The sequence below is a fragment of the Mastigoproctus giganteus genome, chromosome 3, assembly GCF_048544385.1.
Source record: "Mastigoproctus giganteus isolate SK-2022 chromosome 3, ASM4854438v1, whole genome shotgun sequence".
Taxonomy (NCBI): domain Eukaryota; kingdom Metazoa; phylum Arthropoda; class Arachnida; order Uropygi; family Thelyphonidae; genus Mastigoproctus; species Mastigoproctus giganteus.
This window is the reverse complement of record NC_143577.1, coordinates 141,481,963-141,626,141: the sequence shown is the minus strand read 5'-3', so window position 1 is coordinate 141,626,141 and position 144,179 is coordinate 141,481,963. Positions and strand designations below refer to the sequence as shown.

Sequence of the window (144,179 nt, the reverse complement as noted above, 5' to 3'; positions counted from 1 at the left end):
GAGACTGCTGGGAATCATTGGGGTACAAGTAAACACATGGGTTGTGTTAGGGTAGATAAGAAAAAGAAGAGGTGCATGTATACTTGGGTGTACACCAATACCAGGAGTTTAGTAAATAAATTTGATGAATTTGAGGTATTGCTCAAAACATCAAGGGCAGATATTGTGGGGATTTCAGAGACGTGGTGTCACACAGATATAAGGAATGCAGAACTGGAATTTGGGGAGTACAATGTCTACAGAAAGGATACACAGGATAGGAAGGGAGGAGGGGTTATGCTATTAGTTAAGAAATACATAAAATCCAAGGAAGTGAAGCCAGTCGACATTGCTGGACAGTGCAGTGTCGAGTCATTTGGTGCGACATAAGCATTGGGAAATCAAAATTGCATAGGAGTGTGCTATAGGCCTAATGACTCTGATGAGTATAATAAGGAACTGTACAGGGAAATAGAGTGGGCCAGTAAATCAGAGAGTCTTATAATGGGGGATTTTAATTTTCCAGATATTGACTGGAATTTGAGAGCTGGTCATTCACGCACTAGCAAGGCTTTTGTGGATTTATTGGATGATTGTTTTCTACATTAGCATGTTCGGGAGCCAACTATAGGGAGTAATACTCTTGATTTGATTAACAGTAGTGATTCTTCATGCATTAAGAATCTGCAGGTAAATGAACCATTAGGTGGCAGTGATCACAGTGTGCTGAAGTGGGATTTACCCAAAGAGGTAACTACCATTAGGGGTAAAGGGAAGGGTTATTGCTTTCGTAAAGGCGACGACGATGGTCTAAGACAGTATTTAAATTCTATACAGTGAAACCAACTGATGATACTACCAACAGCAAATTCAAAATGGAAAGCATTCAAAGAACTCATCTTGGAAGCTACTAGGCTTTACATACCAACTAAGAAATATTGTTCAAGGTTTAGGCCTAAGTGGATGTCAGATGAACTAATGAGCCATATGTCAGAGAAGAAAAATGCATGGGATACATACAAATTAACACGTGACACAGAAGACTATGATAGATATAAGTTAATTTGTAACCAAGTTACAAAGGAGGTTAGGCAGGCGAAGGCAGATTACGAGAAATCTTTGGCAAGGGATGCAAAGAAAAACAGCAAAGAGTTCTTTACTTATGTGAACTCTAGAAGGAAGGGGATGAATCAGATTGGTCCACTTGATATCGATGGGTCAACTGTTGATGACACTGCTCAGGTAGCTAACAAACTAAATGAATATTTTGCATCGACATTCACACATGAGGAGTTATTCAGCGAAGGGAATGGCAGAGGTGTATTCAACTCTAGCTGTAAGCTAGAGAATTTTGTAATAACTGAGAGTAAAGTGGAGGAGAAATTGTTGAAGATAAATACAAGAAAGGCACCTGGGGTGGATGGGATCTATCCAGTTATATTAAAGTAGGGAGCAAAGGAAATAAGCAAACCCTTAGCCATAATTAAGAGAGCTTCCTTGGACTCAGGGGAAGTACCCATGGACTGGAGATGTGCAAATGTGACCCCAATTCACAAAGGAGGATCAAAGGGCGACACAAGTAATTATAGACCTGTTAGTTTAACTTCTATTTCAGGAAAATTAATGGAGGCACTAGTTAAAGAAGCACTGCAGGATCATCTAGACAAGACTTCAGTTATAGCTCAGACACAGCATGGTTTTTTTAAGGGGAAGTCTTGCCTGACCAATTTGATTGGTTACTATGATGCCGTCACAAAAGAACTGGCTGCAGGGAATAACTTTGATATTATATACTTGGATCTTAGAAAGGCTTTTGATACTGTTACATATGGAAGACTGCTGCACAAATTGGAGCAGTGTGGCATTGGAGGCAAATTGCTGCTATGGATAAAGGGGGTGGTTGAGGGGGAGTAGACAGAGAGTGGTAATCAATGGACACTGCTCATCGTGGACTAATGTTATTAGTGGAGTCCCTCAGGGTTCAGTATTGGGTCCATTATTGTTTTCTGTATTTATAAATGATATTGATGATGGTATATCAAGCTTAATGTCCAAGTTTGCAGACGATACGAAGGTTGGTAGGGTTGTCAAGGACACCACTGACACTATGCTCCTGCAACAGGATCTGGAAAGGTTGAGCAGATGGGCTGAGAGGTGGCAAATGAAGTTTAACATTGACAAATGTAAAGTACTACATATGGGAAACAGCAACCCGAGAGCAACGTATCAACTCTGTGGTACTACACTGTCAGTGGTAGAGAATGAAAGGGACCTCGGGGTGGTTGTGCAGGCAGATATGAAGTTTTCTGACCAGTGCAGACGGGCTGCAAGAGTAGCTCATGGTGTATTGTCGATGATATGTAGGAATTTTTCTAGCAAGGATAGGGAGGTGATTATTCCCTTGTATAAGGCAATGGTCAGGCCACACCTAGAGTACTGTATACAGGTCTGGAGGCCTCATTTCAAGAAAGATGTAGAGATGCTGGAACGAGTACAGAGAAGGGCAACAAGATTGGTGAATGGAACAAAGGGGCGCTCTTACGAAGAAAGGTTTAAGTTTTGCAAATTACAGTGTCTGGAAACTAGGCACCAGCGAGGTGATCTGATAGAGGTGTATAAAGCCTTGAATGGTTTGAGCATGCTCAATGCTGATGGGATTCTTCCTCTTGCTCAGAATAATCACCTGAGAGGGCATAAATTCAAATTTATGCCCTCTCAGACCTCCATCCCTTGTCGTGGAAGTTGATAGCCTAAATAAGTTTAAGGCTCAGCTGGACAGGTATTTCGAACGAACAGAGGGGTGAAGTGGAAGTGGTTATTTTTTATTTATTTATTTATTTTATTTATTTTATTTTTTTTGGCTGATGCTGCATAAGCTTGCTTTCTTGCATCAAATGCCTCTACTAATGCTAATGCATTGAACACCCCTCTGAGAAAGCTAAATCATATTCAAAGGTGCTGAAGCTAAAACTGCCCAAGGAAACAAACGGTGTTCATGTGCTACGGGACCAAGTAAGTCCTGATCAGTACAGAAACCAAATTGCCACATCACACGCCCTTGAACTACACGCAGGCATTCACTCGTCACTTAGTCCTAAACAAACCCGGACCACTACCAGGTGGTGCTACCAACTTGGTGCTGGGTGACAAACTGGAAAATACCCAGACTACCAATCAAAACAGTTCGAATAGGAAGAAAAACACTTGGACGGGCACCGCACTAGTTTCGAAGCTTCAGCCTTTCAAACCGGTTGGTTCATCACCCCGACTCTCCCCAAGCAGTTTGTTTGTATCGCGTTTGGCCCCGAACACGTCGGCAAAACTCGTCACTGATGTACTGTTTGAGGAACTCCTGTTGGATTTAAAGATTCAGAAACTGAACACTCGTAGCACATTTTATGCTTCTTTTCGCATCTATTGTGACAGAAGTCAGTTTGAAAGGATTGGAACGTGTATCAAATGTCCCTCGGCACCACCATCAGGCCATTTTATGAAACACGAAGCAGAAAAGAAGCGATACCCTCGAATACCCCTGAGAGGTGTTCACAACAGTCCCGACTCTGACTAGACGATGTATTTCTATTCCCAACTAACAACCGAACTGCTCTACATGGGATTGGCCATAGCAAAAAGGTAATTCAATATTTCGCCCTTAACATACCTACGGAAAAGGGACTCTCAACAGTGATTGAAAACTACTCAAAATCTCCGTCATCTCTATTTCCGAATTTTACTATCCCTGTCATAGTTTCAACATATCGAAAACCAGCAACGAATCACAGACGGACCATACAGTGTACATCCCTCATCAAGGTCAGGAGACCAGCTTCATTCCAACTCCTATTTCAAAATGTGCGATCCATGAGGAACAAATTGAATGAAGTTGAGGAGCTCTTGCTGTCCAGTTTGCTTCGCAGAAACATGGCTTGATCCCAGTGAAGAAACACTTTCTTTTATTTGGCCTGCAAGATATCAGATGGTGTTTTACGTCTAGAGAAAACCGCATGGGAGGAGGAGTAGCAATTTTGTTCAATGAGCAGGTATTTTCTATCCTCCACTCAGTATCGAGCCAGTCCGATTCTTTCGAGGCAGTTCTAGTCACACTAAAACCTAAAAACAACAAAAGCCAGAACGTTTCTTTCGACATTGTCGCAGTGTATATCCCACCAGTTCCAGACGCACAAGTAGGTGATGAACTCCTCAATTGGCTGATTAACCATCTCCATTCATCACTGAAGCATATCGTGTGTGGGGATTTCAATCTCCCAAATACTCTGGGGAGCCTCAAGAGAAGATTGAGTCAGCATCTGGACATATTAGGTCTTAAACTGGTGAGCACACCACCCACGAGGAGTGAAAGCACATTGGACCTCGCATTCGCGTCAGCAAATTGTGTAGCTAATCAAAACCCGACAGGCAACATACAGTCTGATCATAACCTCATCATTCTCTCTCTCTCTCTCTCTCTCTCTCTCTCTCTCTCTCTCTGTGCAAACAGAAATGCCCATCACTTCTGGCAGGAGGAAAGTCACAGCCAAAACTATTACAGCGCCCAAATACCTCGATCCTGAAAGGTGTGTTTATGCAGCCCAGGCAATTCCATGGGATATTCTTGAGGAATGCGACCCTTGACTCGGAATTGACCTAATGACAAGATGGATAGCAACTATCTCTTTCTCTCTATGCTGCAACCCAGAGCATTCAAGGGCTTGGTGGAGTCCAAAAGTCTCTGAAAGCTTCCACGTCAAACAGAACATGCACAAGCAGTGGAAAAACTCCGGCTCACCCTCGGACAGAACTGCATTCTCCCGAGCTAGGGCTGTTTTTATTAGGAACAAGAGGGAGGCAATAAAACTTCACCTAGAGGCTACCATAAATAAAGGGAAGCCCTTCCATAGAAGCAAATCAGAGGACGCCATCCACTCACTCAATCTGAGCAGTTGGCTCGACCACATAACTAGGTTTGCGGCTCGGCCAGAATCCACTACACCAATGGAATTCCCAATCAATCCGATTTCAACCGACCCCTTAAATTCAGTTCAACTCACCAAATATCAACTGATTGATGCAATAAATAGTTTAGCACTTACGGCCGCATCCGGCGCCGACGGGATTCCGCAGTTTATGCTGAAATGCCTGAGTACATTTATTGTTGATCCCATTCTGTCGTTATTCAACAAAATCCTTCATCAAAAATTCTTTCCTCCTATATGGCACGTCTATCTAGTAAGACCGCTGCCAAAAATACGCTCTGCTTCTCAGCCCAGTCACTTCCGTCCTATTTCTTCTGCATCAAGCCTATTAAAGCTATTTGAGAAATCTCTTCTGAAAACCTTAACCACCCAAATAATGCCAGATCAGCCACCGCAGATCCACTATGCCACCCGGTCAAGATACACCGCTACAAATCTAGTCACCACCACTACCAAGATCTTCGAGGCATTTGAGCACGGCTCAGTAATCACTGTTACTTATATCGACGTCCAGGCAGCATTTGATTCATTCCGTATCCGTTCACGCGTTGGTAAGGCTACTACGTGAGTATTACCTCATTGGCGGAGACGTGCTCTGGTTCATTCAGACAATGCTTGAGAACAGGACTATTATAGTTCGCGATGCCAATCGGGACTACACCAGAACTATTACAGCTGGAGTCCCACAAGGCGGGGTCCTCTCTGGTATTTTGTTCTCAGCTGTTCTTCTGCCTTGCGTGACGGGCCGAACTGATATTATCACCTTCGCTGATGCCGTAGCCTAGTGGTCAGGCGCGCGGGTGCATAAGTACACGTGCCTTGAGTGACCGGGGTTCAAGCCCGTGACTACTGAATACGGTGCTGTTTCTTGTATTCTGTCTATTTGTGAACTCCTCTGACCGTTTGGTCGTCCCGGAGTATAAACAGAAAATTTATTTATTTATTTTATATCTCTTTTGTAAATATGTTTTGTAAACCCCTGGCACCACCATGCCGTGACGGGACTAATTGTATGTCTATCACGCTGCAATTAAAGATTCTATTCTAATCTATTCTATATAAAGCTGTTCACTGCTATCAACCTTGGAGACACTGCTGACTACACAAATGTCTTAATTATACAGAAAATCCAGAACCTCGAGGCCTTCCTCTCCGGTTTCGGCCTTCTCATCAATCCTGAGAAGTCGAAACAGTTGACCTTCTCGCTCAAACGGAACCCAACAATGGTGCAACCCAATATAAGAGGATCCGCGATTTCTGCTGTTCAGCAACACACCGATCTGGGCGTTATTTTTGACCAGAAGCTCTCCTTTCTACCACACATAGACAACCTGCAAAAAAAATTCTGTCGACTCCGGTGGATGCTTAAGCAACAACTTATGCATGTCCATGACCAGGCCGTTGGGTGCAGGTATATTAAGACATGTGTCTATCCGGTCATTATATATGGAGCAGAAGTCTGGACCTCAACTGCCGCAACGCATCTAAGACGGATTTTTGCAGGCGAATTTTGGCTATTGAAGTGGGCCATGTGGGAATTCCGGCTTCCCCGTGCACGAAGGACCACCCAGATGGCAGCATCTCTAAACATCAGACGTCTTTCTGCCATTATCCATGAGAGAAGACTCATCTTTTCTGTAAAAATAATGGTTAGCATTATTTCGGACCCAGACTTCTGGACTAACTGCGGTTGGAGGATCCCAGTCCCAAGATTTCGGGCCAATCCAGAAACGATCGGATAATTAAAATTATCCGATCGTTTCTTACCCGTGAAAATGCTGCAGTACATATACTCCTTGGATGGCGACCTCTACAAGTTCCCATTGGATAAAAAATACAGGCAGAACTTACTCCATTCAATTCCTTCTCAGGACCACGTCACAGGACATTAGAACCTGCTCCCACGGACCTGTCCATCACTCCCATGGATCCCTCACTACATTGTTCCAACTTTCTGCGCCTGCTCAGATGACTCTAGCACTGTAAAAGGACCGCTCCCTGGAGAATAATTTAACATGATAACATGCTGTTGTTTATATGTTCATATGTAAATTTTTCATTTGCTTTTCTACACTTGCATAATTAGTAATAATATTATTTTTTACTCCTAACTCATCCCTGTTTATTACATTGTATTAGCCTTTACTGTAATATTGTATTAGACCTTGTATTAGCCTTTGTAACCTTGTATTAGCCTTTACTGTAAACCCCTGGCTTGTAGCCGTGAAGGGTATTGCGTACTGCATGTGCGTTTTGTATGCAATAGAGTTCTTCTATAATATATCCTAGTCAGGAGGAGGCATCTCAAATCTTCATATATTTCGCACTCGTACATCAGGTGGTCCTAACTTTCGAGGGAACCACAGAGGCATTGTGGGTTTTCGGTGATCCCGAGTGCAGTGAGCTTTCCTCTGATAGATCCATGGCCAGTTAACAAAAAGGTGACGTATAGACCAGGGGAGAACCATTTGGGATATTTTGGGTATACTGTTGCTGTTGTAGGAATGAATTTTCTTGTGACTTTTATAGAGTGTGTCCATCTCCTTTTATAGAGTGTGTCCATCTAGTCTGCCAGACCTTCTGCAAGTAGGCAGTGAGGCGCCTCTTCTCGGCCTTGATGTTATTTGAGGGGTAGGTGGTAAAATCCAGACAGGATATGGAAATCCAGACCTTTGGAAAGCATATAAAGCAAGTCGCTTTTGAATATTTCTAGATCTAGAGGTAGCACGCCAGCCAGCACTTGCAAGGCATGTGTGCTGAGTGTGCAGCAGGCCCGGGTGATGGTGAGTAGGATGATGCGCTGAATCGAGTCTAACTTCCTTTTGTTAACTCTGTGGTGGCCTTTGAGAACCAGATACTGGATGTATAGGTGATTATGGGGGTGAACATAGCCTTATTTAAGAGGGTGAGCGCCCATCGCTTCAATCCCCAGTCCCGACGTGCGATTCTTGCCACGAGTGCAGTATATTTTGGAATCTTGGTATGTAGATATTTCATGTGTGGTGTGAAAGGTAGGTTCCTATCCAAGATCACTCCAAGATATCTCCCTTGGATTTTGATTTGTGGTGGCCTCGCTACGTTCAGAGAGAATTTAAGCAGGATGGAATTTGTCTTCAATGGTGAGATTTCTAGGTGGTTGTGTCAGGCCCAGTCATGTAAAGTGCCGAGTGCTCTATTTGCTGCAGCCTCCAGTTGGGATCTAGTATCAGTGGCAAGGGTAAGGACTAAGTCGTCTGCATATGCTTGAGATTGGACATTCTGCAAGTCTATGTTCAGGAACTCATCGAGTACGATGTTCCATAGTAAGGGACAAGGACAGAGCCCTGGGGATATCCTATGTAGATTTGGCGCGTAATTTTGCTATACGGTGTCCTGCGGTTATGCTCCGCTATGATAGATACTTTTTTATGCATTGGTACAGGTTGCTAGGGAGATGTGCTGTACGGTGTCTGCCGAGAACGCTTGGCCACCACAATCCGTCAAATGTCCCGGCAACGTTCACTGAGATGGCTAAGAAATATTTTCTGTCCGTACTCTTTGCACCCTCAATCATGTTCTCCAGGGCATCAACAATGGAACGACCCTTTTTGAATCCATATTGATTTGGGGACAGTAAGTTGGCATAGTTGTAATATGTTTCTATTCTTTATCTTAGAAGATACTCATACAACTTGCTTATTACTGACAGGAGAGCGATTGGTCTGTAGGAATCTGGTCGGTCATGGGGTTTGCTGGAATTTTTCAAAATTAGCCTGATGTTCCCCATTTTCCAGTCTGTTGGGAACCATCCACGCTGGAGACAATGGTTAAAGAGATTAAGGAATTAAAGGTTAAAGAGATTAAGCTCTGGATTGTACTCCACCTTTTTTACAAGGTCTAGCAAGTCTAGTCCCGGTGATTTTCTGTCTCTCACTCTTGATGCTACGATACTGAGTTCTTCGGCTGTGAATGGAGACTCCTGCTGTTGCGTGGTGTAACTTTTGTTGTCTTCACACAATTGTATTTGCTGAGAAGTGGATGGGGAAGCGGGCTGTTTGAATATTACATCAAGTATATTTCACTTGTGATTTTGTTCTTCCTTGTTAGCGGAAGTTGATGTTTTATGTTGCAACTGCTTGTCGTTGCTGCACAACATATCATACAACACATGACCCACACACTTTTAAACCTCTGGCCTTGACAGCGTACTGTCCTCGATACAAAGAACATACGCGGAGATGGGATAAATCCCTGGTGCCGTTAGACCCAAAAATACTCTGTACTCTACTTGTCGTTGCTTTAGTTTTGATTATATATATATATATATATATATATGAGGTATGATATATATATATATATATATATATATATATTCTTCTAAATTGATATTTTGTATCTTGGACGCGCTTCGCCGAGATAGAAGAATTCATGTTCGCCATTCAAGACCAGGTAATTAACACCAGGAACGATAGAAAATACATAGCCAAGGAGCCTGGAGTGTTCGATGACACATGTCGACGATGCCACCTAGCCTCAGAAACGATCGAACGCATCACCACGGGATACAAGGTGATTGCCTTCCATGGTGATGTGTTGGATCGTTTCTGAGTGATTACCCAGACTGAGTACACTCAGAGACACGACCAGGTAGCCATGATAATACATCAGAAGGTAGCAAGGAAATACCATTCATTTTTTTTTTTTCATTTATTAACACACGACTGTATATACATTCTCAAGGTACATATTAATCGATTTATATACAAGATTTATATACAAAATATATATACATACTCTTGTATATGCTGTGCCCCTTGTGTACATATTCATGTTGGTGTCCTTGTATGAAGGGTGGCTCCTAGACATAAGGCCATCTCCACCTATTACTCCTGTGATAGCTCAGAACCTCTGCAAAACAGGCCTTGTTGTGTTGGAATGACACAACAGACGTGTTGTGTCATTCCATTTCGCCACCAGGGGCCAACCAACACCTGGAGCACCTTCATCCGGTGGGTGCCAGCAATGCCGTCCCCAAGGCCGCCCAGACTTGGAGGCCAGCAAAAAAAAAAAAAAAAAAAAGAGAAGAAAAAAAAAAAAGCCAACTAGGAACAATGGTACACTTTTTGAAACAAAAGCACCATTATACATGTAAATAGCAAATACATACATACGCTTAGAATGACATTAAATTAACAGTAATACATAGAAAAACATTAGCACTTAGATTAACATTACCTACACTTAAGAGTCCATTCAGAAATGCAAGCCTGCATTTGGGTATCCAGGAGGAGCAAGGAAATACCAGTTTGAGGAGCAAGGAAATACCAGTTGATCGAAGAAAGTGTACCGTACTCCAAGTACGAACCCCAGGCAGTACTAGAGACCCCAACCCACAAGCTGTACTGGGACTGCACCATAATAACGGACAAGACAATCCCGCACAAACAGACCGGACATAACCCTTGTGCCCAAGAAGGAAAAGGCTGCCAATCTGATTGACATAGCGGTACCCAACAATGGCAACCTGCAGAAAACCCATGGGGAAAAAATCAGGAAGTACAGAAACCTAAGAGACCTACATAACAGCTTAGCAGCAATAGGTATCCCAAGGAACTCCAGAGAGTCACAATCCTGAACACCTGTAGGACAGTCAGAGAGTTCCACGACCAACAGTAACACCAGACATAACAACAACCACCCAGTGTACTTGGTAGCAATACCCGTCACGAGGTGGAAACCCCAATCAGGGAGAAATAAAAATAATAATAATAATAATAATAATAACTGCATACAACTCATATCAAAATTGCATTTAGTAAAAATGCATACCTCCACTGTTTCAACTTCTAATTGTGTTTTTTCGCTGGTCCAAATATTGTTTATTACTGAAAATATTTTCTCAGTAGGAGCGTTTGATCCCTGGAGACATAGGCAAAATTTTATTAAAATTTGACTAATTTTGCATTCCACGAACTTGTAAAAATCAAAAAGTTATATATAAAAATAAAATATTTCTTATTAAAATTGTTTGTGTTTTTTTTTTTTTTTTTTTTCCAGATATAATGCGAGTACCCCAAAACGAAGAATGAATACCCCAAACATAAGCACGAGTACACCGAGATCAAATATTTAATTTGGTCACTCTACGTTACAGTGATGCTTCTTCTACGACCGACTTAACAGTTTCCACTAAGCAGTGACATAACGAGAGTCCCATGATGTGATAATAGTGTGTTTCCGCCTTTATAGACATAAGACCCAAAGCACGGCATTGTGCTTTGGGTCTTATGTCAAAAAATTATATTAGAGCCCCTGAAAATGATTACATATACCCATATATTTATTTGTCTGTAAATTGCGTGTGTTCTCTGGTCGATTTGCCTGTTTGCTGGACGAAAAAACCCCAGTTTCTGGGGGGGGGGAACCTTGTTATCCATGCCTCAGACCGAATAACTCAGTCACGGAGTGAAGAAAGCCCACTAAAGTTCCTCGCGTCATCCGTACCCAGTGTTGGGAGTACGGTGACAATACCACTGTGCTACTCGCGGAGACGAGAGAACGGGAACATGTGTCCATTTTGGTTGTTGTCCAGATAATGCCACCCGAACATCTTTCCCCTCACCACAGTCATTTAAATTAGACGTGACTTCGACGACGACCCACCTTTCCTCGCAGACAATCAAAAACTGATCACTTGTGCGAGCTACAATCTTATATCGGCCGTAGCTTTTGATACTTTTGCACATAAACGACTGCTGTTCAAATTGGAGCAGTATTAAGGGATGTGTGTGTGTGTGTGTGTGTTATTACTATTACTATTATTAGTCATATGGTGCAAGGAAGCCTGAGGCTTATGCTGCACCAGCCAAAAAAATTTCTGAATTACCTGAGAGATAATAATAATAATAATAACTGCATACAACTCATATCAAAATTGCATTTAGTAAAAATGCATACCTCCACTGTTTCAACTTCTAGTTGTGTTTTTTCGCTGGTCCACATATTGTTTATTACTGAAAATATTTTCTCAGTAGGAGCGTTTGATTCCGGGAGATATAGGCAAAATTTTATTAAAATTTGACTAATTTTGAATTCCAAGAAAGAGAAGAATGATGACATCCAGCTCAGGACCCTGGGTGTGTCAAGCCCATATTCACCAGATGTGAGCCCCTGGTGTTAAATTATGGATGTTTAGGGGCAGATAAGCTGCATTCGCTATAGTGCGCCTCGTGGTATTAAGGGAAAGTTGCTGCTATGGATAAAGGGGTGATTTAGTGGGAGAAGACTGAGAATGGTAATCAATGGACACTGCTCATTTGAGACTAATCTTATTTATGGAATCCCCCAGGATTCGATGTTGATCTATTGTTGTTTTCTGTATTTATCAATGATATTGATGAAGGGCTTAATGTTCAAGTTTACAGATGATGCAAAGGTTGGAAGGGTTGTTAATGACAATACGCTGCTGCAACATGATCTAGAAACGTGATCAGATGGGCTGAGAAGTGTCAACATTGAAAAATGCAAAGTAATGCATATAGGTAGCAGTAACAGCAGAGTAAGGCACAAACTGTGCAATACTATACTCAAGGTAGTGGAGAATAAAAAGCGCTTGGGGGTACGGTCAGATTTTCAGAGCAATGCTGACAGGCTTACAGAGCAGCTCATGTGGGTTTTGTCTGTGATATTTAGGAACTTTGATAGCAGGGATAAGGAGGTGATTATCCCTTTGTATTAGGCAATGGTCAGGCCACACCTTGAGTACTGCATGCAGGTCTGGAGGCATCATTTTAGGAAGGATGAAGAGCTGCTGGAACGAGTACAGAGAAGGGCGAGATTGGTGATGGGAACGACGGAGTGTTTTTACCAATAAATGCTTGAGTTCTGTAATTTGCAGCATCTCGTGACTACGCACCTACAAGATGCCTAGTCACCAGATGTTTAAATTTGAGGATTGAGGCTTTGAATGGTTTGAGCAAGCTCAGTGCTGATAGGATTCTTCCTCTCGCTCAGATTACGCACTTGAGCGAGCATAAGATTCAAATTGAGGTTGCGACCCCAGGTGTCAAGCGTTCCGTGACCAAGCAATGGTAGTGCATCTCTAAAAGCGTTTTCTCTAAAGAGCATTTCAGCGAATAGATTCTACTTTTTGTTTCAACAACAGTTTTTCTTGATTTGTCTATCAAAGTAGCTCTTTCACACTATAAGAAGTAGGCAAAGGTCAAGAAAGGAAAACCACCTTTCTGTTTCTTTTTCTGTTAGTACAAATTTACTAGCTTAGCCACTTGGTCACCGTGTAGTAGTGCTGTTGTCTCCCAGTGGCAGAGCCGGAAATCTGGGTGGTAAAGCAAACCCCCAGAGCCAAAATGAGTAAAACATGATTTTGACAACTTTCCTCCAATTCAGACAACAAATCCAAATTCAATGGGTTTGCACCAACCCAATGACGAAAAAACCAACCGAAAAAGACTGAAGACAGATACTTCCCTAATAGAACTTCCAAGTTTCCTGATCCTGCATTTCTTAACGAATGCAGGCCCTAGGCAATCTATCGCCATTCCTCATACAAAAATGTCTGGAAAATATAGCAGGTTTCTCGAAAATGGTGCGCTGTCTTTAATCTAGCGGCCTATTGGTTGAAACTACAAGCTCCAAACACTCAGAGTCCCTTCTAAAACTTACAGCGTTCAGAGCAATTCCAGTTAAGGAGTCATCCAAGGGTGTCATCTAAGAATGGGACCTAATGAATGTCTCAGAAGAGGAAATTGTCAACGAATTGTGGGATCAGAAGGTCACACAAGCAAAGAGAATTATGAAGAAGAAAGAAGTCGAACTTATTCCAACTCGCAGCATCATACTGACATTAACTCACCAAACCTACCTCCATCAGTGAAAGCCGGGGATTGGAACTGCCCCATTCGCCCGTATATCCGAAACCCGATAAGGTGTTATAAATATCAATAATTTAAACACTCCGAAACGGTCTATCGAGGTAATACAGTATGCCCTAACTGTGAATCGGGAAAATGCCCAAGCCGATTGTAAATCGCAGTCCTCACTTTGCCTAATTGTAAAGGCAATCACTAAAGGCCTTGTCTAAAACATGTGATCAGTGAAAGTATGATAAAAAAATCCAAAAATTCAAGATAGAAAAGAAAGTCTCATTTTCCGAAGCCAGAAAACAATTACAGCAACAGATGCCAAGATGTACATATGCCGACGCTGCTCAAAAATTTCATTCAATGTCAAGTCAAACAGATACATCAATCCTGCCAAGCATCTTTATTTCTAAATGGGCTCGATCTTTACTCTCCTCTGTACCTCAGTCCTCAAAGCAACAGACTTCAAATAGATCTAGTAAGTAACATACCAGTCACGATACCACTGTTACTCATACAACTCCTGTAAGATCTAGTCAAACAGAAATCTCTGATCCCGGTAACAAACAGCATGCTGAATCTTTCCTTATGGACACAAATTAGAATTGCTTTCAAGAAGAAACGGAAACCATTCTGGATATCCATCCAGAAAACGAAATAGATGCCAGAGCAATATTTTCAAAGAGAGACAAAATGAAAATTTACCGACTGAAAAAAACAAAACAAAAAAACTATTATATTAAGCCACCCGATATTTAAATTCATATGTGGTCCTCTGTGTCTTATGTCTGTTAATTGCGTGTATCCTTTGGTCGATTTGTCTGTTTTGCTGGACGAAAAACCCTCGTTTCTAGAGGAAAAATCTTGGTATCTACGCCTGAGACCGGCGAACTCGGACACAGAGTGAAAAGGCCCATTAAAGTTCCTCGCGTCATCGACAGGATTCGAACCCGGGCCTATTCCACCCGATGTGGGGGAGTATGGTGATGATACCACTGTGTTACCCGCGCAGGACCTACTGAAACAGACTTCGAAAGAGCAGACAGGCACAGCTTCTTCATTTAAATTCAAACAATGAAAACATCGTCCAATGGAACTGCAGAGGCTTTCGCAGCAATATCGTCGACATCCACGAGACAATTATCCGTCATAAAACAATCGGAATCTGTTTACAAGAGACATATTTAATTTCTCAGGTGTCTACCTCGATAAAAATTATACTGTCTTTCGGTAAGAATGCCCTGCAAATGCATTCAGTTGCAAACCGCTATTGACGTTGTTGTCGTGCGAATAGCGATTGGCGTTACCCTAGCACTTGCTTCACTCTACCTGTCGCCCAATCATCCTTGTACCCTACATAAACTTTAAGATCTCATTCAACAATTGCATAACCCCTTTCTGTATATTGGGTGACTTCAATGGACACCACCTATTGTGGGATTCTTCCAATACAGACGGACGAGGACAACTCATTGAAATGCTTATTGTCAGGCAAAATCTAACCATATTAAATACTAGCTCACTAACTGAATGTAAGAATGTAAATGTAAAAAAAAAAAAAAAGAAAAAACCGCGCATGGAATTTATTCCGCAATAGTTCTCTCTATTTGCTCTCCAATTCTTTTCTCTAGTATCGAGTGGACAGATCTGGATGATCTGCTCAACAGTGACCCATAATATGCAAAGTAACGTCACACTGCATACCATTAGAAACCCGCACAAAATGGAAAATTTTCAAGGTAGATTGGGCAAAGTATTGGATGCGATCATCAAATTGACACAGTTAAAATCATCCAATTGACACAGCTCAAATCATATTACAAAACAGATTCTAGCTGCTGCATCTAATGCCATCCCACGATCACAGTCAAGCATCCGTAGAATCACAAATTATTGATGGAAAGAGGACTGTAAGAATGTAAATGTAAAAAAAGAAAAAAACCGTGCATGGAATTTATTCCGCAAACATCCTACCATCGCCAATCTTATAAATTCCAAGAAAATTACAGCTTAAGCACGTCGGAAGAGAACAAAAATATTAGGAAGAGAGCAAAAAGAGACTCTTAGGTTCGATTCGCAACTGCAGTTAATAAAAATACCGATGTAAGAATTATCTGGAGAAAAATAAGGCAATTAAATGTAAAATTTCCTCCCTTGTCGTCCCCACTTTTCACCTGAATGGGCAGCTGTCTACTCCTGCAGAGATTGCAAATCATCTAGAGGCGGTATATTCACAGTTGTCTGACTCGATTGCATTTGATACATCACTTCAAAATTGAAAAACAAAAATAAAAACAAAACTGTCTTTTGTTTTTGTTATTTTGTTTTGACTTCCACCATACTGACGACTCAAACCCCACATTACACAAATCTGACTGCAATTCACAGAAAATTCTAGATTCTAGGGTGTGTAAAGCGAGTATTAGCAGAACATTAAGGACACATATTTTACAAAAATTTTACAACCTTTAATAAACATTATATACAACATTTACATAAAAAAACAAACTACATACATGCATACATACCAATTTCCATATATTTGAACCATACTACAGTACACTACACTCTCTCTCTCTCTCATCAACTATTCTCAATTTACAAATTATTAACATCAATTTGTATCAGTTGTATCTTACTAAATATGAATCCTCGATGATTACGCAATCATTCTCTTACATTACCAATTTTTATCACTTACATTGGTAAATTCATTTCAGCTCTTATTACTCTTTTTGTATATTTGTTTCTAGCCTTTAACACATGAAGTGGTATCCTCTTACCTCAATAATGTTCACTATAAATCACTCATTCTACCTTCGTTACTCTCTAGTTATCATCTTAGTCATTACTCCTTACTCATAAGGTTTCTCTATTAATAAAATTGCTTACCCTTTACACCTCCTTTGGTATGTTATCTTGTGTGTGTGTTGGTACCTGGCCTAATTTAATGATATAGGTTAACATATCCTTAGACTACTGCCCCTATAAATATGATTTCTTTACTAATTCCTTTATACTGTCTCTTTCTTTTTATTACCCCTGTACCACCCTTACATTATTTCATAATCATTAACATTCATAACAAATTATCTCAACTTTAGTAACTAACTTGTCTAATACAACAGGAATGTTCCTTTTTTAAAAGGACTATCACTCAATTCCTTACAGAGCTAGGTTATGAGTCCTTGAGTTCAGGATTCAAGAAAAAAAAAAAAAAACAGGAAAAGACTTACATTCCGAAATGGCCGCTACTTCCAATTTCCTTGCGTTCAGTCTTCCTTCCTGGCGGACAGGCTTTCTTCCATTTATTGGCACTCTGTTTTCCTTAGTGGCGGACAGGCTTTTATTCTTTTCTTGGCTCACTCATCTGCATAACTGGCCGTTATCACTGCCTTCCTATGCCGGACCAGGCTTTCTTTCTCTTCTTGGCTCACTTATCTGCATAACTTTCAACGCACATGTTTCCCACTCTTCCATACCTCTAAAAAAACATCAGCTCTTTCTGTCCGCACGTAATCGCGTCCTCTACGCTTCACTACACATTTCTCTCACCCTCCCTTTTTTTTCTTTTCCTTCTTCATCTTATTACCACGAGATGTGAACTCTAACCACCAAAAAATCTACTGCTACTTCAAACCGCAAACTCACGACTTTTTCGACCACAGAGAAGTCAGATACAGAATGGACACTTGCTCAAATTTTATCTCCCCCGAACTTACTCTTTCCCTCAAGCTTGGAACGCCTCCCCCAAGGACTCCAACCAATCCCAATACTGTTTAATTTTTTCATTCCTTCCTATTTGCTAAAACAACTCACCCCAGCTGTCTCCCTAGCGCACAAACCAACCCTTCTCTAGAAATTTCTTATTTTTTTTTCAAACGGCAGTATGGCCCTTTCATGTTGCCGGTCACCTCCAAAACACTCATTTTCGCGTGTTCACACCTTCTGTCTAAATATGGCCAACTTACCCAAACTTACCCAAAGAAACTTACCCATCAAAAGAAAACGGCGTCAGGGTGACGCCGTTTTCTTTTGATTCAAACACCGGACGTCCACTAATTTCCTGTTTACTTTCTAAAGGGGGCTTAGATCAAAAGAGACGCTTCGTAATCCCATTTTACGGTCCTATTGTTCTTAGCCACAGCAACCCTTTCCTCACCTGTTTGGAAATGACACCCCCCTTCTCTAGTCATTGCACTGTCTCTGTTTGTTCTCTTGTATTATTTAAATTACTTGTTTACCTTTAGCCGCTATTTTAATTCACACATCTAAAACTGTCCATTTCTAAATCCAGCATTTTTCCAACTTTAACCTTATTTACATTCAAACTAAATATCCAATTTTAATTCTTACTATCTTTAACTTAATACACAGGGCATTAATGCTAATCCTCACTTTCCATCGCCCTTCCTGGATTTATTTTAGCAAAACAAATATTTCTATTTTAATTTGTAAGATCTACATCTTACAAGCGGAAACATCCCATCTGAAATTCGGGACTACGACATCCTCTTTACAGTACAATCAACCACTTATTACAATAGAACTTCAAGAGGCTTTTTCCACCACAAAGAACAGTGCTGCTGGCCCGATTGGAAAACACCACATAATGCCACAACATCTAGACAATAAATCATTATCTGCACTACTGAGCTACAATCGCAACTTCATGGAGTATTCCTTCCCAGCTCCTGGCGTCACGTTTTTGTACTGGCAATACCCAAACCTGAGAAAGATCACTCTGTTCCGAATAATTACAGACCCCTTTACCCCAGGGGCTCACATCTGGTGAGTATGGGCATGGCACACCCAGGGTCCTGAGGCAGATATCACCATTCTTCTCTATTTTGATGATTCTACTTCTACTTCTCTCTCTCTCTCTTTCAGGTTAACTCAAATTTTTTTTGGCTGGTGCAGCCTAAGCCATAGGCTTCCATGCACTATACATCTAATAATAATATAATAATAATAGCAAGTGGCGCTGTCCCCCGTATGGCTACCATGAGAGAACGTCAAGACCATCCAGTTCCATCAACTGGAATTGCTTCCTGCGCAACAGCGCCAGTGACCACCGGAGACGGGAGAAAACGCCAACACATATAGTGGAGCATCGAAATGAATACTTACATCTAGTAAGCATACTACGAAATAACGAAGCTGGAGACCGATATGACAACTTACAGGGCTAGACTACATACCAAGTGGTTGGAACGATTTCCGGATATTCAGGTCACCGAACAGCGAATAGCGGACCAGAGAAGGACCATCGTCACGAAGAACCTGATAGCTCCTGCAATCTTGAAAAAAACAAAGCAAGACATGAACGATCAGCTACAAAGGATAAAGAATACGAAACTAGAGAAGGAAGAACACACCACCAACGAACCATAGGAGGAAGAGCAAGAAGAAATACAACCCACAGCAGCTGAAGTGGAAAGAGACGATGTCGTGCTGTCCAGAATAGAGGACGAGTGGAAGAAAGCCCTAACAGAATAGAGGACGAGTGGAAGAAAGCCCTAACAGAATTAGAAGGAATGGACCCCACAGAGGCTCAAGTGATACCTAAGCAGAGGCCAAATAGAACCTTGTGGAGAGTCATAGACCACCTCAGTCGGCACGTAATACCGCATTACCTCGACAGAAATGGTGCACCACCGGGGGCCATCCACACAATCGTGTATTGTGCTGCGGTAGCAGCCACGAGGATTAATGGAAGAGAAACGAGGGACCAGCAGCAGAAAAACCGAAAACAGAAAGAACCGCCAGCTTGGGAAAGAATTCTTCAGGAGAAGATAGAAGAATTAAGAGTCAAGATGAGCTAATTGACCCAGTACCAACGGGGCAATAGGAGTAAGCCATTAATTGAAAAAGTAAAGAGCATCCTCAAGAGAGAGACAGCGTCCACAGCAGACATGAGAAAAAAAAATCAGAGATTAGCTGAGTACCTTGGAAAACTTGAAGCCAAATCCCCCCTTGCACTCAGCAAGAGACTACGTCGATACAAAGAGAGCTCCAAGAGGAAAATAAACAACCGAATCTTCGATGAGGACCAAAGAAACTTCTACAGGAGTCTCGGAGAAGATGGGAAAGAACGGAACGGATCACCCAAGCAGAAGACCAGGGGCTTACATCTGGTGAGTATGGGCTTGGCACACCCAAGGTCCAGAGCTGGAACTTGCACATACAAGCAACTGGCAGAGCAGTTCACCCGAATGATAAAGCACCCAGAGACAATTCCGAAGTTTCTCACTCAAGGGATCACATATCTGAAGCCTAAACACGAAGATACAAGAAACCCGGCAAAATATAAGCTGCAACATGTACACAGCCTACAGCTACAACAGAAGCGCTGCAACATGTACACAATCTACATCGATTACCACAAGGCTTTCGACTCCGTGCCTCATAGCTCTCTAACAGAGGCGCTGAACATGTACAAAGTCAATCCGATAGTGACAAACTTCCTAGGAGAAACGATAGCGAAATGGAGTACCACCATTAAGGTCGAAAACATCACAACCACGCTAATCCCCATCAGGGGAGGAATCTTTCAGGGAGATGCCCTGAGCCCATTGTGGTTCTGTCTTGCACTTAAACCACTATCCACCATATTCAACAGTAGCAAGTACGGATATAACCTCAAAGAAGGAAGGAAGAACCTGTACACCCTTACTTACCTGATGTGCATGGATGACATCGAGCTCTACGCGGGAACCGAGAAATACCTCCAGCAACTACTCCAGATCACCGAAGAATTCAGCAATGATATTTAGACACATGCAAACCTCACCGATTGCACCAGGGAAAATTAGTCAACTGAAATAACCAGCTGCAGACTGGTAAAGAGATCGAAGCCATGGCAGAGGGACAGGCCTACAAATACTTGGGGATGATGCAGGCTCAGCAGTTACAGCACAAGGAAATTAAGGCCTGCCTGACCGAAAAATACCATCAGAGACTGAAAAGCCTGCTGAAAGCAAAGCTGAACGGAGGGAACACAGTTAAAGCCATAAACACCTATGCAGTCCCAGTGCTAACATACTCCTTAGGGGTTATAGATTGGACTAACACCGAGCTGGAGGATATCATGAGAAAGACAAGGACAATGATGACCAAGAGCCGCCAACACTACCCGAAATCTGCCGTGGAGAGATTGACAATTGCCCGGAAAGAATGAGGAAGGGACTTGATAGACCTCATTGAGCAAGAGAAGACAGCGATACTTAATCTGAAGGATTACTTTCAGAAACACACAGCAGCATTCCAGCAGGCCATAAGGAAGACAGACAAGCGATACACCGCACTCACCCTACGCGAGGAGTCCTCCCCGACCAGGAGGCACAACCGAAGCTAGAAAGATGAGCAGAGAAGACACTATATGGAAGACACTACAATGATCTCCATCAAGATCACATAGATAAAATTGCTTCCAATGCATGCATGAGCGGACGCTCTTCCCCGAGTATGAAGGATTTATGTTCACCATCGAAGACCAGGTAATCAATACCAGAAACTATAGAAAATACATCGCCAAAGAGTCCGGAGTGTCCGATGATACATGTCGACGATGTAACCTAGCCTCAGAAACGATCCAACACATCTCAGCGGGGGTACCCAGACTAAGTACACTCATAGACACGACCAGGTAGCCAGGATTATACATCAGAAGCTAGCAAGGAAATACCAGTTGATCGAAGAAAGTGTACCGTACTACAAGTACGAACCTCAGGCAGTACTAGAGACCCCAACCCACAAGCTGTACTGGGACCGCACCGTAATAACGGACAAGACAATCCCACACAAACAGACCGGACATAACCCTTGTGCACAAGAAGGAAAAGGCTACTATCTGATTGACATAGCGGTACCTAACACTGGAAACCTGTAGAAAACCTATGGGGAAAAAATCAGGAAGTACACGAACCTAAGGTAGGAGATCAAAGAGGTGTGGCATATGCAACAATAACAACCATCCCGATCATCGTTTCAACCACAGATACGGTGTCAAAGACCCTACATTACAGCCTAGCAGCAATAGGTCTTCCAGCGAACATCTAGAAAGAACCAGAAAGTCGAAATCCTGAACACCTGTAGGATATTCAGAGAGTTTCTCGACCAACAGTAACACCTGACATAACAACAACCACCCTGTGTACTTGGTAGCAATACTCGTCACGAGGTGGGACCCCCAATCAGGAGAAATAGTATAAGAGCAATAAGAATAATAATAATAGTTTCGCTCACCAGCTGCATAAGTAAAACCGTAGAAAATATGATACACCGTCGACTAACATAGTATCTTGATTCCCAAAGTATGATGTCTGACAACTAATTTAGTATCAGAAAACACCGATCATCCCTGGATCTCATGACCAAAGCAGACACAAACATCAGGAATGCGTTTATCCGAAATAAACATCTGTTCCGTGGACCCAAGAGGCCATTTACTGTACTTCATACAGAATTTTCGACAGCACAGGACCTTTCAAGTTCGCTATCGGCAAATCCTTTTGCAAACATATATACAAGAAGAAGGAGTCCCTGAGAGCTCTGTACTAAGTGAAACCTTATTTGCAATAAGAATAAATCAGATGACCAAAAATATTCCCAACGCTGTAAATTCATACCTTTATGCTGATGATCTGACTGTCTCTTGCAGTTCGCAAAACATGAGTTTTATTGAGAAGCAACTGCAAACCTCAATTAATACTATTGAGCTATGGATGACACAGCATGGTTACCGACTATCATATCAGAAATCAAGAGTCATTCACTTTTGTAATAAACGAAAGATGCATCCAGATCCAGAGGTAACCAAACAAATCATCCGATCACAGTCGTGAATAGCATTCGTCTCCTTGGTCTGATTTTCGATAATAAAATGAACTTCTGAGAATATATCACACATCTACGGATTGCTTGCCAGAAAAAAATGAAATTACTAAAAGTTACTTCTTCTACATCATCGGGTTCAGATTGTTACACCTTACTTCACTTGTGCAGAGCACTAATCAGATTTCCCCTCTGTTATGGTGCCTCGGTGTATGATTCTGCTACGGATAGCGTGCTAGCACGTCTTGCCCCTATTCAAAATTCTGCCCTCAGGATTGCTGTAGGCGTTTATAGAACATTGCCAGTACAAAGTCTTTATATCGAAGCCCATGAACCTCCACTCAGCCTCAGGAGAAAGATGTTACTTCTGAACAATGCAGCCAAAAATGAAAGTCTATCTACTCAGCCCATTAAGTCAATACTTAATGATCCACAGTTCACAATGTATTGCAGAAATAAACCTAAAGCAGTTCAGCCTACTGGCATGAGATTGCAGGCATTATCACAAACTTTAATATACATCTGTAAAAAATCCTCCAAGATCCAAACAGTTCAGATCCTCCATGGTCTTCTTTTAAACCATTCTGTGCAGTGTTGAATCCAGGGGGTGCCTGGGAGTGAGTTTTACCGTCGGTGGAATTAAATCCCCCCCCCCCTCCCCCGATGAAACATAATAATTTGAATTTTATAAAACACGAAATCAAAAAATTTATGTCAAAATAAACACAACACGAAAAATCACATCAACTAAGTGTGGTACTCGTTAGGTGGTATAAGGTGAAAAAAAATCACTAAAATTCAAAAGACACGAAATTTTCAAAATAATTAAATGGGCATATTTCTGGCTGCACAAATTGTAACTAAAAGCCATTTCAAGTGTCGGCATTTCCGTTTTTTATGGTTTTTAGGATCCCTTTATTTTCGCACAAACTATCTCTTGAAAGTGTTTCCCACAAACGGTCTACTTGCGACTGATTTTTTGTTTATATGTCGCAAACAAGATGGCAGGCAGCGAATAGGTTCGCCTGAATTGGTTCCTGACAGATGCTATTGTAATTATAAAGTGACCTGCAGCTTTCAGTGTGGTCTACTGCAGCCACTAATTGAATTGTCGGCAGTTTCGCTTTATGCTTTTCACATTTTTTTCACAGAAAGAGTCTTTTTGTGGCCAATTCTTCCTTTGCATACCGCATACAGACGGTCTGGTGCCTATAAACAATACATTTTATAACCTTTTTATTATACAGAATATGCATCCGTATTGTAATATTGCAAGATTGCATGAAGATAAGCATAGAGGGCTGGAATAAGTTATCGGGAAAATTAATAAATGAAGTGATTGAAGCATATTCAAAGAAAAATAAGATTATTACAATACAGTACTTCAATGTTTGATTATAATTTGTATAAATATATATTTGCAAATTTTAATTGGTGTTTTTCATATTACACTAGTGTGCAAAACGTAAGGACCAATACTATTTCTAAAAGTTACAACCACAAAATCTTTACTTAAGGTACTCTTTACTGGTGAGAGTAGTTCAATCTCAGCAGCGATTCTGGACGTCAGTTAATCTGGCGAGTTAATTTGGCACACGTTGGCATTATTATCACCACGCAAACATCACTGAAAGGGGATCGATATGGCGATCGAGAGGTTCTCGTCTGGGGAGGCGTCATGTTGGATGGACGTACACAACTCCAGATACTGGAAAGCGGTACTGTAACCAGTGCACGCTACTGTACCGAGGTAATCCTTCCCCATGTGCGTCTATTCCGATGTGCCATTGGCCCCGTGTTCGTGTTTATTAGCATTAGCATTAGCATTAGTAGAGGCATTTGATGCAAGAAAGCAAGCTTATGCAGCATCAGCCAAAAAAAAAAAAAAAAAAACCCACTTCCACTTCACCCCTCTGTTCGTTCAAAATACCTGTCCAGCTGAGCTTTAAACTTATTTAGGCTATCAACCTCCACCACAAGGGATGGAAGTCTGTTCCACTAACCAACCACCCGCTGGCTAAAGGCAAATTTCCGCATGTCTATCCTGCATCTGTCTTTCCTCAATTTGAATTTATGCCCTCTCAGGTGATTTTTCTGAGCTAGAGGAAGAATCCCATCAGCATTGAGCATGCTTAAACCATTCAAGGCTTTATACACCTCTATCAGATCACCTCGCTGGTGCCTATTCTCCAGACACTGTAATTTGCAAAACTTAAGCCTTTCTTCGTAAGAGCACCCCTTTGTTCCATTCACTAATCTTGTTGCCCTTCTCTGTACTCGTCCAAGCAGCTCTACATCCTTCTTGAAATGAGGCCTCCAGGCCTGTATACAGTACTCTAGGTGTGGCCTGACCATTGCCTTATACAATGGAATAATCACCTCCTTATCCCTGCTGGAAAAATTCCTGTATATCATTGACAATACTCCATGAGCTACTCTTGCAGCCCGTCTGCACTGCTCAGAGACCTTCATATCTGCCAGCACAACCACCCCCAAGTCCCTTTCATTCTCTACCACTGTCAGTGTAGTACCACAGAGTTGATACGTTGCTCTGGGGTTGCTGTTTCCCATGTGTAGTACGTACTTTACATTTGTCAATGTTAAACTTCATTTGCCACCTCTCAGCCCATCTGCTCAACCTTTCCAGATCCTGTTGCAGCAGTATAGTGTCAGTAGTGTCCTTGACAACCCTGCCAACCTTTGTATCGTCTACAAACTTGGACATTAAGCTTGATATACCATCATCAATATCATTTATAAATACAGAAAACAATAATGGACCCAACACTGAGCCCTGAGGGACTCCACTAATAACATTAGTCCACGATGAGCAGTGTCCATTGATTACCACTCTCTGTCTTCTCCCCCTCAACCACCCCTTTATCCATAGCAGAAATTTGCCTCCAGTGTCACACTGCTCCAATTTGTGTAGCAGTCTTCCATGTGCAACAGTATCAAAAGCCTTTCTAAGATCCAAGTATATAATATCAAAGTTATTCCCTGCATCCAGTTCTTTTGTGACTGCATCATAGTATCCAATCAAGTTGTTCAGGCAAGACTTCCCCTTAACAAAACCATGCTGTGTCTGAGCTATAACTGAAGTCTTGTCTAAATGATCCTGCAGTGCTTCTTTAACCAGTGCCTCCATTAATTTTCCTGGAACAGAAGTTAAGCTCACAGGTCTATAATTACTTGTGTCAGCCTTTGATCCTCCTTTGTGAATTGGGGTTACATTTGCACATTTCCAGTTTATGGGTACCTCCCCTGAGTCCAAGGAAGCTCTCATAATTATGGCTAAGGGTTTGCTTACTTCCTTTGCTGCCTCCTTTAATATAACTGGATAGATCCCATCCACCCTGGGTGCCTTTCTTGTGTTTATCTTCAACAGTTTCTCCTCCACTTTACTCCCAGTTATTTCAAGATTCTGTAGCTTACTGCTAGAGTTGAATACACCTCTGGCATTCCCCTTGCTGAATAACTCCTCATGTGTGAATGTCGATGCAAAATATTCATTTAGTTTGTTAGCTACCTGAGCAGGATCATCAACAGTTGACCCATCAATATCAAGTGGACCAATCTGATTCATCCCCTTCCTTCTAGAGTTTACATAAGTAAAGAACTCTTTGCTGTTTTTCTTTGCATCCCTTGCCAAGGATTTCTCGTAATCTGCCTTCGCCTGCCTAACCTCCTTTGTAACTTGGTTGCATATCAACTTGTATCTATCATAGGCTTCTGTGTCATGTGTTAATTTGTAAGTATCCCATGCATTTTTCTTCTCTGCCATATGCCTCATTAGTTCATCTGACATCCATTTTGGCCTAAACCTTGAACAATATTTCTTAGTTGGTATGTAAAGCCTAGTAGCTTCCAAGATAAGTTCTTTGAATGCTTCCCATTTTGAATTTGCTGTTGGTAACATCATCAGTTGGTCCCACTGAATAGAATTTAAATACTGTCTCAGTCCATCGTAGTCGCCTTTACGGAAGCAATAACCCTTCCCTTTACCCCTGATGGTAGTTACCTCTTTGAGTAAATCCCACTTCAGCACACTGTGATCACTGCCACCTAGTGGTTCATTTATCTGCAGATTCTTAATGCATGAAGAATCACTGCTGATAATCAAATCAAGAGTATTACTCCCTCTAGTTGCCTCCCGATCATGCTTATGTAGAAAACAATCATCCAATAAATCCACAAAAGCCCTGCTAGGGCGTGAGTAACCAGCCCCCAAATTCCAGTCAATATCTGGGAAATTAAAATCTCCCATTATAAGACTCTCTGATTTACTGGCCCACTCTATTTCCCTGTACAGTTCCTTATTATACTCATCAGAGTCATTAGGCCTATAGCACACTCCTACTCTCAATTTTGATCTCCCAATGCTTATGTCACACCAAACTGACTCAACACTGCACTGTCCAGCGATGTCGACTGGCTTCACTTCCTTGGTTTTTATGTGTTTCTCAACTAATAGCATAACCCCTCCCCCCTTCCTATCCTGTCTATCCTTTCTGTAGACGTTGTACTCCCCAAATTGCAGTTCTGCATCCCTTATATCTTGTGACACCACGTCTCTGATATCCCAACAATATCTGCCTTTGATGTTTTGAGCAATACCTCAAATTCATCAAATTTATTTACTAAACTCCTAGCATTGGTGTACACACAAGTGTACCTGCACCTGTTTCTATTCTTAGCTACCCTAACACAACCCATGTGTTTACTTGTACCGCAATGGTTCCCAGCAGTCTCTGAAATACCATGCATCTTGTTTTTCAGGCTTCTGCTCATTCTAATAGAAGCAGTGCAAGAATCTCTTTCACCTCTGCCAGTGGCTACTGTCAATCTATTGGTCTTTGTCTCCCCCCAAGCTAGCAGTTTTCCGACCCACCTAACACTGCCTCGATAGCATCAGCAAATATTCTTGCACCCTTTCTATTTAAGTGTATCCCATCCCTATAGAAGCAATCTCTCCTGTTAACAAGTACAGTCCAGGCTGAAAAAAATTCTACCCCTTGAGCCTTGCACAATCTTTCCAGGGCCGAATTGATCGACAAGGCTCTCATCATATACTCCCTCCTATCGTGTCTGGGCAGAATTGCAGACACTTTCAAATTCAACCCTAATTCTCGGCTTTTGTTCAGCAGTGACCTGTACTTGTTAAGTAATTCTGCCGGTCTCCTACTCTTAATATTATTAGTGCCAACGTGTACAACTATATCACCTTTTGTGCCCTTAAAAGATGATATTCGCTCTACAACGTCATCAACCTTTGCCCCTGGCAGACATACCCTGGTCCTGTTCCACCTATCTTTTTTACAAAGCATGTTCCCCGTTTCCCTGACAATAGAGTCACCAACAACTACTAGTTCCTTCCGGACCAGCGCATTCTGCCCTGGGGGTTGCCTCTGTGTCACGCGATGCCCAAGTGCAAGCTGTGGCGTTGATGTGGGCAGCTGAGAGCTTGATGGGCCCATCAATTTAGTTTCTTCGAGGGCATCCACCCTGTCCTTCAAGCTCTCATATAGGCCCACAAGAACGCCGAGTTGTTGCCTGATATCGATACACTCCTTGCATCGCGCACACACAAAGACATCTCCCATGGCAGTATCATGTCCTGTACCCGATTGCTCTGCAAACATCAAGCAAACAGTGCATTTTAAACAGTGCATTTTATGGATGATAACGCCACACCCCATTGCACTGCAGCTGTTGATATGCTTTTGGAAAGTAAGGACACTGTTCGTATGGATTGGCCTGCCCGTTTCACCGATCTAAATCACATCGAACACATATGGGACGCTCTGGGGAAACGCCTAGCAACATGTCCACACCCACCAGAAAATGTTCACCAGTTGAAGATAGCGCTGACAGAGGAATGGACGATGTCACCGCGAGAACTTATTAGCATTAGTAGAGGCATGTGATGCAAGAAAGCAAGTTTATGCAGCATCAGCAAAAAAAAACGGCCCCATTTCACCCCTCTGTTCGACCCAAATACCTCTCCAGCTCAGCCTTAAAATTTATTTAGAGTATCAACTTCCACAACAGAGGATGGAAGTCTGTTCCACCAACCAACTACCCGTTGGGTAAAGGCACACTGCCGCACATCTATCCTACATCTGTCTTTCCTCAATTTGCATGTGTGCCTTCTCAGGTGATTTTTCAGGTGATTATCAATAACATTGTTCACTTACTGAAGACCACCTCTTTCCTTTGTTCCATCCTTGACAGTGATGCATCTGTATCATGGCAGCCAGTGCTATGTTGCCATTTTTGGATAAAGTCCCTCTGTACCGTTTTGTTACTTGTTGTGTGGTATTGTTTCCTTCGTCATTTCTGTGCCTCACGAGGTTCCTTCGGTATGGTTTTTCATGTCCAGGTCACTCTTTAGAGATGAAAACTTGACTGGTCCTTAAATTTTGCACACCAGTATACTAACTTTATTTAGCTATCATATGGTGCAATTAAGCGTGAGGCTTATGCTGCACCAGCCAAAAATTATTGGCTGGTGCAGCATAAGTTTCTGAATTACCCTGAGAGAGAAAGAGAGAAAGAGAGAGAGAGAGAGAGAGAGAGAGAGAGGGGAATCACCAAGAAAGTGAAAAATGATGATATCCAGCTCAGGACCCTGAGCGTGCCAAGCCCATACTCACCAGATGTGAGCCCCTGGGCTTTACTTTTCGATAATGCAACTGTCGAGAGGACTTTCTTAATTGCGAATATTCAGAAAATCAAAATCAGAAATAAAAATGATTACAAACCATTTTCGGAGAAATATGCACAATAATGTTAATACTTAGCTTTGAAAGAGCGATAGGTTTCATTCTGTGTTGGATGACGTGGTCTAACAAATAATTAATGAAGCATCTATCAATGCAATCTTTTATGATAATAATGCTCTCGGTGACTATTTTCAGAGTTTTAAAACTTTTATAATTATTTAATATTCTATGTTGCGCGATGTATTTGTTTTATTTCTATTGCTAACACACTGAAGAATCACACAGGTGCCTAGTCTCCAGATGCTGCAAGTTGTAGCATCTGGAGACTAGGCACATGCAAGGTGATCTGATTGAGGCGTATAAGACCTTGAATGGTTTGAACAGGCTCAATGCTGACGGGACTGTTCGGCTCAGACTAAGAACCTGAGGGACATAGATTCAAATTGAGGACAAATAGTTGTAGAACAGATGTGAGAGTTTGCCTTTAGCCAGTGGGTAGTTGATTGCTGGAACAGACTTCCATCTGTTGTGGAAGTTGATAGCCTAAACAAACATTCGGAGTGACCGGATGGACGAAATGGTTTTTTTTTTCGCTGATGCCGTATAAGCTTGCTTTCTTGCATTATATGCCTCAACTAATGCAAATGAGAATGCTAACCAAGCACAGAACACACGCAATTTACAGACATATTATGTGCGTTGCTGTTTGTTTTAGGCACATCAGCGGCTATTGTGCCGTATGTATTGTCTTTAAATTGCAGACAGTTGTGTTCCGTGGTCGATTTTCTGTTTCTGGACGACGTTTCCTGGAGGAAAAAAAAAAAAAGACAATGCACCCTCTGCTGAGGCCGATTAACACAGCCACGTCGTGAAAATGGTCCACAAAAATTCCTCACGTCATCATAGTGCATAGTGTGCATAGTGTTAGGGTCAGGCGCCACCTGTGATTTCTCACATCTGCGCCATATGTACGCTGTGAAGAAATACAGAACTACTGTAAATGCCAGAAAAGTGTTGTCTGTTGTATATGACATATTGCGTTAGGTTCTGTTGGGTGTCCTGGCATTTGGCCGCAGGGCCCCTGGTGGGACCTCACGTTGCCCGCACACACCGCTAGGAGGTAGCCAGGCTGCCCATTATTCTCTGGCTAGTCTCCGCCAGGGTCGCCTGAGCGTCCTGGACGAAGACCAAGTTAAAAAAAAAAAAAAAAAAAAAAGAGAAGAAGAGAAGAGAAGGTCAGGGGAACAAGAGGAAGAGGGATCTGAATGTGAGGAACAAGCTAAAGTGGACAGATAGAGAAGGCAGTCCACCCGAGTAAGGAGAAATAGGGGATGGGTAGAGGGATCAAAAGTCACAGGGGCAGGCGCCACTGTGCGAGTGCCAAAGGCCAAGCACTCTCTGGGAGTCAGCTTTTCAAGGAGTGCCAACCATGATGATGCCAGCATAGTATTTTAATCTTCAGTCTTACTCTTTTATCAGTTTGGGAAAATGCTATCCGACCCCAGTTTGTGTTTGCACTTGAAGGTCGTTGTTCTGAGCAGCTCTAAGTTCAGCAAACTTTGCCCGTCTGATGGTAAAGACAGCTTGTGCGTAACTCGTTAAGGCTTTGTATGTCGTTTCATTCTGAAGCTGGTATGTTTCATGATTACGAGGGTTCTCCTGGATTTCAGTTAAAAATTTGAGACTACAATCACCGTAAGCAGGGCACTCATACATGAGATGCCCCCATGACTCCTCTTCGCCACAGTGGCAGAATGGATTGCTTTCAATTCCCATTGCTGTCAATTTTTGTTGAAAGGGCCCATGTCCTGTGATCAGGAATGTAACTTGCAGACCAGGTGAAAACCAGGAAGGAGACTTCGGGAAAGTCATGTCAATGGATGGGAGGAATCTTCTGGTAATTTCTCCTTTGGGCGTGGTTTCCCATGAATGCTGCCAAATTCCTTGAAAGTGTGTGAAGATACGTTTTCTTTCTTGTTTCAGGTCATTGGTAAGTTGCAGTTGAAGATTTAACAACTGTGTCGGAATTCCCTTCTTTAATCGATGGTAAAGTCCCCTTTTAATCACCTCAAGATAGAGTGGCAAGCATCCAGTAATAGCCTGTAGGGCAGGGGTGCTGACAGTGCGACATGCCCTGCAGATAGATAACATCATGAATCTTTGTATTGAGTCAAGTTTACGCTTGTTCTTTTCCAGGATAGCCTTTGTACACCAAACTGAGGCTCCATAACACACAATTGGGAGAAACGCCACTTTATAGATGAGTGACAAAGCTTTATGCTTCAAACCCCAGTCCGCTCTGCTGACTCTTCTTATCATAGCCGTATACTTTCGGATTTTTGTGGATAAGTACTTCAGATGAGAGTGAAAGGTAAGATCGGTGTCAATGTAGATTCCCAGGTATTTGACTTCTGTGTAGAGACGTATAGGGATGTTATTTAACTTCATTGTTGGAGGCCTGCGTATTTGTAGCTTTCCTTTGAGGAGAATCGATTTTGTTTTCTCACCAGAAATTGAGAGGTTGTGGAGTGCTGCCCAGTTTTGGAGTTTTTCCAGAGCTGTATTTGCTTTTGCTTCCAGTGCCGCTCTTGTGTCACCTTGCACCACCAGAACAAGATCATCAGCGAAGGCTAAGGGTCTGGCTCCACCCAGGTCAAACCCCAGGAACTCGTCCAGAACAATGGACCAGAGGAATGGCCCAAGGACAGAGCCCTGGGGGCAACCCCGGTGAACGCATCTTGTCATAGTCTGGTATTTGTTTACAACTTGTAATTTTCTATTGCTGAGATAGGATTTTAGACTATTGTATAGGTTTTTGGACGTGTTTGCCTGCCGAAGCCTCCGAAGGACACTGGGCCACCACAGTCGATCAAAGGCACCAGCAAAGTCCACCATGATGGCTAGAGTATACTTTGAAGTTGTATGTGTGGCCTGGGTAATCAAGTTGTGTATAGCATCTTCAGTGCTGGAGCCTGTCTTGAATCCAAACTGACATGGTGAGGTGAGTTGCTTATCGGTATAGCAGATGGAAAGGCGATACAGCAGAAGTCGTTCTAGAAGCTTGGCCAAAACGGAGATCAGAGCAATTGGTCGGTAGGAAGCAGGAAGTTGGGGCGGTTTATCTGGATTTTTCAGGATCAGCTTGAGAGTAGCAGTCTTCCAGGGTACAGGGAAAGTTCCTTCAGCAAGGCACCTGTTGAGGAGGCTCAAGAGTGTGGTGGGATAGACTTCAGCGAATTTCTTGACTACGTCGACTTCGAGTAAGTCAGCACCTGGCGTTTTGCCATCTTTCATTTTAGCCAGAGCCATATTCATCTCTAACATAGTGAAGGGCGGTTCCGTAGCCTCTGGCTGATAAGCCTGATTACTGTCGATGAACTGCTGCTGCTCCAGTGACATCGCTGTAAATTCAGTAGGGTAAATGGAATCAAGAATATTGTTTATTGAGTCAGACCAGGTAAAGGTTGAAGAGCCATCCGGTTTGAGAGTTGTACTAAGAACCTCACCTCTAGGCAGCCTATTGGTGACGATGCGGAACACGATGCCCCATGGGTCTTCATTGCCAATAGTAGAGACCAGGGTGTGCCATGATTCCTTCTTACACTTACGAATTTCCTTGGTGTACATGTTTCTAACTACCCGATATGCCTCCCGGGCAGCTTCAACCTCATGTGGGGGAAGATGAGCACGTGCACGTTGGTAAGTTTTCCTGGCTTGTTGTGCCCTCTTTCTTAAGTCCCGAAGGTCTGTATTCCACCAGGGGACAGCATAGCGGTATGGCCTCCTACGCGGAATGGACAGATCACAGGCACTTTTGATGATGGCAGTAATATTGCGTACACAGTGATCTGGCGAGAGTGAAGCCGGTAGAGGAACATCATCCGGTAGCCTTCTGGACAGTTCCACAAGGAAGCGTTGCCAATCCGCTTTTTTGGTATTATAACGCACAATGTCCTTTGGAATCGATGCGACGCGTTCCACCGAGCGAACAAGGGAGAATGTGATCGCTCTGTGGTCTGAAGTGGTCCAGGACTCCTGGACCGTCCAGCCGGAAAGTTTGTTGGCTAAGTCAGGCGTAGCCATTGTGATATCAATTTCGCTCTCCCAGAGTGGGCCACTGTAAGTGGGTAGATGTCCTGGGCGGTTTAAGATTTGTAAGCCTGATGTGAGGATAAGGTCCTCCAGTCTTGAGCCATTTCCTAGGGCATTCCTATCTGGTGCCTGACTGTGCCAGAGTGGCGAGCGACAGTTTGAGTCCATGCCTATCAGTAGATGCCCACCCGGGAGGAGCTGGAGTGCCATTTCAATCAGAGAGATCGCAGCAGTGATGTCTTCACCTGGATGGCTGTAGAGAGAGAGGATGAACAGTGATCCAAGAGATGTCATGATTTGGGCACAGGCACTGATGGAAGTGCATAGTGGAGTGATCTTGGTTGCTGTGATATCAGGGTTTCTGATGACAATCGCAGCCCATGGTTGGTCATTTGTACAGTGGATAATTTTATATGATGAGGGGTAGCCCATAACCACCCCAGAGCGAACATAGGGCTCCTGGAGCAGGATTAGATCTATTTGTTTTTCCTTAGCCTTTATCTTCAGCTGGTCTGCAACAACTCTTGCTCTCTGTGCGTTTAATTGTACAATTCTTATCTCTAGTTGGTAATTGGGAGAAGGAATTCTATCCATAATTTATTCGCATTTGGTAAAGACTCTTTACTTTTAGATAGACAGGGCAGTTGGTATCTCGGATGGAATGTTGGTGTGGAGCCTTTACAGCCTTGCAATTTGCGCAGCTTGGCGGCTGATCTCTGACAGGACAATCCTTATAGTCGTGTCCCTTTTGGGCACAGTGGCCACATGTGGATTCACGCTGATTGCAAGTATGTGAGGTATGGCCAAAGCGGAGACACCTGTAACATCTGCGGACAGGAATATATTCTTTGAATCTATGGCTGCCCCATCCAATGAATATTCTGTTTTGAGCTCCCAGAATTTGCCATGCTCTGGTTGATAGTTCGATTACCCAGTTTACGTTTGTAGGTGACTTGGTCTTCGTTTTGTATTTCGGAATAATATCATCCACGCTAGCCTCATCTTGCAGGTATATACTTAGATTTTTATTAAAGATCTCGGCTTTGAGCTCCTCTGGTGTTAAGCTCTTGTCCACATCAAAGATCACAATTGAAGGCCCTTTTTTCTTTGGGGCTTCTGCCCTAAGCCCGAAATTTGTCATGTCGGCATTATTCAGGATGGTTTGTGCCTCCTCCCTGGTGTCTGTTTCTATTAAGACTCCTGGATGCCTGGTCTTTCTAATACTCTTTATTTTTACAGTTTTCATCTGCTCCTTGAAGTTTTTTGTCAGTGCTTCCTTGACCGCTTCACTGGTATCTAAATGTGCGTCTTCCACTGGTTTAACCAAAATAACATGTGATTCAGGCTTTCTTACCGCATTTCGGTTTTGTACTTTTCCTGGTTGGTTAGGCACATATTGAGCTCCATTCCTCAACGCCGCTGAAAAGGAGCGGGGGCGTTGTTGCATTTGTTTTTCCCCCTCCTGTGTGAGAACTTCGATTTTTGCTTTCAGCCTCTCGTGGTCGACGTGCAATTTTTGGACCACTGTCTCCATTTTACTGAATATCTCTATCACGTCAGTTCTAATGGCAGCAGTAATTCTACTTGATTGCTTAGCCATGTATTTTTCTAGGGTTCCTCTAATGGCAATAATCTGTTCCACTGGAGTCCCAGTCAACGGGGGAACCTGGGTAATAGGGGGTTCCTGACTCTTTTTTCCTTCATGCTCAGTTTCCTGACTCTTTTGTTCTTCATGGTCAGATTCGCTGAATGATTCATTGGCAGCCTCTTCAGAGACTTCCTTCGTTGTTGGGACGTCTGTAGCAGACCTTCTTCTACCCTTCTCTTTCTTCTTGGCCTTGGTCTTTGTTGGTTTATTCATACCTTCCCCAGTTGCCGGGGCCTCATTCCTTGAGCGGATTGGGTAATCCGTCTGTCCCTTAACTATCAGTTCAACTTCAGCGTCGCTCATGTTGTTTTAGTGGGTATCTGGATTAACGAGAGGAATACGGATAAACGATTTTCTACTCGTAGTAAGTTGAAGCAGAGCTCGTTGTAATTGCCAAAACCACAAGTAAGTGGTCAAATAGGGGCTGAACTAAGTTGGCGATTTTTTGGAGGCTGACTTCAATGTTTTAGAAAAATATATTTACATACATTGAAAATAAATGAACAAGTAGGGTAAATTTGTAAGCTCTGGAGATAAATTACCTTATTGTATAGCTTGCCCTTCTTAAGTTCAAACAAGTAAACAACAAACACGGTGCACTATTAGCTACTTTCTATTTCCTGAGAAACAAAAGGCAGAGGGTTGGAGCCTTGTTGCTCGAGGCAGGGATTAGCCTAATTGCGAGTACGTGCAGCAGGGTGGCATTCTCTGTAAGTGCTATGATACACGTGCATCCGGTCAATACTGCTAAAGCATATAATTATGTCTATCTAAAATTATCAAAAGTAAGTTTACCTCAAAAATTCGGGGCCGATAGTTGGAACTTTTGTATAGATGACATCTTTAGCTTTCAGGATATCCGAAATAATCTACACTTGGTTGCATAATTGCACTTGAAATTAAAGGAAATGTAAGAGCACAAAATCACTAGACTGACACACTCACCGACCCGACTCCCCCGCATCATCAGCGGGATTTGAATTCGGGTATTTTTCACACTGCGAGCGAGCGGAGGTATATATGGCGCAGTATATATGGCTTAAGTTGTAGATGCGCCGAAGACATTACAACAGCCTGTCTGCGTGGGTAGCACAGTGGTATCGTCACCGTCCTCCCCACACCGGGTGGGAAATGCCCGGATTCGAATCCCGTCGATGACGCAAGGAACTTCAGTGGGCTTTTTTCACTCCGTGGCTGAGTTAGTCGGTCTGAGGCGTAGATAACAAGGTTTTTTCCCTCAGAAACTGAGGTTTTTTCGTCCAGCAAAACAGGCAAATCGACCAGAGGACACACGCAATTTACAGACACGAATACGGGTTAATGTAATCATTTACGGGTAACCCTATATAGTAATTTGAATTACAACAGCCTAGTCTGCGCAGGTAGCACAGTGGTATCGTCACCGTCCTCCCCACACTGAGTGGAAAAGGCCAGGGTTCGAATCCCGTCGATGACGCGAGGAACTTTAGTGGGCTTTTTCACTCCGTGGCTAAGTTAGTTGGTCTCAGGCGTAGATAGCAAGGTTTTTCTCCGCAGTCACTGGGGTTTTTTCGTCCAGCAAAACAGGCAAATCGACCAGAGAATACAGAAATTTCCGAAGAACAACTAATAAAAATAATAAATTCACTACCTGACAAGTCCACCATAGGAATTGACGCAATACCTCTGTTTAGTCTGAAAATTGCTTCTCATTTCATCAGCAAAGAGCTTACTCAACTCTACAACAAAGTACTAAATTTGCACAGGTGCCTTCAAGCTGGTTATCATACAGAGTCTTTGCAGTTCCGAAAAAGCCTCATGCGAAAAGACCGGCTGACTTCAGACCAATATCAATTGCCTCTCCCTTCCTGAAATGCCTCGAGAAGTGCATCTATAATGATGTAGCTTTCGCAATCTTTGAGCAAAGGCCTGAACACACCCATTATGCCATGCCTAATAAATCTACGCTAACCTGCCTACAGTCATTATCACAGAAAATACTTCAGGCCTGGAATGACAACGAAGATCTTCACACCATTTTTCTCGACATGAAATCTGCTTTCGCCTCAGTCCAAATAACACCCTTTCTTGCCTTACTTGAGAAATTCTACGGGATATCCGGAAATATGCTCGAGATCCTCAATAATTTGCTATCTAGGAGAATGCTTCACTTCAAAGGCGATGGCATTGAAGTCACTAAAAGCGTCGAAGTAGGGATCCCACAGGGTAGTTGTCTCTCAGCCTTGTTATTTGCAGCAATATTCGTTCCACTAATGGATCAAATTCCAGCGTTCCTATCGTATGCTGATGATATTGTTTGCTACTTGCCATGCAAACGCCATGTTGGTCCTTCACAAGAAAGACAAACCGCCTCTGAATTTGTAAACAGCTACCTAAATACATTCTATAAGTATGCTAAATTTTTTGGCCTGTCAGTCAATCCAGAGAAGTCAAACTATCTCATCTTTACGCCAAGTCGGAGGACTTCTACTGATACTGCATCTTCTCTACTTCCGGTATTGGCAGGAAATGTCCTGACTCCCACAGATAGTGTCAATTTCCTAGGAGTAATCCTTGATGCCAACCTCACCTATAAAAACAAATCCAAGCTCAGTATTCCAAAGCCCTGATAGCGTTCTGGGGAATGAAAATTGATCTGTGCAAAACACATAATAAGAAAATAATCAAGAAGTACCTCGCAACTTACTTCTGTAGTGTACTGTCCTATGCCGTGGAAGTTTGGTCGGCGGCACCACCCACCAGCCTCAGGAAACTATGGAGCCTCGAATTCTGTGTGCTGAAGTGGGTCAACTTGTGGTCGCACCAGATCTACACAATTTATGTAAATCTACTCTCTGCTGCAACCTGCAATATACGCCCATAATCCACAGAGCCCATGTGCTAAAAATAAAGTCATTCCTTCATCTGTGCTCAGCTAAGCATGATCACATCAACATCTGGAACACGGTTGGTTGGCGTTTGCCAGGCAGACATCTCCGTAGTACCCCCTCCTTATGCTCAAGGCTCCAGCGGTTACAGAATTTCAAAAGACACTTCCCAAATGTGACTCTGGACACTCTCAACTCGCTCAACATCGACATCGACCTGTGGAAGATAGACAAGGCATATCGAGATGGCATCTTGTCCCATCTTGCTGTTTGTATGTAAGTGCTGATCTTAGTTAGCCGATGTAATTTCATGTTCTGCTCAACTTGTAGTCCTTTTTCGCTGTAATTACTACTTCATTCATTTTTACATTTTGACTATTATCTTTGCTTTGATCTGTTAATTATTATTTAGTTATTATTATTATTATTATTATTATTATTATTATTATTTATTATTATTTTTTTATAAATCAAAATCACTTGTATAAACAACTAATTGTAAGATTCCTCTGGCTTTCTGTGTAAGGAATCACTAGTGTATAAAATTTATGTTAATAAAGAATCTTATTATTATTAGAACACACGCAATTTACAGACACGAATACGGGTTAATGTAATCATTTACGGGTAACCCTAATATAGTAATTTGAATTACAACAGCCTAGTTTGCGCGGGTAGCACAGTGGTATCGTCACCGTCCTCCCCACACTGAGTGGAAAAGGCCAGGGTTCGAATCCCGTCGATGACGCGAGGAACTTTAATGGGCTTTTTCACTCCGTGGCTGAATTAGTTGGTCCAGGCGTAGATAGCAAGGTTTTTCCTCCCAGTCACTGGGGTTTTTTCGTCCAGCAAAACAGGCAAATCAACCTAGAACATACGCAATTGACAGACACAAATACGGGTTAATGTATTTAATTACGGGGAACCTAAAATAATAATTTGATTACAACAGCCAACACTGAAGTATTTTACACTTTAAAAAGGAAAGTGCATGTTTGGGCGTTTTTTTGGCCTATTTTATAACTGGTGCCGTCAGAATTTCCTTCACTGTTATTTGACAGCCCAGTTGCATAGTTTATTTTTGTAGCAATCAGAGAAGATTGTGATTCTTTCATATCTATAAGCTAGATTGCGTTAATTGTTATTAATTTTTTAAAATATAATTAATCGATGGCTGGTAGCAATTATTGAATCGTCTTGAATAAGAAGAACTTTATTTCAGTCATGTATAATCAAAAACTGATTTTTAGTTAAATATAACGCATTCAAGTGAGGAATTTTGTTACCTTGTAACAGAACTTTGCCTTTACTATGGTATTGTCTCAACATCTTATTTGTTATTCGTGATTGAAACAGATTGTTGAAAATCAAATCCGCCCCTTCTTGAAATTCTACCATGATTTTTATATCTTAAAACTATTTTTGGTAATCTTTAGTCGAAATGTGACTAAACTTATTTCTTGGTCTACCCCCCGTTGGGAAAACTAAAGTGAAATTTTTAGGTGTATGCGTGTGCAAGTGAATCACAGTTGTACACGTTTCTTCATGAAACTTATTTAATTAAAGGAAAGCTTTCTTCATCGTTTGTGAACTGATACAGGTTTTTGTAACAGTGAATGATAGCAATCGCAGGTTCAGTCACATATCGAAAGGATTACCCCATTTTTTATTTCCGGTTTTCAGTTATTAATAAGAATTTATTTTTTAATTACCAATCATGTAGTCACAGATTTTAAGATAATTAGTTTCATTGAAGTGGGGGGTGGGTTAAATATTTACTCTAAAAACAAAAACGTATTTGCCATTGGCCGAGATGGGCAAGTTATTTTTTTTTTAAACGAAGCAAAGTTAGCTGGGTGATAAAAGTAACAGCTTACTTAAAATTTACTTTAAGAATAAGTATCTCATTAAGTTATTTCCTGCTAAATAATCATGTTAGTTTTTTTTTTTTCCCCTTTAAATCTTCCAGCATTTTGTTTTCTTTTTTTTTTTTCCTTTTTTTTTTTTTAACAATATGAAATATGAAATGTTTATTCTACTGTTTTTTTATTGTAATTAATATATCATAACTGTCTAAAATATGATTATGAAATTTCAATAACAGCTGCATTTTAAAAATTTCAGCAGATAACTTTCCTCCTCTGTCTTGAAGTAATGTCCCAGCAACACTAAACATCCTTTCTACGTTAATATTAATAAAGGCACATGCAAGAAAGAAAGCTTATTTAGCCTCAGCCAAAAAAAAAAAAAAAAAACCCCTTCTCATTTTATTCATCCATTCGCAGGCGCCTCCGTGGCCAGGTGGGAAGGAGCAGCAGTGCATAACACACGCTTCTTGATTAGACCGTGGTTCGAGCCTCTGACCACCAAATACGGAGGATGTGGAAAGGTCAGGGAATAACCACCACATATCCCTGGAGCAATATGGCCTTAGTTGCTAATGCTCCTAAAAACCAAACAACAACAACCATTGCCTTATACAAAGGGATAATCACCTCCTTGTCTCTGTTAGCAAAATTCCTATATATCATTGAAAAAACTCCATGACCTGCTCTGGCCGGCCATCTGCACTGCTCAGAGAACTTCCTATCTGACTGCACAATTACTCCCAGGTCTTTTTCATTCTCCACCTCCCTGAGTGTAGTACCACACAGTTCATACATTTTGCTTGGCTTACTGCTACCCATATGCAGTACTTTGCATATGTCATCTTCTAATGTGTCCTTCAGTGATGATTTATTTTCTGCACAGTTCAGCCTGAATTTGAACACAGTTTGTCACAATGGGATGCTCTTTTTATTGAATCAGCTTGAAAATCTAAATAGAAAGAAATATTTGATACTTTCCCTTTAGTGAGCATTTTAATAGTATAATGTTAGCAGGCATGATGGTGAACTTTTTCCACCATTGTTTTGCTTTGAATAAAGGCTTGAAATAATTCAGAATTGTTTTTTTTTTTTTTTGAGACTGCCTTTATTTTCACTGTTATGACTGTGAAAATCCATTTTTTTTATACTGAAAACATGTTTTTTTAATTAATTTTTAAAATGAAATATCTGCACTGCCCCTCTTCTGATGACTTCACATATGTTTTCATAACATTTTTTAATGTCTGCATTTGGGTGTTAACTTCTTGACAGTGAATGAAAAATGTCTAAGAAACAAATCAAAGAGGAGTCTTGCACTTGTAACTTGAGAGGTAAACAGTCTCTAATGATAGCGAGCCTTTCCATTCGCTTCCTTCAGCTCAAAGATTATGCTATTTCTCAGCTTTTATTGGTTGCTACAGACTGCCAATTTTAAATCCTTGCTCTAAAGTGCCTGATAATTATATGCAATAATTGACTTCACGAAGCTTAACAAAAACCGCTACTTTTATTATTTTTTGTGGCCAAACTTCTACTGTAATAGAGTAATTAATGATACTAATCAAAAGTCAAACCAATAATGATTGCAAACTAAAATTCACCTTGATGTTACTTTAATACATACATTTTTTTTTTCAGATTTAAAGTTGCTTGGATATGAATGCCGAGGAAATTTCCCAAGGCAGGGGGGGGGAGATTTTTAGTTGAAAATCATGGTACCAAATGTACTAGGTATATAAGTTACTTATAGAAAATAATTTAATATAACCATATTTCTTATATTATCATATAATAATATCATATTTCTTATTATAATTTTTTTTTTCCTGTTTTTATCTATGGTTTAATGATTGCCCCGAATAAGCCAATAGTTTTATTAACATTTTAATTATTAATCAAGCATTGTGATTGGTGAATGCTTTAATAGATGAGTCACAGACTCAACCTGTACATCTAGCTTAACTCTCCACTGATGCACGCTAATAAATCAATACTATGCTAACAGCATTAGTAATAATAAATCACTTTTATTAAAATTTTTTTTTTTTGTTTTAAATATATGATTTTTTTTTTTTTTTTCCAACTTCCGCAATGCTGCTCTGGTGAATTCTGCCTGAAAAAAGGCCCTGGTTACACCTATTGCTTCAGCATTCTAAGATTGATTTGTTGGGCATCTGGTTATATAATAACTTTACGATATATTATGGCAACACTGCCACTTCTGTCATGTCTACTTGCAAATACAGTAATGGAATTAAGCTGTGTTGTGGCTATCCATGTTTCCACCATACACAATCATATTTGACATGTAAGAGGAGAGCAAATAGGGAACATAACTTGTTCGTGAGATGGGGGAACCCCTGGTGCCATTAGACCCTAAACACACTATACACTATGCTTTTAGCATTTTGGAATTTTGGAGTAAGTACTCATGTTTTTATCAGAGATTTCATTTTTTTTTTATCCCCCCTGAAAGAAATGAGAATATTTCATATAATATACAGAATGCAGTGAATTGAAAAAGAAGTGCTGATTTCACTGTTCAAACACTGCTGCAAATCTAATTCTCTATTTCGAAAATGATTTAATTTATTACTAACGCCGATGAAAATTCTGGGAATGGTTGAACTCTTGCCTCACTGGCACATGTGATTTTCACACAGATGCACCTACATTAATTTTGTTGGGGGTGTTTAAATTTTAATCCTATATGTAATTTACTGGAAGTTTTGTAACTTTTTGGGACCACACCAATGACAATGCATTTACTCTATTTATTTATAGAAAGGATTTCAATATTACATTAAAAATAAAAAAATAAAATTCTGGGTAGAGTTTACATAACTGATGAAATATATTATTGTCAAAATGATCACTACCATGTAAGTCAGAGGAGTTTACAACTAATTGTTTTGACAATAATAAATCAATACCATATTTTATCAGCTATATATACTAATTGTGATCAACTCATTTATGGACTTTTTATTATATGTGTATACACACATATAATAAAAAAATTTGCAACCATGTCCAAAAAGGGTAATGTGGTCAAGTTTTTAGCATGGGAGTACAGTAGCAAGTCCATAAATGAGTTGATCACAATGAGTATATATATATATATTATTAATAAAAATTATAAGGATAGTCTGTATTCAGATAAAATCTTTTTTTTTTAAAGTTTAGTAATATTTACCCGGACTTCACTACAGATAGATCCATTACAACCAATCTTTTAACTTTAAAATGTGTTGTGAGGTACACCATGTACTGAAACAATTTGGATGTGACATACTTAGATCTCTCAAAAGTCTTTCACCCATTACCTCACAATCAACTGATCATTACATGTTTGCTACCTCTGATGCATATACTAAGTATCAAGCGGCACTAGAAGTAATGTACTGCTATATATAAAAGTGCTCGGAGAAGTTTAATTACATTTATCCAATGGATATAAACGGTTTAACTGTTGGTGTTCTTGCTCAGGTTTCTGACAAACTGAATAGGTATTTTTGCATCCAAATTCATGTATGAGGAATTTCTTAGGGATGTGAGAAGAGTGTTCAGTTTTAATGGGAAGCTAAATTATTTTGTTAATAACTAAGAGGAAAGTGGAAGAGAAATTGTTGAAGCTCAATGTAAACAAGTTTGCAGGGCATGATATATCAAGTGTGTGATTAATAGATATGAAATTAAATATAGTTATTGCCTTATCAGTTAATTACTAAGATTATTGATGGTATATCAAGCTTAATGTCCACGTTTGATACAAAGGTTGGCAGGGTTGTTAAGGACACTACTGACACTATGCTGCTGCAACAGGATCTGGAAAGGTTGAGCAGATGGGCTGAGAGGTGGTAAATGAAGTTTAACATTGACAAATGTACTCCCAACCCCAGCAGCAACCCCAGAGCAATGTATCAACTCTGTGGTACAACACTGACAGTGGTAGAGAACGAAAAGGACCTGGGGGTAATTGTGCAGGCAGATATGAAGTTCTCTGAGCAGTGCAGATGGGCTGCAAGAGTAGCTCATGATGTCTTGTCAATGGTATACAGGAATTTTTCTAGCAGGGAGAAGGAGGTGATTATTCTCTTGTATAAGGCAATGGTCAGGTCACACCTTGAGTACTGTATACAGGTCTGGAGGCCTCATCTCAAGAAGGATGTAGAGCTGCTGGAACGAGTACAGAGAAGGGCAACAAGATTAGTGAATGAAACAGGGTTACTCTTATGAAGAAAGGCTTAAGTTTTGCAAATCACAGTATCTGGAGACTAGGCACCGGCAAGGTGATCTGATAGAGGAGTAAAAGCCTTGAATGGTTTGAGCATGCTCAATGCTGATGGGATACTTCCTGTTGCTCAGAATAATCACCTGAGAGGGCATAAATTCAAATTGAGGAAAGACAGATGTAGGATAGATGTGCGGAAATTTGCCTTTAGCCAGTCGGATAGCCTAAATAAATTTAAGGCTCAGCTGGACAGGTATTTTGAACAAACGGAGAGGTGAAGTGAAAGTTTTTTTTTTTTTTTTTTTTGGCTGATGCTGCATAAGCTTGCTTTCTTGCATCATATGCCTCTACTAATGCTAATGATAACTTTATAGAACCCGTAATAAAACTAGTTTTACATTTTTCAAAGTCAGCCGTTTGGTTTCATTACAACTGTATAATATTTATTACTCTTCTCCCATATACTTTTTTTTTTAAGTCTCTTTTCTCTCTGTATATATCTTCGCAAGTGACATGCACAGACTGTTTAAAGTTAACAATACTACATTAAAACTTCATTTAATCGATGAATTTTTTTTTTAAATGCAAATTGTTTGCAAAAAAAGAAATAAAAATTGCTGGATTTATAATGGTGTAATGTCAAGCCATTTCAAATTTTAATGAAATTGGAATGGCTTGGTAAATATTCTTGAAAGACCCAAATATGAAATTTCATGAAAATCTGTCCACCGATAGTTGGGTAAGTAATGGAGAATGAAAGACTGGGGGTAATTGTGCAGTCAGATATGAAGTTCTCTGAGCAGTGCAGATAGGCTGCTCATACAGCTCATGGAGTTTTGTGAGTGATATACAGGAATTTTGTGTCTATATCTTGATCACTGCATACAGTCTGGGGGCTTCATTATTTTTATATTATACACTGTGCTGCCACTTTATTAGGTACACCTACCTAGTAGTGTGTTGAGCTTCCTTTAGCTTTCAAAACAGCCTGAATTCGTGTAGGCATTGATTGAACAAGATGCTGAAAACGTTGTGCAGGAATGGAGTACCATGCAGACATGAGTGTGTCATGCAGTTCCTTGAGATTCGATGGAGGGGTAGGTGTGCAGCAAACAGCCTTTTCTAGTTCATCCCAAAGATGTTCAATAGGATTGAGATCCAGGGACTGAGCGGGCCATTGCAGCAAAGAAAAGCCATTGTCATGTTCCTGGAACCATTCATAGTGATTCGGGCTTTGTGCACCGGCGCATTATCCTGCTGGAAGTAACCATCTGACTGAGGATAAACTGTCAACATGAACGGATGCACTTTGTCAGCAACGATGTTTAGGTACGATGTGGCATTCAGACATGAATCTATGGTATCAATGGACCCAACGTGTGCCAAGAAAACATTCCTCACACCATAACACTGCCCCACCACCTTGCACAGTAGTCGTCAGACATGACGGGTCCATGGATTCATGTTGTTTTTGCCAAATTCTGAGCCGTCCATTAACATGATGCACCAGGAACTTTGACTTGTCAGACCAAGCAACTGTTTTCCAATCCTTGATAATCCAGTGCTGGTGTTGCTGTGCCCACAGGAGGTGGGCACAGCAACACTCTCTTGTGCTCTCTTGTTCTTCATTGATAACAAAGGTATGCAATGTGGCTGTCGGCTGTTGTAGCCCATTCGCAACAAAGTGCGACTAGTGGTCCGTTGTGATATTTTGTTCTGTGCACCAAGGTTGTATTCTGACGTGATGTGCGACATTGTGGCCCACCTGTTTGCTTGCACAATTCTAGCCATCCTCCTCTGACCTTTCTCATCAACAAGCAATTTTCTTCCACAGGAGTGTACTGTCGAGAGGATGTTTTCTGTTCGTTGCACCATTCTCGATACACCCTTGAAACTGTGGTGTGGGAAAAGTTCAGGAGAACTGCCGTTTCAGAGATGCTTTGTCCAGCACGTCTTGCACCTACTACCATGCCACATTCGAAGTCCGTTAGATCACTCCTTTTTCCCCATTCTTGCTACGGTTTCTATGCTTAACTGATACTAGAAAGGTTGTTCTGTTGCATTTATATCCACAACTGTGGTCATGTGACTTGCAACACTGTGGGACAAATCATTTGTGTGCACAGCAGGGGTGCCTAATATGGCAGAACAATGTATTATTAATTATATATGGTTATAATTATTATATTATATTATTGAACTGGTCAGTGCCTTTGCACCATGTTTTGTTCATAATGAAATGTCCAAGTTGATAATTGGATGGTTCACTACGAATTTGGTGCAAAGGCACTGACCCATTCAGTAGTCCCATGCTTCATGCAGAATAATCATATTATATTGTGTTGTGTTGATTCTCTATCTTCATCTTACAGAGATTTAGATTTTGTGGAGATTTAGATTGTCCTGATTGGGTCCTTGCAGAGATAACAACATTAGCAAGAATTGTAAGTATAAAATAATGACAATAAGCATACATTTTGGATTGTAAAGTTTTTATTTCTTTTGCCAAAGTTAATATAAAAGCACAGCTAATTTTTTATTTTTTTCTAATGAATGTGTTGGCCCGATGCATTTGCACACAAGAACTGTCACTCTTTATTTCGCTTTAAACCACTTGCACTTTTTCCTTTGCAACCTGCCAATTTTTTTTTGTGGCAAACATTTCCTGTAGAGACCAGTTTTGCCAGCATTGTATATTTGCTTAGCTGTAAGATTATTGTTATTAACAAACTTGTCAAATGCCACACTGTATTCTTTAGCTGCCTCTGTGTCAGCAGATTGTTTTTCTCCTGCAATGTCTAATTTTCTGATTCCATGTTTTATCTTAAATTTAGTTAACCATCCATCAGTAAAAGTAATTGTTGTATCATTGTCCATTTTTTCTTTAAAATCTTTTGCTTTGGCAATAATCATTGACCCTGATATAGCCATACCTTCTGATCGTTTTAATAAAAACCACTCATGCAGCACTTTAAGTTTTCTAATTTTGGCTTCAGCTATCTTATTGTTTGGTTCTGAACATGCAGTAAATTCTAAATGTTTATGCTTTGAATATGTAATATCATACAATGTTGATGATCCAATGATATATTCTGCTATTAATACATTCCTACTTACACCCAGTTCTATTTTCTTTATTATATCAAGTTTGTCACAAGCTTTAATGTTCTTCTTTTCTTCCATGTATGAGGTTTATTAACTGTAGGAGCCATAGTAAGGTATTTTTAATTTAAAATAAATGTAAAACAGCAGTATAATCTGTGATATTAGTACAGAATTCACTTTCAAAATGGTAAAGTGAAACAAATACAGTAATCATGTGACTTGCCATTTTTTTTTTTTTTCAGCACTGCAAAAAAATCTGCACTGTATCTATACATCTGATCTGAATGTGCCGTTAGCTCATATGTTCCGTTATCTGGGGTGCCGTTATTTCAATAGTTTACTGTACCGCTGAATTTCTTCAATTGCAAAGAAATTTGGATACAGGTCTGGAAGCCCCGTTTTAGGAAAGATGTGGATCTCTTGGAATGGTTGCAGAGAAGAGCAGTGAGATTAGTGCAGGGAAGAAAAGAGTACTCTTATTACTAAGAACAACTTTTGCCCTGCAAATTGCAGCATCTGAAAACTAGACACTTGCAAGGAAATATGATTGAGGTATTTAAGGCTTTAAATTTTGATTAGGTAAGCTAAATGTTGAAATCATCCTTACTTTTGCTAAGGCAACACATTTAAGGGAACATAAATTTAAACTAAGCAAGGATGGTTGCAGAATAGATATGTGAATATTTGCTTTCTTGAGATTCGTGGATTGTTGGAATAAACTTATATCTGATGTTGTGGAAGTGAGTAATTTTTATGAATATAAGGAAGAATTTGACAGAGCACACTGGCCAATAAAAGCAGAAATGGTGTATAATTCAGTTGTACTGGCTGTTTCAAGGATCACTCCTTTATTTCTAGCAAGTTTAGAGCTTTTACTCTGTCTTGAAGTCCTTCAGAACTTTGACATCTTGATTGGTTTTAAGGTCACTGTTGTCTGAGGCTCTCAAAATAATTACATTTTGTTTCCCTAGGAGGGGATCTATGAACATCTGTCCGTATTTGATCGCCAGGAGAGTCAAACACTCCTCTTTGCACAACCTAAGCAAAGGTACTGGTCGAATCAGTCTCTGTCTGATGACAGCTTGATACTGTCTTTGTGTCAAGGGGAATGAATGCAGTAGTAGTCAGAGAACTGACAACTTTCTCTAAGAAATTAGCTCGGACATGAGGTTCCTCATTGCTGGCTCTAACCCTTTCATTGTCAATGAGGAGTGCCATGGTAATGGTCTCCAAATTAGATTATCTATGGAGTAAAAAAATTCTAGCAGCCTTATTAAGTCTATTGACTTCACTGGTGAGAAACTTCACCACTTTGATTTTAAGCTTCCAGATTAAAGATTCAATAATGGTTAATGTTGCTTGTGAGTTTATTCTCTGGTTGATTTACCATATGTGGCCTTACAAGGCCTTGGATCCATGTCCAAAGACTCCATTGCAGGAAAGTCACAATTATTTAGAGTATTTTCTTTAGTATTAACATGAATTCTGTAAATAAACATATAAAAAAAGGTTAGAAAACAGTTAAAAAATTCTGTGCAATTCTTCTTCTTCTTTACAATGCAAAATTTTTGCATTGTAAAGAAGACTGCTACACAAGTCAGAATTACCAAGGGAGTATTCAGTTTCACCTTCAATTCTGGAAACTATGACCTAAAGTAAAGCAATGAACAGGGGGACAAAGACGACACTTAAACTTTAACTGCTTTTTAGGTAGTTAGCAGTTAAACTAACACAGAATCTAAAAGCAAATACATATTAATGCATATACATAATGCACATAATAATACTAGTAACAAGACTACATATAACTACTAAAAGCAACACATTGTAAATAAATTTGATGTATTTGAAGTACTGATTAATTCATCAAATGCAAACATTATAAGGATAGTGGAGACATCTAGTTCCTTTGTGACCACATCATAGTATCCAGTCAAATTGGTCAGACAACACTTCCCCTTAATGAACTCATATTGTGTCTGAACTGTAACTGCAGTCTTGTCTAGATGCTTCTTTAACCAGTGACTATTTTCTTCGGAACAGAAGTTAAACTAACAGGTCTGTAATTATTCATGTTCCCTCTTTGTGAATTGGAGATACATTTGCACATCTCCAGTCCATGGGGACTTCTGATTCCAGAAATGCTCTCATAATTATCACTAAGGATTTGCTTACTTCCTTTGCTGCTTCCCTTAATATAACTGGATAGATCCTATTCACCCCAGGCACCTTTCTTATGTTTAACTTCAATAATTTCTCCTCCACTTTACTCTGAGTTATTACAAAATCATTTAACTCCCTACTCCCCTGTGAATGTAGATTCTGGTGATCATAGATCACCAGAATCTACATTCACATATGATCATAAGATCATATGTGAATGTAGATGCAAAGTACTCATACAGTTTGTCAGCTACTTGAGATGGATCATCAACAGTTGAACCATTGACATCAAGCAGACCAATCTGATTAAACCCCTTCCTTCTAAAGTTTACATAAGTAAAAAGGTCTTTGCATCCTTTGCCAAAGATTTCTCATAATCTACCTTTGCTTGCCTTACTTCCTTTGTGACTTGGTTACAGACTAGCTTATATCTACCATAGGCTTCTGTGTTGCCTGATAATTTATATGCATCTCATGCATTTTTCTTCTCTGCAACGAGTCTCGTTTGTTCATTGACATTCATTTAGGCCTAAACCTTAAACAGTATTTCTTAGTCTAGTAGCTTCCAAGATTAATCCATTGAATGCTTCCCATTTAGAATTTTCTGTTAGCAAAATGATCAGTTGGCCCCAATTAGTAGCGTACCTAGGGGGGCAGAGGGAGTATTTGCTTCCCCTGCAACATTTTTGCATTAAATGGCACCTAGGGAAGGGTGTGCAATTTCTTGACAGGAAAATAGACCATATTATGAACAGACAGTAACAGCGCCTATTTTGTCGCCTTTGCTCCCCCTCAAGGAAGAGCCTGTGTACCACAATGGTCCCACTGCATAGCAATTAAAAACTGTCTGAAACCATTGTACAGCTCCCTCCCCCCAAACTTGGCTAAATAGAATTATTTAGCCAATTTTTTTTATCTCATGTACAGGAAAAGTTTACAAAAGTGTAAAAAATTACAGAAATTTCATTTCAAAATTATAAAATTACAAAAAGAGAGAGGAGACAGGCATAACGTCAGCAAGTTTTACCTTTTGAGCATTGTTGCCAGAATTAACTCTCCAGCTGATAAGCACGCCGCTGCGGAAGTTGAGGGCTGTGGAGATTTAGAAGGGTTTTCCCAATACATCACAGAATTTCTCTGCATCTGCAGAATCAGCACTGGCACTTCACCGCATGCGTTAATGGTTGCAGCACGATGCTTGAACCTATTAAACCACCCGTTGCTTGCTGCACACTTGGCTTGGGGTTTGCCATACTTATCCTTAATATCTTCATAAACACTTCTTGCTTTTGCTTGAATGGCCATTGGACTCAGGGGCATTTGTTTGTGAATCTGATCTTCCATCCATATTAATAGCTTTTCCATCTTCGATATAGCATCTGAACTCTGTTTTGTGATCACTGTTGATCTTAAATGTGTTGATCCTTTAACATGTTCTTTTATACGTGCACTGTCCCTTAAAATAGTATTCACTGTTGAAACAGCGAGACCTAATTCCATGCAATAGATGACAAACTTTGCCTTGTTTCATACTTCTTAATTAATTATCTTCATTTCTAAATCAATTTTGTTTCGTTTCCTAGCACTTCCAGCACTTCCATTTTCCATTGGTTCCTTTCCCTTCACCATTGTATTAAGTAAATAGGAACAAAGAGAAGATTTTGAAAATTTATTTGTTTTTTATATGATTGAAAATTTCAGTGAAGGGGAACTCATTTCACCATAATATTATAACGTAACCCACAATTCCAGTTATCGGTATTATCGCAAATGCAATAAGATTGAGTTTACTACCTGTTTATAATAGATTGCACTAAAAGAAAAGCCCAATAAACCGGAAAGTGAAAATTGTTTTTATTGTTTTATGGTAGTGACCTCCAGAAATGTGTTTTAGAAAAATATCACAAAGGCGTTCAAAATTGATTCTTATAACGGAACATATGATAATAAAAGTGTAGTGTAATTTTCATTATAAAAATGATCTTTTAGCTTAGTTATATAGCGAAATTTCAACTTCCGAGGTCTTGGAATGAATTACCAAAAAAAACAATGTGTTATTGGGTTCACATTATAATATTTTCATGATACCTGTATTTATTCCTACAGGATGCAAAATACGCTTCCATGATTTTTTTAAGTTTGCACCGGCCGGCAAAAACTTACGTAAAGTCGAATTTCTGTAAGTCGAGTATTACGTAAGCTGGGGAATGTCTATAGTCTCCTTTGCGAAAGCAAAAACCCTTCCCTTTAACCTTGTTGGTAGTTACATCTTTAAGTAAATCCCACATCAGTTTACTGTGATCACTACCACCTACTGGTTCCTTTTTCTGCAGATGTATGAATAATCACTACTGATAATCAGATTAAGAGTATTACTTCCTCTGCTTGTGTGGTGCCGCTGTAGCCAGGTGGGCAGGAGCAGCAGTGCGTAGCACATGTTTCTTGATTAGACCAGGGTTTGAGCCCGTGACCACCGAATACAGAGGATGCGGAAAGGTCAGAGAATGACCACCGCATATCTGCGGAGCAATATGGCCTTAGTTGCTAATGCTCCTAAAAACCAAATAACATCCTCTGCTTGCCTCTCGAAATGCTGGTGTAGAAAACAATATCCAATATATCCACAAAAGCCTTGCTAGTGTGTGAGTGCAAGTTCCAGTTAATATCTGAGAAGTTGAAATCTCCCATTATAAGACATTCTGATTTACTAGCCCACTCTATTTTTCTGTACAGAGAAATGGAGTTTGAATTGGATATACATACCCATGGCTGTAGTTCCATAATCCAAGGATACTCTCATAATAATGTCTAAGTGGTTGCTTACTTCATTGTGTCTCCCTTTATACAACTAGATAGAACCCATCCACCCCAGGTGCCTTTATTATGTTTAACATCAACAACTTCTCTTCCTCTTTCTCTCAGATATTACAAAATTGTTTGGTTCCCTGTTACAATTTGATAAACCTCTGGTATCCTTTTCCCTAAAGAATTACTCATGTGTGAATGTTGATGCAGAATACTTATGTAGTTTGTCAGCAATCTGAGTAGGATTATCAACATCGTGTACCAGTATGATCCAACCTCCTTCTTTCTGCTGTTAATATGAGTAATGAAGTCTTTGCTGCTTCTGTTTGCATTTTTTCAGAGACTTCTTGTAATCTTCCGTAGCTTGCCTAAACTACTTTGTGACTTGATTACAAACTAGTTTATATCTACCATAGGCTTCTGTATCACCTGATATTTTATATGCACCCTGTGTATTTTTATGCTCTGCTACATACAAGTCTCATCATTTCATATGACAGCTACTTAGGTCTGAACCTCGGAGTGTTTCTTAGTTGGTTTAAAAAGCCTAATAGCTTCTATGATTACTTACCTGAATGCTTCATATTTAGGTATTGCTGTTGGTAATGTTATCAGTTTGTCCTGCTGCATAGAATTTAAAAACTGAGAGACCACTGTTATCACCCTTATGAAAGCAGAAGCCTTTCCTTTACCCTTGACTGTAGCTATGTATTTAAGGAAATCTCACATCAGTACATTGTGCTCATTACCACCCAGTGGAAGTGGGGTTATCACAGTCTCTTAACTGCAGATTCTTAATGAATGAATGAACTGCTGATAACCAGATCAAATAGTATTGCTTCCCCTTGTTGCTTCTCTGATATGCTGCTGTAGAAAACAGTTATCCAGTAAATCCACAAAGGTCTTGCTAGTGACCAACCCACGGGTTCCAGTCAATATACCAACATTTAAAATCTGCATTATAATACATCCTACTTTACTAACCCACTCTATTTCTCTGTATAGCTGTTTGTTATACTCATCACAGTCATTCTACTTATAACACACTCCTGCTCTCATTTTAATTTTCCCAGTGCTTATGTCAAACTGACTCAACAGTGCATTTTCCACCTTTTCAATTGGATGTGCTGTATTTAGATTTAAGATGCTTAGAGCATAACCCTGTCCTGTCCTTTCTGTCTTTTTTCTAATGCCCCCACAACTAAGAGGCCACATGAACAAAATACCAACATAACCCCATGCAGTATGATGCAAACTATGCAATTACACACTATCTGACCCACAGAGTTTGATCATCATAAAATTACATTATGTAGTTGGAGGAAAATTCCTAAGTGCAAGACATTGAACGCTATCCATTCTGTACACATGATACTCTTGTATTCAAGTTCTGCATCCCTTATCTCTTAGTGACACTAGGTATTCAATATCCCTGCAATGGCTGTTTGATGACTTAATCAGTACTTCAAATTCATCAGATTTATTTACTGCACTCCCAGCATTAGCATACATGCAAGTATACATGCACCCATTCTTACTCTTAGTTGCTTTAAGACAGCCCATGTATTTACTTGTTTAATAATGATCCACAGCAGTGTTTGAAATCTCTGACACCTTATTTTCCAGCCTGCTGCATGTTGCAATAGAAGCAGTACAAGAATCACTTTCACCTCTTCCTACTGCTTTATATAATCTATTAGACTGTGTACCTCCACCCCTATGCTAGCAGTTTTCAGAGACTTCAGAGTCACCTAACACTGCCTCAATAGCATCAGGAAATATTTTTGTGCCATTTCTATTTAAGTGTATTCTATCTCTGTACTCTATTATTGTAAAAATATGTTTAACAAGCACAGGTCACACTGAGAAAAATTGTACAATGTGAGCCTTGCACAGTCTCTCTAGGCTCAAATTGATAAATAAGGTTATCGACATTTACTCCCTCTTATGTCTGTGCAGAATTGTAGAACCATTCAAATTTAATTCTATCCCACGACTTCCCAACATTTTCCTGTTAAGTAAGTCCTCATATATCCTATTCTTAATATGATTAGTGCCAACAGTACAACATTCTCACCTTTTGTGACCTTAAAGGATAATATCTGCTCTACAATATCATCATCTACCTTTGTCCCTTGCAGATATACAGAGTGTTATTTATCAATTTGAGCCAAGAGAGACTGTGCAAAGCTCACACTGTACAATTTTTCTCAGTGTAACTTGTTAAAGGTTTAGGCCTAAATGGGTGTCATATGAACTAATGAGCCTTGTGACAGTAAAGAAATATGCATGGGATGCATATAAATTATCAGGCAACACAGAAACCTATGGTAGATATAAGCTAGTCTATAATCAAGTCACAAAGGAGTTTAGGCAAGAAGAGCAGATTATGAGAAATCTTTGGCAAAGGATGCAAAGAAAAACAGCAAAGAGTTCTTTACCTATGTAAACTCTAGAAGGAAGGGGATGAATCAGATTGGTCCACTGGACATCGATGGTTCAACTGTTGATGATCCTGCTCAGGTGGCTAACAAACTAAATGAGTATTTTGCATCTACATTCACACATGAGGAGTTATTCAGTGAGGAGAATACCAGAGGTGAACTAAACTCTGGCAGTGAGCTAGATGATTTTCTAATAACTGAGAGGAAAGTGGAGGAGAAATTGTTGAAGATAAACATTAGAAAGGCACCTGGGGTGGATGGGATCTATCCAATTATATTAAAGGAGGCAGCAAAGGAAATAAGCAACCCCTTAGCCATAGTTATGAGAGCTTCCTTGGACTCAGGGGAGGTATCCATGGACTGGAGATGTACAAATTTGACCACAATTCACAAAGGAGGATCAAAGGACGATACTATTAATTATAAACCTGTTAGTTTAACTTCTGTTGCAGAGAAATTAATGGAGGCACTGGTTAAAGAAGCACTGCAGGATCATCTAGACAAGACTTCAGTTATAGCTCGGACTCATCGTGGATTAGAAGGGGAAGTCTTAGTCTGACCAATTTGATTTGATACCAAGATGTGGTTACAAAGCAACTAGATGCAGGGAATAACTTTGATATCATATATTTGGATCTTAGAAAGGCTTTTGATACTGTTGCATATGGAAGACTGCTGCACAAATTGGAGCAGTGTGACATTGGAGGCAAATTGCTGCTATGGATAAAGGGATGGTTGAGTGGGAGAAGAAAGAGAGTGGTAATCAATGGACACTGCTCTTTGTGGACTAATGTTGTTATTGTAGTCCCCCAGGTTTCAGTGTTGGGTCCATTGTTGTTTTCTGTATTTATAAATGATATTGATGATGGTGTATCAAGCTTAATGTCCAAGTTTGCAGACGATATGGAGGTTGGCAGAGTTGTTAATGACACTAATGACAGTATGCTACTGCAACAGGATCTAGAAAAGTTGAGCAGATGGGCTGAGAGGTGGAAAATGGAGTTTATCATTGACAAATGTAAAATACTACATATGGGAAGCAGTAACCCCATAGTAACGTATCAACTCTATGTTACTACATTGACAGTGGTAGAGAATGAAAATAACCTGGGGGTAATTGTATAGGCAGATATGAAGTTTTCTGAGCAGTGCAAACAGTCTGCAAGAGTAGCTCATGGTGTCTTGTCAAGGGTATACAGGAATTTTTCTAGCAGGGATAAGGAAGTGATTATTCCCTTGTATAAGGCGATGGTCAGGCCACACCTTGAGTACTGTATACAATTCTGGAGGCCTCATTTTAAGAAGGATGTAGAGCTGTTGGAAAGAGTACAGAGAAGGGCAACAAGATTAGTGAATGGAACAAAGAGTTGCTCTTACGAAGAAAGGCTTAAGTTTTGCTGATTACAGTGTTTGGAGACTAGGCACCTGCAAGGTAATCTAATTGAGGTGTATAAAGCCTTGAATGGTTTGAGCATGCTCAATGTTGATGGGATTCTTCCTCTTGCTCAGAATCACAGAAGAATCACCAAACAGACTTCTATCTTTTGTTGTGGAATTTGATAGCCTAAATAAATTTAAGGCTGAGCTGGACAGGTATTTGGAATGAATGGAGGGGTGAAATCAGAGCTTTTTTTTTTTTTTTTTTTTTTTTTTGGCTGATGCTGCATAAGCATTCTTTTTTGCATCATGGGCCTCTACTAAAGCTAAGAGTTCAGTCACAATATTATGACCACCCCACAATGCAGACATCACACATGCTTAGCGAATCATGCAGCGCACATGTCAAGTTCACACACACTGCAAGAATATAAGGCTTGATGTTCAGCCTCCATGAACACAGTAACAGCCTCTGTCATGGGCAAAGCGCGGGACCTGTCAGACCCGGATAAAGGCATCATCGACTAATGGGCCAGGGGTGCCTGCATTTCTGAAACAGGGGACTTTGTTGCAGTGGTGAAATTGTATGAAGACTGGATGAATGGGACAGTTTTGACTACCCAACATGCCAATTGTGGAACCCCCATGCGCCATTGATCCCAGATTTGAATGTCGGCTGAAACGGTTGGTCAGGACCAATCAGCATTCTACTGTTGCTCAACTGGCCATCCAAATGAACCGTGAGACCAAAGAAAGGTCTCAACATGACAGTGCAGTGAACCCTGTTGCGCATTGTGCTCCGGAGCAGACGCTTGGCCATTCATCAGAAACAACAGCATCGGTTTGCACAGCAGTACCGACATTGGACCCTGGCCAGGTGGCCTTTAATGTGTCACGGTTTCTGCTTCTCCGAGTGGATGGACAGTGGCGTATTAGGCATGAAACCTCTGAGAACAGACACCCGGACACAATTGTTGGCAGAAGGCAGTTTGGTGAGGGCAGCATTATGGTTTGGGGAATGTTTTCATGGCATGGCTTGGGTCCACTGATCCCTCTGTAGGGCACCCCGAATGCAAATGGTTACCTATTGATAGTCACCCCAATCAGGTACACCCGTACATGTTGACCTTGTTCCCTGAGGGCGATGGTATCTATCAGCAAGACAGTGCGCCATGCCATGTCGCCAGAATTGTCTGTTAGTGGTTTGAGGAGCACAGCAAAGTCTTCAAGCTACTCCCTTGGTCACTGAATTCCCTGGATCTTAACCCAATTGAAAACCTATGGGACCACCTCAATTGACACATCAGATGGATGGATCCTCCACCAAGAAACCGACAGGAACTCTGGGGTGCACTGCAGGCTGCATGGTCACAGATACCTGTAGCAACCTTCTGAGGATTTATTGAGTCCCTCCCATGGTGGCTTGCTGCGAAAGGCCTATACATGGATACTAAGTAGATGGTCATAATAATGTGACTGAACCCTGTACTCTAGGCCTATTCCATTTTTTGCACAATATATTTCCTGTTTTTCTGACAATCGAGTTACCACAGTGCATTCTGACTTGGGAGATTGCTGATGTGTTGTCTGATGCACAAGTGTAAGCTCTGGTGTTGAATTGGGCAGCTGAGAGCCTGATGGACCTGTCCCAGTTTAATTCACTCATAGTATCCACCCTATTCTTCAAGCTCTCATAAATGTCTATCAGAAATTGAGTTTCCTTTCGGTTGAATGCAGTATAGCCTTTACAGAATAGTTTAAGTATTGATTGTAATTTTGATTAGTTTTGAATGCAGCACATTTTTTGAAGAATATAATTCTAATTGGATATTTGTATGCTGCCAACTGTAGTAGAAGATAATGGATAATTTATTATTTTAATTAAAACTTATGAAATGGGATTAATGAGAGTCCTGTGTTAATCAATGTGCACTCAGTGCATTTTATAAAATATACTTTCTTGCTAAAATATTTAATTTGTAAAATATTTTAACTATGCACTGGTTTCTAAAACTTGATTTGTTTGCTTATTTCAGACATCAGTGAAAATGAGATTACTATGCTCTCAGGTAGTAAATGATATACTGGGGAAACCCATTGATGTAAGTATTGGAATGTGTGATCTATTGCACCATCTTATAAGTATCATTCTTTTTATTTTTCTGGATGGTTGCTTTTCACTGTGCATTTGTTTTTATACTATGCATTTTTTAAAAATCTACATTAAGACAGCATTGAACTCCCAAATTGTTTAAAAAGTACTGCTGGGGGTAGAAGTATGTGAACTAGCTATTGCTGTATTCATTTTCTGAAAATGATAATAGTCATCTACAAAAAAAAAGAAGGGAAAAAAAGTGGCATAATGTAGCAAATCACTGTGCTTCATAATAGAATTTTAAGGTTGGTGTTTTCATTAATTTTAATGTTTTGTAATGTTAATTCTGAAATTTTTTGTTTAGTGTATTTACACATTTTATTGTTATTTTAAAAAGCAGTGTGGTAGGATGTGCTAGAATTTTTAAAATTACATATTCTCTCTCTCTCTGGTTGTGGTGTGGTAGATCAATAGAATTTCATATATTGCCACCCTTTCTTCGTGTCAAGAGATGTTCTTTTTCACAAAGGAATGACCTGAAAGTCATTTGTCCTCAAATCAGACATCCTGTTTAGGAATAAAAATAAAGTTATGTTTAAGGGGAGAATGAGTTCAAACAGCAAGTAGAACCATACATCTAAATTTAATGTTTAAAGCAAACTTAGTTTTAATTTCCTGCTGCTAATGACTTCAGTTTGCTACTTACAAAATGATTAAACTGTCAAATGAGTGAAGAGTAGTTTGAAGGAAGGCGAAGTCAAGAAGGGCTTTGAGATAAAATAAAAATTGGTTTGTTTCAGTAATTTACACTTAAACTAGCAGTTATCAGTTTGTCACTAAATGGTTTAACTGTTTAGTGTAAAATCTAAGGTCGTGCCAGTAGAATTATGCATAAAGCTATTTACAGGGTTCACTGCTACCTTCAAGGCTAATGAGTCAGTGGATGGGCATCCTCATGAGAAAGAAAGAAACTAAATGGGCCATGAATACTGTTTCAAGGACAAACAACCAAATAGGTGTGAGTAGGGATGCTAGAGTACTGCCCTCTCTTTTCAACCTCCATTATTATGAGCCCTGTACTTAGAAGATAGTACAAATATCCTGTGTGAGATTGTGAGATTATTTGTCAAAGGTGTCAAGTACTTTGTGTGGTGACAGTAAGGATTTCTGTATCCTGACCTTAAACAGTAACTTCAGCCAGAAGCTGTCATAATTTACAGTAGGTTCAAATATAATTGCAAAATAGCCAACTAGAGGAAGTGTGTGCGCCAAAAACTTCAGAGAATTGGCAATATTTTTAAAATAATTTTTTGAAATAAATTATCTGCCTTTTTTTAATTGGGATAGATATGAAAATTTCCACACCCATAGAAAGATGTCAGTAGAATAAGAGAACGCAGTAAGATGTGTGAAACAGGAGTTAATTTTGCAGTACAAGCAATAAGATGTTCAGGAGAGAAAAAATGCCATCAGTACCTGAAGGTGCTTCTTCTTAGCAAGCTTGTTAAGGATTCTTCTAATCTCTTTCTGTCACAAAAAACCAAGGTTGGCATTAAATGAAGTGTTTGGTATTTGATAGGGATTTACCAAGATCGTCACTGTAGAATTTAAAGTTTGATGCAATAGAGCCATGAGGATGTAAGAGAGCAAGAAGTGTAGTTGGACAAAAGTACCAGTAGCTACAGCAAGAGACCAGAAGGCTCAACTTTGGACAAGAGGTCTCTCAACAACTTGTTTAAAGTTGTTGAGAGACCTCTTGTCTCTCAACAGGATACAAGTCACTTGCAGTTTCTTGTATTTTCTGAACAGCCCTATCGCACATTTTGTGGAAAAGCATGGTTTGGATAGGAATGAGAGTAGTTATTAGGCTCATGAGATTTAAAGATTAAAAGCAAAATTAAACGCAATCCAAGGGAAAGAGGAATAGGAATCACAGTTCATCCTACTTTGCACTGTTGTAATTTCTGATGATATGAGGCTGAAATGTCAATGGGGCAGTTACAATTTGAGGTACAGAGAAGGACAATTAACATAAAATGTGCACAATGGTAGGAAAAGATGGAGATTATTCATTGCGGTTAGACTCATATTGGTATTCCGTTAGGTAACTGGAAACATAAGAGAGATCATATGTGCAAGTATATCTTTAAACCAGGAGTCATAGAGTGAATAATTAGAATGAGAGATGAGGGTACTGCTAATTTTGATTCTGTCAAAAAGTATGATTGAGATTTAGTATATTGCTGATAGAAATAGACATAAGTAAGATTAGAACTGAGAGGCCATATATATTTGAATTGACGTAGAACATATTTGAGCAGTTCAGTTCTTTATGCAGATAAGTCTTTCTCATTACTTTGAATATTCATTGCCCATTGATGCAAATGAATGTTCATGACACTTTGAGATAAGTGAATTTAAATGATGCACTAACATAGTAAGGTGGTGTTTTGTGTTTGTACTGAAAATGTAGCAGAAAAGGATATTGTCATCGAAATCTGTTATGTGCAAGATCTAGTCATGTTATTTCAGATTGAATTTCTCATGGAAAAATGGAATTTTTTATATTATATGTTAGGCAACTGGATTTCTTTCAAAATAATTTCCTTTATATGTGTTTTATGGTTTTAAGCTGCTGCTCTGTGTTCATCATAATAATCTCCTCCACATTCTGTAATATTTTTCCTTTGACGCCCCCCCCCCCTCTAGTGTTGAAACAGAAAAAAAAAAAAAGATTAAGATCTTGGAAATAGGGAAGATGGTGTAGCTGCAGAATGTTGTGCTGCGTCAGAAACAGATGGACTATGATCTGCCTGCAGGAGCTTACATCATCATGATAGAGAAACCAACTATTCTACCACTTTTTACTTTTTTTTTTTTTTTTTTTTATGGACAGTCTCTTTCAGACATTTCAAAACAGCAAGGTAGATAGCTTGATGACAGTTATTATTTTGGTTTTAGGAGCATTAGCAACTAAGGCCATATTGCTCCGGGGATATGCGGTGGTCATTCCCTGATCTTTCCGCATCCTCCGTATTTGATGGTCACGGGCTCAAACCCTGGTCTAATCAAGAAGCGTGTGTACGCACTGCTGCTCCTGCCCACCTGGCTACGGAGGCACCTTGTTGACAGTTTAACCCTTCAGCATAAAGTCTTCATCAACTAAGGAATCACTGCCAGAGAAGTTAATCAACATGACCTTCCTGTTAGATTTCATTGACAAGCTTTTTCGGTCCTTTGGAGTTAGGGCTCCCACCACTTTGACTACTGCTACTTACCACCGCATATCCTCGGAGCAATATGGCCTTAGTTGCTAATGCTCCTAAAAACCAAATAATAACAATAACATAAATAAAGAAGTCACTGCTGTTTTTCTTTGCATCTTTTGCCAAAGATTTCTTGTAATCTGCCTTTGCTTGCTTAACTTCCTTTGTGACTTGATTATGGCTAAGAGAGAGAGAGAAGATTGTGCCAGTGGTTTGTTTATCTTCTTTGCTGCCTCCCTTAATATGATTGGATAGATCTTATTGACTCCAGATGCCTTTTTTATGTTCAGCTTCAATAATTTCCCTTCCATTTTCGTTTCAGTTATCACAAAGTCATTTAGTTCTGCATTAGAGTTTGAAAAACATCTGGCATCCCTTCTCCTAATTTTTTTTTTTAGGGGCGGAAATTCCAGAAGAATGCAAATGTAGATGCAGAATTCAATTTGTCAGCAACCTGAACAGGGTCATCAACAGTTAACCCAATGATATCAAGTGGCCCAATGATATTCAGTCCCTTCCTTCTACTGCCGAAATGACTGTTGAAATAACAGCCCCCCCAAATAACGGAACATTCAAGCTAATGGCACATTGAGATTGGATGTTTACATGACGCGCAGATGTCTTGCAGTGCCGAAAAAAGAAAATGGCAAGTCACGTGATTACTGTATTTGTTTACTTTCACCATTTTGAAATTGAATTCTGTCCTAATATCACAGATTATACTGCTATTTTACATTTATTTTAAATTAAAAACCTCTCACTAGGGCTCCTAAATTTAATAAACCTCATACAGTGAAGAAAAGAACAACAACATTAAAGCATAATGACAAACTTGATATAATGCGAACTATTGCATTAGGTCACCCGGAAAGTTCATTCATATACCCATGCGTGTTTCGTGTCTGTAAATTGTGTGTTCTCTGGTCGATTTTGCTTGTTTTGCTGGATGAAAAATTCCAGTTTCTGAGGATAAAACCTTGCTATCTATGCCTGAGACCGACTAACTCAACCACAGACTGAAAAAAACGCCCATAAAAGTTCCTCCCATCATCGACAAGATTCGAATTGAGCATTTTCCTCCTGGTGTGGTGATGATACCACTGTGCTACCCATGCAGATTAAACTAGATATAATAAAGAAAATAGAACAGTGTAATTAGGAGTGTAGTAATGGCAGAATATAACATTGGATTGTCAACGTGCTTGTTTTTTATGTGCAGTTAATGAAATTGCACTCTTAATCTCTATTTCTTATATAGCTTCATTATTTTTGCATTAAATATATTAAAAATAAAACTTTCTAGATAACAGAAAAATCAAAATAATGGCACCTTGAATCCCCAAAGGTGTCGTTATTCTGAAAGTTCACTGTATAAGCATTAAACTGTTTGCTGGAGAGTTCTCATGATCTGCCTTAGCTTGCCTAACTTCCTTTGTGACTTGATTACACTCTAATTTCTATATACCAAAAGCTTCTGTATCACTTGATAATTGTATGCATTCCATGCACTTTTCTTCTCTGCTACCTGTCTCAATAGTTCATCTGACATCCATTTAGGTTTAAGCCTTGAACTGTATTTCTTTGTTGTTATGAAAAGCATAGTAGCTTCTGTAATTACTTCCCTGAATGCTTTCCATTTTGAATTTGCTGTCAGAAACATCATCAGTTGGTCCCACTGCATTGCATTTAAAATCTCTCTGAGACCATTCTTTTTCAGAGACCAATCTGCCTTAGCTTGCCTAACTTCCTTTGTGACTTGATTACAGACTAATTTCTATATACCAAAAGCTTCTGTATCACCTGATACAGAATTAATACATAACATTTAAAATCTCTTAAAATTTAAAATAAAAATGATACATAGCATTTAAAATCTCTCCGAGACCATTCTTTTTCACCCTTAAGAAAGCAATTGCCTTTCCCTTTACCCTTGACAGTAGTTATATTTTTAATTAAATTCCAAAATTAGTACACTGATCTCTGCCACCCAGTGTGTCTTTTACCTGCAGATTGATAACCAGATCAAGAGTATTGCTTTCTCTTGTTATCTCTCTAACATGCTGCTGTAGAAAGGTGTCATTCAAGAAGTCTACAAAAGTTGCTAGTATGTGAGTGACCAAACCACAAATTCCATTCAACAACTGGAAAGGTAAAATTGTAATAGTATTTGCCACATAGTGCAAGGAAGCCACAGGCTTTTGCTGCACTGGCAAAAAAAAGAGAAAGGCAAAAAAAAAAACCTAACCAAGTAGAAGATAAGAAAATACAAATTATATGCATCCCTCCTCACACTGGTAACTGTTTGAATTCAGTTGACCTTTGAATTTATTCAAACTGTGAGCCTCAACTACCTGTGAGGCAACTTGTAACAAGCAATCAATGATTCGCTGGCTAAAAGAAAACCTCCTACAGTCAAATCTAATCTAATCTAATAAGCAAACCCTGTGGTAGCCAAGGCTACAGACAGGGAGAGCATAATAAAAAAGAAAAAAAAAATGAAAGTCAGTAGGTAGTGGCAGGAAGAGAGTTAGTGAGAGGGGGGTTAAAGTGGTAGAAATAAAGAGGGGGCAGTAGTGAATGTACCCTCCTGGTTGAAAGGAGGGACAGAAGGGGAACCCCAATTCAGGATGATCATGCTGTGAGGGTAGAAAGTGACAGTTGTCAGTGGGGTGACCCACCAGGCTAAGGGAGGAGGGTGCCACCCAGATTTGTGGCGAGAGAGAGAGAGAGAGAGAGCAACCAACCCAGGTTAGTTAGTTATTTTTGGTTTTTAGGAGCATTAGCAACTAAGGCCATATTGCTCCGGGATATGCGGTGGTCATTCTCTGACCTTTCCACATCCTCCGTATTTGGTGGTGACAGGCTCGAACCCCGGTCTAATCAAGAAGCATGTGCTATGCACTGCTGCTCCTTCCCACCTGGCTACAGAGGCGCCTACCAACCCAGGTGGTAGGAGTAAAGGATCATAGGGTAAGGGATCCCAGTGTTGGAGCACCTGTGTGGTGCTCTGTCCCACACCAGCCAGAGTTAATTCCTGCTGACCAGTGTCAGCATCCCACACCATGCTGGCTAGATAGCCATGGCATAGTGTCTGTTTGGATGGGCAGGAGGCCATATTGGTCCACATGTCCACCAGTCAATCCAGGGGGAAGGAGAATGGGGACCAAAGCAATTTTACCACTCATAAACCTCATTGTCTCTGCTCTCATTTTGATTTTATATTTTTTTTCTTACATTTAATATTCTTTTTTTTTTTTTTTTATGTTATATATATATATATGCACTGAGTGGACAGAAATCATGGGATACCTACCTAGTAACGGGTATGCCCAACTTTCGCCCGTATAAGGGCAGTCATGCAGTGAGGCATTGAGTCCACCAGTCCACGAAAGCGTTCCACAGATATTTCCATCCATGTGGGACTACAAGCAAGTTTACCACTCATAATCCTCATTCACTCTCTGCTCTTATCTTGATTTTATATTTTTTTCTTACATTTTATATTAACTGCTTTTTTTTTTTTTTTTGTTACGTTATATATATATATATATAACCATACAAATAAATTAGAATGAGAATTAAAAATAAAAAAATAATGCCAGCAGTAAGGCAAAGCAGTATGGTCATCCAGTGCAACTATGGATGACAGCACAGGTGCAGCGTTAGGGCGAATTGCTAATGCTGCGCCTGTGCTGCCATCCATAGTTAATTTTTCGTCTGTATAAACTGGTTAAGATTAATTTTGTCAGTAGTTGTGGCTTTGCACTGGAGTGCTCGTATCTGTTCTATTTTTAATTTTCGCTGCATTAGGACCACCGCTATTCAAGTCCTCTGCATTGGCGGTTTGATCTGGAGATCGGGTGGCGGACTGATCTTTCGATCGATTCGCCTTGCAGCGATTTGTCTAGCGATCGAAATGCAGCGATTCCCTGACCACTATTGGCCTTGTGGTCCTCTGTTGAGATGGGGCGTAATGGTCAGTCTATTTTTGGTTTATTTTTGTTTTATTTTACTGTAGTGGTCTAGATCTCTGTTGGTGATATTTCACATAAATTTGGACCTGGTGCCTGTCAGAGGGGGCACTGTTAAATTTCTATTTTAATTGGCTTGCAAAATTTAATGAATTATTATTTATTATTCTTATAATTAGATGTTCTAAATTTTCTCAGAGAATTTCTGCTGCAATATTTTTACTCTTGTTACCCCTCTCTTCCCTCCCTGTTTGGTTTGATTCTTAAGTTTAATTTCAGCTATTTTCGCTCTTGTCTTGCCATACTGCTGGCATTATTTTATTTTTTATTTTTAATTCTCATTCTAATTTATTTGTATGGTTATATTTCAAGCATCATGTAGAGGAATATGCTTTTTGCTGCCTCTGATGTTTGCTATACCTTTTTATTTTTATCATGAAAGATTCAGTTTCCAACTATTTTAAACGTTATTCAAATATATATATAATCCAATTAATGCAGAATTAAATAGAGAGATAAATTAAAATATATATTAAAAATACATAAGAAAAATAGTAGCTATCTATAGCTTAATTTGTTTCTATATATTTTTAGTTCAACTATTGTTTTGTCAGTGGTGTGGTTTGGCCATGCGAGCACTAGGCTTTCCGTTTTATTATTTTTCGCTGCAAATGGACCACCGCTATGCAAATCTATTACATCGGCGGGCTGATCTTAGTATCATTCCGTCGTTGCATGGATTTGTTTAGTGTTCGAAATGTAGTGATTCCCTGACTATTATTGGCCTCATGGTCCTCTGTCGAGATGGGGCATAACGGTCAGTTTATTTTATTTTATTTCATTTCATATTATTAATTGGTCATGTAATGTTGTTAGTCTATGTTTCCACCTTAGTGAGATTTCACATAATTCGGAAACGGGTGCCTTCAGATGGGCGCCGCCAAATTTATTTTAATTGGCTTAATTTTCTAAATTATTTTAGGAATGTTGCTTGAACACTACCCTCTTCTTCCTTATCCCCCCCAATATATATTTTTCTGTTATTGTTATGTCATTTTATTTGGTTAAGTTCTTTTTCACTCTACTGGTTTGCCATGCTAATGTCAAATATCCTATTTTAATTTAGCTTATTATAAGCAACATGTAGTGGATTGTGCTTTTCTGCTGCCACTGATGTTAACTTTCCTACTATTTTTCTTATTTCTTTTTAATATATATTTTTATTAATTTATCTCTCTGCTTAATTTTGCATTAATTGGATTATATTTATATGGGGGTAGCGTGACAATCTGTCAACGCTGCGTTCGTACCGCCATCCATAGCTTAATTTGTTTCTATATATTTTTAGTTCAACTATTGTTTTGTCAGTGGTGTGGTTTGGCCATGTGAGCACTAGGCTTTCTGTTTTATTATTTTTCGTTGCATAAGGACCACCGCTATGCAAATCTATTACATTGGCCATCTGATCTTAGTATCATTCCGTCATTGCATGGATTTTTTTAGCGTTCGAAATGCAGTGATTCCCTGACTATTATTGGCCTCGTGGTCCTGTGTCGAGATAGGGCATAATGGTCAGTCTATTTTATTTCATTTCATTTTTATTAATTGGTCATGTAATGTTATTAGTCTACGTTTCCACCTTAGTGAGATTTCACATAATTCGGAAACGGGTGCCGTTAAATTTCTTTTAATTGGCTTAATTTTCTAAATTATTTTAGGAACTTTGCTTGAACACTACCCTCTTCTTTATCCCCCCCCCCCCATATATTTTTTTCTGTTATTGTTTTGTTATTTTATTTGGTTAAATTCTTTTTCACTCTACCAGTTTGCCATGCTACTGGCAAATATCCTATTTTAATTTAGCTTATATATATATATATATATATATACATACATACATACATACATACATACACACACACACTGAGTGGACAGAAATCACGGGATACCTACCTAGTAACGGGTAGGCCAAACTTTCGCCTGTATAAGGGCAGTCACCCAGCAAGGCATAGAGTCCACCAATTCACAAAAGCGTTCCATGGGTATTTCCATTCATCCATGCTTACTGTCCATAATTCCGTCGCATTCCTGCGTGGAAGATCCAAACCTCGGACGAACCTTTCCACAGCATCCCAAAGATACTCCACAGGGTTCATGTCCAGTGAACGAGTAGGCCATTCCGTGTTGGTAAAATCTGTAGAATGCTCTTTGAACCATGTTCTAGTCACCATGGCTGGGTGGTGGAGGCTCGTTGTCTTACTGGAAGAGTCCATTGCCCTGTGGGTGCACAATGACCATGAAGGGATGCAGATGGTCTCCAAGGATGGACATGTAACCTGGATCATTCAGAGATCCAGATGTACCAGAGGTCCCAACGTGTGCCATTTGAACATGCCCCAGACCATTACCGACCGTCCAGCTACCTGAACAATACTTTGTTGACATCACGGAGCATAACTTCGTATGGTTTCAGCCAGATACACACCCTCCTGCCTGCTGGAAATAACTGGAAATGGGATTCATCGGACCAGGAGACCCATCTCCAGTCATCCAAGGTCCAGTGCCAATGTTGTTTCACCCAGTTTCGGTGTAGAGTCCTGTGTCGTGGTGTTGGCAATTGGACTCTGGTGGGTTGGAGGTTCCTATAACCTGTTGCGACTAATGGTCGCCTGATGGTCTTGGTGGAGATGTTTCTGGCACCTCCATTGTTGAAGTTGGCAGTGATTTGTGCCACTGTCGCTCTCCGGTTGGTTGAAGCAATGCAAAACAGATGTCGATAGCCACGTTCATCCACCACATTTCTCTACCCACAGTGCTGTTCACCAGTGCTGGCCTTAGCAAATGTGGGGCTCGATTGGAGCATGCTGGCGAGGCCCCTTGAAAAATTCAATATTAATCCCTCAATATTTTGAAATAATGAAAAAAACGAAAAACTATTAATAATTGTTTATATTATTACAATTTGTTTACAATTGACCAGACATGTTGATGATATAAACAAAACTAATCAGAAGGATATTTTTCTTGCCCATTTATTGGCAAAATCTTTGAAGACTTTCTCAAAATTTAAATTCCTTGCTTCATCTCTTTAAATGGATACAATAGCAAGGCTGGTGAGTCTTTCTCTTGAAGCATTGTCGACCTTAGATAAATTTTAATTAAATAATTTATTACATAATTTGTATAATTTTTAATTTAAATATTTATTATTTAATTAATTGTGTTTTAATTAGCTTTAATCGGGAAAAGCTTCTTTCCCCAGATGCTACAGTTACTAGAATCATTAAAAATATTCTTAGCAATATGAATAAATTCGGAAATCCAGTGGCTCTTTCATTAGTTGCGAGAAATTTTAAAATATTTAAAGGATTTTCGAAGCACGATTCTGGAAGAATTGGTTTCAGTGCTTCCATTTCCTCCACTAGCATATGGCCATCAATATCTGTCACCTTCACAGACTTGACCAATTCGTTGCTCTCGATGATTTTAGCATCTGGAAGTGCATTTTCTAAATCTGCAGCATGTTTTCCAACTTTTGAAATTCTTAGAAATTTACCCAAGAAACCAAAAAGATTATTATATTTTATTAACTTCTAGAAACATGGCTCTAGAGACTGCAAAACCTTGTCTATGATTTTATTAAAGTGGTTTACCTTGTAAGCTTCCTTAGGATTTCTTACAGGTTCATCAGCATGGTAATTGAAGTGTCCCTTTTTTGTAATTTTGTTTTGTGAAATTCTGGCGATACTTCTAATTCTATCGAAAGTTCTGTGGCACTAACTAGTCTGCGTGGGTTGCACAGTGGTATTGTCACCATCCTCCCCACAGCGGGTGGAAAAGGTCCGGGGTTTGAATTCCATCGATGATGCGAGGAACTTTAATGGGCTTTTTCCACTCTGTGGCTGGGTTATCCAGTCTGAGGAGTAGATAGCAAGGTTTTTACCCACAAAAACTCTTTTTTTTGTCCAGCAAACAGGCAAATCTACCAAACAACACCGCAGTTTACAGACACAAATATGGGTTTATGTAATCAATCACGGGTAAATTATTACCCGTGATTGATTACATAAACCCGTTCGCTGATTGATTACATAAAAAAAATTATTATTATTAAATAATAATTTTTTTTTTTTTTTTTGGCACCAACCAAGATTTGTTTAAAGCCATTCTCTCTATACTTTGACATCCAGTGCAAAGGTTTTTAAATGAAGAAGAAAGCTGTAGCAAGATCTGTAGAATCACTCTGCAGTTCTTTACTTACGTGAAACAAAAAAAAAACATGCCAAAATACTAATGAAACAAGAAACTTCTTTTTTTTTTTCCTTGATCTGGTTAGCAAGTGATTCAGCTTCACTTCTTGCTTGGGCATCTTCTAATGCTATTTACAAAAGCGCATCATCGAAATCACCAACTTGATACCTTAAAGCCTTCACACTCCATTTGACACTCCCACCTTGTTTCACAGAGAAGCTTTGCAGAAAGACCTTTCATCACATATTTTTGGAAAATTGACCATTTCTTTGTCGATGCTGAAAAGAGCACATACAGACATTGAAGTGTCCCAAAAAAGGTCTTTGCATCAGGACAGGTTTTGGCCATATCCCCTAGAACTAGATTGTAACTGTGACAAGCAGATGGTGTAAAAAATATCCTTGAATTTTCCTGTCGAAATCCTGCCTGAACCCCTGAAACCTATCCTTTCATATTAGCTCCATTGTGATAACCTTGCCATCAGGTATTAGTTATGTCTAATCCTAATATTTCGAATTCCTGTTTTAGCACATTGTACAAATTTTCTCCTGTGCTGCTCTTTACATTGATAAATTTTATGAACTGTTCATACACACCAACTGGCATATTGGGGTACATTCCATTAGAGACATATCTAATTGTCAGGGATGTTTGTTCCTGATCAGTGCCGGATTAAGGCATGAGCTAACAGGGCAGTTGCCCGGTGTGTCATTCTTACAGGGACTCCAGAATAAAAAATTTATTAGGGTCTCCCGTAATTGATTGCATCTACCCATGTGTCTTTGTGTCTGTAAATTGCGTGTGTTCTCTGGTCGATTTGCCTGTTTGCTGGATGAAAAAAACCCCAGTTTCTGGGGGGGGAAACCTTGCTATCTATGCCTGAGACTGACTAACTCAGCGACAGAATGAAAAAAAGCCCATTAAAGTTCCTTGCACAATTCACGGGATTCGAACTCTGGCTTTTTCCACCTGGTGTGGGAAAAGGATGGTGCGATAGCACTGTGCTAACTGCGCAGACGAAGAATAGTAAAAAAAATAAATAATAAATAAAATAAAAATCATAGCAATGAGTAACATATATTATTATTACAAACTACATAATGTTTGACGTTCGCTGATGTCATGGATGACGATGTCAAAGAAGAAAAAATTAGTCAAGAAACACTTGTCATAATGAACCGAAGGCGACAATTGAAGAGCAAGATAAACACTGACAAGGAGAAAATTGAGTATACTGAGTTATGCAAAGCCATTAGAAAGAGACTCAGAGAGGACATAAGAAGATTTAACACAAGGAAAGTAGAACAAGCATTAAGGGAAAACAAAGAACTTAAATCATCAGCCATGAGCAGTAATACAGAAAGACAAATGATACTGAAACGGAAGAATAGCGATGGTGTACTTATAAGCCTGACGTAGCCCAGTGGTCAGGAGCGAGAGTGCATAGCACGCGTTCCTTGAGTGCACCGGGGTTCAAGCCCTTGACTACTAAATACGATAAATATTTGTATTGACGATTTATTGTAAACTCTACTGACTTGGTTGTCGTGCCGGAGTATAAACAGAAAATTTATTTTTATTTTTAAATAGCAGAGAAGGCATAATTCAAATAGCAGAAAACTACTATAGAGAATTATACAAGCAGCGAGGGAATGATGCCAGCAGTTGGGAAGATAGGTCGCAAATTAGTAACACGTACGAAGAATCAGAGTGCCCCAGGGGAAGATGAAGTTACTGTAGAGTTGTTAAAATTGGGAGGAAGAGACATGACAGAAAAACTGGCAAGACGCTTCACAAAATGCATTAGAAAAGGTGTGATGCCTAAGAAGTGGAATAATGCAATCATAGTTTTGCTGCATAAGAAAGGAGATAAATCAGAAATTGGAAATTATAGACCAATTAGCTTATTATCCCACATCTACAAGTTGTTCACAAGGATCATTACTAACAGATTAGAAAGAATATTTGATAAGAATCAACCGAAAGAGCAAGCTGGCTTTAAGACAGGATTCTCAACTACAGATCACCTTCACGTAATATCAGCTAATGGAGAAAGCAAATGAATATAAAACACCATTATGCCTGGCATTTGTGGATTATGAAATGGCATTTGACACCATACAGCATAAGGCAATGTTTCGGGCACTGGAAAGACAAGGCATAGATACACCACATATTATGATTTTGAAGAAAATATATGAGAACGCTACCTCCTTTATTAGAATAGATAAAGACAGTAGCAAATTTAAAATTGAGAAAGGAGTTCGACAAGGAGACACAATATCTCCGAAGTTGTTTACTGCTGCCCTTGAGGAAGCTTTCAGAAGATTAGACTGGTTGCAGAAAGGAGTCAATGTGAATTGAGAGTACCTAAACCATTTATGATTTGCCAATGACATTATGGTCATAAGCCATGATCCCAAAAAATTAGAGGAAAATCTTAATCAGTTATGCACAGTTAGTAAGGATTTTGGACTAAAGATGAATATGGCTAAAACAAAAGTAATGATGAACAAGTATGCCTTAGAAAGGGCCATAATGATTGAAGGAGCAGTAATTGAAAAGGTGGAGTCATATACTTATCTGGGACAAGTCATTAGCTGTAATAATGATAAATGGCTGGAAGTCAAGAGAAGAATAAATTTTGGATGGATAGCATTCAGGAAATATAGTCACATACTGAGGAGAAATATCCCAGTTTGTCTGAAACGTAAAATAATTACCCAATGTATACTCTTCACCATGACATGGAAGTGAAACTTGGGCCCTCACCAAAAGAATGTAAGAGAAGCTGAGAACTGCACAGTGAAGAATAGAAAGAATTATATTGGGAATCAGACTGTTAGATAAGAAGAGAAACACATGGATTAGGCAGCAAACTCAAGTAAAGGACATTCTTATCAAAACTAAAAACTGAAATGATCTTGGGCAGGACACACAGCTCGAAGACATGATGACAGATGGACTAAGAAAATAACAGAATGATACCCAAGAGGAGCTAGAAGAAAACCTGGAAGAGATGGATAGATGAAATTCATGAGTTTGTGGGTAGTAAATGGATGGCCAGTGCACAAAAAAAGGAGGAACTGGAAAGTTGCTGGAGAAGCCTTCATCCTGAAGCGGATTGAAAATGGCTGACGATGATGTCATAGACCATTCGTAATTTGTGAATGGTCCATTGTGTAAACTTATTAAAACTGGAATAATAATTTCATATACATTTAATAATAAAATCACTAATTACGGAATAACTACAAAGTTGGCATTGCATTGCACACATAGCAAATCGATGCATTCTTCTCTATTCAGAGGTGCATATTCATTGTTCACTAAGCATAAAAAAAAAAAGGTGCAGATAAGAAAAATAACTTTTTGAAATTCATGTTATATCTTTCTCTGATCTGTAAATGATTCTTCTACAAATTTTCAATTTAAAAAAAAAATGTACTGACACCAGAATAATAATATAACAAAACTTTCTGTCAAATTGCAACAGAATGCAAAGAATAGTAAAATAAATAAATCTACAGCAATGAGTAATTATTATCAAAACTGGAAAGCATCATGGATCATTCGTAATTTGTGAATGGCCCACATTCACAATGTGGGCCATTCACAAATGTGAATGAAAATTGGAATAATAAATTTACTTAACATCTTCAGCCTTTTCTATCACAAGTTGAAAAAAAAAACGGTGCTAATGAATAAATTTTTTCATGTTCTGAGAAACTTAAAAATCTAGAATCGCTGCACTTGGAAATGTAGAATCACAGAATGGAAATGATGCTTAATAAGAGCTGCAGAAAAATAAATGGAGCCCATTTCTCTTCAGATCTGAGGGCAGTCAGCAGCATGGCCTGATGATGGGTATCGACAAGATACCCAAAACATCCCACTATTGTATATATTAGTTTAGGCTATTTTTGTTTATGAAAATCCCAAACATGAGAGGTATTAGAACCTATAGTACTTAGTACCGCGCTTGGGTTGCAGGTTGAGAAGACAAAAGAAGATATTTGTTGACATTAGACTTGAACTTCTGTAGACTAATTTTCAGGAAATACGTATGGAGGAAGATTGTTCCAGAAAACGGCAGTTGAATGAATAAACGAGGAAGATGAAAAGTTGGTTCTGTGAGTTTGAAGTTGGACAGTAAATGGATGTTGGCTGGTAGCAGCACGTGTTCGGACTGTTTTGAAAGAGAGAGCAGGAATTATAGAAGCCAATTCAGAACAACAGTGCCCATGGAAATATCTGTACAAAAGGCATGCAGCAGAAACAGTATGTCTATGAGGCAGAGAGTGGAGAGACTCTGTTGAAGAGGAGTCATTAATTAATCTAACTGACCTCTTCTGAATGGAATATAGAAGTGGTTCCCCCAAAACCTGAGAGAGAGGTTTTGGGGGAACCACCCCAGATGTGGGAACAATATTCCATGGTAGGATGGATTTGTACAGTATGAACAGCTGTTTGGAAGAAATGTAACGTCGAGAGCGAAAGAGAAAAACCAAGTTTTTTAGATGCAGAGGAAGCAATATTTGTAATGTGCTTGTGCCAGAAGAGATTAGAAGTCAGGGTAATCCCCAAAAGAGAGATATCATTTTGCCTAGAAATCGGAGTGTCATCAAAGATAAGCATAGGAGCAGAAGAATCCTTTTTGAGAGATATAAGACAGGACTGAGTTTTAGAAGGATTGAAATCAACCAAGTTGTCTTTACCCCACTGGAGAATTACCTGGAGATCGGCATTTAAGGAATTGGTGGCGGATATTCGAGAAGTTGATTGAGCAGGGCAATGTTTTTCAAAATGGAAAGTGGAATGGAATGAGCTATCATTGGCAAAACTATGGATAGGAGTCAATGGAAGAAGGTCGTTAATATACAAGAGGAAAATAGTGAGGGAAAGAACTGAACCTTGGTGGGGGACACCAGCATTAGTGGAGAAGTTAAAAGACAGAGAACCATCTACCATCACCTTCAGTGAGCGATCAGAGAGAAAACTGGATAACCAGTTACAAAAAAACAGTTGGCAAACCATAAGATGGAAGCTTGTTTAGAAGACCTTCATGCCAAACATGATTGAAAGCCTTTGAGATGTCAAGAGCAACTGCTTGTGTTTCACCGGACTTTTCCATTGAATTTGTCCATAAATTTGTAACATAAGCCAGAATATCACCAGTGGATCGACACTGACGGAATCCATACTGGTGTACGTTTTTTTTTTTTTTTTTTATGAAAACCCCAAACACGAAAGGTATCAAAACCTATAGTACTTAGTACCGTGCATGGGTTGAAGGAGAAGTATGGGGAGAGGGGGATGTGGGAAACTTTGCTCTAGAGACTAAACATGGGTTTCACCACTTCAAGCCCCCAATAAGCAAAGTGGTAGTATTTCACCGGTTGATGAAAGTCATCTACCACCTTGATCAGACGGACGGTTTCTAGGTAGTTTAAGAGTTGACGGTTAATTGATTTCTCCATTACTTTAGAGAGAGTAGAAGTAATTGCAAAGGGTTCAATAATTGGATGGGAGGGACTTGTCACCCTTTTTAGGAATTGGCTGGATATGAGCAAATTTCCAAGCAGAAGGAAAAACACCTTTGGAATAAGAAAGTGAAAAAAGGTGGCAAAGAACAGGAGTAAGTTCAGGAGCATAGGTTTTGAGAACCAGTGGAGAAATACTAGCAGGACCTGGAGCTTTCTTAGCATTGAGATTTATCAAAATCCTTCTGACATCCTTTTGACGGAAGAACACAGGAGGCATTGAATGGAGCATGTTGGGAAGTGGTGGGAGGCGTTTTAACAAGATCATTAATACATGAATTGGAAGTAAAATGGGATGCTAGCAGGTCAGCATCCCATTTATCCTTGGCTGAAATGGCAACAGATCCATCTGGTTTTGACAGATGTGGGAGCAGAGATGGGCAAAAGTTGCGGCCAACAACTTTGGCAAGTGACCAGAATGCTTGGCTACCATTTGGGCAAGAAGCAAGTTTTGTAGTCTTAGACTGTTCAAAATCTGGTTTGAACTGGTGATTTGACTGTTTACAATTGTTGCTAGCTTTGGTGTAGGCATAAAATGAAACTGAAGAATTGGAAACAAGTCAATTACGATATGCAACATTCTTCTCTTGAACAGCCTTAGCACATTCATTGGAAAAACCAAGGTTTAGATAAAGGACGAGATTTTAAAGTGGAGTGGGGAATAAAGGATTTCATTTCTACAAGAATAATTTCACTGACACGATCAGAGCAAACGGTGACATCAGAAGTTTTGAAACAGTAGTCCGACCAAGGAAAAGAAGAAAAGAAATCTCGCAGGTCATCCCATTTTGCATTCTTGTAATGCCAAACAATACGAGGTTGGGAATAGCCATGAGATAAAGGCTCCATTGGAGAAGAAACAATCACCAAGTTGTGATCTGAGGTACCCAAAGGACCACTCACTTTGACAGTGTACTTAGAAGGGTTGTTTGTGAGAAAAATATCAAGCGTGTTGGCTGTATTGTTAGGATTGTCCAGTATTCTTGTACAGTCTGTGCAAGTTCATTGGAAATTGCAAAAGCCTCAGCATCTCGACCAGCTGGGTCAGTGTGACTAGAAAACGGAAGCCAGCTTGAGTTGTGAACATTAAAATCACCAAGGAAAATTACCTCACTGTTTGGAAAGTTGGACTGGAGAAAGTCAAGTTGCAGAGAGAAGAAATCTAAGAGCTCCAAGTGACTAGTGGAGTTGGGAGAACATTAGAGACAGCAGATGAATTTGACAGAATGAGGTAGAGAGATTTTAAGCCAGAAAGATCGAAGAGAGGAGATTCCAAATTACTGATTTGCTGACAGGGAATATCGGAACGGACATATGCACAAGTACCTCCTTTCAGGTGAAAGGAATCATACAGCGAATAATTTGGGCAACTGAGATGAGCAGTATTTGAATCAACTGATAACTGAGATTTTGTCAGAATGGAGTTTGGTAGACTGCAAGTGGAAATGGACATCTTTGAGATTAGAATTGAGACCATGTATATTTGTGAAACGAACTAGGAAGTGTGTGGGAGGTTTAGATCTTTTCGCAGATAAGCTTACTCAATTAGTTTAACAATTCGTGGTGTATTCAATAGTAAGAAAAAGTGGGGGGCATGCTGTATGAAGTAATGAAATTTTTTGGATATGGCTTACACATCGTAAGAATATACCTAGATCCTTGACATAACGTGGCCTTGACAATGGTCTCCACCCCCCCACATACACACTACTCCGACTCCCTCCAATCACTATCTGGCAGAGTAGAGGTAGCAAGATTATACACTAGCTGATCCGGACACCTCCTAAAGAGTTACCAATAGGTTCGGTCTGGTGTACTAACTAGCAGCCGACCTGCTTTTTTCTTACTTGTATTCACTTACATAAAAATTTCTAGTCCCCATTCTTTGCTCTGTTAGCCAGTGCTTTCTCATACGCAGAGTATCACTGACCTTCTTTGTGGTACTGTTACAGATCATCTTGTACCCAGTGCTGTAGTAATAAAATTAGCTGGTGGTTAACTCCGAAAGTTATAATGTCAAATATTTTAATATTTGTTTTTTCAAGTCGTTCAAAAACCAAAAGGGGTAAAGATTTAGTTTATGGTGCACCATTCAAAATAGCGGCGAGGAGAAGAGGGAAAAACAGTGATTGATGGGTTTGACTCCGCTTACTCACTGTGTTCCCCCTCCTCTCCTCCTCCTGCAGATGTCAAGTGATACGCCGATGGCACATGGCATAGCAACAAATATGTCGGCTAAAAACAAAGGTTAATCCAATATATTTAAAAATTTAAGTTACAAAAATAGATGTTTTTTGGGGATCACAAAATGTCATGTGACATTTGAATAAGTTGGATAGAGCCAAAAAGAAGAAAAAGGGGGGGGGGGGGGAAGTAATTTAAAAGGAAATTTCGCGGAAGAAACGGAATGGCAAATGAACAATTATTAAAAATAAAAATGCACGTTTTTCGAGAAATATTTTACTCATGTATAATGCACATATATTTTACGAGCATTAACAATGAGATTGGCTGAAAAGAATAAAAAAAAAAAGGCAAAACTGTAATTTTTAGGGAAATTTCATGATAGAAATGGAACGGTAAATCAACAATTTTTATTGTAGATTAACAATGTGGAAAATCAAAAAGAAAAGTAGAATGAACGGGAAATGGCAATTTTTTTAAAAAGAAAATAAAAATGTACGTTATTCAGGGATCGCAATATGTCACGAGACATCACAAAAGCGGAGCTGAAATAAAGAAAAGGAAAAATTGAAATTTTTTAAAAAACAAGTAACAAAAATTCACACTACATGCAACAACTGATTCTTCTTGCCCATACATTACTAGACTGTTTTGCGAGAATTAACAACGAGAATTGCTGATGCGAGTGAACACAAATGCTTCATTTTTTTTTGTTTTAATTTTTGGTGGGGGCTGCCACCCCCACTTCCTCCCGCACAAAATCCGAGCTAAAATGAAGAAAAAGAAAAGGCAATTTTTTCACAAAAAATGTGCATCACCTGCAACCACAGATTCTTCTCACCCATATATTACTAAATGGGGGATAGGGGATCCCGATCCCCTGCTTTTCTGCCCAAACATTAAAAAACAAGTAATTACCATATTATTTGTAACAAAATTAACACCACGGGCAACACCTGATGACCGGATGATTTCACGAGCACCAACACTGAAAATTGCTGATGCCTGTCAACAGAAATCCTAAAAGGACAGAAATCATTCACCTTATCAATGAAATTATGTTTTCTAAAACAATCCAACATTTTTGAACTATTTCACAGGAAAAAATCATCCAATACAACAGACACCCGTCTCAACCAAGGGAAACCAAAAAGTAAGTCACTAGCAATCAGGAGCCCCAGACCTCCGTTTCTGTGGGGGCTCCTGCCTCCACACCCCCAATATACGTATTATTCAGCCTTTTCCAAAACCAAACAACTTTTCTTTTTTTGTTTTTAATTACACATCCATAAAATTAAATAATTGGCTAATCAAATATTAGCACCACGTGACATTTCTAAGAGCGAAGTTCACAACCTGAACATACGGGAACATAACACAGGTGACGCACACCACGTGGCTCTCATGCCAGATGCTTCCATATGTTCAGGTGATCACAGGATGCTGAGCGGAGTCTCCACCCGTCAATCACTGCCGTGTCTGTGAGTCTAGAGAGGGTGCACCATAAACTAAATCTCAGCCCCAAAAGATACACGCTACTTTTCTTAAAAAATCTAGAGGGTATACAGCATACACCCACTTATCCCCTCCACTACAGCCCTGCCTGTATCTGTTGTAGGCTTCACTACTTTTCGTTGCTCTGTAACTGTCCCATGCTATCATTTTCTGCTCTATTTGACTAGCCTGTTCCACAGTCATCCATTTCCGCATCCTCCTCCTTCAGTATTTACTTAAAGGTATGTATGCATTCATGGCTTCTGTGATTTTTGCTTTAAAAATATTCCATAATTCAAATGTATTCCCCATCCCTCAGCAATCCGCTCAGTTCACAGATGCCATATAGTGCCTTAAACTGTCCAAGTCCCCTCCTCTGAAGTTATAACTGCACACCTTTAACTACTGCAACATCTTTCTTCATTTCCTGGCTGACAATTAGATGATCACTTCCTGACAGTAATTACTGTGATGTCATCTGGATCATTAGTAATGATGAGGTCAAGAACAAGAATACAGCCACTCTCCGACTTACATGATACTCGACTTACGGAAATTCGACTTTACATAAGTTTTTGCCGGCCGGTGCAAACTTAAAAAAAATCATTGAAACATATTTTATATCCAGTAGGAATAAATGCAGGTATCGTGAAAATGAAAATATAATGTGAATCCAATAACACATTTTTTTTTTTTTTTTCATAATTCGTTCCAAGACCTCAGAAGTTGAAATTTTCGCTATATAACTAGCTATACTAACGTATGATAATGTATACTAAGCTATTTATATCTCTAAAGGGACATTTTTATAATGGAAATTGTGCTACAATTTCATCGTTATCATATGTTCCGTTATAAGAATCAGTTTTGATGAATGCCTTTGTGATATTTTTCTAAAACACATTATTGGAGGTCACTACCATAAAACAATAAAAACAATTTGCACTTTCTGGTTTATTGAGCTTTTCTGTTAGTGCATCTAATTATAAACAGGCACATAAAGACTTGATCTTGTTGCATTTGCAGTAATCCCGATAACTGGATTTGTTGTTATTTGGTTTTTAGGAGCATTAGCAACTAAGGCCATATTGCTCCAGGGATATGCGGTGGTCATTCCTTGACCTTTCCGCCTCCTCCGTATTTGGTGGTCACGGGCTCGAACCCTGGTCTAATCAAGAAGCATGTGCTATGCACTGCTGCTCCTGCCCACCTGGCTACGGAGGCGCCCAACTGGATTTGTGTGAGTTTTTACTTTATTATGGTGAAATTGTTCCCCCTTCACTGAAATCTTCAATTATATAAAAAAACAAATAAATTTTCAGAATCTTCTCTTCATTCCTATTTACTTATTACAATGATGAAGGAAGACGACCAACGGTAAGTGCAAGTGCTAGGAAAGGAAACAAAATTGATTTAAAAATGAAGATGATTAATTAAGAAGTACGAAGCAGGAAAAAGTTTGTCATCTGTTGCACGGAATGAGGTCTTGCTGCTTCAACAGTGAATACTATTTCAAGGGACAGGGCACGTATAAAAGAACATGTTAAAGGATCAAAGAATTTTCACACAGGAGACAGTCCGCCCTAACAGTGATCACAAAATAGCATTCAGTTGCTATATCGAAGATGGAAAAGCTATAAATAATATGGATGGAAAATCAGATTTAGAAGCAAGAGTGCCCCTGAATCTAACAGCCATTCAAGCAAGAAGTATTTATGAAGATAACGATAAGTACGGCAAACCCCAAGCCAAGTTCGTGGCAAGCAACGGGTGGCTTAATAGGTTCAAGCATCACGCTGGTTTCCAAAACAAATTTTGCGATGTGTTGGAAAAAACCCCTTCTAAATCTCCACAGCCCTCAACTTCCACAGCGGCGCGCTTATCAGCTGGAGAGTTAAATCTGGCAACGATGCTCAAAAGGTAAAACTTACTGATATTATGCCTGTCTCCTCTCTTTTTGAAATTTTTGTGATTTTGTACACTTTTGTAATTTTTTCTGCACATGAGATAAAAAAATTGAATAATTATATTTATATGTCCGTCAAACATTTCTTTTTTGCTTCTATCAAATTCAGTGTGCATAGTTGCGAGTGCGGAATTTCCCTAAATTCTGACTTACGTAAAATTTGACTTACGTAGCGTTCTGTGGAACACAACCCTTACACTAATCGAGGAGTGTCTGTATTCTCACCTGTAGTACTTTTCTAACATGCTGGTACCAATAGTAATTATCTAATTTATTTAAAAAAGTATTTCCCCCCCCCCCTCATGAGTTTTCCTCCCACTTATTCCAATCAATCTGGGGCAGATTAAAGTCAACCATAATAAGACATTCATACTTGCTTGCCCATTCCACCTGCATGTAAAGACTCTTATCATATTCTTCACAATCCTCTGGTCTGTAGATTACTCTCACTCTCGTTGTTCCTTTGCTCCGGACTAATTCACACCACACAGATTCTGTGCTGGCAGATGTAACTTCAGACTCAGCAAACACTCTTTATGCACTCAGGCTGCTTTTGATATGAAATACTTTCCAAATACCAAATACAAAAATAAACTAACCTACGTGACTATTGGAATTTAAACTATATATTAATTACCCATTATAAGACATTCTGATTTACTGGCCCACTCGTTTCTCTGTACAGCTGTTTCGTATACTCAAGACAGTCATTAGGCTTATGACACATTCCTCTCAATTTTGTTTTCCCAGTTCTTATATCACATTAAACTGACTCATTATGGCACTAGTCACCCATGTAGAAAGTGAACAAAAATTCAATTAATTTAACCAAAAAAATATGGAGTGTTCCTGTAATGTAATGCACTGTGTACATTAACTTGTTTCTTGTATTATATGAATTGATAAGCATAATAAATGGGGATCATTCATTTATTGAATTGATTTAGTAAATATGGATAATATATTTTTTAATGTTAGTTTTGAGTTTTGTCAAGTAATCAATATTATTCCCCTTGGTTAAATTTTATTTAAACATTAAGATATTAAGAAAACTTATTAAGAAAATGTCAGTTTTATTATTTTTTAATGTTTTTTGATATGTCATATAACAATTTATTTCTTTATTTATAGTATCAGAAAGTAAACAAGCTGACATCAGATGCAAAATATGGCAAGTTTAAAATATGCTAAGTTTATTTATCATTATTTTTATTAATTAATAATTTTAACTTGAGATATTAAACTACGCTAATGGTTTTGCAACGTTTCAAAAAAACGGGGGGGGGGGGGAAGCATTTATTTACAAAGTAGAGATGTGTAGATTTTTTGCTTTCTAGAAGAAGTTTAATTTGGGGAGAATATACATGTTATTAATATTTATTTATTTATTCATTTTTGTTAATAATCCCAAACAAAAGGCTATCAGTAGTACTCTAGTACAGTATATGGATTGACAATTGAAAAAAAAACCAGAGGATATTTGTTGACGAACACTGAACTTGAAATTGCTAAATTGAAATTTTACATAAGAAGAAAATTAATTGTAATTAATATGTAAGAAAGAAATTTCTTCCAAAGAACAAAAGTAAATAGGACAAATGTAGAAGAAAAGTTAGTTTGGCATCCATTCACAATTAAATTCCAATCAGATATGCACATATTTGGACTAGCTTGGAAGAAACGGGTGGAAATCCTGAAGTGCAAGCAGTTCCTATGGAAATATCTGAGGAAAATGCATGCAACAAAAACTGAACGTGTGTGTGTAGAACGTAGGAGTGACAATTTCCTGAGACGCCTTCCAAGATGGAGGACTTATATCTTATGGTGGTGGAGTACAGTTTCTAATTCTGTGCAAGCAAATGGAACTGATATCTGTGATGATGTAGACATGTATAGTATCTTATGTAGGGCAGCTCTGGCTCTCTGTAAAAGGCCAGAAATGTATGTGTGTAATGTTACATTTATGCAGTGTGTGTGTGTTGTTTTAGTTGTTTCTGGCCACTTTGTCACCAGATCACCTAGAAAGCCTGCTCAGTGTCCATCTACACCACAAGGAGATGGACAACTAAGCTTGAATTGCTGTGGGCTCTAATTTTTCATACTGAATGCCCAAGGCAACTTTAGGATCATTCAAAAAAAATAATAAAAAATTAGTCTTGTATCCACTGGTGCACTGCAAACCATGGATACCAGCTATCTCATACCCAGGGATCCCAAACGCAGGCAGAACCTCAAAACAGAAAAAGTAAAAATAATAATAATAAATAAATCCATTGGTGGAGGGTATGACCAGTGGATGGCAATCCCGTGCTCAGGAGCCCCAACCCAGGCATCAGCAAAATATCGCCTCAAGCTCAAGGCCAGAAAGGGGGAAAAGGGAGGGGGCAAAAGAGAATAGTTTGGTGGATAATGTCCATGTCAGCATCATTATCAACCCTAGAACACAGATGTTCTAGGGTTGGTGATGTTCCCTGCATAGGCTGAACCATGAGAAAGAATCTGGTTGTAATAGAATCGAAACATCAACAGTTGCCAGAGGTGGTTGTCAAGATGGAAGCATTTGTTTTCGTACTGAATGCTCAAGGCAACTTTAGGATCATTCAAAAAAAAATAATCAGTAAAGGAACATCTTGGTGACAAAAGTCCTAAAGAAATAGAAAGTTCTTCTTGGAGCTTAGCAGAGTTTCTTTTTGACCAGGAGCAAGCAAAGGCAAAAGGTGCATCATAGGCAACTGTAAATCTGCATACAGGTGAAAATGGAAAAGGACATGTACCCAATTTTCAGTATCACCAGAAATACACAGAGGTGAAGCTATAAGATGGCATTCAGCTATTTTGGCATTTAGTGACCCATACTCAGAAATTAGAAATAACATATATAAGTTTAGAGTAAGCCAGCAAGAATTATTTTCCACAGATGCAAAAAAAAACATTGGGAATGAATTTGTAAGTCACCCATCCCTCAGGGGAATTATTCCAGTTATCTTACAACCACCGAATCCAAAACTCCCAGCAATGTGACTTTTCAACCTTGGGATCAGTAGCAGTGTTAACTGTAAAACATAAAAATTCAATAGAAGTCCCATATCTTATTTAAACACTAATATCACGGAAAATAAGCAGTAAATCAAGGGGTAAACAACAATTAAGGTCTGCAGGGCTGGGGAAGGGATTGATACAGCTCTGCAGGCCTGACACATCACCAAAAGCATAGAGTGGTGGATGGAAGATAGCTTCTTCTGCACACTGACTTTATGGGCAAGTGAAAACCAGGTGCCAGTGCCATAGGTACAAATGGGAGCAAAGGTAGCTTTAGACATGAGATGCAGAAAACGATTCAAACCCCAAGGTTATTTGGAAATGTGGCTGAGCAATGGATGTATAATTTTTTCACAGATACACCAAATATTTAATAAAATTGAGTTTGGAGTCGATGATCATACTGAGAAATTTATGAAAGGCCACCAAAGACAATGACTTATTTGAAATTTTAACCACAGGAGGCCAGGAAGGGTCATACAATCCCTTTACATCATCATTGTAGTCTTGGTTGATGAAATAGACTACTTGTTGATGGCACACCATCGAGATAAATCAATCATAGTAGCATTTGCATCATATTCGATTGAGGAATGAGAAGATCCTTTTACAAACATTGAGATCATCGCATATGTCAGTTTGGAGATGTTATGAGCATTCCTAAGGAGCCACTCATTCCAGACAAGTGGATCTAACACTGAACCTAGCAGACAACCACAACTGCCAGGCCTAAAGATGGAGTTGGAGCTGAGGCAACAGTAACAGATCGGTCTTCAAAGTAGCTTTTAGTTAGATTATATAAAGAGACTGGACAGGATGGTTCAAGAAGTTTGCCTAAATGGAACAGAAGGGTAATAAATCTGTATGATTTAATTTCTGTTGCATCAAATAATTTAGGGATTAATTTTAGCTGAAAAGACTTTCAAATTGAAGGAAATAGTTCTTCATTCAAACATTTATTAAATAATGTTGGTAAGACAGTCAGACGAAGTCTATGAAACCTCTTAATAAATAGTCCTTGAATAAGATCAGGGCAGCTAGAGCTATTCATTTTAGCAACAGCAAGATTAACTTCAGTTTGAGTGGCGGGATCAATAGCAGCTGTGGAAGAGTATATGCAGTTATCAATATGAATTTGGCAATGCTCAGGAAGGTCATTATCTAGATTATCTAGAGGACAGAGAACATCTAATACACAATTAATGGTATCATGACAAGTAGTAGTTTCAGTAAAGTCAGTAGTTATGGAACTATAGTGAATGAACCTTATTCCTGTCAGTTGATATTTATAGTGGACATAGTGCAGCCTTTCTCAACCTTTTTACCTTGGAGGAACCCTTGAAATAATTTTCAGGTCTCAGGGAACCCCTGCATAAAAAATATTATATCTACAGCTCACAGTACGTTAGCATGATCAGTAAGTTGTAGATATAATAATCCAATAGTAATTGGCAATGCTCTTTTGAGTAGAGAATATTTTTATGTGGATCTGTTTATTTTGGCCAACTTATTAGCCAACTCTTTTTGTGTGGTTCTCCCCTCCCCACAAAAGATATCAACTCTAATGCTGAAGTCAGTAGTATAGGTAGAGGAAACTTCAGTTTTTTCCTTTTTTTTAAAAATTTCCTACTTGGGTTTTTTTTACCTTATCCCAGTAGGTCTAAAAGTCTTATCACAGATTTCTACTATACACAATGCTAATGAATTATGGCAAGAGTAGTTTTTTTCCCTATTTAAAACTAAAAATGACTTTTTAGCCAACCTTTCTTGGAAAAAAAAACAAAACAAAACAGGTAGGTAAGTTTAGCTTGCCTTTCTTGTGAAAAAGTAAGCTCTGTAGATTTAATTTAAACAAAGGTTGTAAATTGATTTTGATTAATGTTATTTGCAACATGAGAATTTATTGACAATATTGAACACTGAAAGCTACTAAAACCGTAAGCCAAAGCAATATGAATAAAAATATAGCCTAAGACAGTTTTATTCAAGACTTTGAAAAAACATTTTTTTACTGAGTGACATGATCAGGCTTAAAAATAAGGCCTAGCAGTTATAAAATTATTATACACTTGTTGGTTTCTTGGCCTCTTTTATAGGCCTATATATATATATATATATATATATATATTTGTGTATATATATATATATATATATTTGTGTATATATATATATATATATATATTTACAAATTGTGTTATTTTTGAAACTAAAATTAAAAAATGAAATTTACCTCTTTAATGTCAAACCTGTGCTTTTTTCTTCTGCACAAATGGATCGAACTTGAGATAAGCACACATGGATTTCATCTTCGACTGAAATGACACAATTTTTGTTCTTGATGCTTGTTAAACAAGAAAAAGCTTGCTCGCACATGTAAGAAGTTGAAAACTGCAGCAAAATGTTCATTGCTTTCCTATGAATGGCAGGATACTCTTCTTTCAAAGAAATCCAGAACTTGTCTTGGGGCAGATCAGTAAATATCACCTTGAGTGTACGATCAGACTGCAGCTCATAAAGTTCTTCCTCTTCTCTCAAAGTTAAGTTCTCTCCCTCATGGATAGCACAGTTGGTAGAATCGCCATCCTCCCCACACTAGGTGGAGTTTGAATACTGTTAATGATGGGAGGAATTTTTGTGGGTCTTATTCACAATGTAGCTGAGTTGGTTGGTCTCAGGCAAGAGTGCCATCGTTTTTCGTCCAGCCAACAGAAAATCGACCTCATAACACTTGCAATTTACAGACAATATACATGGAGAAACATGGCCTTAGTCGCCGATGGTCCTAAAACCCAATAATAAGAACAACAACAACAAAAAGTCAAGTTCTCAGGCTGAGCTGAAAATTCAGAGAAACCCCCCCCCACACCCAGTCGTACACTTGTGTTGAAAAGGAGGGAAAATGTTGTTCAATTTTATTCTGTTTGAGGTGGTTCAGCAAGTATCAATAAGACTTGATACTTGCTGATATCTTTCCTCACTCTCAAGCCCAAGCAGCAGCGGAAACATTTCAAGATTTTCTTTTGCAACATGACTTTTCCAAAGATTCAGTTTCCTTTTAAATCCAAGAATCTTGTCACTTGAAGTAAAAACATTTTCTCCAAGGCCTTGCAGAGACTTGTTCAACTGGTTCATGTGACGAAAAATGTCTGCCAAAAAGACTAGTTTCTGCAGCCATTCTTCATCTTCAAAGCACTCAGCAAAATCTTGCCTACTATTTTCTTGAAAGTACACCTGAAATCCACTTTTCAGCTCAAACACCCTGTTGAGAACTCTTCCTCTGCTATGCCACCGGATTTCTGTATGTAGCAGGAGATTATGTGCCCTTTGTCCAGGTTTTCACACAGTTTTTAAACATTCCCGAGTGGACTGGTCTTTGTTTAATAAAGTTAACCATTTTTATATATAGAACTTTTTTCGTTTCATCTCCAAGAGTTTTTAACACCAGCACCTCTCTGTGAAGAAAGCAGTGTGTTGTGACATATGTCAGGATTTACTTTTTTTACAAGAGAGGCAAGCCAACCTCTCATGGAGCCAATCATTGATGTTGGACAGTTCCTCCAAAACAGATCTTTTATTTCCAGATGTGAAGACAAAGCATTAAATATATCTTGGCCTTTGCTCGTTTCGGGCAGCTCTTGGTAGCAGAAAAAGTTTTCTTGAATTTCACCATCATTTACAAATCTTACAAATGTTATAGCATGACATTTATTGGTGAAATCTGTTAAATCATCAACCAGGGTAGAGAAACTGTTGTTTTTGAGTTTATTACACAAAACCTCTTCAGCACCATGTGACATGTCATCAACATGTCAACTTATCATACTTTTTGAGAGTGGAACCTTTTCAATTTCTCCTACTGTATCCTGTCTTCGCATTTAACTCACTATAATGTTACATGCTGGCATTATTAGGTTCTCACCAACTGTGTGACCTTTCTTTTTCTGGGCAATAAGTTCTGCTACTAAATAACTTGCTTCCTGAGCCTTTTCATTGAAAGTGAATTTTTAATAGAAAGCTTTACTCTATTTTGAGATTTCAATAGCAGTTTAAAACAATCAGTACTTTTACTTGTCAAACGGCTGCGATTTGTAGTTAAATGTCTTTTCAATTTTGCTGGAGCCATTGCTGCATTTTTAAGTTGTTTTCCACAGATGACGCACAATGGAATAGTACAACATTGATTACCAGCCGATGTAAAACCCATTGATAAGTAGCTTTCATTGTAAAAATGGACTTTTTTTTGTGTCCCTTTTTGCATTACTGCAATGAAATGACTCAGAGGATTGTAATTCTTTTTCACTAACCTTATCAGAATTGTCTGTAGGCCTAGAATCCTTCTCTTCCATTCCACACCTCGTCTTCAAAAATTGTCACATTGGACTGTCAGACATGATTGTAAAACACAAATGCTAATAAAATAAAAAACAGAAGGGCATAATAAATAATTAAACGAGAAAATCGCAAAAAATACGAAAACTTCACGGTACAATTCACTTCTATCTAACCTACACAATCCATGTTTTGAAAGGTTTACAACAACAGTTGGGGGAAGGTATTTGGCTGGGAGAAGCTGACATCATCAGTCTACCATCCTCCCCTCCATGCAATACAGCACTCTCCAATTATTAGTGGTCTCCCCTATCTCGTGTCAAAAACTGAGAATGGATTCAACCAAATGAACATCATCCTACTGTGCACTGCCATACAGGGCTGTCTCAGGCATAGATAGCAAGGTTTTTTCTTACAGCGAAACAGGCAAATCAACCAGAAAAAATATGCAATTTACAGACACATAAAATGAGTATGTAGAAGAAATTCTGGGTGACTAATAAAATAATTTGAATTTTTTGTGATACGGGGCTGAAATAGCCGTAACTAAATTGTTTAATAGTACTGTTCGGCAACTGTCCATCACTGCAAGTGTTAGCAGCGTGCGGAGTTCAAAAAAACAATGTTCATTTTTTTTTTTTTTTTTTTTTTTTCAATCACGATCTCTTGCGGAACCCCAGTTGAGAAACCCTGACACAGTGTATATCTGGCAGTGGTCCCCCACAGAACCACATAAAAATGTCACAGTGAAGAAGCAAAATCTACCAAGGCTAGATGAGAGTGTGAGTAGTGTAGGTATTTCTGAGAACAGGGTTGTTGTGTTGTTCATCTGGCCACTTAGTTACTGGAAGTCCACCTCACCAGGAAGGGGCATTCCAGCATCCATCCACAGCAGAAGGAGCTTGGCCAGGAGACTAGAGGTTGTCCTTGAGGTTGTACTTTGGTCCTTTAGGTTGTCAGACATTCTCTCAGATATGCCAGACAAGCTGTACTTGCTAACTGGGAGTCTAAAACGCTGATGGAACTGATATTCAGGTGACACTCAAGTCAAGTGGACCCAATTACGGCAAAGTCTGGACGGTCTGTGACAGCCAAATCCTCTGCTTGCACCTTCACGATGGTGGGACTGTTAGTAATCCTGGGTATAACCTCTATCCTCAAGCACATGGTGGGCGACCACCCTGGTGAAAACCAACATGAGCAGGGGTCGAGGTGTGGCGCCCACACCACATGGAGGAACGCCGCCCCTCTGTGGTACTAGGTGGTAGATGACTCTCATCAACCGGTGAAATACCACCACTTTGCTTATTGGAGGCTTGAAGTGGCGGAACCCATGTTTAGTCACCAGAGCTAAGTTCCGGTCAACCCTTCCCCATCTCTTCCATCATGCAGTATGATTGATGACTTTTGAGGTTATGATGAACATCGTGGCGAGATCCAATATTCCTTACATTTCGAGGGTACAGCTCTAAAACGGTGTTTGCAGGCCGGCCGCTAGTTAATACACCGGACCGAACCTATTGGTAACTCTCTAGGAGGCTTCCGGATCAGCTAGTGTATATATAATCTTGCTACCTCTACTCTGCGAAATGGTGACTGGAGGGAGTCCGGAGTAGTGTATATGCGGGGCGTCCTTGTCGAGGCAATGTCATGTCAAGGATCTGGGTATATTCTTACCACGTGTAAGCCATATTCAAAAATTTCATTACTTCATACAGCATGTCCCACACACTTTTTCTTACTATTGAATACATCATGAATTGTCAAACTAATAGAGTAAGCTTATCTGCAAAAAGTTCTAAACCTCCCAAACACTTCCTAATTCATTTCACAAATATACATGGTCTGAATTATAATCTCAACAATGTCCATTTCCACTTGCAGTCTGCCAAACCCTGTGTACTTTTTCTAACAGAATCTCAGTTATCAGTTGATTCAACTACTGCTCATCTCAGTTGTCCAAATTATTCGCTGTATGATTCCTTTCACTTTAAAGGTGGTACTTGTGCATATGTCTGTTCTGATATTCCCTGTCAGAGATTTGGTAATTTGGAATCTCCTCTTTTCGATCTTCTCTGGCTTAAAATCTTTCTACCTCATGTCAAATTCATCTGTTGTCTCTACCGTGCTACCAACTCCACTAATCACTTGGAGCTCTTTGACTTCCTCTCTTTGAAATTGACTTTCTACAGTCCAACTTTCATAACAGTGAGGTAATTTTCCTTGGTGATTTCAATGTTCACAACTCCAGCTGGCTTCCTTTTTCTAGTCACACTGATCCAGCTGGTCGAGATGATGAGGCTTTTGCAGTTACTAACGACCTTGCACAGATTGTTCATTTACCTACAAGAATACCAGACAATCCTAACCATTCAGCCAACACGCTTGATCTTTTTCTCACAAACAACCCTTCTAAGTACACGGTCGAAGTGAGAGGTCCTTTAGGCATCTCAGATCACAACTTGGTAATTATCTCTTCTCCAATGGAGCCTTTATCTCATGGCTATTCCCACCCTCGTATTTTTTGGCATTACAAGAACGCAAAATGGGATTACCTGCGAGATTTCTTTTCCTTGGTCGGATTACTGTTTCAAAACTTCCGATGTCAACATTTGCTCAGATCTTGTCAGTGAAATTATTCTTGCAGGAATAGAATCCTTTATCCCACACTCCACTTTAAAATCTTGTCCTTTATATAAACCTTGGTTTTCCAATAAATGTGCTAAGGCTGTTCAAGAGAAGAATGTTGCATATCGTAACTGGCTTGTTTATAATTCTTCAGTTTCATTTTCTGCCTACAGCAAAGCTCGCAACAATTGTAAAGCAGTTATTAATCAGTCCAAATTAGAGTTTGAACAGGCTAAGAGTAGAAAACTTGCTTCTTGCTCTAATGGTAGCCGAGCATTCTGGTCTCTTGCCAAAGTTATTGGCCGCAACTTTTGCCCACCTCTGTCCAAACCAGATGGTTCTGTTGTCACTTCAGCCAAGGGTAAAGCTGACTTGCTAGCATCCCATTTTTCCTCCAACTCGTGTATTAATGATCTTGGTAAAACACCCCACACCATTCCCAACACGCTCCATTAAATGCCTCCTGTGGTCTTCCTTCAAAAGAATGTCAGAAGGATTTTGATGAATCTTGATGCTAAGAAAACTCCAGGTCCTGATGGTATTTCCCCACTTGTTCTCAAAACCTGTGCTCCTGAACTTACTCCTGTTCTTTGCTGCCTTTATGCACTTTCTTATTCCAAAGGTATTTTTCCTTCTGCTTGGAAATTTGCTCATATCCAGCCAGTTCCTAAAAAGGGTGACAAATCCCTCCCATCCAGTTATCGTCCCATTGCAATTACTTCTACTCTTTCTAAAGTAATGGAGAAATCAATTAACTGCGAACTCTTAAACTGCCTAGAACCTTCCATCTGATCAACGATCCCAGTATGGATTCCGTCAGTGTCGATCCACTGGTGATATTCTGGCTTATGTTACCCATGTACGGACTAATTCGATGGAAAATTTCTGTGAAACACAAGCAGTTGCTCTTGATATCCCAAAGGCTTTCGATCGTGTTTGGCATAAAGGTCTTCTAAACAAGCTTCCAACTGTTTTTTGTAATTGGTTATTCAGTTTTCTCTCTGATTGCTCAATGAGGGTGATGGTAGATGGGTCTCTGTCTTCTAACTTCTCCACTAATGTCGGTGTCCCCCAAGGTTCAGTTCTTTCCCCCCACTCTTTTCCTGTTGTATATTAATGACCTTCCGTTGACTGGAACTCCGATCGATAGTTTTGCCAGTAATATCACATTGCATTCCACTTTCCATTTTGAGAAACCTTGCCCTGCTCAATCAGCTTCAACTTCCCGAAAATCTGCTACCAATTCCTTAAATGCCAATCTCCAGGTAATTCTCCAATGGAGCAAAGACAACTTAGTTGATTTAAATCCTTCTAAATCTGTTAAAACTCAGTCATATCTCGGAAAAAGTATTCTTCTGATTCTATGCTTATCTTTGGTGACCTCTTTCTAGGCAAAATGATATCTCTTTTGGGGATTACCCTGACTTCTAATCTCTCTCTCTTGGCACAAGCACATTACAAATATTGCTTCCTCTGCATCTAAGAAACTTGGTTTTCTCTTTCACTCTTGACGTTACTTTTCTTCCAAACAGCTTTTCACTCTGTACAAATCGCAAATCCACCCTACCCTGGAATATTGTTCCCACATCTGGGGTGGTGCCCCGAAAATCTCTCTCGGGATTCTTAATTCCATTCAGAAGAATGCAGTTAGGTTAATTAATGATTCATCTCTAACAGAGTCTCTCCACTCACTGTCTCATAGACATACTGTTTCTGCTGCATGCATGTTCTACAGATATTTCCATGGGCACTGTTCTTCTGAATTGGCTTCTATAATTCCCGCTCTCTCTTTCAAAACAGTCCGAACACGTGCCGCCGCCAGCCAACATCCATTTACTGTCCTGCTTCAAACACACTGAACCAACTTTTCATCTTCCTCGTTTATTCATTCAACTGCCGTTTTCCTGAACAACCTTCCTTCATATGTATTTCCTGAAAATTACAGTCTACATAAGTTCAAGTCCAATGTCAACAAATATCTTCTTTCGTCTTCTCAGCCTCCAACCCAAGCACTGTAGTAAGTACTATAGGTTCTAATACCTCTCGTGTTTGGGTTTACATAAAAAAAAAAAATACATAAAATAACAAGAACTTTTCATGTTAAAATATATTTTTATAGATAACACCAGAATAAATCGGTGTATATTCAACCATGCAACTTGGATCTATGTAGCTAATACTAATTGGCCCAATCAACTCCTCTACCCTATACACTGTGTGCGGACAGAAATCTACCTGGTAACGGGTAGGTCCATCTTTCGCCCGGATAAGAGCAGTCATGCGGTGAGGCGTTGAATCCACTCGTTCTCAAAAGCATTCCACAGGTATTCCCATCCATGCTTGCTGCAGATTGTTTCGAAATTGTCTTCCAGTGGCATTGCTGGGTCTGCATCAGATAATAAAGAAATATTTTACTCCCAAAGAAATGACATTTCATTAAATTTTTATGAAGAGTGTATTCAGTTATATTATCAGGGCATGGACTGCAAGAATGGACCGTAACCTGGACCATTCAGAGATACGTCTAGACGTACCAGAGGTCCCAACATGTGTCGATTGAACACGCCCCAGACCATTACCCACCGTCCACCTGCCTGAACAGTTCCTTGTTGACATGATGGGTGCATAGATTCGTGCAGTTTCTGCCAGATATGCAGCCTCCTGTCTGCTCAAAATAACTGGAAACAGGACTCATCAGACCAGGAGACCTGTCTCCAATCATCCACGGTCCAGTGCCGATGTTCTTTCACTCAGTTGAGACAGAGTCTTGTGTCGTGGTGTTAGCAGTGGGACTTTGGTGGGTCGGTGGCTCCCATAACCTATTGTGGCTAATGATCTTGGTGGAGATGTTTCTAGCACCTCCCTCGTTGAAATCAGTGGTGATTTGAGCCACCATCGCTCTCTGGTTGGCTGAAACAATTCAAGACGGACATTGACGGCCTTGTTCATCCACCACCTTTCTTCCACCGCAGCGCGCTGTCCACGATGAGATGTTATTCCGGAAATGGCATATTCCCGATACGTTCTTGATATTGTCAAACGGGGATTGTGCAATTTCTAATTTCTATACACATGGGTTACTACCTCCGTGATAGTGACCCATGCGTCGGGAACTCACTATCATCCCTCTTTCAAAGTCGGCTAACTCACGACATTTATCCATACTGACATCGAATTACTCTCTACGTGAATGCAGTGATGCAGTGTACCTATATACAGGTTGAGTATCCCCAATCTGAAATTCTGAAAACCAAAAAGCTCCACAAACCAAAATTTATTGAAAAATACTCAAAGTTCTGTAAACTGGGATCCCTGGTGGGAAATAGCTGTGATGCAGTGTGTTGACATCAGTAAAGTGCCAATTATCATCAAAGCAAGGTGTCTATGTCTATTACTCGCCATGTTTGTTTAGTTAATTCTCTGCTCTGTGGTTCAGAGATATTGTTGAAAGTGTCAAAAAAAAAACCCGATGTCCCAAGTGACAGTGATAAGAAGAAGAGGAACACAAGTTTTATCTATAGAACAGAAAGTGTTGATGATGAAGAAGCTAATGATTTTGAGAAAAAGATGTCTGCACTCCTTACATATGCAAAAACAGTGCCCTCGGAGTCTGTCAGTAAGCTGGAAAAAGTGGATATCGAAGAAGTCTTTAACATTGATAATGAGGCTCCTGTCGATCAGTTATTCATTCAATGGCTGATAATGAAATAGCTGAAATGGTTTTGAATCAAGGCGATCATGGTAAAAGTGATGATGAGGATGACATTGTTAACACTGCAGTAAAATTGCCTATAGACGACATGGTGGAAAGTGTGATGAACTCATTGAAGGACCAAAGCAGCATGCTTTTATAACAGAACAAGAAATTATGTTAGTTTATAAAATAAAAGAGAGACTTCTACAACAAAAACCTTTGTTAATGAGGCAAATTACTCTGGAAGAAACATTTAAAAAGGCCATTCAACACAATGTCTCTTCATCCCTGAAGTATCCAGTTCCTGGTCCCTCAACTGCTTGTGATGTTCCTTCTCAAGGTAAATAAAAAGGAATTTTTTCACATGAAATATGAATTTTGAATTAGTATTTGTTGCACTTATATTCTTTTGGAAGCAGAGGCCATAATGTTTTTCTTGTTAAATAAAATCGATTTTTTTGCATGAAACCTAAATTTTATTTCCATCTTATTTCAACACCACTATGCCCATGTATTCCAAAATCCAAAAAAAAATCAAACATTTCCAGCCCCAAGCATTTCAGATTAGAGATGCTCAACCTGTACTAGCCAAGCTGTGGGTTTGTCCACTAGCGAGAGGGGTGACAGTGTCGCTTTGCCCACGAACCAGGTATCCCATAAATTCTGTCCTTTCAGTGTACAAGAGTTGGTGATGGAGGAGAACTGACTCCTGCACCACTTGTGCCCCATGTCCAAAGTTAGAAAAATGTTAATGTATGTGTCTCTTGAAGGGATCAGCCTTAAATTCAATTCGTTATACCTGTTTTATTTTTATGATTACTTCATATTTTTCTTTGTTTTATTTTATAATGAATGATGGTTCAGACTTTTAACACCTGGCATATTCTGGTCAAGTATGCATGTTGAGTTCATTATTTAAAGAATGTTTTTAATAAATGATAAACAAAACTACTACATTTAGTAAAACTTATTTGTGAGATTTGTTGCAGACATTCTCTCAGGTATGAGAACCTAGGGCTTGTTAATTGGGAGTCTGACACTGATAGAACTAAAATCCAGATAGCACTTGAGTCAAGTGGACCAAATTTCGATGTTCCATTCATTCTGCAACAACCAAAGCCTCTGTATCTAAATGATGGTGGGACTGTGTAATGAACTTAGGTATAACCCCCTGCAAGTAATGAAATACCGTACTTGGAAGTAACCACCCAGGTCTGAATCAATGTAAGCAGCGGTTGAGGTGTTGATGCCCACACCTCACAGAGGAATGCCATCCCTCTGTGTTACTGTTACCAGGCAATACTGGGTGGTAGATGACTCAACAACCTGTGCAATACCACCACTTTGCTTATTGGATGTGTGAAGTGGTGAAACACATTTTTAGTCTCCAGAGCAAAGCTCCAGCAACTCCCATTTTTTTCGTCATTCAGTGTGATTGTTATTTGGGATTATGGTTTGGATTGTGGCGAAATATGATTTTCGTTACATTTCGAGGGTACAGTGTTTGCAATCCAGCCACTAGACTGAAGTCCACCAGACTGAACTTGTTGGTAATTCTCTAGAAGCCACTTGGATCAGCTAATGTAAAATCTTGCTGCCTCTACTCTGCCAGGTAGTGACCATATGGAGTCTTAAGCAATGTGTACACAAGGGACATTTTTGAGGCCACGGATCAAGGATCTGGGTATTTCTTTCTACTTCGTACTCCACATATAAAATTCCAATACTTAATACAACATGTCCATCCTTGTACTTTACTACAAATCATCACAAACAGTCAAACTAATAGAATGAACTTAACTGGGAAAAGATGTAAATCTCCCTCTTCCCTTTCCCAAATGTACATGGTCTTGGTTCTGGTCTCAGTGATGTCTGTGTCCACTTACAGTTTGCACAGCCCAAACATTTTTCTCACAGAATGCCAATTATCAGTTACCTCAAATTATTTGTACAATTCATTTTGCTTCAAAGGTGGTACTAGTTATCTGTTTGCTCTGATATTCCCTGTCAGAAACTTGGTAATTTGGAATATCCTCTTATTGATCTTCTCTGGCTAAAAATCTCTCTACCCCATTCTGTCAAATTGTTCTAGCAATACCACTGATCACTTGGGAGTCTGTCTTCCCTTCTCTGAAACCCAGTTTTCTCTATTTCAGCTTCCCTAAATTTTCCTTGTTGATTTTAGCATTCACAATTCCAGCTGGCTTCAGTTTTCCAGTCACACAGACCCAACTGGTTAAGATGCCAAAGCTTTTGCAATTACTAACAATTTTTGGCCGACCGGGCTAGCCGAGTGGGTAAAGTACCTGCCCGGCAACTCAAAGGTCGCGGGTTCGATTCCCGCCTCGGGCTTGGATCAAAGTACTGCAAAAACCTTGGGAGGTGCAATATGGCCACAGAAGCCGATGCGCCAACAACTACCAAATAAAAAAAAAAAAAAACTAACAATTTCACATAGATTGCTTTTATCTATGTTTCTTTACTTATGTAAACTCTAGAAGGAAGGGGATGAATCAGATTGGTCCACTTGATATTGATGGGTCAACTGTTGATGATCCTGCTCAGGTAGCTAACAAACTAAATGAATATTTTGCATCGACATTCACACATAAGGAGTTATTCAGCAAGGGGAATGCCAGAGGTGTATTCAACTCTAGCAGTAAGCTACAGAATCTTGAAATAACTGGGAGTAAAGTGGAGGAGAAACTGTTGAAGATAAACACAAGAAAGGCACCCAGGGTGGATGGGATCTATCCAGTTATATTAAAGGAGGCAGCAAAGGAAGTAAGCAAACCCTTAGCCATAATTATGAGAGCTTCCTTGGACTCAGGGGAGGTACCCACAGACTGGAGATGTGCAAATGTGACCCCAATTCACAAAGGAGGATCAAAGGCTGACACAAGTAATTATAGACCTGTGAGCTTAACTTCTGTTCCAGGAAAATTAATGGAGGCACTGGTTAAAGAAGCACTGCAGGATCATTTAGACAAGACTTCAGTTATAGCTCAGACACAGCATGGTTTTGTTAAGGGGAAGTCTTGCCTGACCAACTTGATTGGATACTATGATGCAGTCACAAAAGAACTGGATGCAGGGAATAACTTTGATATTATATACTTGGATCTTAGAAAGGCTTTTGATACTGTTGCACATGGAAGACTGCTACACAAATTGGAGCAGTGTGACATTGGAGGCAAATTGCTGCTATGGATAAAGGGGTGGTTGAGGGGGAGAAGACAGAGAGTGGTAATCAATGGACACTGCTCATCGCGGACTAATGTTATTAGTGGAGTCCCTCAGGGCTCAGTGTTGGGTCCATTATTGTTTTCTGTATTTATAAATGATATTGATGATGGTATATCAAGCTTAATGTCCAAGTTTGCAGACGATACAAAGGTTGGCAGGGTTGTCAAGGACACTACTGACACTATGCTGCTGCAACAGGATCTGGAAAGGTTGAGCAGATGGGCTGAGAGGTGGCAAATGAAGTTTAACATTGACAAATGTAAAGTACTACACATGGGAAACAGCAACCCCAGAGCAACGTATCAACTCTGTGGTACTACACTGACAGTGGTAGAGAATGAAAGGGACTTGGGGGTGGTTGTGCAGGCAGATATGAAGTTCTCTGAGCAGTGCAGACGGCTGCAAGAGTAGCTCATGGAGTATTGTCAATGATATACAGGAATTTTTCCAGCAGGGATAAGGAGGTGATTATTCCATTGTATAAGGCAATGGTCAGGCCACACCTAGAGTACTGTATACAGGTCTGGAGGCCTCATTTCAAGAAGGATGTAGAGCTGCTGGAACGAGTACAGAGAAGGGCAACAAGATTAGTGAATGGAACAAAGGGGTGCTCTTACGAAGAAAGGCTTAAGTTTTGCAAATTACAGTGTCCGGAGACTAGGCACCAGCGAGGTGATCTGATAGAGGTGTATAAAGCCTTGAATGGTTTAAGCATGCTCAATGCTGATGGGATTCTTCCTCTAGCTCAGAAAAATCACCTGAGAGGGCATAAATTCAAATTGAGGAAAGACAGATGTAGGATAGATGTGCGGAAATTTGCCTTTAGCCAGCGGGTGGTTGGTTGGTGGAACAGACTTCCATCCCTTGTGGTGGAGGTTGATAGCCTAAATAAGTTTAAGGCTCAGCTGGACAGGTATTTTGAACGAACAGAGGGGTGAAGTGGAAGTGGGTTTTTTTTTTTTTTTTTTTGGCTGATGCTGCATAAGCTTGCTTTCTTGCATCAAATGCCTCTACTAATGCTAATGCTAAATCTTCCAGAATACCAAACAGCCAACACTCTTGATCTTTTTCTCATGAACAGCCCTTCATGTACACAGTCAAAGTGGTGAGTGGTCCTCTAGCTACCTGAGATCACAAATTGGTGATGGTCTCTTCTCCAGTGGAGTCTATCTCTTGTGGCAGTTCTCAGCCTTCAGTTATTTGGCATTATATGAGTGCAAAATGGGATAACCTTTGATATTTCTATTCTTCTTTTTGATTGGGTTATTGTTTTAAATCTTCTGATGTCACTGTTTTGCTCAGATCATCAGTGAAATTATTCTTGTAAGCATGAAATTGTTTATTTCATACTCCACCTTAAAATCTCATCTTTTATCTAAACTTTGGTTTTCAATAAGTGTGCTGCTAAGACTATTCAAGATAAGTATGTTGCATATAACAATTTGCTTGCATCCAAATCTCCAGGTCATTTTCTCCACTAAACTAATTCTACAGTAAACAACACTAATTCATCACTAACTACACAAATTCTACACTAAAGCTTGCAACAATTGTAAAGCAGTTATTAATCAGTCCAGTGTATATTTTTAACAAGCTGAGTAGAAAACTTGCTGTTTGTCCAAATGGTAATCCAGCATTCTGGTGTCTTGTCAAAGCTATTGGCTGAAGCTTTTGTATATTTCCTATACCCCCATGTCTGTTAAAACCTAACGATTCTGTTGCCTCCTCAGCTAAAGATAAATCTGACTTACTACCATCCAACTTTTCTTCCAACTGTTGTATTCATGATCTTGTTAAACCACCTCCCACCATTCCTAGTACATTCCATTTAGCGCCTCCTGTGCTCTTCTGTGAAAAGGAGATAAGAAGAATTCTGAACAATCTTGATACAAAGAAAGCTGCAGATCATTATGGTTCTCCATTTGTTCTCACAGCCTGTGCTCCTGAGCTTACTCCTGTTCTGTGTTGTCTTTTTATACTTTCTTTTTATTCATTGGTATTTTTTTTTCTGCTTGGAAATTTGCTCTTATCAGGCTAGTTCCTCAACAGGGTGACAATCTCCCCATCCAATTATCATCACATTTCACTTACCTCTACTCTTTCCAAAGTAATGGAGAAATCTATTAACCACCAACTTCTAAACTATCTTGAAACCTTCCTTCTGATCAGTGATTGCCAGTATGGATTCTGTCAGTATCAATCCACTGGTTACATTTTTGTTTATGTTACCTATCTATGGACATATTCACTGGAAAGGTTTGGTGAAACTCATGCAGTTGCTGTTGACATGTCTAAGGCTTTTTTGTTCATGTGTGACAAAGGTCATCTTAAAATGCTTTCATCTTACAGATTGCCAACTGTTTTCAACATTGGGTATCCAGTTTTCTCTCTCTCTCTTCTAATGTTTCCGAGGCGCCTCTGTAGCTAGGTGGGAAGGAGCAGCAGTGCGTAGCACACGCTTCTTGATTAGACCGGGGTTCGAGCCCGTCACCACCAAATACGGAGGATGCGGAAAAGTCAGGGAATGACCACCGCATATCCCGCAGCAATATGGCCTTAGTTGCTAATGCTCCTAAAAACCAAACAACAACAACATCTAATGTTTCCGATAATGCTCGTTGTCCCCATGTTTCAGTTTTTCTCCACCCTATTCTTTTTGTATATTAATGACTTTATTCCACTGAAGTGACTGGATATCCTATCTGTAGTTTTGCTGATGGTAACACATTGTATTCCAGTTTGAGAAACCTTGCCCTGCACATAAAGTTCAACTTCTCGAATATCTATGAACGATTCCTTAAATGCTGATCTCTAGGTAATTATCAAACAGGGTAAAGATTACTTAGTTAACACTTATGCTGCTGGCTTTTCCATGATCTCTTTTTGACTCAGGATTGAGTCAATCTAGATTGAAAAGGACAGAAACGTTTTTGGGCATTCTTCTCACTGTGACTAAATTAATCAGCCCCCCCCCCCCCAATGAAGGTAAGCCACCTTGACAAAAATTCCGGTTTTTCTTCTGTGAAGTTTGAAGAAAAAGTTCTAAAAGTAGGGTGGTTCCCTTCAAATGGATTAAAATCTGAAGCCACATATTTTCATTCAGGAAGCAGCTAACGTGTTGATTTCAGTCATAGAACCAGTCCTGTCTTATATCATGCAAAAAGGAGTCTACATCTATGCTTATCTTCAGTAAGGCTCAGATTTCTAGACAAGATCACATTTCTCTATTAGGGATTACTCTGACTTCTAATCTGTCTTGTCATAAGCACATCAAAAATATTGCTTCCACTGTGCATGTAAAAAACTTATAGTAATTGTTCAAAATGTCCACCTTCTGCCTGAATACAGGCCTCACATCGATGTCTCACGGACTCGTGAAGTTGATGCCAAATTCCTGGCATGTTTCCTATTGTCTCACAACCTGCCACAATTCGATTGTGGAGAGTTTCCACATCAGTTACCAGAGTCAAATACACCAATGACTTTAAATGGCCCCACAAGAAGAAATCTAGTGGGTTTAAATCAGGTGAGTGTGGAGGCCAGGCAGTTAGTCCACCTCTCTACTTCAGGAGTCGTAGATCTTGGTTGTCCTCTGTCAGCAGCATGAGGTGTAAAGGTCCCATGTTCACAAAGGTAGTAGTAGTAGTAGTAGTAGTAGTAGTAGTGGCACATGATGCAAGAAAGCAAGTGTAGGAGCTTATGCAGCATCAGCCAAAAAAAAAAAAAAAAAAAAAAAATCACACCATTCCCTCCAAATGCCTGTCCAGTTCCTCCTTAAATTTATTTAACCTATCAACTTCTACAACGACAGATGGAAGTTTGTTCCAGCAATTAACCACCCGCTGGCTAAAGGCAAATTTCCGCACATCTATTCTACATCTGTCCTTTCTTAATTTGAACTTATGTCCCCGTAGGTTGGTAATCTGAACAAGTGGAAGGATCCCATCAGAATTCAGCGTGCTCAACCTATTCAAGGCCTTATAGACCTCAATCAGATCACCGCGCAGGTGCCTAGTCTCCAGCCACTGCAATTTGCAGAACTTAAGCCTCTCTTGGTAAGAGAATCCCTTCATTCCCCTCACCAATCGTGTTGCCCTTCTCTGTACACGCTCAAGCAAATCTACATCCTTCCTAAAATGAGGCCTCCAGACCTGTACGCAGTACTCAAGGCGTGGCCTGACCATTGCCTTATACAGAGGGACAATCACCTCCTTTTCCCTGCTAGCAAAATTCCTATATATCATTGACAAAACCCCATGACCCGCCCTAGCAGCCTGTCTGCACTGCTCAGAAAACTTCATATCTGACTGCACAATTACTCCCAGGTCTTTTTCATTTTCTACCACCTTAAGTGTAGTACCACACAGTTGGTACGTTTCTCTGGGGTTATTTCTACCCATATGCAGTACTTTGCATTTGTCAAGGTTGAACTTCAGTTGCCACTTCTTAGCCCATCTGCCCAAATTATCTAGATCCTGTTGCAGTAGCACACTGCCATTACTGTCATTAACAACCCTGCCAACCTTTGTGTCATCTGCAAACTTCGACATTAAGCCTGATATACCTTCATCAATATCATTGATAAATACACAAAACAACAGTGGACCCAACACCGAACCCTGTGGGACTCCACTAATAACATTAGACCACGAAGAGCAGCACCCATTGATTACCACCCTCTGTCTTCTCCCACTTAACCATCCTTTTATCCATTGTAGCAACTTACCCTTAATACCATTCTGCTCCAATTTGTACAGTAGTCTTCCATGCGCAACAGTGTCAAAAGCTTTCCTGAAATCCAAGTATATGATATCAAAATTATTTTTTGCATCCAGTTCCTTTGTGACCACATCATAATAACCAATCAAATTTGTCAGACAAGACTTTCCCTTAACAAACCCATGCTGTGTTTGAGTTATCGCTGCAGTCTTGTCTAGATGATCCTGCAATGCATCTTTAACCAGCGACTCCATTATTTTACCCGGAACAGAAGTTAAACTAACTGGTCTGTAATTACTCGTGTCACCCTTCGATCCACCTTTGTGAATTGGGGACACATTTGCACATCTCCAGTCCGTGGGAACCTCCCCTGAGTCCAAGGATGCTCTCATAATTATGGCTAAGGGTTTGCTTAGTTGCTTTGCCGCCTCCTTTAAAATAACTGGATAGATCCCATCCACCCCAGGTGCCTTTCTTATGTTTAACTTCAACAATTTCTCCTCCACTTTGCTCTCAGTAATTACAAAATCATTAAGCACACTGCTACAATTTGATAACCTTCTTCCATTTTCAAATTGTAATAATTCCTCACGTGTGAATGTAGATGCAAAATACTCATTCAGTTTGTTTGCTATCTGAGCAGGATCATCAACAGTCGAACCATCGATGTCAAGTGGTCCAATCATATTCATCCCCTTCCTTTTAGAGTTTATATAAGTAAAGAAATCCTTGCTGTTTTTCTTAGCATCTTTTGCCAAAGATTTCTCGTAATCCGCCTTTGCCTGCCGAACCTCCTTTGTGACCTGATTACAGACTAGCTTATATCTGCTACAGGCTTCTGCGTCGCCTGATAATTTATATGCATCCCATGCATTTTTCTTCTCTGTCACGAGTCTCATTAGTTCATTTGATAACCATTTAGGCCTAAACCTTGAACGATATTTCTTAATCGGTATATAAAGTCTAGTAGCTTCCACGATTAATTCTTTGAATGCTTCCCACTTAGAATTTACTGTTTGTAACATCGTCAGTTGATCCCACTGTACAGAATTTAAAAACTGTCTGAGACCACTGTACTCCCCTTTACGGAAGCAAAAACCCTTTCCTTTACCCCTGACGGTAGTTACCTCTTTGAGTAAATCCCACTTCAGCACACTGTGATCACTGCCACCTAGTGGTTCCTTTATCTGCAAATTCTTAATACACGAATGATCACTGCTGATAACCAGATCAAGAGTGTTACTTTCTCTGGTTGCCTCTCGAACATGCTGCTGCAGAAAACAATCATCCAATAACTCCACAAAAGTCTGACTAGTGTGTGAGTGCCCAACCCACAAGTTCCAGTCAATATCTGGGAAGTTAAAATCCCCCATTATAAGACATTCTGATTTACTGGCCCACTCTATTTCTCTGTACAATTGTTCATTGTACTCATTCAAGTCATTAGGCCTATAACACACTCCTACTCTTATTTTTCCTTTCGCAGTGCTTATCTCACACCAAACTGACTCAACAGAGCACTGTTCATCTATATTAACTGGGTGCACTTCCTTTGATTTTATGTTTTTCTTAATTAACAGCATAACACCCCCTCCCTTTCTGTCCTGTCTATCCTTTCTGTACACATTGTACTCCCCAAATTCCAGTTCTGCATTCCTTATATCTTTGTGACACCACGTCTCTGCTATCCCAACAATATCCGCCTTTGATGTCTTGACCAACACTTCAAATTCATCAAATTTATTTACTATACTTCTAGCATTGGTATACATGCAAGCATACATGCTCCTATGCCTATTCCCTGTTACCCTAACACATCCCATATACCCAACTATTCCATGATGACTGCCATCCGTCCCTGAAACCCCCAACACCCCTCGCTCCAGGTCGCTTCTTATTCTAATAGAAGTTGTGCAAGAATCACCTTCACCTCTGCCTGCGGTTACTGTTAAACTATTAGTCTTTGTATCCCCCCAGACTAGCAGTTTTCCGACCCACCTAACACTGCCTCGATAGCATCAGCAAATATTCTTGCACCCTTTCTATTTAAGTGTATCCCATCCCTGTAGAAGCAATCTCTCCTGTTAACAAGTACAGTCCAGGCTGAAAAAAATTCTAACCCTTGAGCCTTGCATAATCTTTCCAGGGCCGAATTGATCGACAAGGCTCTCATCATGTACTCCCTCCTATCGTGTCTGGGCAGAATTGCAGACACTTTCAAATTCAACCCTATTTCACGGCTTTTTTTCAACAGTGACCTGTACTTGTTGAGTAATTCCGCCGGTCTCCTACTCTTAATATCATTAGTACCAACGTGTACAACTATATCACCTTTTGTGCCCTTGAAAGATGATATCCGCTCTACAACGTCATCAACCTTTGCCCCTGGCAGACATACCCTGGTCCTGTTCCACCTATCCTTTTTACAAAATATATTCTGGACATCTTTGTTCTGGGAACCTTTCGTGGTACAAACAATGAGCCTCCAGAGCATTGCCACCCGCCAAACCGTATATAAAGTGCATATCCACTTCTCCTGATTTGAGTACATGGTCGGAATGGAAAACCACCAGATTCTGTCAGTACCTTGTGATGAAGGAAATCACCTGTGGGAGATAAGACATACCGGTTAATAACTTGGGAACCAAACATTTCCAGAACTATGTTGATATAAAATATTTTTATTGTCTACATATGAGGAACTCATTCCTGAAGTTATGCTGTGTATTTTTGACACACCCTATATATTGTTTCTGCTGCATTCCTTTTGCTATATATACTTCCATAGGCACTGTTCTTTTGAATTGGCTTCTGTAATCCCCCCCCCCGGTCTTTCTTCCAAACAAGTCCAAATACATGCCACAATTGGTCAACATCCATTTACTGCCCAAATTCAAACTCAGAGTCAACTTTTCTTATTTATCCCTTTAACTAACTCTAGAAACAACCTTCCTTCACTTACTCTCAAATTCTCATAAATGGTACTAAATAGTACCATTCTAATACCTTTTTTTGCTTTGAGGTTTTCATTAAAAAAAAAATAATAATGCAATTATCTAAATTTTTGACAAATTAGATACTGGGGATATAAAAGCTGGCATTGCTGTATTAGCCTTCATTCTTTCAAGTGCTGCTAAGCATAATGTTGATGAAGAGTCTTTATCCAGTGAGTTACAGCAACTTGGATTACCAAAAGGTAAGAGATGTTTGATAAATTATTTAAAATAAATGCTTTTCAAAGTAATGTAATGTTAACGTGATAAGTTACAGGAATGGACTTTTTTTTTTTTTGTAATCCAAAAATTTTTTTTTCTTTTTTCAACTTTATTTGTTTGTTCATTCCTATAACTTATCACGGCAGTTTTCCTTCGTTGTCTTTAGTTCTTTAATTAGTTATTGCTGAGTTAATTGTTTCTCTGTGATATTTATGTTAACCATTTACTGAACATGCTAAAAATATAACATCAGAAGGCACATTGGTGGGGCTTTTTCGACCATTGTTATGCATAGAATAAAGGCATGAAATAACTCAGAATCATTAAACTTTGTTGATTCTACATTTATTTTCAATCTATTATGAAAACAAATGTAAAAAATACATTTTTTTTAATATTGAAACATGTTTTTTTAATTATTATTTTTTAAAATAACCCCCTCATCTGATGCACTTTAAAAGTGTGTTCTTTTCATAACATGTTTTTTAATACCTGCATTTGGGCATTGTCTTCCCTTTTGGCATGCGAAATTTGAAAGATACAAAAATTGAAACTTCCATGCACACTAGTAACTGACGAGGAGCAAACTAATGTTTTTCTTTCTTCAAATTAAAGATGATGGTAACTCTTGTCTTTTATTGGATGCCAACCAACCAGCAATCAAATATGTTAACCAACTTTTAACTGCCTTAAGGCTATCTTGACAGGGTCCAGATACTGCAGATGCTGCTATTTTTAAATTTTTGCTTTAGAGTGCGTGATAATTTATATGCAAGAATTGGCTTCATGAGGACTAACAGAAATTTTCCTTTTATTATATTTTATGGCTAAACTTCTATAACAAAAGAATTAATATACAGATTGAAAGTCAAACCAATTGTTTTCGATGTGTGACACTTGTAAAGAAACAAAAATTGAAACTCCCGTGCACATCAGTGTCACTAGAACTCTAGAACCTCTGATTCTAGTGAGTATTTCAGTTTTTTTGCTTCAGATGAAAAGATGTACTAGAATTTTGTCTTTTATTGGATGCTACAAACACCATTAATTTTTACTTCCTGCTTATAATGCTTGATAATTATATGCAAGAATTGGCTTCATGAAGACTAGCAAATTTCCTTTTATTATTTTTTTATGGCTGAAATTCTATCCCAAAAAAATATTATTGATGCAGATCAAAAGTCAAACCAGTAATGAAGGAATACTAAAATTCACGCTGACACTTAAGGGAATCATAATTAGATATCACTGGATTCCAGAAATAATCACTTTAAGTGGTCCTGTCATTTATAGTTGCATAGTTTTTTGGATTTATGACCATAACTTCTTTCTCTTTCAGGCTGTGCGACTTCCATAATCTTTCTTTTTTTTTTTTTCAGTAGTTGTCATATTTTATAATTACTTATAATTTTCTGAACCACTGCAAATATATGTATTCTGAAAGATTTTTATAGTAACAGCATGATCATTCTTAATTACTTCTCGAAGCATATAAACTACTGGTTCATTTTTGGAGAGATGCTGTTACTGAACTATATAGTCAGAATTAAGTGCTTACAACCTTATTCTATTCACCCATATTTCCATGATTCACAGTGGACAATGCACTACACAAATAAACCCAAGGATAATAAAACTGCTAGTATTAACCTGCATTTATTTAACTCAGTGCTGGAAGGTACACCTTCTTTCCTTTACATGTTTCTTGAAGAATGAAATTTATTCAAGAAACAGGTAAAGCTGATGAGTTTATTACAAGAGGCCTACCATGGCCAAGGCCTCTTGTAATAAACAATTTTAGTCAGCCTGCAAAGTATAATGTTTGACAACTTCAGAAAGCATATGTACAGACTACTTGCATTCTTTGAAAATATGTACAAATGGTCCGTAGTCTGAAATGGACATTGGTGTTCGTCAGCAGTTTTCCAAATAACATCATCTCTATACAGCTTCCAACTGAATTCAACAACCATACTGCTGAATCTATGCTGTAAAATTAGCAGTAGTAGACAGAACTGTTTGAACTCATCTCATCATGGTGGAAAAAAAATTATAATTATGCTAAGTCAACTCAAAGAAATGAAAGTGAATGGTTACTTTTTGTCCAGCTTCTTCAGAGATCCCAGGAAATGACAAAGTACAAGCTGCAAAACAATCAGCTGAAACCAATCAGTGGATGCAAATATGGATTCAAATTCCACAGATTTGGTTTCTTTTACATGTATCAATTTACTATTGGTTTGAGCCTTGGCAGATTCAAAAAAATAATAAGCTGATACAAGTTAAGCATAAACCACATTTGTAGAACTTGAGTCAAGCTGGAATTTTATTTGCTTGGACATATATTGGTTATACCTACTTAACTGATGTTTTTCTTACTGGAGAAGACCAGCTCCACTCTTCACACTTTTGCTTTCTGCTTGCAGTAAAGCATATTCTCAAAGAATATGTGTATATCATTAAAATATTAGACATTTAGCTTTTTGATCCCTGCCATAATAATGGAAGGATGTTAACCTGCCATTATTATGGCAGGGATCCTTCCATATTAAAGTTAAATCAGTCTCTATTCCCATTTCTAACCCTACATTTTAATTTTATATGACCTTCAAATTCAGACAACTGCCCAAGAAAGTTTGAAAGGCAAGATGTGGCTTGGCTGTGTTGGTAGACCTTATACAACTAAACATTCAACTAATAACAACTTAATTAGTTTATGATCAAAAAATTATTCACTAAGAAATTGAAGTGTTAATCATGTCATAGAATTTATTTTCATTTTAAAAAAAATTTAATTTTGTAAATTATATATTTATTTAACATTATTAATTTTTTGGCATTTATTTTTCACCAGGATGCAGTATGAAAGGACATGAATAATAAGCAACATGTACAGATTTTCTAAAGTTACCATTAAAATATTATTTGCACTAAACTAAATTATTCTGTGAACTACCGTCATTTGACAGTAACAGAAGCACATACCAATAATGGGGAGAATCTGAAAAAAAAAAAAAAAAGTAAAGTCGGTGTTAAACAGATAAATTATATTTGAAGCTGCCTACTTAATTGAATTTATATGATAAAAAAGGATCCTTATTGTGAGCTGAGCAAAATCACTGCTTACTATTTTGTTTTTGTGCGATGCAAAGAGTTGCTATTAAATGACAAGACTGTCACAATGAAATAAATATGAAGTATTTCATACCTTTAAAATAATTGCTTTGGTCTTGTGCACATTGTTCCATACATTTCTTCCAAGAACAGAAAATTTCTGTAAGTCATCATCTATAAGTCCTTTTAACACTTCGGTAATTTTTTTCTGAATGTCTTTTAAGTGTACTGAAAATGGATTCCCCTGAGTACACTTTTCAGTTTAGGGAAGAGAAAGAAGTTGCGAGGTGCTGGCAAGTTGGGTGAACAGGTTTGTTTTTTTGTCATTTATTTTTTGACCAGAAATTGGTAAACAGAGTGTGCATTGTGTGCTGGGGTGCTGTCTTGATGGAGCATCCAACCATCCTTCCAAATTCAGGTCTCTTCTTTTGAATTTTTTCATGCGGCCTTGTCAGAAATTCCGTGTAATATGTTTTAATTTGACAATCTGATTAGGTGGGATGTATTCAGCCATAATAATTCCTCTAATATCAATGAAAACAGGAAGCATAGTTTTCATTTTTGATTTTGATATTCTTGCTTTTTTGGGTCTGGGGAGTTTTGTCTTCCATTGTCTCTCTTTTAGTTTCAGGGTTATACTGGAACAAGCCAACGTTCATTGCAAGTAATTATAGTACTCAGAAAGTCTGGTTCTTAGCATTAGCAGTGGCAAATGATGCAAGAAAGCAAGCTCTTTTACAGCATCAGCCAATAAAACTCTCCAATTTCACCTATTTGTTCTCTGCAATAGTTTCTCTAGTTGTTCCTTGAATATATTCAAACTATCAACTTCCACAACAACAAATAGAAGTTTTTTCTAACAATCAACCACCCATTCGCTAAACACAAATATTCTGCAACTTTCCCTCCTCAATTTGAATTTGTGTGCCATTGTGTGTGTGGTCTTAGCAAGAGGAAGAATCCCATCAGCATTAAGCTTGCTCAATTCATTCAAAGCCTTAAACACCTCAATCAGATAACCCTGCAAGTGCCTAGTCTCCAGATGCTGCAATTTTCGGAACTGAAGCAGTTCTTAGTAAGCACATCCCTTTGTTACATTCACCAATCTCGTTTCCCTTTTCTGTACTTGTTCCAGAACTCCACATCCATCCTAAAAGGAGGCCTCCAGACCTGTATGCAGTATGTGGCCTGTCCATTGCATTATACAGTGGGATAAACATCTCCTGATCCCTGCTACCAAAATTCCTGTGTATCGTTGAGAAAATTCCATGAACTATCCTGGCCACCTGTCTGCATTGCTCAGAGAACTTCATATCTGACTGCACTCATAGGTCTTTTTCATTCTCCACTAACCCTAGCATAGTACCACACAGTCAGTACATTATTCTTGGGGTTGGTGTTGCCCATATGCAGTACTTTGCATTTATCAATATTTAACTTAAGTTGCCATTTCTCAGCCCATCTGCCCAACTTTTCTAGATCCTGTTTCAGTAGCATACTGTCATTAACCACCCTGCCAACCTTTATATCACATGCAAACTTGGACATTAAGCCTGATATGCTTCCATCAGTATTATTGATAAATATAGAAAATAATGCACCGGTAGTGAACCCTGAGAGACTCTACTATGATGATTACTCCACTTTTTATCACTCTCTGTCTTCTCCCACTCAACCATCTCTTTATCCATAGCAGCAATACCACACCCTTAATACCACACTACTCCAATTTGTAAAGCACTCTTCTATGTGCAACAGTATCAAAAGCTTTCCTGAAATCCAAGTATATGGTATAAAAATTATTTTTTCCTCCAGTTCCTCTGTGACCACATCGTAGTAACCAATAAAATTGGTCAAACTTGGTACCCCCTTAACAAACGTGTGCTGTGTTTGAAGTATAATTTCAGCCTTATCCAGATGATCATGCATTATTTGCGAAAATTGTGCACCCAGATGGTGCCAAAAATTTTGGCACCATCTGGGTGCACAATTTTCAGTTAAAATTTATCTGTTTCTTTGTCCTGATGCAACCATTTTAATGTTTAATCGACAATCACTTCTAATCAATGTAGTCAACCCAGTCCATATTTACATAAGTTTTCATGAATACTGGATGGCCTAGATGTTCATTGTTTTCCACATTCTCTCTCTCTCTCTCTTCCTTCTAAAAATCTTTTATGACATTCAAACATGAGAGCTCTTGACATTGACAGTATCTTCCCCATAAACTTGATGCAACAACTCGTAACTTTCAGTTGATGTTTATTTTATTTTTGTTAAAAATTTGAGGTTTATTCAACGTTTAACTGTTTTGTCTGTCATTTTTTGATACTTGATACTGTTTTTTTTATTATTCTTTTTTTTGATTCTTTTGCCTAACATAAAATCTAAGGAAGTGCAGCCAGTTGACATGGGTGGATGGTGCAGTGTTGGTTCAGTTTGATGTGACATAAGCACTGGGGAAGCAAAATTGAGAGTAGGAGTGTGTTATAGGCCTAATCATTGTGATGAGTATAATGAACAACTTTACAGAGAAATAGAGTGGGCCAGTAAATCAGATTGTCTTATAATGGGGGAATTTAATTTCCCAGATATTGACTGGAACTTGTGGGTTGGTCACTCACACACTAGCAAGACTTTTGTGGATTTATTAGATGATTGTTTTCTACAGCAGCATGTTTGGGAGGCAACGAGAGGGAGTAATACTCTTGATCTGGTTATTAGTAGTGATTCTTCATGCATTAAGAATCTGCAGATAAAGGAACCACTAAGTGGCAGTGATCACAGTGTGCTGATGTGGGATTTACTCAAAGAGGTAACCCATCAGGGGTTAAAGGGAAGGGTTTTTGCTTTCGTAAAGGTGACTACGGTGGACTGAGACAGTTTTTAAATTTTATATGGTGGGACCAACTGATGATGTTACTAACAGCAAATTTTAAATGGGAAGCATTCAAAGAATTAATCTTGGAAGCTACTAGGCTTTTCACACCAACTAAGAAATATTGTTCAAGGTTTAGTCCTAAATGGATGCCAAATGAACTAATTAGGCATGCGGCAGAGAAGAAAAATGCATGGGATACATATAAATTAACGGGTGACATTGAAGCCTATGGTAGATATAAGCTGGTTTGTAATCAAGTCACAAAAAAGGTTAGGCAGGCAAAGGCAGATTACGAGAAATCTTTGGTAAAGGATACAAAGAAAACAGCGAAGAGTTCTTTACTTATGTAAACTCTAGAAGGAAGGGGATGAATCAGATTGGTCCACTTGATATCGATGGTTCAATGTTGATGATCCTGTTCAGGTAGCTAACAAACTGAATGAGTATTTTGCATCTATATTTACACATGAGGAGTTATTCAGGAAGGGGAATGCCAGAGGGCATGTATTAAACCCCGCCAGTGAGCTAAATGATTTTGTAATAACTCAGGGCAAAATGGAGGAGATATTGTTGAAGATGAACATAAGGAAGGCACCTGGGGTGGATGGGATCTATCCAGTTATATTAAAGGAGGCAGCAAAGGAAGTAAGCAAACCCTTAGCCATAATTATGAGAGTTTCCTTGAACTCAGGGAAGGTACCCATGGACTGGATATGTGCAAATGTGACCCCAATTCACAATGGAGGATCAAAGGTTAGCACAAGTAATTACAGACCTGTTATTTTAACTTCTAATTTGTTAAGAGGAAGTCTTGTCTGGCCAATTTGACTGGATATTATGGTATGGTCACAAAGGAACTGGATGTGAAGAATAATTTTGATATCATATACTTGGATTTTATGAAGGCTTTTGATACTGCTGCACAAATTGGAGCAGTGTGCATTGGAGGCAAATTGCTGCTGTGGATAAAGGGATGGTTGAGTGGGAGAAGACAGAGTGATAATCAATAGACACTGCTCTTCATGGAGTAATCTTATTAGTGGAGTCCTCCAAGTTTCGGTGTTTGGCCCATTGTTGTTTTTTGTATTTATTGATTATATTGATGAAGTTATATCTGGCTTAATTTGCAAGTTTGCAAATGATACGAAGGTTGGTGAGGTTGTTAATGACACCAATGACAGTATGCTACTGCAACAGGATCTAGAAAAAATGAGCAGATGGGCTGATAGGTGGTAACTGAAGTTTAACATTGACAAATATACCCGTATTGCATATGGGTAGCAGTAACCCCAGAGTAACATACAACTGTGTGGTACTACACTCAGGGTAGTGGAGAATGAAAAAGACCTGGAGGTAATTGTGCCGTCAGATATGAAGTTTTCTGAGCAGTGCTCAATAATGATATATTGGAGTTTTTCTAGCAGGGATAAGGAGGGGATTATGCTCTTGTATAAGGCAATGGTCAGGCCACACCACTATACAGGTCTGGAGGCCTCATTTTAGGAAGGATGTAGAGCTGCTGGAATGAGTACAGTGAAGGGCAACAAGATTAGTGATTGAACAAAGGGTTGTTTTTATGAAAAAAGGCTTAAGTTTTGGAAATTACAGACTAGGCACCTGTGAGGTGATCTGATTGAAGGAGATAAGGCCTTGAATGGGTTGAGCATGCTCAATGCTGATGAGACTCTTCCTCTTGCCTAGATTAATTTCCTGCTGGAAGATAATTTCAAATTGAGGAAAGACAGTTGTAAAATAGATGAGCGGAAGTTTGCCTTTAGCCAGCAGGTGGTTGATTGCTGGAACTAACTTCCATCTGTTGTTGTAGAAGTTGACAACTTAAATAAATTCAAGGCAGAACTAGATGAACATTTGGAGCCAATGGATGGGGGAAATGGGAAGGGTGGTTTTTTTTTTTTTAACTGAAGCTGTATAAGCTTGCTTTCTTGCATCATATTCCTCTGCTAATGCTAATTTTACCAGCAAACTGCAAAAAAAAACACAAGGTAATGAAAACCTGTCTCACTGCACAGCAGTTAGCATGTTGGAATGTGACTTGGCCGACAAGTAGGGAATGGTTTAAGATTAACTACTCTGCCTTTGTTTCACAGGTGGCTCTTGGTGTGTAGTGGCTGCACATGCAGTCATTATTTCATAGCCACTGTATGTGTAAAAAAAATTTAATGTATATTATTTTTGGGTGCACTTTTAAACTTCAATCTGATTAGTTTTCTTTCTTTAAACTTATTCTTAATTTTAGAGCATGCATCCACTTTATGCAAGGTCTTTGCTGAAAAATATTTTGATATTCAGCAACAGCTGCGGAAAGACAGTTTAAAGTGTAAGTACTTTCCCAAATGTTTTTTGTAATTAATGGGTAAAATGTTTTTCATGTAGATATTTAATAATATTTATTTATTATGTTTATTTAGATCTATTTGAGATAAACTCTCACTTCTAAACTAACATGTGTAAAACTGAAATAATTTACAAATGTTATTAGCAAGGATAGAAAGTTGCTTAAGCAAAGTTTACAACTATAAAGGAGTATGAAAAAATTTAAATAGTATGCAATTATCTGAACTTTCTCTGTGGTAAATATGGGACATTTGAGAAAAACATTTCCCCTTTAAAGTACTCAGAAGTTCTGCAGACAGACTGTCTATAACAATATTGCATCATGTCTCTAACCTTAAGTAATGCCATACTCAGAAATCAGCTATATAGTGTTGTTTATATGATTCATCAAAACTATATACTATGCACCTTAAAATGAACGACTTGAACATTGTAGCTTGTTACATATAATTTGAGAAGCATTCTATGCTTTGCCAATACAATGCCCTTTTTTTTTTTTTTTTCAGTAAAAGTGTATGAACTAAAAGTAAAGGTCATATGGCAATCTATAATGCTGCATTATTACCAGGCCATCTGGTATGGGCAAATTTTCTCATATTGGGATATGTATACTGAATATGTACAAAGATGCTAGGAGTATAGTAAATAAATATGATGAAATTCAGTTGCTAATCAAGATATCAAAGGCAGATATTGTTGGGATATCGGAGATATGGTGTCACATATATACGAAATGCAGAATTGGAATTTAGGGAGTACAATGTGTAGAGAAAGGCTAGAAAGGGAGGAGGGTTATGCCATTAGGTAAGAAACAAAATCTAAGACAGTGCATCCAGTTGACATGTCTGGGCTGTGCAATCCTAAATTGGTTTGGTGTTCCATAAGCACTGGGAAAGCAAAAATGAGGAAACGTGTTATAGGCCTAATGACTGATGAGTACAACGAACAACTGTACAGAGAAATAGAGTGGGCCAGTAAATCAGAGTGTCTTATAATGGGGGATTTTAACTTCCCAGATATTGACTGGAACTTGTAGATTGGTCACTTGCACACTAGAAAGAATTTTGTGAATTTATTGGATGATTATTTTCTACAGCACATTTTCAAAAGTCAACCAGAGGGAATAATACTCTTGATCTTATTATCAGCAGTGATTATTCATGCGTTAAGAATCTGCAGATAAAGGAACCAATAGGTGGTAGTGATCATAGTAAACTGATGTGGGATTTACTTAAAGATGTAACTACCATCAAGGTTAAAGGGAAGGGTTTTTTCTTTCATAAAGGTGGCTACAGTGGTCTCAGACAGTTTTTCAATTCTATACAGTGGGATCTACTGATGATGTTACTAAAAGGAAATTCTAAATGGGAAGAATTCAAGGAATTAATATTGGGAGCTACTAGGTTTTTCATTCCACTAAGAAGTAATGTTCAAGGTTTAGGCCTAAATGGATGTCAGACGAACAAATCAGAGTCAAGGCAGAGAAGAAAAATGCATAGGATGCTTATAAATTATCAGGCCTATGGTAGATATAAGCTAGTCTGTAATCAAGTCACAAAGGAGGTTAGCCAAGCAAAGACAGATTACAAGAAATCTTTGGCAAAGAATGCAGAGAGAAATACAAAAGATTTATTTACCCACATGAACTCTAGAAGGAAGGGGATGAATCAGATTGGTCCAACTGATATCGATGGTTTGACTGTTGATGATCCTGCTCAGGTAGCTGAAAAACTGACTGAGTATTTTGCATCTACATTCACACATGAGGAATTCTGTGGGCAAGTGGAGGCCAAAAGTTTATTAAACTCTAACAGGGAGCTAAATGATTTTGTAATAACTGAGAGCAAAGTGGAGGATAAATTGTTGAAGTTAAACATAAGAATGGCACCTGGGGTTGATGGGATCTATCCAGTTATATTAAAGGAGGTAGCAAAGGAAATAAGGAAACCCTTAACCATAATTATGAGAGCATCCTTGGACTCGGGGGAGGTCCCTATGGACTTGAAATGTGGAAATGTATCTCCAGTTCACAAAGCAGGATCAAAGGGTGACACAAGTAATTACAGACTTGTTAGTTTAACTTCTGTTCCAGGGAAAATAATTGTCCCTAGGTCCCTATAGACTTGAGATGTGGAAATGTATCTCCAATTCACAAAGCAGGATCAAAGGGTGACACGAGTAATTACAGACCTGTTAGTTTAACTTCTGTTCCAGGGAAAATAATAGAGTCGCTAGTTAAAGAAGCATTGCTTCTGGTTCATCTAGACACGGCCGCAGTAATAATTCAGACACAGCATGGGTTTGTTAGGGGAAGTCTTGTCTGACTAATTTTATTGGATACTATGATGTGGTCACAAAGGAAACCAATGCAAAAAATAATTTTGATAAATAGTTTTTCATGTACTTGGATTTCAGGAAAGCTCTTGATACTGTTACACGTGGAAGACTGCTGTACAAATTGGAGGAGAGTGACTTCAAAGCAAGTTGCTATGGATAAAGGGATGGTTGAGTGGGAGAAGACTGAGAGTGGTAATCAATGGACACTGCTCTTCGTGGACTAATGTTATTAGTTTAGCCTGCCGGGGTTGTGTTGGGCCCATTGTTGTCTGTTTATCAATAAAATTGATAAAGGAAGATCAGGCAATGTCCAAGTTGGCAAGGTTGTTAATGACAGTATGCTACTGCAACAGGATCTAGAAAAGTTGAGCAGGTGAGCTGAGAAGTGGCAACTGAAGTTTAACATTGATAAATGCATAGTACTGCATGTGGTAGCAGTAACCCCAGCTTAATGTACCAACTGTGCGGTACCTCATTAAATCTTGTTTCCCTAGAATTCTGTTTTGTTGTGACATTATTTTAACTCCAATAAATTCCATTACACTGAGGCAGTTATGTCCCCAGATCCTGTATTGAAGAAAAGTCTTGTTCGTTGGGCACCATCTGTTTATGTCTGTTATTTCTGTTGTACTTTGGTCTGTTAAAGTGAGAATTGTACACTCAGATATTTAAATACAAAGATGGCTCAAAAGCAGAAACTAACGTAAGAGCAGCTGCTGAACTGAAAGTATTATTAGCTCTTTATCAGGCATTAGCTCTTCAAGTTGCATTTGACACTAGAGTATCCGGAACTCTAATTTTAAAAGTGTTAATAGTGCAGTCACATATATTTTTCATTCTTTTTTTGAAGTCTGGTTAATAATACCATATGCAATGTAGTTCTGAAATATATTTTTTATTAACACAGTATGTTTTTTTTTTTTAATTATTTTGTAACAGTTTTTCACATCACTATTTTTGTTTTGTTTTTTTACCTAAACTTTTAAAATTTATAAAGCAGCTACTTGTAATTGTGGCTGCTTTATAAATTTTAAAAGTAATTATCAATGAATTTCATTTTTTCATTCTACATTGTATATATTATATAGTCTATACATTATAAATACATATTAAAATAATTAGAAATATTGGGTTGTTGATTTAGTATGCATAATTATACCCATCAGCAAAATATCACATTATTTTTCACATTTATATTTACAGTAAACTTGGGTAAGGAAATAAAGCCTATGCAAACAAAGTCAAAAGATACATCCTCTTAAAAGTAAATGACAATCAGTCATTAATAATAAATTAAAAATTACTAAGAGAAACTAATAGAATTGAAATTAACTTAAGAAATTATAAAATGTTATTCATGTAGGAATAGTATATAGCATTAATAGTCTAAGATGTTTGGAATAATAATCTGTATGTGGATCACGGATAATGTCTTGGGAATATCCTATAGGTGCTTTTGAGGTTTGGGAGGGTGTTTTTATGTCTCAATAATGAGACATCAGTGCAGTGTGTCATTGTAAAGAAACAGAGATTATAGTGGCAAAACGAGGTGGTTTTGGCAAATTAAAGACTTATTTTTATTGCCTTCATATTTGGTACAATTTAGATACATACAGTAGACTCTCAATTTTCCAGGATATGTATGGTAAAAAAAAAAAAAAATTCCTGGATAATCAGTTTCCCGGTTAATCCAAAAATACAGAGGTCCCTGACATACGTAAGGGATACGTTCCAGGACTTCTTACGTAACTCGGGAATAACTAATAACATATTGCTACTATATTATTATTCACAAATCTCAATTCAGCGTGATACTTGTTTAATGTTTGACCATTTTCTGATCCAAATCGCTCGTTTTTCTTTTGTTGGTAGATTTACTAGTACCGCTGTCACTTATTCTCTTAGTTGTCACCATGATAACGGTCAAATGAAGTTTTCTATAAAGAACTTCACAGATTTAAGGCAAAAACTCACTATCACCCCACACGAGATCACATTTTACTAAAGCACATTTCTGGAGGTCACTACCATAGAACAATAAAAACAATTTGCACTTTCCAGTTTATTAGGCTTTTCTGTTAGTGCATCTAATTATAAGCGGGTGGTAAACTCAATCTTATTGCATTTGCGATAATACCAATAGCTGGAATTCTGTAGGTTTTTATATTATGGTGTCCCCTTCACTGAAATCCTACAGTCATATAAAAAAAAAAAATTTTTTTAAGAATCTTCTCTTCTTTCCTATTTTTTGCTTGTTACTCCATATCTCACTTGTGCAATTTGTGCGTGCCATGATTGTTGCTATTGATTATTTATTACTTTTTTGTTTGCCTTAAAAAAAAAAAATTGGGTGAAAAAAATTTACATAAGTCGAAAGTTGCATAAGTCGGGGACTTACTGTATCGAAAAATGTTCAGCAACCTGTGTATAAAGTATGGCGATAGATAAAAAATGAAAAAACTTACCACACACTACTTGCATGTCCAATACGATACTTCCCTTTATTTTTTACAATGTCGCATATGGTTTAGTCACCAACATTATAGTGATTCATTAAAGATTTAATGGATGCACAGTTTTCAAACTTTTGAATAATTTTAAGTTTTTGTTTAACTGAAAGCGCAGTCTTTTGCGTGGTGCCTCCGTAGCCAGGTGGGAAGGAGCAGCAGCAGTGCGTATCACACGCTTCTTGATTAGACCGGGGTTCGAGCCCGTCACCACCAAATATGAAGGATGCGGAAAAGTCAGGGAATGACCACCGCATATCCTGGAGCAATATGGCCTTAGTTGCTAATGCTCCTAAAAACCAAACAACAACAACAGTCTTTTTCGTTTACCCATCATTTTCACAATTTTTATACGAAAAAAATATTTACTATAAAAAAAATTTCAACATCCCTGACGTAAATAACAAAACAAAATTTGCCTTTTTGTGGTACAACGGAACACAAGAATCGCCGTGACACACCAAAAACGAACTAAACATTTCTTCCCCTTTTTTTTTTTTTTTTTTTTGAGTGGTGGGTGCAAAGACAGTGGGGGTTGCAAAATAATAGGTACATCATCTCCCAATGACAACTTATAACGCCACTTATTTACGACTTGAAAAACATCTGTTTATATCTATTCTAGTTATTACTTGAATCTTATGATTTTCTGGTTGATTTTTTTTTTTTTTTTTAATTTGGAGTCTTGAACTGTCCCAGTTAATCCAATCCGGTAAATTGAGAGTCTGCTGTACTTTTAATATGTACATGTTAAAAATATATTTAATATGTATTTTGAAAAATTTTGAAGCATTTCTGTTATCAGTGCAGTCATACATTGAATTCTATCTGAAAGCAAACTAATTCAACACTTGTATTCACATTATTCCATAATTGGTTTATAATGTATTGTGGATTGAAATTACTGCATAAGGTACAGGCAGCAGTCTTAATGGCTATTTTCATATGGTATTTTATAAAACCTATGCATATGCCTTGGCCAGCCAAGACATTCATTAGGTGTTGGAGTGCTGCTAATGCATTGTTACCAATAAGTTTATGTTCTTTGTTTATGTTCCAATAAGTTTGTTCTTATAACATAAGGTAACATGTACCTTATTTGTTATATTGAGCTTCCAGTTTTTGTGGAGGATAACACTAAAATTAAATTTTCTTTTATCATTTTCTGTATGATTTATCATGATTCTGTTTCTATTCCCAGGTTAAGATATATGGCTTGGAGATGGCTGTTAAGATATTATTACACATCTATTACATGTTATAGATGTCATTGCCAAAATTTATATAGTTGTCATATCAGCATAGTGAAATTGGATAACATATTTGCTCCTAGTCAAGTGGAATTAGATTTTGAACAATCATTGCATATCCCAGGGATGGGGAAACCTAGCCCATCCCAATGGACTAGGCTTCCATCCCTGCCACTGTGAGGGAGGTGGGCTCTACTATATAACTTCAACTGCGCTCTCCTTTTAAATATAGAAACGACAAAAATTATTAAAGTAAGTAAATTTACACCTTTCTACAAACATACTCCATAGGAACTGTTGTTCCAATCCTCCTAAAGACAATTCTAGTTGACTCCTAATGTCAACATAGTCATTACACTGAAACATGTGAGCCGACATCTCTTCTCCATAAGTACAATTTTCGCTATCTACTACAGAGTGAGTAGCTGTTTGGAAAAAAAAGTAATGCTGAGGTCGTAAAAGGAAATCCAATTTTTTAGATGCAGAGGAACCAACATTTATGTGCATATGCCAAGAGAGATTGGTAGTAGATACTTGAGAAATAAGAGCTGTTTGTGCATGGCAAGGTTTCTCAAACTTAAAAGTGGAATGCAATGTGCTATCATCAGAAAAATTATGGATAGGATTTCTGGCCAATGGAAGAAGGTCATTAATATACAAGAGTAAAAGAATAGGAGACAGAACTAAACCTTGGGGAACACCAGCATTAGTGAAGAAATTAGAAGACAGTAAGCCATCTACCATTGCCCGCAGTGAGCGATCAGAGAAAAAAACTGGATACCCAATTACAAAAATACCAAATGATGGAAGCTTATTTAGGAGACCTTTATGCCAAACACGATCAAAAGCAACTGGAAAACAACCTGTCAAAAGCAATCTAGAATCCTGGAACCTGGAGATCTTTACCTTATTCTTAATTCCATCTAATCAGTACTTAATAGATAATCCTAATTAATTTAACCATTTAAATAATACATAACTGTAACCGTGTTATAAGAATTAGTTTCTGTTCGGTCCTTTGGTGTTTTTGTGATGATGCAACTGTGGATTACAAGTAAATAGTTACCTTATTATTTAATTATTAATTTTATTAATAATTTAATAATAATTTTATTTATTAAGTAACACTAGATACCATCTGCACTTTGCTGCTATAGCAGCCACCAGGATGAATGGAAAAGAAACCAGAGACGAACAGAAAAAAACAAAGCTCAAGGACAGTTAGAACACAAGGAGATCAAGGCCTGCCTGACTGAGAAATACCATCAGAAACTGAGAAGCCTGTTAAAATCAAATCTGAATGGCAAGAACATGTCACAGCCATAAACACCTATGGTGTCCCAGTACTCACATACTCCTTCAGGATCATAGAGTGGAACAACACCAAGCTGGAGGAGATTATGCAATTATCCAAGATAATAATAATAATAATTATTATTATTAGCTATGCTGGTGCAGCATAAGCACCAGCCAAAAAAAAATTTTTAAAAAAATTTTGAATTATCCTGAGAGAGAGAGAGAAAATAAACAAGAGTCAGAAGTAGAAAGTAATTACCAAGAGAGAAAGAGAGAAGAATGATGATATCCAGCTCAGGACCCTGGGTGTGCCAAGCCCATACTCACCAGATGTGAGCCCCTGAGGTTAATAATACCAACAGCCAACACTACCTGCAGTCGGCCATTGAGAAATTGACCATAGCTCAGAAAGAAGGAGGGAGGGGATTGACTGATTTCATTGAACAAGAGAGGCAGCTAAGAACCCATGGGATTACTTCCAGGAAAACACATCACTATTCTATCAAGCCATCAGAAGGATATACAAACAGCACACAACACTCAACCTTAACAAGGAGACTGCACTCAAAGAGACAAAAAAAAAAAAAAAAAAACCAAAGACAAAAAGATGGGCAAAGAAGACATTTCCATGGCAGACACTACAATGATCTCTGTCAAGTTCACATAGATAAAATGGCTTCCAGTGCATGGCCAATGAATGGGAAGCTCTTCCCCAAGACTGAAGGATTCATGCTTGAATCCTTGGTAATCAATATCAGGAACTACAAGAAATGCATTGCCAAGGACCCTGTAGTGAGAGATGGAAAATGTTAATGATGACGCCTGGCCCAAAAAAAAATCCAGTGGATCACCGTGCAATGCAGGGTGATCACCCACATGGAGTACACTCAGAGGCATGACCAGGTTACCAGGATAATACAATCCGAAGCTAGCGCAAAAATAAGTTGATCAAAGAAAGTGTACCATATTACAAGTACAAACCTCATGCCATACTAGAGACCTCTACTCACAAACTGTACTGGGACTGTGCCATAATAACATTATAATAACCCTCATTGACAAGAAGGAAAGTACTACCTGCCTGATTGTCATACTGGTGCCCAACACCAGCAACCTCCAAAAACCTATGTGGATCAGGGAAGTACCATGGAACTTCAGAAAGCTGTGATCCTGAACACCTGTAGGATAATAAGAGAGTTCATCAACCAACAGTAATATAATGGTTGCTAGACATAGCAAACCACCCCATGTACTTGGTACCAGTACCCATGACGGTGAAAAAACCCATAAAAGAGAAAAAGTTTAAAATATTTGCCCCAACTGGTTGGGTGCAAGAACCTCCCTAGCCAGTCCACCATTTCTTGAACTTAAAATTCTTGCCTTGACTAGAAACTTTGTCATTGTCCACTTGAGAACAATATGGTCACCCTTAATATAGTTTCTGTCATACATACAACTTATGATATTAAATTTCATCTCTTTCTGCACTTTATCTTCATGAAGTGCACGAAGACTTTATGAAGACCTTGTATTTCTAAATGTCCCCCATCATATACATGAAAATTAAAACAGAGATGAGTCAATTCATTTGATTCAGTTCAGAAATTTGATATCACCACTGATTGATTTTTTTTTTTAATCTGAATGCGTGTGTAATAAATCTGTGTGGATTTGTACAGGAAGTATATTTTGTCATTTGTAACAAAATATCCATAAAAATAATAAATTAAAAATAATTTAAAATCTCATAATTGATCCCTGGATCACTTAATGATCCACAGCATAATTAACCTAGTAATACACCCAGGGACTGGAATAATGGCAAGTTGATGTTATTAAAGCATTTAGTAATATGAAAACCAATCTTGAAATGCAATGTTTGGATGTCTCCAAATCGAAAAATGGAATTAACCCATTAGCAACTGTGGTCCTTTTTTAAGGACTACCCAATCTAGGTTTCTATAAATTATTTTATTAAAGGAAAGTGTAATGAAAATTTTTAGCCTCAATTTCTGGAAAAATTGCCAATTCTGAACCCTGAGTTTAGTAAACAGAGGAAAATCACAGACTTTACGTCTTTTTTTTTTTTTTTTTTTTTTGAGTTATATTGACAATTATTTATAGATGTTTTCAATTAAATAGTCATATTTACAAAAATTATTATTTATTCATTATATTTTGGTATGTTACCCTTCATAATATTAAATATTCTCTGTTTAGTAGCTACTATAACCTTGGTCCATGATTTTAGGACCATGGTCACGTATATGACAAAATCTTTGTTTTCTTTGATTATAAAAATTATAAAAAATTATAAAAAAATTGTAGTTTATGGGCAGCTTTTCAACATTGCAACTAATTATTTCCAGTAGTTGATATTATATATATATATATATATATATATATATATATTTTTTTTTTTTTTTTTTTTTTTTTTCTGAAAGCTATGAATTTTCATCACTGAGTAGTAAACAAAACCTTGATTCAAAGGTGGTTTTGTTTATGACATTTAAAAACTCCAGGAGATTATGAATTATATATTGACACCTTTTTCACAAGTTACAGTTTGTTAGTGCACATGAAATCCTTAGGAATCAGGATCATGATGGCTACTGACAAGCAACTACAAGATGCCTACTGAAAGATGAAAAATGCATGGAAAAAGAAGAACATGGAGCCTCTGACTACAAGTTTGATGAGAAAGAATTATTATTTTTAAAATGGAATGAAAACAGCATAGTTGCAGTAGGCATAAACCACTAATCACTCAACCTTCTTAGAAGTGCTAAGAGATGGTCTAATTCCCATCAAAAAGAAATAAGCATACCACAGATTTATGGGTGGGGTTGATTCATCTTGATTGGCTCATTCAGAAATATCAAATTGGAATCAGATCCAAGAAATGGTACTTTAGCTTGTTTACTAACTGTCTTGATGTTGCAATAGTAAATGCATAGATTTTGCATTCCATGATTGCAGAAGATTCTCTGTCTTTGCTATATTTAAAATGCTCTATTACTCAAGCTTATTTAATGCTTGAGTCCCAGTCTGATTCCAAAAATGTTGGTTGTCCTAAAAAATATTCCTTGAAGTAGTCCCTGAAGTTAGATTTTCACCAATTGGTCACATTCTTGAATGAACTGAAGCTGGAAGACAGCAGAAATGTGTATTTTGCATGAAGAAAGTAAGCAAGCAAACAAGCAAACAGCTCATAGTAGGTAAAAAATGCCACATTTGGACTATGTATTGGCCTATGTAAACACCATAGGTGTTTATGGCTGTGACCATGTTTTTGCCATTCAGCTTTGATTTTAACAGGCTTCTCAGTCTCTGGTGGTATTTCTCAGTCAGGCATGCCTTCATCTCCTTGTGTTCTGTCTTTGAGCTTAATATGCCTGTTGTTTCTGTTGGTCTCTGGTTTCTTTTCCATTCATCCTGGTAGCTGCTATAGCAGCAAAGTGCAGATGGTATCTAGTGTTACTTAATAAATAAAATTATTATTAAATTAATATGCTAGGTGGCACTCAAAATAAGGATTTAACAGTCAAAATAAATGGGTTTTTCTGAAAAAAAAAAACATTTTATTGACTTTCCAATATATTTAGAGTTATGGCAAAGATTGACAAATTACTAGTAAAAATTTGGAAAGTTCTTGATTTTGTATTGATTATTGATGGTTTTGTATTTGTCATACAAAAGACTATTAACAAAAGTTAATTTCTGTAAAAAGGTCTTCCATAGTTTGGAGTCATGATGAAATAGTGCAGATGTCCACTGAGAAAATCAACGAAGGTAAGCAGGCTTGCCTTCAAAAGCCTACTACTTTCAAGGAATATTTTTTAGGACAACCAGCATTTTTGGGATCAGACTGGGGCTCAAGCATAAGCTCAAGTGACAGAGCATTTTAAATCTATCTGAGATGTATGACCATGGTCCAAAAAAAAAGGACCAGGCTTTAATGCTAAATTGTGGATAGAAAAATTTTAAAAACACACTGAATGTCAACATTCATAAACAATGGAAATTAGATATTTTTTGAAAAATTTTTGAATAAAAAATTTGGTCATTAATGGGTTAAATATGACTTCTGGAGAACCAGGATTTTCATTCTTCAGACAGATGCTTGAAGGTAAGCCTGCTTACCAAGAAAGCTTCTTAGTTAATTTTCTCATCGGAAACCTGCACTATTTCATCATGAATGCCAACCACAGACCTTTTTATAGAATTTAACATTTGTTAATCTGGAAAGTTCATTTTTGATAACAATACACCATTACTATCATCTGTTAATTATTTATATATTGAGAAAAGTTAATTTCATTTCAGTAACTCAGCTGGAGAAGGTTAACTGGCGAGTAGACTTTATCTTGTGGTCAAGTTTTCTAAATGAAGTTAATGATCCAGAAATTCATTTAAACCTTAGTGTGAAAGATCATATCTCATCACACTTAAATGTCTGCTTTAATATATCTCCACAAAAGTTTGGGGTCTTTTTGCATGGTATGTAACATTTTCATTCTTAATGAAGTGGCTACTTTAAAATTTTAATTACAGAATTAAAATGAAGTGGCTACTTTATAAAATTACAGAATTTCATAAATCCAGTAATACTGGATTTATGAAATTCTGTTGATTTAAATCTTAGCTGGATTTCTGAAAATTGTGTTTCAGAGTGCAACAAAGCAATTATAATGGTTAATATATATATCTATTATATATAGCAATTACAGCTCATAGCAGAAACATTTCTCAGCTGCATATTTATGCTTAAAAAAAAAAAAAAATTAACTGCTGTAGTTTCAATTGTAAATTTTAAATATCCTATTGTGATTACCTTTTGTAATAAAAAAGACGTCATCAAATTGAAGTAGCATAATCTCAGTTCCAATATTGGAAGGTTCCCCTGCAGGGTACAACATTGGTCATCATCATCTTCGGAACAACCTGAAAGCATGTGAGATTTCTTCAAAAAAACTGTCTGACACTTATTGTTATGGTAATCTTAAAACACTTAGTAGCAAGGATATTAAAAGTGAAGATTGAGCACTTGGTGGTATTATTCTGTTCCCTGTCATCTTAATTTATGGGTTTGAAAAGAGAGCTACACATTGCTGAAGTTCCTAAAACCCTACTACAACAATAACAGCATGTGTGTACATGTATAACATGTATTTGGTTAAATATATGACTGGACTGGTAGAACAGTGACAATCTTTGACATGGCTGTTTGAAGTGGAGGTTAGAACTGGTGAGAAAAGCAATATCAACACTTTTCAGAGTTCAACTTCAGTTCATGATTCAAAAGTTTTGGAAGAGGACAAATTAGTGAACCCGAGAAAGATAACTTCTGAATTTCAAAATCTGGTTTAAATTGCATTTAAAGGCAATGTTACACAGGCCAGGCAAGTCGATAATTTTGGGCATATTACTCTCACTTGTGCAGAAAGTCTTTTCACATTACTCTTTTGGCTTGAATAAAGCAATTTGCTTGTTTCTTCTAAATGTTATGCCAATATTTAAAAATCTAAATACAGCTCTTCAATCAAATCCACCTCTCATTTATGCACTCTGTGATATGTGCAAATATATTTTACCAACATTTTTCAAATTTTCTATCTTCCATTTTTGAAATTAATTGTTATAGTAGACCAAACCAAAGGATCATCTGACTTATCCATAGACATTTCTGTTGCCAAGATTTTGGAGGGTTTGAAACAAGATAAGATTCTGTTCTTTTGCTTAGCCAGGAAGTATGTTATGGCCACATGTTACTGCATGGTGCATGAGCTCCCATTTATGTTTCTTATAACTGCTGAGGTAGCACAAATTTCATCATTTTCACATTTGAAAATTATTGTGGACAAATTTCCAGTACTCCTTGGTGTCATTAAAGATAAAAAATTGATGAAGCAATATACGTTTTGCAACACATTGGTTCTGTTAGTTTTGGAGTTATTATAAAATATATTTGGATGCTATTATAAAAGAACAACAAATTGATGTGTGGTCCTTGGTATTGACAATTGCATAAAGGAAGCTTGAAACAACAAATTATCCCATCCAACTGTTAAAATGCCAAGCAATACCATCTTGCTTGGCATTTTAAGAGTTCTTCATAGCAGTGCTGAATATGAGAGAATTCAACCAATTTATAAAACAAAAAAGCTGAATTATGCTATTTCTGGTGAAGTTTTGGAAATGCTTGTGACAGCCATTCTATATAGCAGAGCCATTGTTCGTGAACAACATTTTGACTCGACATTTCAGGAGAGCTTCAAGAAACACTGTCCTCAACTGTGTTTCTTGAAACAATCAAAACCAATTTGTCTAATAGAATATGCAACCAAAATCCACAGACAGACAAATTTTACTGGTAAATAGGTGTGTGCATGCACAAGAGAGAGAGAGATATGTTTGTTTTGCCACTAAATTTTAATTTCTAGTGCAGTGTGTATTCCCACCCCCTGCTTTTTTCCTCTAATTTTTTGGCCCAGAAACCTCTTGTTCTTTCCCATCCTGTTTACAAATACTTTATCTTGATCTTTTTGGAAGTTGAACGTTGGTAGCTATGAATTAATACATGTTGCAAGCTTTTATGTTTTCCTGCATAATATCTAGTCTTTCCAGTCTATTCTGGTAATATATATTAGAGCATGCATCTTCACTATTTCAAACTTTGTTATTCTTATGCTTTGCTTATTTTAAGTTACTTTGCTGCTTTTATTGTAACATATCATTTTGTGAAAGTCTTAATTATACTTCAAATAAGTAAAACTTCCCCATTAGAAAAGACTACATCCTCTGTAGCCAAGTGGTCAGGAGTGGGAGTCCAGTAGCACACCCTCTTTGAGTAGACCTGTTTCAAGCTCCTGACTGCTAAATACAGTTGATCTGTCATTTTGCACTGGGTGGATAATGGCTGCAGTTTACCCTTTTTTTTTTTTTTACTTTTCTTTCAGTTGAGTACCACTCAGACAGCACTATTTCGAAGCTATTTGGCTTTTCGTCAGTGAGTTGATAGGTACCCAGAGGTATAAGGGTTGACAATGCAGTTGACTTATTTACACAGTAGTAAATCTAAGAAGCACACCTCTCTCTCTCATAATGTATAAAGTGAAAATTGTGGAATTAGTGAATGTATATACTTTGTTTTTTGAAAATGAAATTCACAAGGCATAATTCTTATGGGTTTTGGTAATTAACTATATAGTCATCATCATCAGCCATTTTCAATCCACTGCAGGATGAAGGCCTCTCCAGCAACTTTCCAGTTCCTTCTGTTTTGAGCACTGGCCATCCATTTACTACCCAAAAACTCATGAATTTCATCTATCCATCTCCGCCTTTGTCTTCCAGGTTTTCTTCTAGCTCCTCTTGGGTACCATTCTGTTATTTTCTTAGTCCATCTGTCATCATGTCTTCGAGCTATGTGTCCTGCCCAAGACCATTTTAGTTCTTTAGTTTTGATAAGAATGTCCTTTACTTGAGTTTGCTGCCTAATCCATGTGTTTCTCTTCCATTCTTTTGGTGAGTGCCCAAGTTTCACTTCCATAAGTCATGGTGGGGAGTATACATTGGTTCATTATTTTACGTTTCAGACAAACTGGGATATTGCTCTTCAGTATGTGACTATATTTCCTGAATGCTATCCATCCAAAATTTATTCTTCTCTTGACTTCCAGCCATTCATCATTATTACAGCTAATAACTTGTCCCAGATAAGTATATGACTCCACCTTTTCAATTACTGCTCCTTCAATCATTATTTCCCTTTCCGTGGCATACTTGTTCATCATTACTTTTGTTTTAGCCATATTCATCTTTAGTCCAAAATCTTTACTAACTGTGCATAACTGATTAAGATTTTCCTCTAATTCTTTGGGATCGTGGCTTATAAGCACAATATCATCTGCAAATCGTAAATGGTTTAGGTACTCTCCATTCACATTGACTCCTTTCTGCGACCAGTCTAATCTTCTGAAAGCTTCCTCAAGGGCAGCAGTAAACAGCTTCGGAGATATTGTGTCTCCTTGTCGAACTCCTTTCTCGATTTTAAATTTGCTACTGTCTTTGTCTAGTCTAATAAAGGAGGTAGCACTCTCATATATTTTCTTCAAAATCATAATATATGGGGTATCTATGCCTTGTCTTTCCAGTTCCCGAAACATTGCCTTATGCTGTATGGAGTCAAATGCCTTTTCATAATCCACAAATGCCAGGCATAATGGTGTTTTATATTCATTTCCTTTCTCCATTAGCTGTGATATTACGTGAAGGTGATCCATAGTTGAGAATCCTGTCCTAAAGCCAGCTTGCTCTTTCGGTTGATTCTCATCAAGTATTCTTTCTAATCTGTTAGTAATGACCCTTGTGAACAACTTGTAGATGTGGGATAACAAGCTAATTGGTCTATAATTTCCAATTTCTGATTTATCTCCTTCCTTATGCAGCAAAACTATGATTGCATTATTCCACTGCTTAGGCGTCACACCTTTTCTAATGCACTTTGTGAAGAGCCTTGCCAGTTTTTGTGTTATGTCTCTTCCTCCCAATTTTAACAATGCTACAGTAACTTCATCTTCCCCTGGGGCTTTCCGATTCTTCATTTTCTTCAATGCTTGTTCTCCCTCATCAGGAAGGATATCGGGTATGTCGTATGTGTTGCTACTTTGCAATCCATCTTCCCCGCTGTTGGTATCATTCCCTCTCTCCTTGTATAATTCTCTATAGTAGTCTTCTGCTATTTGAATTATGCCTTCTCTGCTGTTTATAAGTACAGCATCGCTATTCTTATAGTATATATATTCTTATAGTATATATACTATATAGTCTAACTATATAGTATCGGTGTAAATACACTAGGGTTAACTCATAAATTTGAACTATGTAAGTAGCGTAGAAAGCATCGTTTAATTGTATCTCATATTGTGGTTGCCTTCACAACGAGATAGCGGTATTGCACTATTTCAAATAAATAACGCTTCTCTAGTAGAGAAGACTACTGTTATTTATTTTCAGAGGATACCACCACCCAGACGATCATTTCGAAGCTATTGGGCTTCATCATCAGTGGGCGGGCAGGTATCCTGGTAATACAACATGCCATCACGGTTGCGAAGTTATATCCACAATATGAGAGATGACAGAAGGTGTTGGTTAAAAATGTAATTTGAAAATGAAATGCACAAGGCATTCTGATGGGTTTTGGTAATTAACTATATAGTATCAGTGTAAATACACCATAGTTAACCCATAAATTTGAACTATGTAAGTAGCGTAGAAGGCATCGTTTTAATTGTCTCATCATCTTCTACGCTACTTACATAGTTCAAATTTATGGGTTAACTATGGTGTATTTACACCGATACTATATAGTTAATTACCAAAACCCATAAGAATTATGCCTTGTGCATTTCATTTTCAAATTACATTTTTACCAACACCCTTTGTCATCTCTCATATTGTGGATATAACTTCGCAACCATGATGGCATGTTGTTATTACCAGGGTACCTGCCCGCCGATTGATAATGAAACCCAATATCCTCGAAACGATCGTCTGGGTGGTGGTATCCTCTGAAAATAAATAACAGTAGTCTTCTCTACTAGAGAAGCATTATTTATTTGAAGTAGTGCAATACTGCTATCTCATTGTGAAGGCAACCACAATAGGAGATACAATTAAAACGATGCCTTCTATGCTACTTATGTAGTTCAAGTTTATGGGTTAACTATGGTGTATTTACACAGATACTATATAATACTTTGTTTTTATATATATATGTATTTATTTATTTATTTTTTTTTTTAATATGCTTTATTTTAGGTAAGTCGTGATATTATCCATTATGCTTTTGTGGGCAGAAACAAATTTATTTTATTTGGTTTAGTTGTAAGTTAATCACCATTGTTAGAATTGTCTTAAAGTTGTTAACTTGTAATCATCTTTACTCTGCTGAAATTATGCATGTTTGTAAAATAAGAGATTAGATGTTTTTGAAGAAATATGCATTATTTCCTTTTGCCATTTTGTTCTGCCCTTAGTGTTTTCAACAACACTTGCCTTGACTTTGGAAGAAACCAAACATTTCTATAGTTCAAAAAATACTGAATAATGCCTTAGCCTTAGAAAATATTATATTGGTGCTCCAGGCATTCATATCCATAATATAAATGTCTGGAGCACCATAAGTGTGGATGCACTCATGGATATTTTGAGAATATCCATAAGTTAATTGTGTAATATTTTGGTCTTTTAAGGAATATCCATAAGTGCATTATCCAGAATCTTCCTTAGGAAGCTGCACCACATGGGTTTTCTTGTGTAGATAGAGGGGTGATAGTAACCAGACATATTTGAACACGTCTGGGTGAATGATATCACTAAGCCAGACCAAACTGTAGTGTGATAGTGAAATTTTTTAAATTAATTAAATAATTTTTAATTAAAATTTTTTTTAATTCCAAGGTTAGAGAAATTACAAAGTTTACTTTTTTTTTTTTTTTTTTTTTTGTCCTCGCCTTTTTCCCATTATATATATATGAGGTCAGCGTTTTTACTGTTTTGGCATGAAATCTTTTTACGTCGGATGCCCTTCCTGAGGCCAACCCTCACGCTTTATCCAGGCTAGGGATATGCTGTGGTCAATCCCTGACCTTTCCACATCCTCCGTATTTGGTGGTCACGGGCTCGAACCCCGGTCTAATCAGGAAGCGTGTGCTACGCATTGCTGCTCCTGTCCACCTGGCTACGGAGGCACCCTAGGCAATATAAAATAATATGTATTAATTTTAGAATGATAAAGTTCTCAAAAATACAAGGTTGTTAAAATTAAAGTATCCCTATGTAGAGAGCTCTGCAGCGAGTTTTATGGCTCGTACTGAAGAGAAATTTGGACAACAGGTACAATAAAGAATGTGCTTGCCATTTATTTGGAAAAAAAAATTAGTTACAAAATTTGTCACTGTATGGCACGTAACTATCTTAGTTACAATTATGCAAATGACGTAAGTTATTTGCATAATCATAAATTATTGCCATAGTGCCACTACTCAGCTCTACTGTACTGTTTTATACAGTACAGTAGTACTGTATAAAACTGTACTGTTTTATACAGTACAGTAAAGCAAAGCAAAGTAAAAGCAAAGCTGTGTCTTCAAAATCATACAGTAGATGTTTGCCTGCACTACAGCAGCAAGGCCAACAACGTTGCAGGAAAAGGCGCTATTAGTGAAGCTGTACTATCAGAACAGCAACAATGCAGCTGTGGCTGTCAGAAGTGCATAAAGAGTGGACCTATGACTACTTGTGCTGTCCACAAAATGATTGTGAAATTTGAAGCAACAGGACATTTTGGTGTTCAATCAGGTAGCAGTCGAAAACGAGTGGACTCCTCTCGTGTTGAAGATGTGGCCATGGCTGTCGTGGATTTATCAAGTCAATCTCCATGTGGTAGTGCAAGTGTGCTAGCTGTTTCTCATGAAGTGGACATGCCATATTGCAATGTAAGGCTAGTAATGCGTCAGGTGTTGTGGTGCTATCCTTACAAGATGCACATGCTACAGCAGCTAAAGCAAGGTGATGCAGATATTCGTTTCACATACGCGCTTCAGTTTCTGCCGTGAATGACAGTGGATATCACTTGGCCATGGAACATCCTTTGGAGTGATGAAGCCCACCACTTCTGCTTAAATGGACAAGTGAATACGCACAACTGTTGCATTTAGGCAACAGAAAACCCTCGAGTTATCCAAGAGGTCCCATTGCATTCTCCAAAAGTGACAGTGTTGTGTGGATTTACTGCCACATTCATGATTGGGCCATATTTTTTTTGAACAGGTAACACCGACTGGGTCCTGCACCTGTTCCGTCACTGGAAAGCAATATTATGAAATGTTGGCAAATTTTGCAATACCAGAGCTGCAACAATGTGGGTGCCTTCGGGATACCATATTCATGCAAGATGGTGCACCACCCGACATCCACCGTTGTGTCCAAAGATTGCTAAGGAAACACTTTACAGATGAATGGGTCATCAGCTGTTGTTTCCAAACATCTTGGCCACCCCGATCACTGGACCTCACCCCATGCGACTTCTGGTTGTGGGGTTTTTTGAAGAACCAGCTGTATCGGGAAAGATATCAAACTCTGGCAGATCTAAGGACAGCATTAGACGTCATGTGCTGGCTATTCCAGTTGACATATTATGTTCTGCTGTAGAAAATGCTGTTCTTCGAATGGAAACTGTTGTTGACCAAAATGGAGAATGCATTGAACAATTGTAGCACTGTTCAAGTGATTTGCATTGCCACAACGCCATAAAATTTTGTAACTATATATATTTTTTTCCAATAAATGGCGAGTGCATTCTTTTTTGTACCCGTTTTCCAAATTTCTCTTCAGTACGAGCTTTAGAACTCACTCCAGAGCCCTCTATATATGGATACTTTAATTTTAACAACCCTATACTTTTCAATTTTTTTATGATTTTTTTATCTTTTAATTTTCTGTTGTAGTCTGCATATTATCCATGTTAAATTTAAAGTTGAAAATAAATGCTTCCAACATGTTTATCAGTGAGCATTTTGGTGGAGCCTACCAACCTAAAGCAGTGTGAACCATGTTACCAGAAATCTGGTGGAATCCCGATTGTGGTAATTGCATTAGTATATGATGCAATAAAGCAAGCTTATACAGTATTAGCAAAAAAAATAAATTCTCATTTCACCTATCCATTTGCTCCAAAATTTGTTGAATTCTTCCTAGAATTTATTTAAGCTAACAGCTTCCACGACAGATGGAAGTTTGTTCCAGAAATTAACTACCCATTAGCTAAAGGCAAATTTCCACATGTCTCTTCTGCAACTGCCTTTCCAGAATTTGAATTTAAGCCTTCCTCAAGTGCATGAGGAAGAATCCCATCATTGACCTTGCTCAATCCATCAAAGCCTTATACACCTCAATCAATTTACCTTGCAGGCACCTAGTCTCCATATGCTGCAATTTGCAAAACTTAAGCCCATCTTTGTTCCCCTCACCAATCTCGTTGCCTTCTCTTTACTCATTCCACCAGCTATACATCCTTCCTAAAAGGAGACCTCCAAACCTGTATGCAGTACTCAAGTCGTGGCCTGACTATTCCTTTATACAAAGAGATAATCACATCCTTATCCCTGCTAACAAAATTCCTGTATATCATTGACAAGGTCCCATGAACTGCTCTGGCAGCCTGTCTGCACTGTTCGAAAAACTTCATATCTGATTGCACATGGTCTTTTTCATTCTCCAATGCCCTGCATGTAGTACTGCACAGTTGGTATGTTATTCTGAGATTACTGCTACCCATATGCAGTTATTTGCATTTACCAATGTTAAACTTCAGTTGCCACTTCTCAGCTATTCTACTCAACTTTTCTAGATCATGTTCCAGGTACTGTCATTAACAACCCTTCCAACCTTTGTATCATTTGCAAACTTGGACATTAAGTCTGATATACCTTTCAATATCATGGATAAATATACAAAACAACAATTGGCCCAACACTAAACCCTGGAGGACTCCACTAATAACACTAGTCCACGAAGAGCAGTATCTATTAATTACCACTCTGTCTTTTTCCCACTCAACCATCCCTTTATCCATAGCAACAACATGTCCTTAATGCCATACTGCTCTTAATTTGGTCAGAAAGAATTTCCCCTTAAATGATGTGTCTGAACTGTAATTGCAGTCTGGTCTAAATGATCCTGCATTGCTTCTTTAACCAGTGACTCCATTATTTTCCCCAGACCAGGAGTTAAACTAACAGGTCTGTAATTAGTGGTGTTGCCCTTTGATCCTCCTTTGTGAATTGGAGATATATTTTCACATCTCCAATCTGTGGGCACCTCCCCTGAATCCAAGGATGCCCTCATAATTATGGGTACCCCTAAGCGTTTGCTGCCTCCCTTAATATAACTGAATAGATCCCATTCACTTGAGGTACCTTTCTTATGTTGAACTTCAACAATTTCTCCTCCACTTTGCTCTCAGTTATTACAAAATCACGTAGCTCCAGAGTTTAATAACCTTCTCGCCTCCACTTCCCTACAGAATTCATGTGTGAATGTAAAAGCAGAATACTAATATTTTGCTTTTACTTTTGCTTATTTTGCTTTTTTATCAGCTACCTGAGCAGAATCATCAATAGTCAAACCATTAATATCAAGTGTACCAATCTGATTCATCCCTTTCCTTCTAGAGTTTATATAAATAAGGAAATGTTTTTTCTGTTTTTCTTTGTATCCTTTGCCAAAGATTTCTCATAATCTGCTCTTCTTGCCTAAACTGCTTTGTGACTTGATTACAGACTAGCTTATATCTACCATAGGTTTCTGTGTTGCCTGATAATTTATATGCATCCCATGCATATTTCTTTACTGCCACAAGACTCATTAGTTCATCTGACAACCATTTAGGCCTAAACGTTGAGCAAAAGCCCTAGTAGCTTCCAAGATTAATTCCTTGAATGCTTCTCATTTAGAATTTGCTGTTGGTAACACCATCCGTTTGTCCCACTGTATAGAATTTAAAAACAGTCTGACACCACCTAGTCACATTTATGAGAGCAAACACCCTTCCCTTTACCCTGATGGTAGTTACATCTTGAAGTAAATCCCATATCAGTACACTGTGATCACTGCCATCTAGTGGTTCTTTATCTGCAGATTCTTAATGTATGAGTAATTACTGCTGATAATCAGATCAAGAATATTACTCCCTCTGGTTGCCTCTTGAACATGCTGCTGTAGAAAACAGTCATCCAATAAATCCAGAGAAGTCTTGCTAGTGTGCAAGTGACCAACAAGTGACCAGCAACCTACAAGTTCCAGTCAATATCTGGAAAGTTAAAATCCCCCATTAAAATATATTCTGGTTTACTGGCCCACTCTTATTTCTCTGCATAGTTGTTTGCAAGGGCAGCTTGTTGGTAGGCACTGCAGAACTGCAGCCCCCCCCCCAGGTTTTTAAATCTAAATATACAATCAACGGAGTTATATGAATTTTGTGAAGAACAGTGCAACTCAATGAATATTTTTGTTAACAGGTCCTGCATATAATATACTCATCCTCTATTTCCAATAATCAAAAAATAAATAAATAAATAAATAAAATAATTGCTTTATTTAATACAAGTATTAAACAGAGCCCGGGCCACTCAGGCCCATCCATAGTCTAAGGCCTTTGATTCATGGGAAAACAACTATTTCTAATGATTATTTCAATAATAAATGAATAAAATCACGAAATCGTTTTCAAATTTGAAGTTTAACCGTAGGCAGAACTGTGCACTAGACAGTTCCACATTTTTCTCCCAGTGGTTGAGTCAATGCCTGGTTGGTGCGTTGCCAATAAGGCATTTTTTAGAGGTGACAAAACGAGTCAATGGAACTGCAGAGCAAGCAGTGCCGATTTGATCATTGACTGTGAAGGATATGTCGGTGTCTTTTTGTTATTCGCAGGATTCACCCAAATTCCCATTAAGTAAATTATATTAGTGTCAACAGTGCACCAAACTTGATTGAAAAAGTTAGTCTATTTTCAACAAATAAAAACTGAAGAATGGATATTATTTTTAAATAAAATTTCAAGATTATCCAAGTCTGTTAATGGTAAGTGTCCAGTTAATGTTTTGTAGTATTTTTAACTTGCTTATTATTATTACTATCTATATCTACAGGTCTTATAACCAAGGTAATTTAATGTAACTTTAAGAAGCAGCATCCCATACATCTGAGTCACGAGATGCCACTGGTTGTTCATTGTAGTCATCAGAGGCCTATAGATTTTGAGCCTTAGATTTTGTGTTTCTTAACTAACAGCATAACCCCTCCTGCCTTCCCTTCCTTCTACAGATTCTGTACGCATTGTATTCTTCAAATTCCAATTCTGCATTTCTTATATCTGTGTGACTACTTTGATATCCCAACAATATCCACCTTTGATGTCTTGTCTAGCACTTCAAATTTATTTACTCTACTCCTGGCATTGGTGTACATGTACCTGTTCTTACCCTTAGTTATCCTGACACAGCCCATGTATTTTCTTGTTTCATGACTACTCCTGGCAGTCCTTGAAATCTCTGGCACCTTGCTTTCCAGGCTGCTGCTTATTCCAATAAAGCAGTGCAAGAAACACTTTCACCTCTGCTTGTTACTACTGTTAATCTATTGGTCTGTGTATCCCCCCCCTTCCCCAAGATAGCAGTTTTCCGACCCACTTAATACTTCCTCGATAGCATCAGCAAATATTCTTGCACCCTTTCTGTTTAAGTGTATCCCATCCCTGTAGAAGAAGTCTCTCCTGTTAACAAGTACAGACATATACTGAGAAAAATTCTACCCCATCAGGCTTGCACAATCTCTCCAGGGCTGAATTGATTAACAAGGCTCTCATATACTCATTCCTATCATGTCTGGGCAGAATTGCAGACACATTTAAATTTAGCCCTAACTCGCAACTTTTTTCAACATTGACCTGTACTTGTTAAGTAAGTCTGCAGATCTTCTACTGTTAAGGTCATTAGTGCCAATGTGTAAATCAGTATCACCTTTTGTGCTCTTAAAAGATATCTGCTCTACAATGTAATCGACTTTTGCTCCTGACAGACATACCCTGGTCTTATTCCACCTATTCTTTTTGCACAATATATTTCCCATTTCCCTGATAATAATTAGCTACTGTGGGTCCAGCACATTCTGCCTTGGGGATTGCCACTGTGTTGCCTGATGATATCAAGGTGCAAGTTCTGGCATTAATGTGGGTAGCTGAGAGTTTGATGGGCCCCCAATTTAAATCATTCGAAGGCATCCATTCTCTTCTTCAAGCTCTCATAAAGGCCCATAACAGCACTGAGTTGGTGCCTAACATCATCACAGTCTTTACATCGAGCACACACACAAAGGCAATATCTTGGCAATATCATGTCCCAATCCTGATAGCTCTACAAACATCAAACAAGCAGTACATTTTATAAGGCTGTGATTCAGAGGACAACCCACCCCATTCAGTTCTCACCCGGGCCACTGCACTCTCACTACCTTGAGCCTTTTGCTTTGCTGCTCTGAGGCATGATTTTGGTTCAAATTCTACACTGATTAAAAATACTACACTAAACTTATATCCTAATGCAGTAATAACACTATGCACTGGTTATTGAATATATATATATATATGTCCACATTGTGTAATACATATTGTAGTGAAATTGTAGTGGTATTGCATATTGGGTAATAGTTAAAAGTCATTGTCTGGCTGTTTAGCTAATGGGAGGCAAAATTAGGAAGGTAATCAGGATAGAAATACACTCCTGCCCTCGTATTACACTAATAGCTCGGAGTGAGGAAAAATTTAGTTGTAGGAAAGTAAACGGTATATGATTAAAGAATATAAAGTGAAAAATATAAAGAATACTTTATATTTCTTTATATTCTTCAATCATATACTGTTTATTTTCCTATAACTAAATTTTTCCACACCCTGAGCTAGAAACTGAGTTGTGTAATACAAGGGCAGGAGTGTCTATTTCTATCCTCATTACCTTCCTAATTTTGTCTCCCATTAGATAAACAGCCAGACAGTGACTTTTAACTATATTACACAATATGTACAAAAAAAAAAAAAAATATATATATACAGTAAACCCCCGCTATTCGCGGGGGTTACGTTCCTGAGAAATTCCGCGAATACTGAAAACGCGAATACTGAGTTATGGCTCCCATAGTAATAAAGGGGTTCCGTTCCAAAGTATGAAATATATAACAAAAATTAGTCTAAAATTTTGTCTGTACGTATTATGTGTACAGTATTTACCTACATAATATGACTATGTACATAGACAAACGTAGAAAGTACATAGAAAAATACAAGCATAAGGCATCGAAATGAAAATAAGAAACAATTTATTAAATGTAATACTGTACATATTTATTAGACATTTTAAACAAACCTTTCAAAAACATATCAAGAACATGGGTTGCTGGGCGAAAAATAACTCATAATCGAAGTTTGTTTCTTCATTTTTTTATTGAGCTCCTTTTGAATTTCCCCGTAAGGCAAGAGTAATTGTTCTAGGTCTCGTTTAAACTTGATGCTTCTTTCCAAATTAGGATCCGTTTCTACCACCTTTTCTGAAAGTTGTATAGAGAGGCTAAAGATTTCTTTTAATGACTTACTATTTAACTGTGGTCTAACAACGTCGAGATCTTCCTCCTCAGGATCATTTTGGTTTTCATTTGACCTTGTTACTAATTCATCCAACTCTTCTATTGTAAGTTCATCTGCATGAGTCTCAATAAGTTCCTGAATGTCTGTTGCATCGATGTTTTCAAAGCCCCCGCCTTCTATTCCATGTGCGATTTCTACAATATCGGCAACCAGTTCATTGACATTAGGGATTGTTTTAGCAACAACCACTTCTGGCCACAATTTTCGCCAACACGCGTTAATTGTAGATGCACTTATCTCATCAACTGATGTCTTGATGTTGATCAGGCAATCTGCAATGTTATAATTTTTCCAACTTTGGCTTACAGTTAAGTCTGACTCGCTTTCCATTTTTTCAATTAAGCCAGTAAAAGTTCTCCTAACATAGTAGGACTTAAACGCAGAAATCACACCTTGGTCTAGCGGTTGTAAAAGTGATGTGGTGTTGGGTGGCAAAAACACAATTTCAACGTTTGGGTGGTCAAATTCTAGACTGCTTGAATGTCCTGGCGCGTTGTCAATAAGAAGCAGAACTTTGAAAGGCAAAGATTTTGAAGCTAAGTAACTTTCCACCTCTTGCACAAAGCTATCATTAAACCACTCTCTAAAAAGTGTAGTTGTTACCCAGGCTTTTTTATTGGATTTCCAATAAACTGGAAGATGACCTTTATTCTTTCCCTTCAAAGCACGTGGATTCTGCGATTTATACACGAGCATTGGTTTGATCATGTGTCCACTAGCGTTTGCACAAAACAAAAGAGTAAGCCTATCTTTGGAAGCTTTGAATCCAGGAGCAGATTTTTCATTTTGTGTTAAGTATGTTCTGGCTGGCATTCTCTTCCAAAACAACCCAGTTTCGTCTGCATTGAACACCTGTTCGGGAACATATCCTTTGTCCATAATTAATTTTTTTAGTTCAGTCGGGAAACTTTCTGCAGCCACGAAATCCGCTGATGCAGACTCGCCTACCAGTTTCACATTATGAAGGCCATATCGATTTTTAAATCTTTCAAACCAGCCTTTGCTGGCTAAAAAACTTATCCCGCCAGTGCTATCACCAGTTTCGCTGAAGTGCTGATAAAGGTGTTTTGCCTTTTCACGAATGATGAGTGAACTCAACGGGATTTTATTGTGAATTCGGTCTTCTATCCACAGATTTAAAGCCTTTTCCATTTTTTCTAATTTCACATCACGAGTTATAGAGCAAATTTTTGATGCAATTAGCGCGTTTTCACGGCCACTACGGCGGATTTTTTCTTCCGATTTCTTGATTGATCGCACCGTTGACTCATTGATTTTATAATGTTTTGCCACTGAGGAGACACTTTCACCATTAGAAATTTTGTCTAACAATTCAATTTTACTCGCTAATGTCATCACCTTCTTTGATCTTTTCACAATTCCCTTGTTATTCGCGGGCATATTTCTGTAGGATTAGAAAATAATTTGTCCACAATAAAGTCACTTTCTTTTAACGTTAACACGCTCGAAAACGTCTGGTTACACCAACACACTGCAAAATGGTAGATTTTCACTTTTGTAAATGTATCAATTAAAAGCAAGAGATGAAACCTTCTATGACAAGTGCATTACACATACTGAACAAGGATTAGCGTGAAACATCCACGCTCGCAATTTTGTCACTCCCCCACCCATTGAGCGCAGGACGCTTCCTTTTTACAACTTTTAAGTTATTTTTACTCATTTTTAGGGAATAAAGCACAATTACAAAATGAGGAGGCACGCTTGATACACATAAACAAAGCTGTGAGCGTATAGCAACTGAATAAACAACGCCATAAAGGCAGAGACAACTCTATTAACACCTCATTAGCTCACATTTCTGCTTTAGTAAACAATAAAACAATAAAAACAATTTCCAGTTGCTTTCCTGCTAGTGGAATCTGTTATAAACGGGTAGTAAACTCGATCTAATTGCATTTGCGATAATACCGATAGCTGGAATTTTACGTTATTATGGTGAAATGTGTTTTTCCCTGCACTGCTATAAAAAAATAAATACATTTTCAGAATCTTCTCTTTATTCCTATGTTGGGTTCAGTTGGGGTGATTCCTGTCCGACTGCCATTTCTTGTAATCACAAAAGCGAATCGTGCATAAGCGAATTCGGTTCGTGTTATATAAGATATCGTTCCCCTGTTTATAAATCGTGTATGATCGAATTCGGGTAGTGCAAACACGTGTTATACGACGACTGACTGTACTACTCTGTGGACTAGGCAAAATGATTTTAGCCATGCCCATGTTTTGTTCACGGCGCTTTAAAATTCAAATTTTTTTAGGTTTAAATCAGCGACCGCGAATACAGATACCGCGAATAGCGGGGGTTTACTGTATTCATATTCCAACTCGTGTATTAATGATCTTGGTAAAACACCACCCACCATTCCCAACACGCTCCATTCAATGCTCCTCCTTTGGTTTTCCATCAAAAGGATGTCAGAAGGATTTTGACGAATCTTGATGCTAAGAAAGCTCCAGGTCCCAATGGTATTTCTCCAGTTGTTCTCAAAACCTGAGCTCCTGAACTTACTCCTGTTCTTTTCCACCTTTTTTCACTTTCTTATTCCAAAGGTGTTTTTCCTTCTGCTTGGAAATATGCTCATATCCAGCCAATTCCTAAAAAGGGTGACAAATCCCTCCCATCCAATTATCGTCCCATTGCAATTACTTCTACTCTTTCTGAAGTAATGGAGAAATCAATTAACCGCCAACTCTTAAACTACCTAGAACCTTCAATCTAATCAACGATCGCTAGTATGGATTCCATCAGTGTCAATCCACTGGTGATATTCTGGCTTATGTTACCCATTTATGGACTAATTCAATGGAAAATTTCGGTGAAACAAAAGCAGTTGCTCTTGATATCCCAAAGGCTTTCGATCGTGTTTGCCATAAAGGTCTTCTAAACAAGTTTCCACCTTATGGTTTTCCAACTGTTTTTTGTAATTGGTTATTCAGTTTTCTCTCTGATTGCTCAATGAGGGTGATGGTAGATGGGTCTCTGTCTTCTAACTTCTCCACTAATGCCGGTGTCCCCGAACCGAAAGAAAGGTTCAGTACAGTTCTTTCCCCCACTCTTTTCCTCTTGTATATTAATGACCTTCTTCCATTGACTGGTGGAAATCCTATCGATAGTTTTGCCAGTGATATCACATTGCATTCCACTTTCCATTTTGTGAAACCTTGCCCTGCTCAATCAGCTTCAACTTCCCGAAAATCTGCTACCATTTCCTTAAATGCCGATCTTTAGGTAATTCTCCATTGGGGCAAAGACAACTTAGTTGATTTCAATCCTTCTAAAACTCAGCCTTGTCTTATATCTTGCAAAAAGGATTCTTCTGCTCCTATGCTTATCTTTGGAGATTACCCTGACTTCTAATCTCTCTCTTGGCACAAGCACATTACAAATATTGCTTCCTCTGCATCTAAAAAACTTGGTTTTCTCTTTCGCTCTTGGCGTTACCTTTCTTCCAAACAGCTGTTCACTCTGTACAAATCGCAAATCCCCCCCTACCATGGAATATTACTCCCACATCTGGGGTTGTGCCCCCAAAACCTCTCTCAGGCTTCTTGATTCTGTTCAGAAGAGGGCAGTTAGGTTAATTAATGATTCATTCCTAACAGAGTCTCTCCACTCGCTGTTTCATAGACGTACTGTTTTTGCTGCATGTCTCTTCTACAGATATTTCCATGGGCACTATTCTTCTGAATTGGCTTCTATAATTCCCGCTCTCTCTCTTTCAAAACAGTCCGAACAAGTGCCGCCACCAACCAACATCCATTTACTGTCCAACTTCAAACCCACAGAACCAACTTTTCATCTTCCTTGTTTATTCATTCGACTGCCGTTTTCTGGAACAACCTTCCTTTTTACCTATTTCCTGAAAATTACAGTCTACAGAAGTTAAAGTCCAATATCAACAAATAACTACTTTCGTCTTCTCAACCTCCAACCCAAGCACTGTACTAAGACTATAGGTTCTAATACCTCTCGTTTGGGGTCTACATAAAAAAATGTATATATTTCACTATTGATCTCACAATTATAGTGTAATGTGTAGCAATGGACAAACACGAATGAATGCACACATTTTTGTATTATGTATTTGGGCATTCTTAATGAACTTTTTCATATTGACTAGTTACGATTTTTCTTTTGTTTCTTTCAGAGTTAAAACAAGTATATTGCATGATGGAAGCAGTTGTATAATCCAAAATTGCAGTGTTGAATAATCCCGTCTAGTCCCAAGGAGTTGAAAATTTTTTGTATTTTAAATTCTTTAAGGTTAACCGTAACGTGAGAAGAAATTAAAAAAATATTTCTAAATGAGTATTTGGTCTTATTTTTGATTGTAAGTGTTCTTTGCAAATAAGACAGCAGTTTTGTGTTAATTTCACTGTATGCGTTCACTACAAACTTTAGTTTAAAGTAAATGACCTCACAATATATTTTATTCCCATTTGAAATTGTAGTGTTTTTTTTTTTGGCATTATTATTATGCCTGTATTATTTATTTATTTATTTTTTTTTTGAATGTATAAAATTTAATGAAATTTC

The 144,179-nt window shown here is 38.6% G+C and overlaps 1 protein-coding gene across 3 annotated transcripts; it reads left to right on the top strand.

The window, feature by feature from the left end:
* Positions 1 to 39,076: 39,076 nt before the first annotated feature.
* Positions 39,077 to 143,913, top strand: LOC150088293 (COMM domain-containing protein 4). Of its 3 annotated transcripts, none has more exons than XM_090370680.1 (8): positions 39,077 to 39,291; positions 46,452 to 46,523; positions 58,010 to 58,075; positions 81,875 to 81,914; positions 105,475 to 105,594; positions 113,866 to 113,946; positions 125,680 to 125,853; positions 143,791 to 143,913. In XM_090370680.1, exons 1-8 carry the CDS (start codon positions 39,289 to 39,291, stop codon positions 143,829 to 143,831), a joined length of 597 nt encoding a protein of 198 aa, XP_090226806.1. In that variant the 5' UTR covers positions 39,077 to 39,288; the 3' UTR covers positions 143,832 to 143,913. The 3 variants fall into 3 exon arrangements, with proteins under 3 accessions (XP_090226806.1, XP_090226808.1, XP_090226809.1); XM_090370683.1 differs by lacking the exon at positions 39,077 to 39,291 and adding an exon at positions 41,505 to 41,576; XM_090370682.1 differs by lacking the exon at positions 113,866 to 113,946.
* The last annotated feature ends 266 nt before the right edge of the window (positions 143,914 to 144,179 follow it).

What these genes read in the sequence shown, in the direction of transcription:
- LOC150088293 (XM_090370680.1), top strand. An exon ending in TACTGGGGAAACCCATTGAT is followed by an intron (nt 58,076 to 81,874) that starts GTAAGTATTGGA and finishes CTTTATTTATAG; the next exon opens with TATCAGAAAGTAAACAAGCT. An exon ending in GACATCAGATGCAAAATATG is followed by an intron (nt 81,915 to 105,474) that starts GCAAGTTTAAAA and finishes TTGACAAATTAG; the next exon opens with ATACTGGGGATATAAAAGCT.